At 44.7% G+C, this 140,257-nt stretch overlaps 1 protein-coding gene and 1 non-coding gene across 7 annotated transcripts; both read right to left on the bottom strand.

Annotated features, from left to right (window-relative positions):
* Positions 1-20,500: 20,500 nt before the first annotated feature.
* Positions 20,501-129,416, bottom strand: alox5a (arachidonate 5-lipoxygenase a). 6 transcript variants are annotated; one of them, XM_069885843.1, is made up of 15 exons: positions 129,327-129,415; positions 118,362-118,548; positions 118,046-118,244; positions 101,592-101,673; positions 84,775-84,897; positions 67,245-67,351; positions 60,464-60,636; positions 58,181-58,327; positions 40,773-40,976; positions 37,071-37,157; positions 36,803-36,981; positions 35,558-35,679; positions 33,028-33,128; positions 27,709-27,879; positions 20,501-22,515 (listed from the first exon to the last, which is right to left on the bottom strand). In XM_069885843.1, exons 1-15 carry the CDS (start codon positions 129,356-129,358, stop codon positions 22,336-22,338), a joined length of 2,094 nt encoding a protein of 697 aa, XP_069741944.1. In that variant the 5' UTR covers positions 129,359-129,415; the 3' UTR covers positions 20,501-22,335. The 6 variants fall into 6 exon arrangements, with proteins under 6 accessions (XP_069741944.1, XP_069741949.1, XP_069741946.1 ...); XM_069885848.1 differs by lacking the exon at positions 129,327-129,415 and adding an exon at positions 128,561-128,641 and having other exon boundaries at positions 118,362-118,543; XM_069885845.1 differs by lacking the exon at positions 27,709-27,879 and having other exon boundaries at positions 129,327-129,416.
* On the bottom strand, positions 36,547-36,652 carry LOC138737808 (U6 spliceosomal RNA). The gene has a single exon (XR_011341250.1). It is a non-coding gene; the product is annotated as a U6 spliceosomal RNA (small nuclear RNA).
* Positions 129,417-140,257: the final 10,841 nt, after the last annotated feature.

Raw genomic sequence — 140,257 nt, 5'->3', positions numbered from 1 at the left:
GAAAAACAAGAATAAAACAGTAAGAGACATAACCCAAACCTTAGGATTACCAAATTAACTGTTTGGAACATCAATGAGAAGAAAGAGCGTACTGGTGAGCTCAGTAATCGTAAAGGGACTGGGAGGCCAAGGAAGACCTCCAGTGCTGATGACAGAAGAATTCTGATTATAATCAAAAAAAGTCCTCAAACGCCTCACAACACAACAGATCAGAAACACTCTTCAGGAGGAGTGGATGTGTCAATGACTACCGACTACAGAAGACTTCATGAACAGAAATACAGAGGCTGCACTGCAAAATGCAATGGATTTAGTGCAGTTCCTTGACACCTCTGCACTTTGTTCTTGCCGTCATTCTAACACAGGTTAATCTTGGCCTCATCTGTCCACAAGACATTTTTTCAGAATTCTGCAGCTCTTTGAAATACTTTTAAATAGCAATTTGCACCTTGCAGTGTAGCAATAAAGGAAGAAAGTGTTATTGTACCCAATGTTATGGAGGGCACTGTAAATGGGGAGTGGTCGTGATGAAATAAGTGCACTTTTCAGCAAGCAATTTAAATTTACACCCATCCAACCCCAACCAGACGGGTGTGCAGCAAGTTACCTCTGAGTCGGGTGATTCTGGATTCCCGTTCCAGAGACTTGAGACCTCAGGGAAGAGGGAGTGCAGTCTACTGAGAGAGATGTGAAGCTGCTCAGTCAGATGGACATGACTTTTGAAACAGTGGGAAAACCATGTCCATGGTAATTAGTTCCCATCATGTGATCATTATACAGTCTGCTGTTCTTCTGTGGTGACAGCACTTATAACACTGGTTATATTTCTGGAGGTGAGAGATACTGAACCAGCGAGTCAATCTTTACTCATTTCAGTGGTTATATTTAACTCCAAGGTTATCCACTGGCCCAGAATGGATGGAAACAGAGACTCTTCTTTTCCTCATTTCACTTTGTATTTAAGATGATGCCACTTTAAACTCTTACTCTTCTGAACCAGCTTACCAGTGTTCCTCTATTTGCAGCAAAAATTCAGGACAGATGATGCATTCTGCCCACGAGATGAATGAAGAATTTCAATTGAATTGACAACTGGATTCAACAACCTCTTGTAACATAGAAGGGAGGTATTTAGCTTTTTGAGTCCATTCTGGGCCCTGGCAGATCAGTCCCATCATACCCAGCCCAAATGTAAACTCCCGCCAAAAGAATCCCATCATTCCCAGTCCGAACCCTGACTCCCCACAGTCCAATCCCATGAACCCTAACCCTGACTCCCCACAGACCAATCCCATTATTGCCAGCTCTAATGTTGGCTCCACACAGACCAATCCCATTATCCCCAGCCATAACCCTAACTCCCCACAGACCAATCCCATCAACCCCAGCCCTAACCCTGACTCCCCTAGGTCAATCCCATTATTCCCAGCCCTAACCCTGACTCCCCACAGGCCAATCCTATCAACCCGAGCCCTAACCCAGACTCTCCACAGACGAATCCCATCATCCCTAACCCTAACTCCCCACAGGTCGATCCCATCAACCTCAGCCCTAATCCTGACTCCCCACAGACCAATCCCATCACCCCACCGCTAACCCTGACCCCCCACAGACCAATCCCATCAGCCCTAACCCTGACTCCCCACAGACCAATCCCATTATTGCCAGCTCTAATGTTGGCTCCACACAGACCAATCCCATTATCCCCAGCCATAACCCTAACTCCCCACAGACCAATCCCATCAACCCCAGCCCTAACCCTGACTCCCCTAGGTCAATCCCATTATTCCCAGCCCTAACCCTGACTCCCCACAGGCCAATCCTATCAACCCAAGCCCTAACCCAGACTCTCCACAGACGAATCCCATCATCCCTAACCCTAACTCCCCACAGGTCGATCCCATCATCCCCAGCCCTAACCCGGACTCCCCACAGACCTATCATATCCCAGCCAACCCGGACTCCCCACAGACCTATCATATCCCAGCCCTAACCCTGACGCTCCACAGACCAATCCCATCAACCCTAACTCCCCACAGACTAATCCCATCAACCCCAGCTCTAACCTCGACTCCCCAAAACAATCCCATCACTCCCAACACTAACACTGGAGATGAGGAGGAATTTCTTCAGCCAGAGAGAGGTAAATATGTGGAATTTGTACCACAGGCCATTGTGGGTGTATTTAAGACAGAGATTGCTGGGTTCTTGATTAGCCAGAGATTCAAAGGTTATGGGGAGAAGGCCGGGCAGTGGGCCTGAGTGGGAAAATGGACCAGCTGATGATTAAATGAGAGGGCAGACTCGATGGGCTGAATGGCTTATTTCTGCTCCTGTGTCTTATGATCTTAAAGCTGTGGAGAGAATGCCCACAGCACACGAGGTAGGAATCAAAGCCAGGTCCCTGGTGCTATGGCTGGCAGCGTTCCATGCTGTGCCATGGGGCACCGTTACAAGCTCTGCTCTGGTCTCTTGCATTTTGGTGCAGCATTATTATCTTTCCATAGTCCTGGAAAAGGATTTAGGAAAATTGCTTTTGTTGACCACCTCACCCAACAGCAGTGAACATTTATTGAATGTGATTTGGTGCCCAAGCATTCCTCTCATACATGCACACTTGCCAAAGGCATGTCGATTGTAAGCTGTAATTCCCCTCTGCCCACATCTTGTCAAATTGCTTCATTATCTGCAATTGGAGCTGATAACAATCTGGCAAACTGTGCAACCACAAAGCAGCTTGCACCATTTCCTCAATTTTTAGGAGAAATAACTGCTGTGGATCTGGAACAGTGGGTTCTCAACCATTTCTTTTCCCACTCATGTTCCACCTTCAGTAATCCCTCACTAACCACAGAGCACCTGTGGCATCCTATGCTCGTTGCTCTGCAGTTAGTAAGGGATCACAAAGTGGTATGTGAGTGGAGAAAAAATTGTTAAGCACTGATTGAGGCAAACTATAATCAGTCCTTATCTTTAATAATTTACTGAATTAACCACAGCCCTCTCACCCGATCTCATTTGCTGGCTGAATTGTGTAAAACTCCGAGCAGCAGCATTCTGAAAAGTTTACATTCACAGAAACTCTTTTCTGCGCCAACCACCCCCCCCCCCCCCCCCCACCCCAACGGCCAGGAGTCCTAGTATTTCCAACCACAAATATCTGCACCTGAAGAGAAACTTGTGGCAAAGTTAGAATCCAGAAGAGCTCCATCTAGAGCACAAGGATCTTGCAACTTCAACCTTTGACAAGCGGTTGGTGTTGGGCAGCAGGAGTCCACCTCCTGCACCTTTTTTTCTGTGGGTGTACATATTTGGTGCCATGACAAAGAGCACGCTGAATTCTTTTCCTTTCAACTTTCCTCTGTGTCCAATAAAATATCAGTGTGGATTGAAGAATATTAGTGATGTGGCAAGCTGGAATTTTGCCCTATGTGCCAGGTAAGTTGAACCTTTTTTTTCCCATGTGTGCAAGACGAGGGCAAGAGTAGTCATTCCTGGCTTACAGTGACAGGTCTTTGTGCTCTCTGCTGAGGTAAAACATGAAAGCCTGCAGTTATGGTGATTGAAGTAAAAACACAACGCTGGAGAGACTCGATGTATGTTATACAGAACCAACGATTCGGGCTTGAGCCTCCATCAAGATGTGACTAGATGTTGGTTTGCACCTGAACAAAATCTGTTTGACCAGCTGAGATTCTCCAACATTTTGATTTACTGTGTTCTGTGTTGAGCTAGGTTTTGGACCTTTGTTAATTTGAAATTTTCCAAAAAGCATTGGGGACCTTTGGCATGGAAAAGAGGGATTGTTCAAGAGAGGAGGGCAAGGAACTGACCAACTATCTGATCTAGGTTGTTTGGCAATGCCTAGACAGAGATTAGAGTGTCCATGTTTGGACCCCTTCCTGGGATGTGGTGTGGGTGTTATTTGTGGAGGATGGCCCAGTCTCCAGGTGCCTCGTGCTCATCTGTTACTGTGTAAGTAGAAACAGTTGAGTGGCAGTGGGTCAGTAATGGGACAGATGAAGAAAACAGTGTCTTGGAGTCCATAGAAAGAGCAGTAACAGACTTGTTACCAAAGGCTGCAATCCAAAATAAAGCACAAAGGTGGTTATGACCAGATGGAGTGAGCTGCACGGATCTTGTGCACAATTAAAGGATGTGGTCCTGTTCACTGTCAACTTCATAGAAATGGAAAAATTACACCAAAGAGTTTCTTTGACAAGTGACCAGAAGCTCGGTTGCTAAAGGTGCTTCACATGTGGTTCGCTAGACTTGTGTTCAATCTCATGATAGAGGAGATGACGTGAAGAATGAATGGAGTTGAAAGTACATGTTTTGCTCATTGGTGCTCTGAATGGTACAGGGGAGGGGGCAAGAGGGTAGGTATTAACACGTGTTTGTCCAGAAGCAGAAAGGGTGTGGTAATGGGCACCAAACACCCCATTTCCCTCCTGCGCCACACAACAGTCTCAACTTCAGAAGTCAAACTTTGCTTGTTTATCTTGTTTTAGCTTGGCAGCTACTGAGTTAGTAAAGTTGTGGTACTTTAAGGGTTCAAATTCTGTCCATCTCCTTCATTTCTGAGAAGATAATATGAAGACTGAAGCCATATAATTCAGCCAAGTCACTCACTATTCCCTTTGCATCTGACCCATGGTGTACTTGCACAAGTATTTTATTGGACAGGTGTACTTGCTAAAGTGTCAGAGTTTACTGTGTCTGTCAAGGAGGTATTTAGGAGGGATAAAGTAGGGGATGGTATCTGCCCTGTAAATGTTTGCACAGTGTAAGAACACTTTTACTCTGTTTAACATGCCCCATACCTGCTCTTGAATGTTTGGGAGGTGTCCTGGGTAAACTTATACCTCTCATTTTGTTCGTTTTAGATTGGTCACAGTGTTTGAACTATCGAAAGAAAATAGACACACACACCGAGAGCAGTTCAGTTTATACAAATGATTATTACAAATTCAAAAGCTGATTTCAAACTAAAATATTCAAGCCCTTCCCAACTATACTTATCAACGCCTGGACAGGTCCAAACTGCCGAAGCAAGGCAACGACTGTACACTTGTAGTAGGTTGTCAGGGCGCCGGTAGCAGCTTCTTCACCTCCCCTGATCGGGATGTTGGCTGGACTCTAGAAGTTCTTCTTTTTGCTGAGAGATGTTGCCACCTTTCGGAGAGTCTCAAACTTCAGCTTATATTACCCAAAAACTGCTTACCCAAGCACCTATTCCCAGCACAGCAAGAAAGATGAGCAAGCAAGCTAGCATGCTAGGCTTCTATCAAATAACATAATTTTCAGCTTATCACTTTGAATACAATGGTTTATTGCATCAAGGCTAGGCCTCTGACAGTCTGTGACCAAAACAAGCTGGAAGATTAAATGTTCTTGGTACACAGATGTCCTTTCGTCAGATAACTGCATCTCTGGCCTCTCGGTGGAATTTAGCTTATGTCTGCTGATTCTAAAAAAACAAGCAGGTTCTCAGCCTTGCAGAAGCAAAGGCTGCAAAAGTAAAAAAAACATGATTTAAATCTTCCATTACAGGAGGACATTGTGAAGGGAACTTTACATTGTAGCTAAACCCTGCTGTGTCTGACCTGGGAGTATTTGACAGGATTGTGTGATCCTTTCTGCTGCTCATATGGTCTTGTGGATTGATCTCTGATCCATTTATCTGCAACAATTGGGATGCAGCTGGTCAGGACCCTCTCAATAGAGAGGAAGTAGACAGAATGGTGGCCGGTTGTCTTCCCACCTCAGCCCACGAAGGAAGGGTGGCTGCCATTGTGCCTTCCTGACAAGTGAGGAAATGTGTGGCCATGATAGGTCACTAGTTAAATGGACTCTGAGAGACTTGGTGCTCTCACACTCTCTAGTACAGAGTTGTTGATGTGTAGTGGAGGCTGGTTGTTCCTGGTCCTCCTGAATCCATGATCATCTCCTTTGTCTTGTCCATGTTGAGACTCAGAATGTTCCTCTCGCACCATTTCACCAGAATTTCCACCTGTGTCGTGTTGATGAGGCCAATTCTGTGGTGATACCTGTAAATGATGACCCTGTTGGAGCTGGATCTGGTCTTCCATTCGTGGGCCAGTAGCGTGAACAGGAGTTGAAGGATTTAGTGGGATCGAGGCATGTTTTGGAGGGAAGTATAGTGTAAATGGGATGTTGGGTTGCGTCTGTAGCTTCCTATAACTGCAACACCAGTAGATAGAGATAGGGATAGAAAGTTGGCAACACATTTTTTTATCTGTCGGGGCATTGAATGTGAACACCAGGATGTCATGTTGAAACTAAAAAACTTTGGTTAGGCCACCCTCACTCCCATGTTCCTCCCCTCACTCCCACGGTCTCCCTCCAATCCCACATTTCCCCTCCCCACTCTCCTGTTTTCCCTCCCACTCTCCTGTTCCACTCACTCTCCAGTTCCCTCTCACTCCCCTGTTCCCTCCTCACTCCTCATTCCCCATCACTTCCCATTCTCCCTTACTCCCTGTCCCCCTTCATCCCTGTTCCCCCTCAGTCCCTGTCCCCCTTCATCCCTGTTCCCCCTCACTCCCTGTTCCCCTCACTCTCTTGTGAGACAGCCTTCTGCAGCCTGGTATGAGTCCTTTGACCTCAAGTCACCAGCAGCCTGTGAGTGTCGATCATCAACTTAGCCCCTCCCTGGTCCCCAACTGTGGTCACTTTCCCGTGGGGTCACCTCTTCTGCTTCTCCTATTCATTGGTGGGGGTGGGGGTTGCTTACCCCATTAATGGTGCCCTGCTCAGCCTTGACCCTGTCCTTCATTACTATTGGTACACGGCATGCTGGACAAACCATGGGCCTCACCTCCGGGTCGACCCGCATGGAGTATGTCACCCGCAGTGTTCCCGGTTTCTCCGTAGAAAAGTTCCCTGTTCTCAGAAAAGATTCTGTGTGTCAGATCATCTTCGGCTGGACTTATCTGGTGGACCTCTCTGCTGAACGCAACAAGACTTATGTCCATGCTTGTGCTCAGGTCCAGCAGAGGCAGGACACCTTCGCGGACTATGACAACAGTTAGTATGTGCAGCCATCCTTGAACATCACCCCACAGCCAGACTCTGCCTTTGGTTCTGATTCTGCTGACCCCCCATATTCCCCTAGACTTGTGGACGGAGCACGGTACAACCTGTTCTGACTTCCTCAGTAGGTTGAACGTTCTTCATGACGTGACATTGCATTTGGCCCCAGAGTCAATGTTCATGTCTTGCTTTACCATTGATCTTCATTGTTACAAGTGCTTCCTTGTCCCTTCTGATTCTTGTTTGGTCTCCTACTGTCTGAAGAGTCAATGCATCAATGTAATACTCGTCGTCCGAGCTGGTTAATCCTTGCTCCGGTTCCTTCTGTATCTGGGTCTTGGGGGGAGTTGTTGCCTGGCTGAAAGGGTTCCATTTCCGACAGGCTCTGTGCTGCTGGCTGAACGTCGGGCATATCTCTTGTCTCGCCATTTGGTCAGTGCCGCAGTCTGTCCTGAGTGAGAGCATAGCAGGGCTTGGTTGGCTTTGTCTTCTTCTGGCTTCTGGCCACTGCCTGTAGGTCCCACCTTGGATTGCATCTATGCTCATGCTGCTGTGGAGGGGCCAGCTTTCTGCTGTTCTCCTCCGTGATTTCGTAGGGATGACACATGGGAGATGGCCTTTGCGATCATTAGTTCATTATCTTGCAGCAGTGCCTTTCTCATGCCTTCATCCCAGATCATCCTGTCTTTAATCGACTCTTCACAGGTCCTTGCCCTGATTTTTAGGTCACTGACATATGAGTGAATCAACTCACCAGGCCTCTGGTTTCTGGTATTAAATCTGTGCCTCTCCATCATTAAGTTTTTTTGTGGATTGCACATTTCTCCGTTTTCTTTTTAAACACCCGGGGTCCTCTCTTGACTCAGCCAGGCTGATGATACCCCCTTCACACATCTCGTTTGCATACTGAAAGGACCTTTCCCTTTCGATGGCCTCAGAGTCCGCTTCAACTAGGGCAGACTTATCACTATGCACCGCCGCAATGAAAATGTCGTATTCTTGTTCGAATACGCGCCAATTCTCGGCCACATTGCCCTCAAACACAAGTGGGTCGGGCCCTCTGAATCCGTCTGCCATTGTGGCACAGTCACAACTGCGTTGGTTCCTCACTTTTCACCTGAAGGCTTCGGGTTCAGACTCTGACACTACGTTTGTCGATGCATTGAATAACCAGTAAAGGGTTGGCCTCTGCTGAATGCTTTACTGTTAAATTCAACAATACAATGTATAACGGGAGCCTCTGGAAATGGCGTCCGCCACCAGCCAAGCTCCATTTTATTTTTCAACTGGCGCTCTGTGCAGGGACTCGCATAATAGGCCTGTGGCGCGTACAGTGGCTGCAGCAGGTGCCAATAGGAGCGGCTGACTACATCCACCTTTATTTGCCTTAAAGCCACAAGCACCTCCTCCTCCAGAACTGTATAGGTTCCACTACCTCACTGTTGTTTTGCCTCAGTTCTTTAGACTCAGTGTCTGTCTTGTGAAAAAATCCATTTAAGACCATCCTCATCTCTTTTGGCTGCATGCATCGATGGCCACTGTCCGTTGCTATCCCTCTGCCCTAAATATATCTATACAAGCCATTGGAATTTATCTCACCTTGTCTGCCAGACCAACCCCATGTCTTCTTTTAACCATCCTGGTTTCCTTCTACAATGTTATACTCCTCAACCACCTCGTTTGTTCTTTGCTGCCTGCTTATGCACCTCCGACTTCATAACGAGGACCTCATGAAACAGCTAGCCGTAGTGCGATGCTGTTTCAGTGCTAGTGATTGGGACCAGGGCTTTGAATCTAGCACTATCTGTAAGGAATTTGCACATTCTCTCCATGTCTGCGTGGGTTCTTCCCTGGGGGCTCCGGTTTCCTCCCACTCTCCAAAGAGTAGGCCATTTGGGTGTGGTTGGGCAGCATGGGCTTTTTTTTTTTCAAAACTTTATTTATTAATTTTAACATATGAAGAAAGTAAGTAATTCACATACAGAAAAAATACAAAATAAAGTAATACAAGTACAAAGTAACATAATTAATACAATACCAATCTCAGCATCTCCCCCTAACAACTAAAAACTAAGACTAAAAAAGAACTATTTTTAACCCCTAAACCCCCCTCCCCACCCCCATGATAAAGAGTGAAGAATTAATACTATTAGTATAACAAAAAATATATATACATCTTAAAAAAAAGATCGATATATATATAAAAAAAACAAAAAAAAATATTAATTAAGTATTAATTATTAATGCAAAAAAAATTTATTGTATAAGAATATATATGAAAAAACAAAAACAAAAAGAACTTAAATGAAAAAAAACTAATAATAAAAAAACTAAAAAAAAGAAAAAGAAAAAAAAAAGAAAACATATATAGAAAAAATATATAATAAAAAAAAGTTTTTTTAAAGAAAAAAATGATTAATTCAAACATATTTAAATTGTATATAATCAATAAATGGGGTTGACTTTAACACATAAAAAGACATCTTGTATAGAAAAAGATATTCTTTCCATAACCAAACAAAACTTCATCTCTGAATACCACCTATCTAAAGACAATACATTTCTATTCTTCCAAGTAATCGCTATACATTTCTTGGCCACTGCCAGCGCTAAGTAAATAAAAGAGATCTGGTAATTATCTAATTCTAAATCAATCAACAGTTGCATATTCCCTAATAAAAATATATCAGGGTCTAATACAATATGAAGATTATATAGATTATTAAATACAGATTGAATACCTTTCCAAAATTGTTGTAACCGATCACACAACCAAACAGCATGTAAAAAAGTACCAGAAACCTGATCACAACGAAAACAAAGATCTGACTTACTAAAACCAAATTTTTTAAATTTTTTGGGTGTTAAATATAATTGATGTATAAAACTATAATTAATCATCGCCAATCTAGCATTAATCAATTTTCGAACACTATTACGGCAGATTTCAGACCAATCTTCTTCAGTTATTGTTAAACTTAAATCTTTTTCCCATTTCATTTTATCTTTATCCCAATCTATTTTACTTTCACTTTCCAACAAAATACAATACAAACCTGATATATAACCCTTTTTTGGAAATGAGAGCACATATTTCTCAAAATCAGTTTCAGACAGTAAATTCACTTGACCTGTTTTACAAAAGATCTTAACTGATAATATACAAATATAGAATAACCACTTATATCAAATCTATTTTGCAATTCTACAAAAGAACAAAAATGACCTAAAAAACAGTCAGATAAATTATGTATTCCTTTCTCCTCCCATTGTTTCAAAATAGTATTAGATACCATGAAAGGAACAAGTTGATTATTATATAATGGTAATCCCGACCACTTATTTTTTAATCCCATTTTATGTAATTTACTTGTCCATAAATTCATTAAATGTTTCAATATTGGTACATCATAAGTTTGTAACAAATTTTTATTCCATCGAAATAAAAATTAATTCAAAAAATTTTCAGAAATAACTGCCAATTCTATCTGTGCCCAACTAGGCATATCTTGTGTGGCCATTAATGCGCTAAGAAATCTAAATTGAGCTGCTTCATAATAAAATTGAAAGTTAGGTAGCCGTAACCCTCCAAATTGAAAATCCCACATCAATTTTTTTCAATGCCACCCTAGGAAATTTTCCTTTCCACAAAAAATCCCTAATTACTTTATATAAATCTTTAAAAAATCTTTCTTGTAAACAACAAGGAATTGATTGAAATAAATATTGTATACGAGGAAAAATATTCAATTTTATAGTATTAATTCTTCCTAATAAACCCAAAGGTAAATGTTTCCATTTAACTAAATCTGCCTTAATCTTCTTCATTAAAGGAAGATAATTAAGTGAATATAAAATTTGGTAGTCAGTATTAACATTAATTCCCAAATATTTAATTTGTTTCGTCCACTTCAAATTCGTAATATTTCTAAACATTGAATAATCATCTTTACTAATTGATAAAATTTCACTTTTAGTCCAATTAACCTTATAACCAGATAATTGACCATAAATCTCTAAGGAATCTTGAAGTGCTGGCAGAGAAACATCAGGATCCACCAAATACAGCAAAACGTCATCCGCAAATAAATTTATTTTATAATCTTCATTCAAGACTCTCATACCTTTGATACTATCATTCTGATGTATTAATTGTGCTAGAGGTTCAATAACTAAAGCAAACAAGGCGGGTGATAATGGACATCCTTGTCTAGTAGATCTTGTTAAATTAAAGGATTCTGAAAGCAAACCATTAGTAACAACTCTAGCTTTCGGACCATTATACAGAGCCCTAATCATACCAATGAATGAGAGACCAAACGAAAACTTTTCAAGTACTTTAAATAAAAACTTCCATTCTACTCTATTGAATGCCTTTTCTGCATCCAATGAAACCACCATTGGATAATTCTTCTGAGATTTAGATCTATTTATCAAAGTAATTAATCGTAGAATATTATCCGAAGCATACCTATTTTTTATAAAACCTGTTTGATCATGATGTATTATCTTTGGTAAATACTGAGCCAACCTATTCGCCATAACTTTAGCCACTATTTTATAGTCTGCATTTAACAAAGATATAGGATGGTAAGAAGCTACCTGTAAGGGATCTTTATCTTTTTTTGGTATAACTGTAATTATAGCATTAGAACAGGACTCGGGTAATTGAAAAGAATCATAAAGTTGTTGTATTACATTCTTAAATAAGGAAGATATATCAAAATAAAAAGTCTTGTAAAACTCAATAGAAAAACCATCTCCACCAGGCACTTTTCCATTTGGCATATCTTTTATAGCCATTTCAATTTCACTATCCGTAAAAGGTTTATCTAACTCTTGTCTGTCTTCTTGAAATAACTGTGGTAAATTAATATTTTTCAAAAAAGAGTCTATTGCATCTTCTTTTATCTCTTTACATTCAGTCAAATAAAGTTTTTTATAAAAATTACAAAATTCATCGTTAATTTCTTTTTGACTAAAAGTAATATCCGATTTATTTCTAATAGCTGGTATAATCCTAGATAACTGTTCCTTTTTTAATTGCCAAGCTAATACTTTATGACCTTTCTCACCCCATTCATAAAATTTATTTTTTGAACGATTCAACAGACATTCAAATCGATATGACTGTAACTTATTATACTTCAACTTTAAATTAGTTAATTGGATCTTTTGGAATTCAGTAGCTTTCTTTTGAAATTCTTTTTCACAGATTGTTATTTTCTTCTCCAAATCCTCAGTTTCTCTAACTCTCTCTTTCTTCAGTTTGGATGCATAACTGATAATTTGACCTTGTAAAAAAGCTTTCATTGCGTCCCACAAAACAAACTGATCAGAAACAGAGTGAACATTATTAGCAATGAAATCCTCAATTTGTTTTCTCAAATAAACAATAAATTCTGGCTTTTGTAATAACATAGTATTAAATCTCCATCTTAAAGTATGTTGTGTAACTTGAGAACTTTGATATTCCAGTAATGACAATGAATGGTCCGAGACTTACCTTGCCTTATAATCCACAGATATAACCTTATCCTGTAAATGTGCCGAAATTAAAAAATAATCAAGTCTTGAAAAATAATTATGTCGAGAAGAATAAAAAGGAAAGTCTTTCTGTGTAGGATTAAATCTACGCCAAATATCAACTAAATTCAAATCTTTCATCATATTAGCCATATGTATCGCCATCTTAGATTTCTTAATTACCTTTGGATACTTATCCAATAACGGTTCTAATACCATATTTAAATCCCCACCAATCATCACATTGGAATTAGCTTGTCCCAATAATAAAGATATTTCTGTAATAAAAGCAGTGTCTTCAACATTTGGAGCATAAACATCAATCAAAGTCCAGGCTTCATTAGAGATCATACAATTCAACTTAAGTAGTCTTCCTCCATTTTTCTCCTCGTCTTGCAATTGAAACGGTAAATTCTTATGTACCAAAACCGCAACTCCTTTTGCCTTTGAATTAATTGAAGAATAGAAGACTTGTCCAACCCAGTCCCGCTTAAGTTTCAAATGTTCTTTATCTGTCAAAGGGCGGCATGGGCTTGTGGGCTGGGAGGGCCTGTTACTGTGCTCGATGTCTAAATTTAAAAACAAATCTTTTGAAAACCAATGTTCTACTTTCCTGATGGGAACAGGCAAATTCTACTCTCAAAATGAAAGCCTCCCACTTGCCAAGCACACCCTTGCATGACCTGTCCCAATCCACACTTGTCAGATCCTTTCCGATTCCAACCTTTTCCCAATTCAGAATCTTAACCCCAGGACCAGTCCTTCTTGAGCAAGATACCACGTTGACCACCCTTTCGCTCCTTCAGCATTTTGCCCTTTGCTGGTGAGGATACAGGATCTTTGTCAGGCCCCCAGCAACCTCCTCTCGCCTCACGTGGCAATGCTGTGATTGGCTACTGCCGGCTGGACCTGCCTCCTGAAATCGATCCTACCCACAGCCCCTTGCATGCTCCCCATTCATTCTGCCAGTCACTGCTCCAGTCTATAAAAGCCAATCAGTTTCCCAACTTCAGTCTTTTGTGGTAATTGATGGTGTTTCAGTCTCAAAAGCCTGGGATACGTCCCGTCAGACTCTTGCGACTTGTCTGCCTGAATGCTTTTCAAAATACCCCAAACCATCTTTTCAAAAATCCCCTCCCTCGTGACCATTCTCCAGATGCTCCGTCTTCCCGCCTGCAAACACAGATGTGAATTACACATTTAGTTCCTCGCCTCCTCCCTCTGTCTCCAAGCACGTCCTCTCCTTTGTCCTTGAATGGTCCATCCCTCTCCCTTGACATTCAATTTATTGTCATGTAATAAAAACAGGATCATATTACATGAAATTGCCTTTAGTCTGCTATAAGGCAGACACATTCACCATCGGCTGAAGCCTCCCGGTCAGAGAAAGAGAAGCAAAAGAGAATCCCTTCAGTGTCCGCGGATTCACCCCAGCACTCCCACAGCCTCTACAGCCACAGAGTCCAGTCCAAACCATTGGCCACCCGAGCTCCAGCTCTGAACCTCTGACATATTGGGACCCCTTAGATCCCTCCTGCATCCCAGTTCCGGTAGCTGGTACCCCTTCAACCATTCTTGAGCCCATCTCCAGAGGTCTGCAGTCCCTTGACTACAGTCACCAGCAGTCCCTGTGGGTTCTTCACCTCGAGTCATCAACAGCTGCAGAACCTCTCACAGCTTCGCCACTGTGGTCACCGTTCTATGGGTCATCTCCTCTGCCTCTCCTTCTTAGATGGGGTGGGTGTATTGGGGGGGATGATGGTCTCTCTACTTTCTTGTGCCCTGTGTAGCATGAATAAAAGCTCTCACAACTGGAGGGAGAAAAAATGCTTTTATTAGCTAATAGCTAAGGGTAGGGTCTCACAGTCATCTTCAGAAAAATTCTGGGTTTAGGCGGGAAACCAGGGTTATATGTGGACAGATGGGGGTGGAGCCAGGAGATGGGGCCAGCCATCAGCACAACACCCTACCAGTGAATCCCAGTTCACTGCATTCATCCCTTCCTGCAGAATTTAGGGTCTATGAATAATTAGGGTTCAGAAATAAAATGAGTTGAAAAATATACAATTATTTACAATTTTACAGATTTAAGTGTTCCAGGGGTCAGGAGATCATGGTGGAGTGCCTTAGCACCAGGGGTCCTTGGACTCCTTGGGTTTCCTGGTCCCCTTGTGAGGGAGGAGAGGTGGGCTGGGTCTCCGGCTCAACAGTGGAGGGGGGTGCACTTTCCCCCTGAACCAGATTCCCCAAAGTCCTGAGAATGAGCTCCATGGCTTGCAAGGCACCTGAGGCAACGGACCCTCTGTTCCGGCAGGTACCAGGTCCCTGATGGAGACGGTGTCCTCCCTGTCATCTGGGTACTCCACATAGGCATATGTGGAATTGGTGTGGAGCAATTTCACCCTTTCCACCAGCGGGCAGTCTTACTTCTCCTCACGTGCTTTCTGAGAAGGATTGGACCAGGAATGGTGATTCAGGTTGGGAGTGCAGTTCCCGATGCTGACCTTCTTTCGAAAGTGAATAGGAGCTCGTGAGGAGTAGTGTTGGTCACAGTTCATAGTAGCGACCGTATGGAATGAAGCACCATAGGGAGGACTTGCTGCCAGTGTGAGTCTGGAAGGCCTTTTGACTTCAGGGCCACTTCGACAGCCTTCCAGACCATAGCGTTCTCCTTTTCAACATGCCCATTCCCCTGGGGGTTGTAGCTAGTCATCCTGCTGGACGTGATGCCCTTCGCCAGCAGGTACTGACGTAGCTCATCATTCATAAAGGTTGAGATCCAGTTGCTATGAATATAGCTGGGATACCCGAACAGGGCAGAAATGGAGTCTAAGGCCTTTATGACTGATGAAGCAGGCGAGTCTGGACATGGGATGGTGAACGGGAAGCGGGAGTACTTATCAATGATAGAGAGGAAGAAAGTGTTCCTGTTCATGGAGGAGAGAGATCCCTTAAAATCAATACCTTTTGAAGGGCCTAGATGACTTGATCAGGTGCGCCTTTGTGGGGCGGTAGAAGTGCGGCTTGCACTCTGTGCAGACCTGGCAAGACCTGGTCATTTCTCTGACATCTTCCGTGGAGTAGGGCAGATTGCGCACCTTGACAAAATGAGCCATGCGGGTAATCCCTGAATGGCAGAGCTCATGATGCAGAGGCCGCAATTGGCCGGTGTGTGCAGAGGCACAGCTTCCTCTGGATAAGGCATCTGGAGGGTCATAGGGCTCCTGGCTGATAGGCAATGTCATAATTGTGGGTGAAGAGCTCAATCCTCCACCCAATAATCTTATCATTCTTGATTATTCCCCTCTTGACACTGTTAAACATGAATGCGACAAACCACAGATAAGCGCAAATTTCCTACCAGCCAGGTAGTGCCTCCAGTACCTGATGGCCTCCACAATGGCTTGAGCCTCCTTTTCCACAGATGGGTTCTGGAGCTCATGGCCTTGCAATGTCTGAGAAAAAAATGCAACTGGCCTGCCTGCCTGGTTAAGGGTAGTGGCCAGGGCTATGTCTGAAGCATCGCTTTCCACATGGAAAGGTAGTTTCTCGTCCACTACATGCATGGTGGCTTTTGCAATGTGGTTCCACAGGGAGTTAAAACCCATTTGGGCTTCAGCTGAGAGGGGGAAATTGGCTTTTAAGAGAGGGTGAACCTTATCAGCGTATTGAGGGATCCACTGGGCGTAATATGAGAAAAACCCCAGGCATCTCCTCAAAGTCTTTGTGGTTCCTGGTAACCGGGAGCTCTAACAAGGGGCATATCCTATTGGGATCAGGCCAATGATGCCATTCTCCACCATGTAGCCAAGGATAGCCAGACATTTAGTCCTGAACACGTACTTGTCAGAGTTGTAAGTGAGGTTCAGGGCTTCCGCTGCGTGGAGAAAAATCTGGAGGTTGGAGTCATGGTCTTCCAAGGTGTGGCTGCAGATGGTGACAGTATCAGGTAGGAGAAGGTAGCCTTCAACCCATACTCATCCACCATTTTGTCCATCTGCCTCTGGAAGATAGAAACTCCATTAGTGATACCAAAAGGAACCCTCTGGAATTGATAGAGACGATCGTTTGCCTTAAATACCATATATGGATGGTCCTCGGAATGGATTGGCAGGTGGAGATAAGCATCTTTCAGGTCAATGGTTGAATAGACCCGATACTGCACAATATCATTAACCTTGTCTGAAATTCGAGGTGTGGTGGGTATGCATCCAGGCGTGTGTAGTGATTAATAGTTTGGACTTACTAGACTGGACTTGTTTTCCCCTTTACCACTACCACTTGCGCTCTCCACGGGCTGGTACTAGGTTCAATGAGACCTACATTGAGCAGACGTTGTGTCTCAGAATTTATAAAATCTCAGTCAGCTGTGCTGAACCTTCTGCTCTTGGTAGCAACAGGTTTGCAGTCCGAGGACAGATTCGGGAAGAGAGGTGGGGGGGGGGGGGTCGATATTTAGTGTGAAGAGGCTGCATGTGGCTTCTGATATTAGGGGCCCTCCGTTCCAAACTGTTACCGGTGGGGGTGGGGGGGGGGGAAGAGGACCAGAATACTCCGATGTCACGCTTTTAAGGTGACACAGGAAGTCCAGACCCAACAATACACAGAGTTCATCAAGTATATACAAGCAAAATTTACAATGTGTTGAACACACATAGAATGCGAATGAGATGAAAGGAATATGCTGTAATTGGTAGAATACATCTTTAGTTTGTGCTCTTGCACAGTCCGTGAGTCTATGAAGCTTTCAGTAGAGCCTGTGTCGATTAGACATTTAGTGGAATGTCCGTTTACCTTCACAGTCACTATGGAGTTGCTGAGCTGGTGAGATCTGTCCTGATCTCAGACCATCGAGGCTAGGATCCCAGGGACTCCGTACTCTTCACTTGAATGGCCCCACCATCCTGGGTTGCCCTGCATGGGTAAGATGGTGTTGACCTCATGGCGTGGCAAGATGGCTGCCCTCCTTCCTCCTCTGATGATGATGGCACCATTTGAATTTGGGTCACGGCAAGATGGCTGCCAAGTCTTTCCTCTGTTGGAGTGCATTGCAGCAAATGGGTTTGGGTGAATTCGGGACAGATGGCTTTGGGCTGGAATTGAATCTGGGAGAGGTGCAGACTGTGGACTTCCCCGGGCTTCCCCTCGCGCGGCAAACCCTCACCCAATGCCCTTTCTTGCCACAGCTGGAACACACTGAGTCTTTTGCCGGGCAACGTGTTTGGGGATGCTGGTTCTTGTTGCAGAAAAAACACTCCCTAGCACGGGAAGCGGCAGTCGTTAGGGCTGGGGTAGCAGGAGCAGCTGATCCTTGGAAGGGGTCATCTGGGTGAGTGAGCTCACTGGCTTTGAGGTCATCGCTCTTGGCCTGTTTCAATGATTTGTCCAGTTTAACATGACTAGCCTGGTCCTTCTTACCCGACTCGAGCAGTTGCTGCCTCGTGTACCTTGAGCGGATCCTCACGATTAGAGTGTCCCGGATCTGTTCTTCCTGATGAACGCAGCCCATAGCTGTCTCGTACTTGCACTTCTTGGCAAGTGTCCACAGATCTAGCAGGTAACTGGCAACATAGAGCGAGTCCGTTCCTTGCTAGAACCTCATTTTGCGACTTCACGTATTGAGCTTTCAATGTATCGATGGCAGCGTCATATGTAGAGCAGTCCCTGATGACTGCATACCCTTTCATTCCTACCCTCGAAATGAGTGCAGACCTCTTCGGTGTGGAAAACATCTCTGGTCACGTTCAGGTAGGCAAGGAAGCAGTCTAGCCAGTAAGTGAACTCCTCCGCTGCGTCGGGGGACAGAGGGTCGATCAGCAGCAGACCTGGCTTGAGCAGCGCTCCCATCGTTTGGGAATAAGCTAATAAAATTGTAGCGCAAATAACAGCTCTCACGACTGGAGGGAGAAGAAACGTTTTTATTTGCTTATAACTATAGGTAAAGTCTCACAGTCGTCTTCAGAAGGGTTCTGGGTTTAGGAGGGTTATATGTGGGCAGATGGGGGTTGAGCCAGGAGGTGGGGCCAGCCATCAGCACAACACACTACCAGCGAACTCCAGTTCACTGCATGCTGCACATTCTCGGCTTTCCCAGAATCTGCAATCCCTCGTGGCCACTGCCGTTCATAGGGTCCGCCATCTTGGGCGCAGACCCCGGGCCATGGGATTTTAAAATAAAACAACCGTCAGCTCCTTTAACCAGCTGTTTAAAGCCTAAACACAGCTGACAGCAGTCGGAATGGGCGATAGGACCCTGCGGGGGCCCTGCGTTTCCGCTCCCTGTTCTTCGTGGGTCTGCCCCAGCGCCGGTCTGCCCCAGCGCCAGTCTGCCGTTACAGCAGCGCCGCCATTTTCAAAAATGGTGTTAACACAAATATTAAATACCTCGGTATTTTCTTTCATTCTGTTCACCAGGACATTTCGTGGCCTCTTTTGTACTTGCTGATGTCCTGAAAATATTTTCCTTGCAATGGACTTGAATTCGTTTTCTTCATTTATTTTCGGTGTGACAGAACTGTTTCTGGCCATTTAAACTCATGCTGCCCAATTAACCCACAACCCTGGTACGTTTTGAAGGGTGGGAGGTAACCAGAGCCCCCGGGGAAACCCCACGCAGACACAGAGAGAACATGTAAACACATTACAGACACCGGTGGATTCGAACCCGGTCGCTGGCACTGTGATAACATTGTGCTGACCGTGCTGGTGAAAGGTAAGGGATTACTATTCCCGCTGGATTCCAATCACCTGTCTGGGCACAAGGCTTTCTCTTGTCAGACTTCACCCTGCTTCAAGGCACCCTCCTGAATGTGCTTGACGAGTTCTGTCCCTTAACAAACCAATTGGCTGTTCTGCAGTCTATATGAGAGCTCCCATCCCCCATGTCATCCAGTAACCCCAGTGGCCTTGTTGGATTGATCCAGTTTACATTTGACTTCTGTTTCAGATGGTGTTTCTTTCCACTGCCCTTCCTTCACAGGCTGGACTGCAGAAGTTTCCGGAACGACTGAGATGTGGGGAGGTTTGTTAGCTTCCTCTGGGACTGCAGAGACTTTGGGGTGACATCTGCACCACTGTGGGTTCCAGACGAGGTCCTGGAGCGGGTCCTCGCAGCTCTCTCCACACCCGAGGTATGGAGTCCACAGGCCACGGCACAGAACCACCCCCTTTCCTGCAGCTCCTTGTTTAGCACCCAGCCGAGAGTGACTGAGCGCAATGGGGATGTGGGGAAGGATTATGGATTCCCGACCGCCAAAGGTTACATATGCTGTGTGGACGACATAAATTGGTCTTGTTCACAGAAAGCTTGTGTGTGTGTGAGAATGTGTGTGTGAGTGTGAGAGAGTCTGTGTGTGTGAGTGTGTGTGTGCGTGTGAGAGTGTGTGTGCGTGTGAGAGTGTGTGTGCGTGTGAGAGATTGTGTGTGTGCGTGTGAGATTGTGTGTAAGTATGTGTGTGTGTGGCAACGATGACATTTAAATTTAAATTTAAATTCAGACATATAGCATGGTCATAGGCCCTTTTGGCCCACGAGTCTGTATACCCAATCAACCTATGTTTCGAACAGTTGGAGGAAACCAGAGACCCCGGGGAAAACCCATGCAGACCTGAGGACAATGTAAAACTCCTTACAGACAGCGTGGGATTCAAACCCTGCTCCCGATTGCTGGTGCTGTAACAGCGTTGCGCTAAACCAACCATGCCGGCCTGTCCATTTCAGGCCTGTTTCTTCATCTGAGATACATGTTCAGAACCTGTCCCACAGTCGCGGCTGGAGCACATAGACCGGACCATGTTGGAGCATCAGATATCCAGCTCATTGGTGAACCGAGCGGATGTTATCACAGGGGCCACAACCCCACCAACCTCCATTTTACCAGGGTGGGGTTCAAATGCTGGCTTGATAGTTATGTTCTTCCTTTCTGTTTTAAAATATATTTATTGAGTTAAATTTAAAAAAATACACACATATAGATCTAATAAGTACAAGAAAAGACAAAAATTAGAACATTTGGAGTAAATGTTATGCATTGGTCAAATTATGTGCACCCTTTCAGATCAAACCCATTATATCAAAAATATTGAAAAAAAAGGAAAAAAGGCCCCTCCCCCAATAATTAAGCCCCTCCCCCTAATCAAGGCTAACTTGCATATCTAATATAAATAGGAAACCAAGGATGACCATTGGAGAGCAGACAGCTCAGGGGCATCCAAACACTCTCATTCGTTAAATTATTGTCAAACTCCATGAATAGGCCCCACGTCTTGTAAAAATTCACCTTCACATCATCTTTGACAAAATGCCTGATTACTTTTTTTCTAAACTAGGAAGGACTACAGTTACGTTCTAAATGGAAAACAAGTTTTCAGCAAGTTCTGAAATGAACCCAAAGCTGGGATGGGCGGGCACAGATGTCCTTGGCTAGAGGTGGAGACATTGCAGTGATCATCACCCCCTCCCCCCCCAATGATGAGGGGAAGCTGGGAGTTGAACGTGCTCCCCAACTCACTGCCATGTCATTGTCGTGACTCCTTAGAGGTCGAGGATGATGGACTTCGTTCAGTTGATCTCTTATGAGCCCAATCTTGGATTTGAACGATCTTCCACATTCGGGGCAGGTCATTCCTTCGAAAGTTGCTGGCTCCTTCTCGGATGATGGTTCGCTAGAGATTCCTGTCCTTGGCTGGTTTCCCCAATTATTGATATCAATGTTACATTTCTTCATGTTGGGTTTTTAAGACATCTTTGAATCTTTTCTGGTTGTCCACCTCTTTCACCTTTGCCTTCTTTAAGGTGGGAGTAGAAGATTTGTTTCAGCAGACATTCGTCTTCCATCTGACCAACATGACCTCTCTTACTTGGGTCTTAATAATGTCGGCTTCATTACTGCTTGCTTTTGCTTCATTTAGTGCACTGATGTTAGTTCTTCCTATCTTCCCAGGTGATATTTAAGAATCTTTGAGACAGCATTGATGGAACTTTTCACATGGCTTCAGATGTCGTCGGTATGTTGTCCAGGTTTCCAATGCTTATAGAAGCATTGGGATCACCACTGCTTTGTATGCAAATGTTTCAATGTCCATTTGAATGTCACGATCATAAAAGAAACTCGGAGACGTCCAAAAGCTGTTCCAGTGCATTTAAAGCAATGTTGGACCTTGTCATGAAGGTCAACATTGGAGGAGAGGTCACTTCCAAGATACAGAAAGTGGTCCACATTTTCCAGGGTTGTTTCGCCAAGTTGAATTGATGGTTCTATCCGATTTACCTCAGTTGGTGATGGTTGAGTCTTCTTGGAACTGATGGTAAGTCCAAGTCTCATGTCTGCACGATTGAAGGCGGTCAGAATCTGTTGAAGGTGGTATTCTGAGAGAGCCTCAACACTGTTGTGCAATGAAACTTGATGAGGGGACTCATGGATGTGTTGTATACACACACACACACACGGATCAGAGATCCAGACGAGGATTCTTCCAATGGGTCAGTGACTGAGATTATCAGAGGGTGGTGGGTGCGTGGAATGAGCTGGTCGAGGCGGGGACAATCCCAACGTTCGCAAGACATTTAGGCAGAAGGGTGGACAGGGAAGGTTTAGAGGGATATGGGCCAAACGCAGACCCGGATAAACAAGCTGGTCAGCATGGGAGAGTTGGGCCGAAAGGCCTGTTCCCATGCTCTCTGACCTCTAAAGCAGGCAGCAGGCATCTAGTAGCAGGGAGAGTGGCCGGAGACAGGATCTCCCTGCCCCAGCCCCTACACAGCCACACTATTGGGGATCCTGTCTGGAGAGGCATAGTAATACGGCAGCTTCTTATCCTTGTTGCGAAGGGCAATGTGCTGTGAAATTTCCTGGAGGTGTTTTTGGAAATTTTCCATGGCTTCCTTCACTGGCTTCTCAATGAAGTGCTCATCAGGATACATCCCAAGGAAGAGCTGCAGAAATAAAAATCATAGATGTTTAATTACAAATCGCTGGTTCGCAATGCAACAGGTTTATTCAGCACTCCGAGACATTGCATGAAGTGGTTGTCCCAGCTGAAGGGTTGGCATCTAAAGAACCTCATCATTTGGGAATGCTTTCAGGTAGGATTGGAAGAGGGCAGATAGTTCACTTGGTTGGAAGAGATTCCAGAGGTCGGGAGGGGCAAGGTCTTGGAGAGAACCATCCACAAAATGCTGACTGTTTCATTATAATCAGTGTTCCACGCAGTTCAATTCTGCACATTGGGATCCACAGACAAAGCTGTGACTGTGGTTGTCAGTGGTGTCAGGATGGTAGGACCTTCACTGAGCTGGAGAATGTGGGGCAGATTGGCTGATGCAGATTCAGGGAATAGGATGGGAGATAAAGTGTGGGTAGAAGTCAGAAACAGGAAGGGAGCGATCACTCTACTGAGAGTAACCTATAAGCCCCCAAATAGCCCCCAGGGCACCGAGGAGCAGATGGGTAGGCAGATTTTGGAATGGTGCAGAAATGACAGGGTTGTTGTTCCGGAAGTCTTAAACTTCCCAAATTTTGACTGTGTGACAGATTATGTTATATTTTATATTGTATATAGATATGTTTTAAAGGAAATAAAATGTGTGTGGGGGGTGGGGGTGGGGGGTGAGGTTCAGTGTAGGTCACAAATACAAACACTTCACAACACAGATCTCATTTAAAATACCAGAGCTCTGCTCAAGCCAGACAGTCTTTATCAAGACAATTGAAACAGCTTTGCTGAAGGAGTTCACAAGTAGGTGAAGTTGGACATGCTGTGGAGTAATGGATTATTGTTTTGGAAAGCAACAGATGAACAGACTCAGGAGACTGGGTCCAGTGCCACAGTTGTCTGAAGGCAGTTTGCTGTTCTAAGAACAGTTTGCTGTTCTAAGAAGGTCATGTGGTTTTGCAAGCAGAGAGCGTCAACAGGTTTATCTCTAAGAGAGAGAGAGAGAGAGACTGCTGGTTTTCTGCAGTGGCTTTTGGAAGCTTGTTTGAAACCCCATTTTGAACACTGTTGTGAGTTCAAAGCCCTTGTGGTCCTTACAAGAGGATGTTTCACTTGAAATAAGGGAAACAAAAAGGAACTTTGTGGTGACCTGGAGAAAAGAGGTTATCATCTGGAAAACCCTGTTGGAGGAAGTTTCTTCAGCAAGACACTGAAGTAGTTGATCAGTTTGTGTGTGTCCAATGAGAAAGAAATCTCTCTCTGAAAACCAACAAGAACCTTCTTGAGCGGTAACCATTTACCTTTCAAGCACCAAAGCCTGGTGAAGATTCATAAATGTTAAATTCTGTGCACAGTATAAGAATTGCCTGATACCAGTGAACTTGGAGGAATGAGAAGTGAGATTGGACTCTGAATCAAAAAACTTTTCTGATTTACATACACATATGCTTAGAATTAGAGGGTGGTTAAGTTAGGTTAAGTTAATAGTAATAAGTTAAATTTTGATCCTGTTTTTATGTTTAAAGAAAATTAAAAGCATTTGTCTTGGTGAATTTCTATTGCTGCTGGGTTTTGGGATCCTCTGGGCCTGTCACAACTGGCACCTCCTGAATGCAAGAGGAATAGATGGGGTAGCATTATAGTCAGGTATGTCCGAGAAGGATTTCTAACACAGTATGTGGATGAGTGAGCTAGAGGTAAGGCCACACTGGATCTGGATAATGAACTGGTCAGGTGACAGAGCTCATGGTCGGAGACAGTGACCACAACTCCCTGACATTTTGCATAGGTGCAGATAAAATGGTAAAGGGTTTAATTAGGTAATTGATGAGATTAAGCAGGAACTGGGAGAGTAAATTGAGAACAGATGTTACGTAGAACACTACAGCACAGTCCAGGCCCTTCAGCCATTGATGTTGTACTGACCCATAGATTCTCTAAAAAATGTACTACCCCGTAACCTTCTATTTTTCTTTCATCCATGTGCCTGTCTAAGAGTCTCTTAAATTCCCTTATTGTTCTAGCCTTCACCACCATCCCTGGCAAGGCATTCCAGCACTCCAATGGGTCAGTGTGAAAAACATACCTGATGTCTCCCCTAATCTTCCCTCCTTTCACTTTATACATACAGTACAACTCCGATTATCCAAAATTGGATTCTCCAAAATTCTCATTTATCCAAAAAGTGTTTATAATTTGGATAAATGAGGATATCCAAAACAATCAGAAATCCTCATTTATCCAAAATGTTTTCAGAACCAAACTGACCTCACAGGTTGAAAAAACATTCACCGGACATGAAATTAGAATGAAGATTGTCCTTGTTTTAGGTAACTCCCTCCCCTCTCTCTTTCCATTTCTTCTTTACGTTCCCCCATTGACTTTTCTCTCCAACTCTCCCTCTCAAACTGCGTCCCACTGTCTCCCAGCCGCAAGCAGTCGGAAGAATCCCTTGTCCCGGCACCATTAAGGAGATCAGCTTCCTGGCAGCAGCAGGACCTCAGGAGAGGGGATGTCGGACTCCTAGCAGGAGTGGGGACGTTTGGCTCCGGGGCAGAAGCATGGACGTCGGACTCCCATAAGCAGTAGGGACCATGGGCTCCTGGCAGGAGCAGGGCCTCACTGGGGAGGTGTTGATGATTGGTGGTGGCCAGCATTTTTTTGGGTGAGAATTAAATATTATTTTAATGATTAAAAAGCCTTCCCTTGTTGTTTAAACACTGTTACAAGTGATTTGATGTTGCTACTGGGCTGTTTTTAAAAAATGACCAGTTCTCAAAAAAAAATGTTTAGCTAGTCCCGACCATTTTGGATAATTGGAGTTGTACTCATGTCCTCTGGTGTTTGCTGATCCTGCCCTTGGAAACAGGTGCTGACCATCCACCCTATCTATGCCTCTCAGAATCTTGTCGACCTCTATCGAGTCTCCACTCATTCTTCTACACTCCCAAGAGAAAAGTCCCAGCTCTGCTAACCTTGCCTCGGAAGATTTATTTTCTAATCCAGGTAAAATCCCGGTCAATCCCCTCTGCACCCTCTCCATAGCTTCCATATCCTTCCTGTAATGAGGTGAGCAGTGAACTGGAATTCCCTGTCTATGGCAAGTAGGATTAAGGAAAACCCCAAGGTGTTCTTTGCATATTAAAGAACAGAAGGGTGACCAGAATAAAGATAGGCCACTTAAGGATCAAGGAGGAAACGGAGGTAAGAGAGAAATGTGTTCCCCAGAGAGAGGGACATTGGTCAATGTGAAGTCAGTATGGAACAAGCTTTTGTGCTGGAGGTTAAGGAGGAAGTGCTTGGATCTTCTGAAAAAACATTAGGATTGATATCCCCAGAACAGGACAAGATATACCCCAGGTTACCTCAGGAAGCAGGGGAAAAGATTGCTGGGGGGCTGGCAATGATCTTTGTGTCCTCTTTGGCCACAGGGGAGATACCAGAGGAAAGGAGAATGGCAAATGTAGTTTTTTAAAGAAAGGTGTAGGAGAACCCTAGGAACTATAGATCAGTGAGTGGTTGGCAAGCAATTGGGAGGGGATTCTTGCAAGCATTTGGAAAGTATATTCTCAGGGATAGTCAACAGGGCTTGGTGAAGGGGAGGTTATGCATCCTATGAGCCTAATTGCATTTTTTAAGGAAATAACGAGGGTCGGGTGGTAAATTTGGTCGATATGGATTTTAGCAAGGCATTTGACAAGGTCCCCCATGGGAGACTCATTCAGAAAGTCATGAGGCATGGAACCTTGGCTCTGTGGATTCAGAATTGGCTTGCCTGCAGAAAACAGAGGGTAGTAGTGGATAGAACAAATTGTTCCTGGAGGTGGGTGACTAATGGAGTTCCGTGGGGATCTGTTCCAGGACCCCAGCTCTTTGTGATTTTTATAAATTACCTGGATGAAGAAGTAGAGGGATGGGTCAGTAAATTTCTAGATGATACAAAGGTCTGAGGTGCTGTGGATCGTGTAGAAGGTTGCCATACGTTACAACAGGATATACGCAGGATGGGCAGAAAGGTGGCAGACGGAGTTCGATCTGGATAAGTGTAAAGTGAGCATTTTGGAAGGACAAAATTGAAGGCAGAGTGAGGTAGGATACTTCAGTGTGGATGGACAGAGGGACATAGGGCTCCAAATCCATAGATCTCAAAAGGTTGCCTTTGGAGTGAAAATGGTCTACAAGATTATGGGAGGCATAGATAAGGTGGACAGCGAATGCCTTTTTTCTCAGGCAGGAGTAGCAAACACCATCTGTACAAAATGAAGGGAGGGATGTTTAGAGGAGACATCGGGGTAAATGTTTTACACAGCGAATTGTGGGTGCCTGGAATGCATTGCCAGGACAATGCATTGTGGGTGCCTGGAATGCATTGCCAGGTGTGATGGTGGAAGCTGGAACAATAGGGATATTTATAAGACAGGCACATGGACGAAAGAAAAATTGAGGGTTACGGGAGGGAAAGTTTAGATTGTTGAGCCGCTTTCTATCGGTCAGCTCAATGTCATGGGCCGAAGGGCCTGTACTGTGCTGGAATTTACATGTTTGATGACAGGGGCTGCCTCATGGAAATGGGGAATGGTGGAAAAGGAGGAGGAGAGGTTTCAGGGAGAGAATGAACAAAGGGCTTTAGATGGCAGATAGTGGGAGTTGGGGAAATTGAATGTGGTGGGGGGGAATAGTTTGGTGTTTCTTCTCTAAGATATCTGGACTCACCTTGTGCTACAAACCTGCCAATGGCACCCATGACTGCCCAGCAAATCCACATGGCAGAGGGGTTCAGCTGAATGTCACTGGGGATGGACGTTCGCCTGGGAGCCCTGGTCACCCTTGGCAAGAGGGGAAAAGGAGCCACATCCCTGGATGTTCCGTTGGTGGATTAGTATACAAGATCTCTGGGTGCCCTGAGATCTCTGGGTGCCCTGAGATCCATGGGTGCCCTGAGATTCATGGGTGCTCTGAGATTCCTGGGGCCCCAATGGGGGTTAGTACCCCAAGATCCTTGGGTGCCCTGATGGGATGGATTAGTATCCCAAGATCCCTGGGTTTCCCGATTGGGGGCTGGACCCTGATGGGATGGATTAGTATCCCGTGATCCCTGGGTGCTCTGACGGGGGTTAGTACCCAAGATCTCTGGGTGCCCCGATGGTGGGTGGGAGTTAGTGGAGCCATATCCCTGGGTTAGAATGTGAGTTACCTCATTGTCCTGGAACTGGCTGAGGGCCCACACAGCTCCCAGATGCCAGCATGAGCGGCCCCTGTCTGGTAAACTCTCGATGATGTACTCCACGGTGACAACCCCCTTCTCTGAAGGAGGAGGACAGCGCATTGTGGGGGGTGCGTTTGGGATCCAAGAGCACCAATCGTACTGTGAACAGAGAGTAAAGTCACACTCTGATTGGAGCCCCCTGCTGCGTCTCTGCAGAAGGCTGCACCATCTGCACCCTCTGTCACCCCTCCTCATTTTCTCTTCTTCAGTCGACTGGTTTTGTTTATAAGGGCAGGAGCTGATCCATTGGGCAACCTCTCGATACAAGTTACCAGCATCATGGACCAACCAGAACCTCAAATGCCAGCAATGTGATCCAATCAGGAGCTCAAGATACAAGTTCCTATCGACGTGGCCCAATCAGAACTTATGTTACCAGCACCTTTATCCAATCAGGCTGGTGCAGCGACTAAGAAAAGTGCACCCGTGCCCTTACTTTCTCAGTAGCCTGGAGAAATTCAGCATGTCCCCAGTGTCCTTACACATTTTGATAGATGCACAAAAACAAGGATCCCACCCAGATACATCTCTGTCCAAGATGGGAACTGCCCCCTGCCTAAGATTGAAAGGAATAGCTGCTGTCACACACACACACACACACGCGCTTCCACCGAGTCTGTCTTCACCTCCTGCTCACCCAGGAGAGCAGACCACATGTTAACAATCACACCCCATCCCACTCACCCTCCCTTGTCCCCTTTCCCATCAGGCAGGAGATGAAACATGGATCTCCAGAACAGGGACAGTGACTTTCCCTCTGGTATCTGGCTGGGGAACAGCAATGCCATGACCATTTTACGGCGATGCCTTGACTGTTTAAAAGTGATGCCTTGGATCATTTAATGGCGATTCCTTGACCGTTTAAAAGCGATGCCTTGACTGTGTAATAATAATTTTCTCTTTCATGCTGAAGCTTGAAAGTGCAGGGCATTGTCACATAATGTTTTTGAACATGTACTACTTTCTCTCTTTTGAGGTTGACTTGCCTGGGTAGCACACAGACAGCGATTTTTACTGTGCCTTGTACATGTGGCAAGAAACAGCTTAATTCAATTCCAGCACTTGGGGCAAGACTTGCTGTTACATTGGCTGATGGAGACCATATAAGCATATAACCACTTACAGCACAGAACAGGCCACTTTGGCCCTACATGCCGTAACAAATCTCCACCCTCCTAGTCCCACTGACCAGCACCCGGTCCATAACCCTCCAGTCCTCTCCTCTCCATGTAACTATCCAGTCTATCCTTAAATATAACCAATGATCCCGCCTCAACCACGTCTGCCGGAAGCTCATTCCACATCCCCACCACCCTTTGTGTAAAGAAATTTCCCCTCATGTTCCCCTTATAATTTCCCCCCTTCAATCTTAAACCATGCCCTCTAGTTTGAATCTCCCCCACTCTTATTGAAAAAGCCTATCCATGGGTGCCCTGAGATTCATGGGTGCTCTGTCTGTCCATTTTAAAATCTTAAACACCTCTATCAAGTCCCCCCTCAATCTTCTATGCTCCAGAGAAAAAAGCCCTAGTCTGCACAACCTTTCCCTGTAACTCAAACCTTGAAACACTGTCAACATTCTCGTGAACCTTCTCTGCACTCTCTCTATTTTGTTTATATCTTTCCTATAATTTGGTGACCAAAACTGTACACAGTACTCCAAATTTGGCCTCATCAATGCCTTGTACAATTTCATCATAACCTCCCTACTCTTGAATTCAATACTCCGATTTATGAAGGCCAACATTCCAAATGCCTTCTTCACCACACCATCTACTTGAGTATCAGCCTTGAGGGTGCTATTTACCATCACTCCTATATCCCTTTGTTGCTCTGCACATCTCAATAGCCTACCATTTAATGCATATGACCTATTTAGATTTGCCTTTCCAAAATGTAACACCTCACACTTATCTGTATTAAATTCCATCAGCCATTTCTCAGCCCACACCTCCAGCCTTCCTAAATCACCTTTTAATCTACGGTAATCTTCCTCACTGTCCACAACACCACCAATCTTTGTATCATCCGCAAACTTGCTTATCCAATTCTCCACCCCTACTTCCAGATCGTTAATATATATAACAAACAATAGTGGACCCAGGACCGATCCCTGAGGAACCCCACTAGTCACCGGCCTCCAATTGGACAAACAATTTTCTATCACTACTCTCTGACACCTCCCATCCAACCACTGCTGAATCCATTTCATTACCTCCTTATTTATACCTAATGCCTCCACCTTTTTTCCTAACCTTTTGTGGGGAACTTTGTCAAAAGCTTTACTAAAGTCTAAATAGACAACATCCACAGCTTTCCCTTCATCAACCTTTTTTGTAACCCCCTCGAAAAACTCAATCAGGTTGGTCAAGCATGATCTACAAAGCCTGACAAAACCATGCTGATTACTCCCTATCAATCCCTGTACCTCCAAATATTTGTAAATACCATCCCTCAGAACACTTTCCATCAACTTACCCACCACAGACATCAGACTCACGGGCCTATAATTCCCAGGTTTACATTTAGACCCTTTCTTAAACAGCGGAACCACATGCGCCACCCTCCAATCCTTTGGCACTACCCCTGTGGCCAGTGACATCCTAAATATCTCTGTTAATGGCCCCACTATCTGTCCACAAGCCTCCCTGAGTGTCCTTGGGAATATTTTGTCCGGTCTCGGAGATTTATCCACCTTTATCTTTTTCAACACAGCCATCACTACCTCCTCGGTTATCCTTATATGCTTCATGTCCTCCCCACTATTTTTCTTTACTTCAACTAGTTCAATATTTTTTTCCCTAGTGAATACCGTGGCAAAGAGATCATTCATAATTTCCCCCATTTCCTTTGACTTCTCACTCAGCCTACCCTCGCTATCTACAAGGGGTCCAATTTTATCCCTCACTAATCTTTTACTTTTAATGTACCTATAGAAACCCTGGTGCCTCCACACGCACATACGCTCACGGGTTGGCACTCACATCCAGGCACACACTCGGCACATGCACACAGACATGCTTGCACCCTGTTATGGACCTTGGGTAATTTTATTTTTGACTGAGGATGGCACTGAACCGAGTGTGGAGGATTTGACAGCTGCTTGAAGGTGTAGTAGCGCTGGAGTACCACTAGGGGACTTTGAAGTTGTCAAAGCACGGGAACCACGCGCTGGAAGTCCGCGGGCTCACAGTAGAGCAAGCCTGCGGCTGTTAACGTCTCTCCATCAATGGGGAGAACTGCAGGCAGTGCTGGGCAGTTTAAAAAGCCCAGTGTGCTGGTTTTGAAGAGGGAAGTTGGTAGATGACATTGCAGACAAGACAGTTGGTCTGACTGTGTGTAATCACCTGGCTGCTTCAGCGAGCCACATGCTACGTTGCTTTGTTCACGGGTGCCAGCACTGCCGTCAGGAGCTGTATGTCAGTGTGCTCACCCAGTAGTTTCAGTGGGGAAAGGAAGACTGATACAGCCTCAAACTAACAGACCAGTGGGCATGGAACCAGATAATCCCTGCCTAGAGAACAGATCTGTGACCTGTTCCTTCTTGACTGACAGACTAGGGGGTTTAGTTTGGGGAATTTTGGTGATTTTTCGGGGCATTTCAGCTTGGACTGTAATGGGCTGGGTTTTTCCCCCACATACGCTGAACAATATTCTGTTGTTTAAATAGAGTTTCCATTAAGGCTGGTGTTTGGGCGTTAAGTTTATCAGGTTAATTCTATTATTGCTAGTTTGTTAATAAATTTTGTGTTAAACAACCCATTTGTTTGTGTGCCTCCCAGTTGCTGCTGGGGAGTGTGCATGCACACATACGGAAACACGCAGACACACACACACATAAAGGCTCACACAGACACACACATCTGTGTGCACTTACACACATGCACACAAACACGCACAAACACATACACATACGCATGAACACACACACACACCCTCACAGGTGCACACATAGATGCGCTCACAGAGAGATATAAACTCATAGTTGTGCGCATGTATACACACACTCATACAAGCACATATATGGGCACATGCAGACACACACAGGCGCGCATGTGCACACACACACACACACACACACACACACATACAAACAAAATACAGGTGCGTGCGCACACACACACACCTCCCACTATAACTGTATTGCTTTCAGAATGTCTATCTGTCTAGTCGGGTCTAGGAGTTTCTGTCAGTCTAGCCGAATCTAGGAGTGTCTGTCAGTCTAGCTGGGCCTAGGAGTTTCTGTCAGTCTGGGCCTTGGAGTGTCTGTCTGTCTAGTCGGGCCTAGGAGTGTCTGTCAATCTAGCCGGGTTTAGACGTGTCTGTCAGTCTAGCCAGGCCTAGGAGTTTCTGTCAGTCTAGCCAGGCCTAGAAGTGTCTGTCAGTCTAGCCGGGCCTAGGAGTTTCTGTCAGTCTAGCTGGGTCTTAGAGTGTCTGTCAGTCGAGCTGGGTCTAGGCATGTCTGTCAGTCTAGCCGGGTCTAGGCGTGTCTGTCAGTCTTGCCAGGTCTAGGAGTTTCTGTCAGTCTAGCCGGGTGTAGGAGTGTCTGTCAGTCTAGCCGGGTCTAGGAGTGTCTGTCAGTCTAGCTGGGCCTAGATGCGGACAGGGCTCATTCTCTGTATTAGATGCACAGACAACCCCTCATTCCTGCACAATTCTGGGTAGGAAGTGAATGGACAGGGCAGTAAGAGTGGAGTAGGCTCCTGGGAACAAGCAGATGGTTGAACTGCCCATGGAGTCAGAGCTGGAAACAGGTCACCCTCAGCGGCGAGCTGCTCCGTGTTCCGTGCTGAGTTGTTGTCTGTGATTCCTCATCCCTTGCCTGTTCTACACTTGGTTACACAGAGAAATGTTAACCTCTTCAGCACATTGTGTGGGCAGTCCCAGCTTCAGAACCCTGCCCAGTCGGGAGAGACGGCAATTGAGGCTTGAACCAGACCTCCTCAAAAGGAGGTTCACTGAGGCTTTGATGATGACAGTTTTGAAGAATAATCTGACTGGACACTGCAAGCTGCTCGAGCTTTTCCATTGAGTATTCAATGAGCCCTCCATTCTGAACAAGCCCTAACCAATGCCCTGGGGAACAGTGGCAGCTGCCTGCAGTCATCCTTTCAGCCTTCGCCTTGACCTTGACTCCAACTGCAGTTGATGTCACATCTGAATCTAACACGAGGTAGGCCACCTCTCAGTCCCACAGCCGTACAAGTCAAACACAATGCAGCCAGGAGATCAGGGAATCAAACCAACCTGTCCAAAATTGACTGCTGCATGCTGACACGAGGTGGTGAATATTATCATGGTCAGGTACTCGATCAGTTTCTGAATCGTCTTCAATGATTTCGGGAATCCTACATGAGGAAAAACAGTTATTGTTTTAATTCTCACACAGTTAAAGACACCAACTTGTTCAAATTGCCATTTGCTGGGATGAGTTGAGCATTTAATGAAATTCCTTGGTTCATTGAGAATGAGACCGAGATTTCCCATGTGGATCTATGCTTATCGTTCCATACAAACAGCAAGGAGCAAATAGACTGATGTGTGAAGTTTAACCATCCTTTCTGTATTTGAACGTGCAAAAAGATCCAAGAGAGAAATGTTGAGCTCAGACAAAGAAGATGTTTGGTTTCTACCCCTGTGTCTTCCTCCCCTCGCCACCATTCAGGGCCCCCGACAGTCCTTCCATGTGAAGCAACACTTCATTCTGTGTATCCGTGGGAATGATCTACTGCATCCGGTGCTCCTGTTGTGGCCTTCTCTACATTGGACAGATAGGGTGCAGACTGGGAGATCGTTTTACTGATCACCTTCACTCTGTCCACATCAATGACAGGGGCCAACCTTTTCAATTCTGTGCCCCACTCCCTACTGACGTATCTGTCCACGGCTTCATGTACTGTCAAACCAAGACCACCCTTACACAGCCCCACACACCCACATTAACATCAACCCTCAGTTTCTGTTTGGCCACTATCCTGTCTCTTTCTCTTCCTCTCTCTCTCTCTCTCCCCATCCCTTTCTCCTTTTCTCCGGCTCTCATTTCCCTCCGTCTCCATTCAGAGAGCTGTCCATTTCCCTCTATCTCTTCACAGCCATTTTCCACCCTTATCCACTTATTATCTCTTGACTGTGACCTTGTGCTCCTCCGTGTGTGTGTGTGTGTGTGTGTGTGTGTGTGTGTGTGTGTGTGTGTGTGTGTGTGTGTGTGTGAGGGGGTGGTGTGGGTGTGGCTGTATGAGTGTTGGTATGTGTGTGGGTTTGTGGGTGTGTGTGGGGGTGTAGGTGTGTGAGTGTAGGGGTGTGTGTGTGTGGGTGTGTGAATGTGTGTGTGAGTGTAGGAGTGTGTATGTGGGGGTGTGAGTGTCAGGGTGTGTGGGTGTGTGAGTGTGTGTGTGTAGGAGTGTGTGAGTGTGTATGTGGGGGTGTGAATGTAAGGGTGTGTGGGGGTGTGTGGGTGTGTGAGTGTGGGGATGTCTGGGTGTGTGTGTGGGGGTGTGAGTGTAGGGTGTGTGTGAGTTTGTGGGTGTGTGTGTGCATGGGTGTGTGGGTGTGTGAGGGTGTGTGTGTGGGGGTGTGAGTGTAGGGTATGTGTGAGTTTGTGGGTGTGTGTGTGCATGGGTGTGTGGGTGTGTGAGGGTGTGTGTGTGGGGGTGTGAGTGTAGGGTGTGTGTGAGTTTGTGGGTGTGTGTGTGCATGGGTGTGTGGGTGTGTGAGGGTGTGTGTGTGGGGATGTGAGTGTGGGTGTGTGAGGGTGTGTGAGTGTGGGTGTGTGAGGAAGTGTGTGGTTGTGATAGTGTGTGAGGAGGTGTGTGAGTGTATGTGGGGGTGTGTGAGGAGGTGCGAGTGGGTACGTGGGTGTGAGTGGGTGTTTGAGGTGATGTGTGGGTGTGAGTGGTTGTGTGAGTGTGTGAGGGTGTGTGTGGGTGTGTGTGTGAGTGGGTGCGTGTGTATGTGAGGAGGCGTGTGGGTGTGAGAGGGTGTGTGGGGAGGTGTGTGGGTGTGACTGTGCAGGCCAGGAGTCGGCCAGTCATACCTACTGTAGACTCCTGTTGACACCTGGTTCAGCTGGGAAACCTACTGCATTTGAATAGCTCCCTGACATTCCACATCGAAGATCGTATCAATCAGTGAAACATTAACGTATGCAGGCCCTGCGATTGTAGTAAAAACATCGAGATGCTGGAGGAACTCAGCCGGTCTCGCAGCGTCCATGCGAGGTGAAGAGATAGAACCGATGTTTTAGGCCTGAGCCTTTCTTCAAGATATAAGCAAAAAAAAAACCAGGAATCCTCAGAATGAAGACAAGATGGAGGAATCCAACCAGGCCAACAAAACGTGTCATTTGGATCTGATAAGAGGAGAGGTGAGAATTGATTTTGGCTTTTGAAAGGAGACAGGGAAAAGGGAGAGAGAGAGAGAGAGAGCTGGGGGTAGATGACGGGGGAAGATGTGAGGGAGAGGGTTTACGGAAACCGGAGAAGTTCTTATTAATGCCGTCCGGTTGGAGGGTGCCCAGTCAGAAGATGAGGTGTTGTTCCTTCATTTTGTGGGTGGGCTCATCTGGCTGTGCATGAGACCATGGACAGACGTGTCAGGGAGGGAATGGGATGGGGTGCCAGGTCCCATCAACCAGCACCAGATTTTGGCAAGTTGTGGGCAACTGGTCTCTAAAAGTAGGAAGAGCAAACCGTTACCTGAGGTACATGTATGCCAGGGTTCTGCTGATCACACTCGTACATACACCCATGCACACACTCGTGCTCACGGTGAGAGGTACCTGTCTTTTTATTATCCTTCAGGCCATAGACAAACACGTCCTTCACGAAGGCCTGGAGCTCAATGTCCATCTGAACAGCTTCATCATCATCGTAATAGATGTTTACCACCTCCGTGACAAAGCTGTGGAAATAAATTAACCTTCTCATCACCAGGAACAGGGGAAGAACACATCATTCTGGTTTTTCTCACCACTATCTCCACCAAACCTCCTCCTCCTCCCCTCCCGGTTGCCTCTCCCTCCTCCCCTTCTCCCAGTCCCACCTCCCTTCCCCACCTCCCACTCTCCCTCTTCACCTCCTTCCCATCCCTCTCCTACCCCCCTCCTCCTGCTCCTTCACTTCCTCCTCCCCCTCCCTGCTCTCTCTCCTCCCTCTCCCCCTCCTCTAGTGTGAGGGATAATCTTTCCCTCTGTTCGTTTGACAGAGCTGGTTCCCCCAGTGCTGCTCCCAAAGTGTATTGATCTGTGACCTTTGGCCTTGCTCAATCTCATATCATATGGCTCTTTACAAAGGCTTGTTGGGGCATCCACATGTGTCTCAATTATTCACTAAACCATCAAAAATTAAAGTCCAAGCCATTTAAAAGTAGATATAATCTTTAGGTGAAGCCACAAGGAAATACCCTCTCCTGTCATGATTGTTACCGTGGTTACAGTGACTGGCCTACAGTTAGGGACTAATCACTGAACCAAGGTCCAGGCCCAGGTCAGACCTCTGACCACAGGTGCAGATTCCAGTGAGATTGAACCTCTGACCATGGGATGGGAGAGCTGGGAGGTTGGACCACAGACCATAGGTGCAGATTACAGCGATGTCGGACCTCAGACCACGGGTGCAGATTACAGCCAAATCGGACCTCTGACCATGGGTGCAGATTACAGTGATATTGGACCTCTGACTACGTTTGCAGATTACAGTGATATCGGAAAACTGACCACAGGAGTAGATTACAGTGAGATTGGACCTCTGACCACGGGTGCAGATTTTTTTTTAAATGGAACATTTCATGAATTTGTGTGTCATCCTTGTGCAGGGGCCATACTAATCTTCTCTGTATCGTTCCAATTTTAGTATATGTGCTGCCGAAGCCTGACCATGGGTGCAGATTACAGTGAGATCGGACCTCTGACCACGGGTGCAGATTACAGCGAGGTCAGACCTCTGACCACGGGTGCAGATTACAGCGAGATCGGACCTCTGACCACGGGCGCAGTGTGCAGTGAGGGTCCTGGGCACTGACTTACCCCTGCACTGCGTCCCACACTTTCAGACTGTCATCCCTGTAGTAGTAGTACGGCAGCTTCTCCGTGCTCTCAACTCCCCTCATCATAATGGCCTGGGGAAAGCAGAGGGATCTGTAGGTGAGATCTTCCATGGCACGCTGCACCAAGCGCACATGTCCGCCACCTCCTGTGCCGTTAGCCTGCCGACAGGGGAGAGAACGTCAGCTGGGTGTTCCCTCATCACACCAACCCCCCACCCCCTCCACTGCCCGGAGATTAGCACACTCACCTTGTCAAAGAGACCACACTCACAGATCAGCTGTTCCCTTGCTTTGGTGTTGATGGCAATTGTAAATCGGACATGAGGCACTAACAGCTGGTGACAGACACAGAGAGGAAGGTTTAATGTTGGTAAGAACAATGATTCTGAGATCATTTTGCTGCACTGATCCTCCCGAATCAATTTCACAGCAACCAAGAACCACAATACCCCTCACAGGAGGAGGTTTGAAACGTACCACATCGTGGCTGATCTCTCACCTCAGCTGCCCTTTCCTGCACCAAACCCCCAGATTCCATAAAACCCAGTAATCAATTGATCTTTGTCTTGAATCTACTTAGCTGTCGAGGTGTGGAGAGAAATCCAGTGAAACAGTCGCCAAGAGAAGAAATTCCTTCTCATCTCAGTCCTCAATACCCAATCACTGAGTTTGTGTCAGTGACCCTGGTTCTAGACTCTCCATGGGAAATATAGAACATTCAACCACAGTATGGGCCCTTTGGCCCAGGATGTTGTGGCCACCTCTGTAAATTGATGGTTTTCTATCTGATACTGTCTTTCCCTGTATCATTCGTCAATCCCAGAACCATTCCGGATTAGTTCTTATTCTCCAAAGTTCACAAAGCAAACAATCAGTTCATCAGTGTGCTCTCGTGGACAATCTCTGCCCCTGGCCTGAGTATGGACTGACATGGGTCCACCGTCTGGGCTGTCCCAGGACCACATCCTGAGTTGACCAGAACCCACCATCTGAGCTGTCTTGGACTCATGGTCTGGGCTAATCAGGACCCACCATGTGGGCTGTCTCCAACCCACCGAATGGGCTGTCCCAGGCCCTCCATCTGAGATGACCAGGACCTACCATCTGGGTTGTCCCAGGCCCTCCATCTGGGCGGACCCATCAGGTTACAACCTGTAATTCCTCTAAACTATTATTTTTTTAGTTCGACAGGGCATCTCCAAGTCTCTGGGGCCCCCTGAGCTCACTGCATTGAGACAGGAACTGGGGAGAGGCCAAGTGACTCCTCCTTGCATTGAGAATGTGTCCAGTGGTTCCTACTCAAACTAGATTGGGACTGGGAAGTTCTGGGAAGACCTTGTATTCTGCCTGTGCCATCTACTTCTCTCTTCTTCCTAGCGACTTCTGTCCTCACCCCTTCCCCCACCCCATTTTTATCACTTCCTCCATCATTTTCAACAATTAGACCCCACTCTGGAGGAATCTACCCCTTTCCACCTTCCGCAGGGATCACTCTCCGTGACCCCCCTCCACCACAGGAAGTACACTTGCTCTGACACCTCCCCCCTCACAACCACCCGGGTGTCCCAAATGGCCCTTCAATGTGAGGGAAAGATTCCCGTCACCTCCTCCCACCCCACCGACTGCGCTGATGCTCCCAATGTGGGTTCCTCTACATTGGTGAGATCAAACTCAAACTTGGGGACATTTCACAGACCATCTACCCTCTGTCCCAATGGCAATTTCACCTCCTCTCCCCATTCCCACCCCAGCCAGTCTGTCCTGGCCCTTCTCCATTGCCAGAGTGAGCACCAATGTCAACCAAAGGACATTCCCCCGGACAATTGACGTCCCAATGCATGGAATATAGGAGTTGGGAGGTGATGTTGAGATTGTATAAGACGTTGGTGCGACCTAATTTGGTGTTCTGTGTGCAGTTCTGGTCGCCTAATTATAGGAAGGATATAAACAGAGTGGAGAGAGTGCAGAGAAGGTTTACCAGAATGTTACCTGGGTTTAAGCATCTAGAGTATAGGGAGAGATTGGACAGATTAGGTCTTTATTCTTTGGAGCGTAGAAGGTTGAGAGGGGATTTGATAGAAGTATTTAAGATTATGAAAGGGATAGACAGAGTGGATGTGGATAGACTATTTCCGTTAAGAGGAGGAAAGATTAAAACAAGAGGACATGAGTTAAGAATTAAGGGGCAGAGGTTTAGAGATAGCATGAGGGGGAACTTCTTTACTCAGAGAGTGGTAGCCGTGTGGAATGAGCTTCCGGGAGAAATAGTGGCGGCGGATCAATTGTATTATTTAAGAAAAGGTTGGACAGGTATATGGATGAGAAGAAGATGGAGGGTTATGGGCATTGTGCAGGGAGGTGGGACTAGAGAGGGGTGTTTGGTTCGGTGTGGACTAGAAGAGCCTAATGGCCTGTTTCTGTGCTGTAATTGTTATGTTATGTTAACATTTCCCCATTCCCATCCATTCTCACCCCTCCCTCGGTGTCCATTCTCTTCCATCTTCTCTCTCCCTCTCTCTTCCATCCTTCCCAACAGCTCTCATTAAATTACCATTGTTACCTATGCTTCTCATCAGATTCCAGCACAACCAGGCCCTTGTGACCTCGAATCACTTCACCATTCATCTTCTACCTGCCCCCTGGTTTCCGCTCGCTTCTCTCTCCCTTTGTCTGGCACCTGCCTCTGTCCACCTTCCTTCACCTCTCCCTGGTTCACCAATCCCCATGGGTGCCTGTCAACCTCCTCACCCTGTCCACCTCCCCTGTCCGCCTCCTCCCACCCTGCCCACCTCCTCCCACCCTGTCGGCCTCCCCTGTCCACCTCCACCCACCCTGTCTGCCTCCTCCCACCCAGTCCTCATGATATAAGCCCTCTCCCCTCCACCCTTGGAGTCCCGGTTCACAACATCGACTGTTGTTTCTCTCCCAGTGACGCTTCTGAGTTCTTCCAGCAGCTCCAGATTCCAGTGTCTGCAGTTTCCAGTATGTCACCCAGAAATAACCATACTGAAGCACATGGGCTGTCTGAATGGAGAAGGATGGATTGAGGCCCTGGTCTGAACCCAGGACTACCCAACTCCCTTGGCCTGGTCTGGGGTGGGTCAATCCACTGCAAGTGAGTGAAATGCCAAAGTCTTTAGATGCTATGATAGTGGTAATGGGCTGTTTGGGGTCCCGATCGGTGGTGAGGGGGCAGAGTTGTGGGCGTGTGGAGCATCTCCTGCGGTCAAAGAGTGATGTCCCAAGGGGACAATTGGTGGGGAAGGAGGAGTGGACAAGATTGCGGAGGGAGTGGTCCCTGCGGATGGTGGAGAGGGGAATATGTGTCTAGTGGTGGGATCACTTAGTACACGTCCACTTCTCCCTCCCCACCAATCGTCCCCTTGGGATCAACCCCTGTGACCACAGGAGATGCTGAAAAGATGGCCAAGTTCAACCAGCCTTTGGGTGTGTTTTTACCACTGCATGTGAGGCCAGTGTGAAACATTGAGAGTGAGCTTGTTGAAACTTACCAGGACTGGCGCCGAGTTAAACAAGAAGACTGCAGATGCGGGGTTGAATGTGATACACAGAGATAAAAAGGTTCCATTATTGTCACGTAATACTACATTTTTTAGAATGTAACATAGATGAAAAGGTACTGGAGAAATTCAGCAGGCCACACAGCATCCTTAGGCAGTAAAAACCCGTTGATGCTTTGGGCCTCGTCGGGGATGCTCTCAGAATGGGACTGAGACTGTCTAAAACCAGTGGGAGTGAGACTGGCAGAAACACATCAGGTTGTCCAAACCCCTGGGATAAATCAAGACAAAGCAAACACGCCAGGCAGAGGGGCACCTTGCCATCGATCGGACCTGGTCCAGGCTTGTGGGGTTCATGTTGAGCAGGTGCCGATGTGGGAGAAGCAGATGAGAGTAACAATGGCTCAAGACACCTGATCGAAGACTTACCTTAAAGAGTGGGTGGACTGCTGGGAACTGCCGGTACAGAGCTATACCAAACACCTCGGAGATCAGGTGCGTCTTCAGAAGGTGGGTGACCGTCTGATGCACTTGGAAGTCTGATGACCTGACCCAGGTCTTTGCCAGTAACCAGTCATACTTAGAATCAGTGGGGAGGAAAATGGGGTTCTCTGGGCCAGGTTCCTGTTTGAGCTGTGGGTAGAAATTCTTTCGTAAGAAGTCAGAGATTTGATCGACTTTCAAATCCCAAACATCAGGCATAAATCATCACAAATAAACTGAGGGGGAAAGGAAACTGTGGAAATAAAATGGGGGAGAGTAAATGTGGGAGAGGGGTTTGAGGAGCAGGGCCATAGGATCTGGGCAGCAAAGGACAGATTGCTTGGAGATGAAGAAATAGGTTTGCATTCCAGAGTTACTGAACAAGGCCAAGTGTAGGCAATGCCGTACGTCATCTGAATGTTATTTGGTTTAAATGTAGTTGGGACTGTGGGAATATTTAATTTAATATTTTAAAATTTAAAATTAAGAGATACAGCACGCTTAACAGAACCTACTGGCTTATGAGGCAATCCCGCCCAAATACATCCATGTGCCCAATTAACCCACTAACCTGTACGTCTTTGGAATGTGGGAAAAAAACCGGAGCACCAGGAGGAAATGCAGGCAGACACGGGGAGAATTTACAAACTCCTTACATATTTAGCTTTAACTCTGGTCAAGAATTTGCCAGGTTCACCTCTGTTTGGGAGAAAGTCTCATACGATACTCTTTACCCCTCACTCTAGACCAATGGTTCTCAACCTTTCTCTTTCCACTAACATCCCATTTGAAGTAATCCCTATGCCATCGGTGCTCTGTGATTAGTAAGGGATTGCTTCAGGTGGGATGTGAGTGAGAAAGGAAGGTCGAGAATCACTGCTCTAGACCCAATTGTTACTGAAATATTTTTGTTTGAGAAAAATTGTCATTGGCCCATTTCCTTTGGAGTTATGAAACCGTGCACATAACGAGTCCATGAAGGACGATTAAAACAGTGGATTTCAAACTTTTTATTTCCACCCACATCCCACCTTAAGCAATCCCTTCCTAATCACAGAGCACTGATGGCATAGTAAAGCAAAATGTGAGTGGAAAGATAAAGGTTGAGAACCACTGGTAAATGCAATCTACATGAATACTGATGACATTCAGCGCCTTCCTCTCCTGGTCACTCCCAGGAATTGATCAGTTTCTCTTTTCATGAGGAACAGAAAATCTTGGAATTTGGCAAATATCTAGGAAAATTAAAGATGTAATAGTGGGGGGGGGGGGAGGGGAACTTTTACATGCAGATGAGAAGTTCAGCTTCAGTCATGGACGCAGAAGCCACAGAAGGGGAAACTTGAAGCCCTGGGAGAGGGGACAGTGAAAACCAAGACAGGGTTCTGTGCCCTTGCTCTGTGGATGCTGCCTGACCTGCTGAGTTTCTCCAGCACTGCGCTCATCCCCAGCGACTGCAAATTTCCCATGTTTAACTCTGTCAGCTATCCCAGATAGTTCCACCTTTCTACCACCTTCCTTATGTTTCTTAACTCTGTCCTGAAAGGACTGGCTCTAATGTTTAGACTTTTGGTCCATACATCCATGTGTCTGTCCAAGAGATTCTTCAATGCCCCTATTGTTCCAGCGCTGGCAAGGCATTCCTGGCACCCACCACTTTCTGTGTAAAAAAAAAAAACACTTACCCCTGATGTTTCTCTAAATTTTCCTCCCTTCACTTTGTACAGATGTCCTCTGATATTTACTACTCCAGCCCTGGGAACAGGAACTGGCTGCCCACCTTATCTATGCCTCTCAGAATCTTGTAGAGCTCTATTAAGTCTCCTCTCATCCTTCTTTGTTCGAAAGAGAAAAAAGTCCCAGATCTGTTAACCTTGCCTCAGAAGACATATTTTCCAATCCGGGTAACATCCTGGTAAATCTCCTCTGAACCTTCTTCACAGCTTCCACATCCTTCTTGTAATGAGGTGACCAGAACTGAACACAATATTCTAATTGTGGTCTCACCAGAGATTTATAGTGCTGCATCATTACCTCGAGACTCCTGAGCTCAATCCCCTGATTAATGAAGTTCTACATACCTTCCATAGACCTTCTTAACTGTCTGATCAACCCGTGCGGCGACCTTGAGAAATCTATGGATTTGGACCCCAAGGTCCCTATGTTCTTCCACACTGTTAAGTAACTGACCATTAACCCTGTAGTCAGCCTTCTGGTTAGTCCTTCCAAGATACATCACCTCACACTTAACCGGATAGGACTCCATCTGCCACTTTTCTGCACAACTCTGCATCCTGTCCATATCCTGTTGTAACCTACGACAGCCTTCAGCTCCATCCACAACTCCTCAAATCTTTGAATCATCCAAAAACCTACTGACCCATTCCTCTACTTCTTCATCCAGGTCATGTATAAAAATCACAAAGAACAGATCCCTGTGGTGCTCCACTAGTCTCTGACATCAGGCAGAATACTTTCCATCTACTTCTACTCTTTGCTTTTGACAGGCATAGCCAATTCTGTATCCACACAGCCTGGATCCCATACTTCATGACTTTCTGAATGACTGTCCTTTGGGGACCTTGTCAAATGCCTTTCTAAAATCCAAGTAGACCACATCTACTGCCCGACCTTCATCAATTACTTTCATTCCCTCCTCAAAAAAAACAATTAGGCTCATGAGGCATGACCTTCCCCTCACAAAGCCATTCCCTGAGAATATCCACCCATCGCATCTTCCTTATCTCCTAAACCAGTGGTTCTCAACCTTTTTCCTTCCACTTACATCCCAATCCCTAGGCCATCGCTGCTCTGTGATTAGTCAGGGATTGCTTCAGGTGGGATGTGAGTGGGAAAGGAAGGTTGAGAATCACTGCTCTAGACCCAATTGTCACTGAAATATTTTGCTTGACAAAAGTTGGCCCATTTCCTTTGGAGTTATGAAACCCTGCACATAATGAATCAATTAGGTACGATTAAAACTGTAGTTTTCAAACTTTTTATTTCCACCTACATTCCACCTTAAGTAATCACAGAGCACTGACGGCATAGGGAATACCTAAAGCAAAATGTGAGTGGAAAGGTTGAGAACCACTGTTCTAAATTGTCACAGAGTTATGCAGCATAGAACCAGGCCCTTTATCCCAACTTGTCCATACCATCCAAGGGGTCTGCCCGAGTGAATCCCCCCCCTGCCTGCGTGTGGCCCATGTCCCTCTAAACCTTCCCTATCTTTGCAGATAAGACTATGACTACCTACCCTATCTATGTCTGTCAGCCTCGTATATTCTGGGAGAAAAGGTCCATCCAATCAACTCTCTCCTTGCAACAAGCTCTTCAATCCCAATGAATCTTTCATAGTGACAAAGTCACACAGTGTGGAAACAGACCCTTCTGCTTAACTTACCCACATCAACCAAAATGTCCTACCCACTCTAGTCCCACCTTCCTGAGTTTGGCCACTAAACCCAACCTATCCATGTATCTGTCCAAGTGTTCTTTAAACATTGCAACAGTACCTGCCTCAACCACGCTCTCCTGCAGCCCATACCATACACCCCCTGTGTAAAAATATTACCTCTCAGGGTCCTGTTAAATCACTCCCTCCACCAACTTAAGCCAATGTCCTCTAGTTACTGATTCCCCTACTCTGAATACAGGGTCTAAAGGTGGGATAGAGGTGCAGGGGGAGGAGTTGCAGAACCACAGCTGTTCTTGGAGCCGATATTCCCAGTAAGGCTGTATGGGTAATAAGACTGGTGCACTTAGATGGGGTGCACTGTAGGTTCCCAGCAGCCAGCAGGAATTAGGATATCTCAGGCAGCAGTAGGAACAGCAGGCACATTAGGGGAATTTAACTTGACTGGACTGCTGCGATGCTGAGGGATTGCAAGGAGCAGAATTTATTAACTTTACCCAAGAAGGTTTTTTTAAAATTTAGACTACAGCATGGTAACAGGCCCTTCCAGCCTATGGGCCTGTATCCCCCAAATACACCAATTAACCTGCCCCCCTCCCATATGTTTTGAAGGGTGTGAAGAAACTGGAGCACCTGGAGGAAACCCATGCAGACATGGGGAGAATGTACAAACCCCTGACAGACAGCGCAGGATTTGAACCTGGGTCTCTGGTGCCATAATAGCGTTGCACTAACTGTGCCAGCCTTGATAAAAAGGGTGAGTTCAGGGACAGTATGTTTCAGTTAGAGTGGGAGGAACTGGGCCAAAGAGAGATATCAAGGTTCAGGTCAGGAAAAGGAAGGAAACATGTGAGGCAGGGGCAGCAGGGATTAAGTGAATCCTGTGAGGAGAATGGGATGTAGGATGTAGATGTAAAGAAAGAAATTACAAGGTGAAAAAGGGACAGGAACTATGCTTGGCAGATAAAGGACAATCCAGAGACATTCTACCTTAACATTAAAATGGCAGCTAAGGGAAGATTACTGGACGAGGTTGTAAGTGAATACTTCTTGCCTGTATTTACTGTGGAGAAGCTCATGGGAGCGAGAATATGCAGAGAAGAGAGCTGTGATGTCCTGAAACATGGCGACTTGACGAATGCGGAGGTGCCAGGGGTGCTGAGGTGGAGAAATCCCCGGACCTTCTCAGGAATATGTTGTGGGAAGATAAGGAAAGAACTGGAGGAGCCTTTGGCTCTTCCTCCACGACGGGTGAGGTACTGGAAAACTGGAGTTTATAAAGTGAGAGGCATTGAGAGGGGAGACAGTCAGAATCCATCTGTGACTGGATAGGGTCAAAATGACAAATAGCAGAGGACAGACATTTAAGATGATGGGGGGAAGTTTAAAGGAGACGTGCAAAGCAAGTTATTTATCACACAGAGAGTGGCGGGTCCTGGAACAGGCTGCTGGAGTAGATATGATAACAGTGTTTAAGAGCTTTCAGACCCATGAATAGGTAGGGCTGGACCATGTTTAAGCAGAAGAGATTTAGGTAAATATGGCATCTTAAGAAATAGGAGCAGGAGTCAGCCATCCCTTTAGAGAGAGCACCTCCTTAGAATCATATTGACCACTCTTCTCTTCCTCCATAACACTGTCTATCGTTACCTCCTGAGGCAAGATCTCACCCAATTATATCGCATATACATTTGTTCTGGAATAAGTCATATTTAATTTTAATTGAATTCATATTTGAATGAAGCCTGGAGTATTTGGATGAATCGAAAGTTGTACATTGATAAGTCCCCTTTTTTTCTGGAGGGAAAAGTAGAATTAAATTGGGAGACTTTTTATCAGGGTGACAGTTTCAAACCTTTTAATCAACTAATCCAACAGTCTGATATCTCAGGGTCACGACTTAGCACATGTCTGTTGCTATGATACTGTCCACTGTACTGGCTGCAAATGGTAACGGTCATGAGCCTCATTTTATTATTCAGCCTTAACACAAATCTCAGGGGATAAACTTCTGTTTATTCTTAAAAGAGCATGCGAGATAGACTTGAGTGTGGTTCTTGAGATGGAAGAATGGGACAAAATTTGTAAAAATATCAAAATAATGTCAAGAATGCGCCTACTCCAGTTTAAGATTTGGCACCGGTTTTATTGGACTCCAGCAAGGTTATATAATTTAGGGTGAAAACTACCCTGAATGCTGGCGCTGTGAGGCGGATAAAGGGGACTTGGTACAGGCGCTTTGATCTTGTCCCAGAATTCAAGGATATTGGATTATGATACATAAGTATATTGGTGAAGTTCAGGTATTCAAATTCCTTTCTTTCCCACAGTCTTTGTTATATAAATACTCTCAAAATTGGATTCAGGCAAGTTTAATGGGAGGAAGACAAATTATACTTAGAGTTTGGAAGAATTGAAGATCGACTCCAATAACTTTCCAATTATTGATGTCAGACTAATAGGCCTAAAATTTCCTTTTATCTGCCTCCCTCCTTTCTTAAAAATTGGACCTAAATTTGTGACCTTCCAATCCTCCGGAACCATGCCAGAGTCTATTGAAAATCAATTCCAATGCCTCGACAGTCTCCAAAGCTGCCTCCTTCAGAACCCGTGAGTGCACCTTATCCGGTCCGGGAGACATAACAATCTTTAGTCCACTCACATTCTAACATAACAAAACAATTACAGCACGGAAACAGGCCATTAGGCCCTTCTAGTCCGCACCGAACCAAACACCCCTCTCTAGTCCCACCTCCCTGCACAATGCCCATAACCCTCCATCTTCTTCTCATCCATATACCTGTCCAACCTTTTCTTAAATAATACAATTGACTCCGCCGCCACTATTTCTCCTGGAAGCTCATTCCACACGGCTACCACTCTCTGAGTAAAGAAGTTCCCCCTCATGTTACCTCTAAACCTCTGCCCCTTAATTCTTAACTCATGTCCTCTTGTTTTAATCTTTCCTCCTCTTAACGGAAATAGTCTATCCACATCCACTCTGTCTATTCCCTTTCATAATCTTAAATACTTCTATCAAATCCCCTCTCAACCTTCTACGCTCCAAAGAATAAAGACCTAATCTGTCCAATCTCTCCCTATACTCTAGATGCTTAAACCCAGGTAACATTCCTATAATTAGGCGACCAGAACTGCACACAGAACTCCAAATTAGGCCGCACTAACGTCTTATACAATCTCAACATCACCTCCCAACTCCTATATTCCATGCAATGATTGATAAAGGCCAGCATACTAAAAGCCTTCTTCACCACCCTATTCACGTGAGTTTCTACCTTCAGGGAACGATGTACCGTTACTCCTAAATCTTTCTGCTCTTCTGTATTCATCAATGCTCTCCCATTTACCACGTATGTCCTGTTCTGATTCTTCTTACCAAAATGAAGCACCTCACACTTATCAGCATTAAATTCCATCTGCCATTTTTCAGCCCACTTTTCTAAGCAGCCCAAATCCCTCTGCAATCCTTGAAAACCTTCTTCATTATCCACTATTCCACCTATCTTAGTATCGTCTGCATATTTACTAATCCAATTCACCACCCCATCATCTAGATCATTAATGTATATAACGAATGACAATGGGCCCAATACAGATCCTTGAGGCACACCACTGGTCACCGGCCTCCAACCTGACAGACAATTATCCACTACCACTCTCTGGCCTCTCCCTTTCAGTCAATGTTCAATCCATTTGACTATCTCAAAATTTATACCTAAAGGCTGCACCTTCCTAATTAACCTTCCATGTGGTACCTTATCGAAGGCCTTACTGAAGTCCATATAGACAACATCCACTGCGCTACCCTCATCCACATTCCTAGTCACCTCTTCAAAAAATTCAATCAGATTGGTCAAACATGACCTTCCTCCCACAAATCTTGCTCTAGTAATCCAGTCTGTACTTAAGACTGACGCAAAATCCTCATTCAGTTCCTTTCCCATTATAATTTCTCCAGTATAATTTTCAATCGGTCCAAGATCTCCTCGTGTCTCTCTTTTACTCTTCATATATTTAAAAAACTCTAAGTATGTTATTTTCCAACTTCCCTTCATAATTCATCTGTCCTTTCCTAATGACTTTCTTTGCCTCTTTCTGTAAGTTTTTAAAAGTTTCCCAGTCCTCGGGTTTTCCCACTAATTTTTGCTTCCTTGTCTGCCCTCCCTTTTGCTTTTATTTTAGCCTTAATCTCTATTATTCGCCACATTTCTGCCACTTTTCCATTCAGAATTTTCTTTTTCCTTGGAATATATCTATCCTGCACTTTATTTCGTGTAGAAATATCATCCAATTCTGCTCTGCTGTCCCTCCATCCAATTTACTTTTCTGGTCAACTTGGGCGAGTTCCTCTCTCATCCCACTGTAATTCCCTTTGTTCCACTGAAATATTGACACACCTGATATCAGCTTCTCCTTTTCAAATTTGAAACTAAACTCAGTCATATTATGATCACAACTTCCTAAGGGTTCCATTACCTTTAATCCCGAATCACCTCAGGCTCATTACACATCACCCAGTCCAAAACTACCGATCCCTTGCTGGGCTTATCGACTAGCTGCTCCAAAAACTCATCCCATAGGCATTCTACAAATTCTCTCTCCTGAGATCCAGAACCTTCCTGACTTTCGCAATCCTCTTTCATGTTAAAATCCCTCATAATTATCTTGACATTTTCCTTCTGACACACTTTTCTATTTCCAGCTATAACTCATAGTCCACTTCCCAGCTCCTGTTTGGGGCTATGAGGGTCCTTTAACCCTTGCCATTTCTTAACTCACCCCATAAGGATTCTACCCCATTTGGCCCTATGTCTCTTCTTCCTATTGATTTAATATTCATTGCTTCCCATCAGGGCCCCCCTCTACCTACCTTCTTATCCTTCCTATACACTGTGTCCCCTTGGGCATTCAGCTCCCAATCACATCCATCATTAAGCCATGTCTCAGTGATGGCCACAATGTCATATCTTTCAATCCGTAGCTGTACAACAAGGTCATCTATTTATTCCTAATGCTCCGTGTGTTTAAGTACAGTGTCCTCAGACCAGTATCTGTTACCGATTTTGCTGCATTTCTATTGTACGGTAAAATATCCCGTCTTTTCACCTGCCTGTCCTTTCTGCCTACTTTGCTGCACACTATTTTTGACTGTTTTCTATTTTCCTCTTTCTCGACCCTAACACCCTGGTTCCCTTCTACCCAAATCTCTGCACTCACATTCTGATTCCCAACCCACTGCCAAACTAGTTTAAAACCTCATGTTCTAAAATGCCAGAAATTAGACACGTTTTAGACGTCAACCTTTCCGTTTGTCCCAATCCACAAAGAAGCCAAACTTTCTCAATTAAGTGATTATCGTTTCCAATGTGCCTTCCACATTCTCTGTGTAAATTTAAATTTAGACATACAACACAATAACAGGCCCTTCTGGACCACAACCCCAACTACACCCAACTGAGCTATATCCCCCATATGTTTGGAAGGGTGGAAGGTAACCAGAGCACCCGGAGGAAACCCATGCAGACAGACACTTACAGACAGCACTGAATTCAAACCCTGGTCACTGGCGCCGTAATGTTGTTGCCCAAAAATGAAAGTGACTATATTTCTGAAATTACAGACTCTAAGGCACTTTATATTATTTTTGGGTAATAACTGGCACAATATAAAACCAAGTTGCTTGTCTTTCTTTCCTTCTCCTTCAAGATTCAATTTATTGTCATTGCAATAAAATTACGTCATATTACATAAAATTGTCTTTTGCATGCTGTAAGGCACAGATTCACCATCAGCAGAAATTTTCTGAAGCTCCACTTACAGTCAGAGAGGGAGAAGCAAAAGAGAGTTCCCCTCCCCTCCCCCCGAGTCACTGAGTGTCCATAGATTTGCCTCCAGTGCTCCCTCAACCCTCGCAGCCACACAGACCACACAGTCCAAACTATCAGCTACCCGAGCTCCAGATGCGAACCTCTGACACGGATAGGAACCCTTCAGTGCCTTCTACTTCAGCGCCCTCTCCCATCCCGTTCTAATACCTGGTACCCCTAGCAGTTCCAGCTAGTCTCCAGTCCGCAGACCAATGTGAATCTCCCGACAGCAGCCCACAGTCTCCGTGGGTTCCTCGCCTCAAGTTGCCAGCAGCTCACTGCATGCATGGGCCTTTCAGCTGCAGAGCCCCCTCACTGATCCACCATTGTGGTCACTGTCCTGTGGATCATTTCCTCTGCTTTTCCTTCTCAGATGGGGGATAGTCTTTCCTTTTTCTGGTGCTCTGCGCCAGTCCTCCGCTCCCCCGAGTTCTGCAACCCTTCATGGCTGCAGCTGATCAGACATGCCGCTATCTTGGGTGCAGACCCTGCAGTCGTGGGATTTTAAATAAAACTACAGTTGGCTCCTTGAACAGGCCATTCAAAGCCTGTGCAGAGATGACGATAGTTGCACTGGGCGGTTGGACCCTGTGGGAGCGCTGTATCTCTGCTCCTCACTCCCCATGTGTCTGCACTAGCAGCACTGCAATTTTTCCTGTTCTAAGCTTTGTATGTCCACCCAGTCTATCAAAAAGTTGTAAATTCCAAAATCTAAATGAACTGCTAACAGGTTTCAGATTCAGACTGTGACTTTCTGAAGGCTACTAAATATTAACAATTCTAAACCTTGAGAAATCATTGATAAGTAACCAGTTGGAGCACAGTCCAGCCCGGGGAGGATTTGAAGGCCCTGGAGAGTATCCGGAGATTAATTGACCTCCCATCACTGAACGAATCTCTGTGAGGTGCTGCCAAGAAGGTAGCCGGCATCATAGAGGACCCCCATCACCCTGTTCACAGGGATACCTTTGGGCCTGAAGGGTTCAAGAACAGTTTCCAACAGCTGCCAGACTCTCAAACCTCCCCTTGTTACACCAAACAACACCATCTCCAAAAAGGACTGTGTGCATCTCTGAAAAATAACTCTGGGATAGCTGTGAAAATTTGTTATTTTGCATTCTTTTTCTCTTTTCAATTCATGGTCCAAATGCAAACCTGGGAATTATAGGCCTGCAAGTCTGACGTCTGTGGTGGGCAAGTTGATGGAAAGTGTTCTGAGGGATGCTATTTACAAATTTTTGGAGGTACAGGGATTGATAGGGAGTAATCAGCATGGTTTTGTCAGGCTTTGTAGATCATGCTTGACAAACCTGATTGAGTTCTTCGAGGGGGTTACAAAAAAGGTTGATGAAGGGAAAGCTGTGGATGTTGTCTATTTGGACTTTAGTAAAGCTTTTGATAAAGTTCCCCACAGGAGGTTAGGAAAAAAGGTGGAGGCATTAGGTATAAATAAAGAGGTAGTGAAATGGATTCAGCAGTGGTTGGATGGGAGGTGTCAGAGGGTAGAGGTAGAAAATTGTTTGTCCAATTGGAGGCCGGTGACTAGTGGAGTTCCTCAGGGTTCGGTCCTGGGTCCACTATTATTTGTTATATATATTAACGATGTGGAGAATTGGATAAGCAAGTTTGCGGATGACACAAAGATTGGTGGTGTTGTGGACAGTGAGGTAGATTACCGTAGATTAAAAGGTGATTTAGGAAGGCTGGAGGTGTGGGCTGAGAAATGGCTGATGGAATTTAATACCGATAAATGTGAGGTGCTACATTTTGGAAAGGCAAATTTAAATAGGTCATATACATTGAATGGTAGACAATTGAGGAGTGCAGAGCAACAAAGGAATTTAGGAGTTATGGTAAATAGTACCCTCAAGGCTGATACTCAGGTAGATGGTGTGGTGAAGAAGGCATTTGGAATGTTGGCCTTCATAAATCGGAGTATTGAATTCAAGAGTAGGGAGGTTATGATGAAATTGTACAAGGCATTAGTGAGGCCAAATTTGGAGTACTGTGTACAGTTTTGGTCACCAAATTATAGGAAAGATATAAACAAAATAGAGAGAGTGCAGAGAAGGTTCACGAGAATGTTGACAGTGTTTCAAGGTTTGAGTTACAGGGAAAGGTTGTGCAGACTAGGGCTTTTTTCTCTGGAGCATAGAAGATTGAGAGGGGACTTGATAGAGGTGTTTAAGATTTTAAAAGGGACAGACAGAGTAAATGTGGATAGGCTTTTTCAATTAAGAAAGGGGGAGATTCAAACTAGAGGACATGGTTTAAGATTGAAGGGGGAAAATTATAAGGGGAACATGAGGGGAAATTTCTTTATGGAGAGGGTGGTGGTGATGTGGAATGAGCTTCCGGCAGACGTGGTCGAGGAGGGATCATTGGTTACATTTAAGGAAAGACTGGATCGTTACATGGATAGGAGGGGACTAGAGGGGTATGGACTGGGTGCTGGTCAGTGGGACTAGGAGGGTGGGGATTTGCTACGGCATGGACTAGTGGGGCCGAACTGGTCTGTTCTGTGCTGTAAATGGTTATATGGTTATATGGTTATATGGTCGTACAGACCTTTCTGGCCCCTGAGCCCGTGGCACCCAATACACACGTGACCAATTGACCTCCAACCCTGGTACATTTTGAAGGGTGGGTGGCATCTAGTGGAAATCCACATGGACACGGGGGGAAACGTACAAACTCCTTACAGACCTGGGTCGCTGGCGCATTAACTGCTAAGGTTATGTATACCCTTTTAGTCTTTTACCAAGTACCTGTTGGGCCTCGACAAGTAAGGATGTACAATGTATATGACAATAAACTCGTTATGGTTATTGAATTGTTAGCAAAGACAAGGTATTTTAGTAATGTCACACACAAAAGTTCTGGAGAAACTCAGCAGTGCCCATAGGAAGTAAAAGCAAGTCCATACTTTGGGTTGGAGATGGGGGCGTGAGGAGAGGAGAGCAGGGACAGGCGAACAGGAAAGAGGTGATGCAGGTGGATGGGTAAAAGCTGAGAAGTTAGAGGACAGAAGGCTAAGAAGGGTGGATCTGAAAGAAAGGGAAGGGGTTGGGGAACTGGAGGGGTAGGGAAACAGAGAGAGCAGAGGAAGAGGGTTAATGGAAATTGGAGCAGTCGGTCATGATGCCGTTGGGTTGGAGAGTACTGAGATAGAATATAGAGTGCTGTTCCTTCAATTTGCGGGTGGCCACAACCTGGGAATGCATAATGCCAGGGTCAGATGTGTTGGTGTGGGAATGGGGTGGGGGATTAAAATGGCTGGTTACTGCGAGGTACTCGCCATTGTCATGGACAGAATGAAGGTGCTTAACGAAGCAAAATCCCAGCCTACACCCAGTCTCTCCGACATAGAGGAGACCACAGTGGGAGCATCGGATGCAGTAGACGACCCCGAATGATTCACAGTCGTTGCTTCACTTGGAACGATTGTTTGGGGCCCCAAATAGTGGAGAGGGCAGAGGAGCAGGTGCGTGCAGTATTTCCTGTGATCGCAGGGACAGGTACCAAGGCGACGATGGGTGGTAAGGGAGGGAGTCATCCCAGTGGGAGGTGGAGAGGGGGAGATGGGTTCACGGAGGAAGTTGCAGAGAATAATATGTTGGTTGTGGAGCTGGTGAGGTGGTGGGTGTGGACAAGGGGAAATCTGTCATCAGATCTAGGGTAAGGAGATAGGGGTCAGGGCAGATGTGCGGGAATTGGAGAAGATATATCTGTTGGGTGAGGTCCGAGTTAATAGCAGTAGAGGGGAAGCTACAATTTCAGAAGGAGGAGGACATCCCAGATGTCCTGGAATGTAAGGCCTCATCTTGGGAGAAGATGCAGCAGAGATGGAGGAATTGAGAGGAAGGAATATACATGGTAAATGGTCGGGCACTGAGGAGAGCAGATTGATCTGGGAATACAGATACGTTATTCCCTGAAAGTAGCGTCACAGTTGGACAGGGTTGTTAAGGAAGCTTTTGGAATCTTTGCCTTTATAAATCAAAGTATTGAGTATAGGAATTGGGATATTATGTTGAAGTTGTTTAAGACATTGGTGAAGCTGAATTTGGAATATTGTGTGCAGTTTTGGTCGCAAAACTACAGGATGGATATCAGTAAGATCAAAAGAATGCAGCGAAGATTTACTGAGGTGTTGTCCGTCTTCAGGGATTGAGTTACGGGGAAAGATTAAACAGGTTAGGACTTTATTCCTTGGAGTTAAGAAGAATGAGGGGAGATTTGATAGAGGTTTACAAAGTTATAAGAGGTATAGACAGAGTGGATGTGGATAAGCTTTTTCCTCTTAGATTGGGGGAGATAAATATGAGAGGTCATAGTTTTAAACTAAAAGGGGAAAGGTTTAGGGGGAACATTAGGGAAAGTTCTTCACTCAGAGAGTGGTGGGAGTGTGGAATGGGCTGCCATCTGATATGGTGAATGAGGGCTCGATCTTGAATTTTGAGTAAATTGGATGGATGGAAGAGGCCTGGAGCAGGTAGTGGGACTAGCAAAATGATGATCAGCATAAGACTAGGGTCTTATGGCTTGTTTTCTGTGCTGTGGTGTTCCTTGTAGGGGACAGGGTGGGAAGAGGTGGAGTTGAGGTAGCTGTGGGAGTTGGCGGGTTTGTAGATGATATCTGTTGAGAGCTTGACTCCTAAGATAGAGATCAAGAAAGGGGACATAGTTGCTAGAGATGAACCAAGTGAAGTTGAGGTCGAGGTGGAAGTTGGCAGAAAAGTTGATGAATTCATCGTGGGTGCATGAGGCAGCCGTCAGTGTTGCAGAGGAAGACTTGAGGGGCCTTGCCTGTGTCGGCTTGTAGCATGGATTGTTCCACGTAGCCAACAAAAAGGCTGGCATAGCTGGGCCTCACGTGGGTACCCATGACTACCCCCTTGACATGGAGAAAGTGGGATGAGTCAAGGCAGAAATTATTGAGGGTGAGGACAAGTTCTGCCAGTCGGAGGAGGGCAGTGGTGGAGGGTCTGTTGTTGAGAATGAAATGAAGGGCTTTAAGACCTTCAGTAAGGTGTACATAGGATGTCCATGGTGAAAATTAGGCGGTCCAGTCCAGGGAACTGGAAGCTGTTGAAGTGATGGAGAGCATGCGAGATATTGCGGATGTAGGTGGGAAAAGACTGGACCGGGGGGCTACAATATTGAGTCAAGGTTATGATAGCAGTTCGGTGGGGCTGGAACATGTGGAGGCAATGGGTCTACTGGGGCAGTTTGGTTTGTAGATCCTGGGTAGGATGTTGAACTGGGCATTGTGGGGTGGGATGCTGTGGAGGGAGATGACCAGAAGTCAGTGACAGTGTCTGAAAGTTGTCATGTGGCCATGGCAAGATAGGGGATGGTTGACATCTTGACAGCAATTAGAAGTAATAGCAATCCAGAGTGGGAAAAGGGCTCAGTGTCCAAGAGGAGGAAGAAGGCTGAAGGTGGGAGAAGAGGTCTTCAGTGGGGGGCGGGGGGGGGTGAAGAAGTGGGCATAGAGGTGGAGACAATGGAGGATGTGTTTGGCATTTGATGTGTGCGGAATTGCTGAGATGTGGCCGAAGTAGGACAATGGTGAGGCCTTTAAGGAGGACAGAGTGTTCCGTTTCCAAGAGGGGAAGGCCAGAGGGGTTAGAGTGGGGACCAGTGAGCTGGTGGGTGTTAGGGGGGAGGAAGATGTGTGTGGGGGGTGGGGAAAGGTGCTGAAGAATTCGGAGGAAGAAGGTGGAGGATCGCAGAGATCAAAAGTGAAGGGTGAGAAGAAAGGGGAACCTAGTAGGGAGAGGTGTGGGAGGGGGGGGAGAGGAGTGAGGAGATAGGGAAGGCTAAGGAGTGGAGCTGGGTAGGGAAGGGACGGGGGGGATCCATGGTTCTGTCCTGGGGAAGGCTGAGGCTAGAACCTCAGCCATGGCACTGTGTCCGGCCATGGAGAAAGAGATTTCTCGGCGGGGTGGGGGGGTTAGTGTAAACATGGATATGATTTCCAGTGGGAGGACTGAGGCCTGAAGGTAACAGAGAAGAGAGGACTGTGCCCATTGAAACACAAAAGTCTGCAGATGCTGTGATTGTAGTAAAAACACACCAAAATGCTGGAGGAACTCAGCCGGTCCTTTCAGCGTCCATTGAAGACAAAGATATATTGTTGACATTCCGGGCCTGAGCCCTTCTTCAAGGAATAAGCAGAATGAGCCAGAAGCAGGAAATCTCCGAAAGTCTCAGGATTCAGTTGATGCCGACTGTGGGTAGGAATCCAGACCAACAAAAGGGTTCATTGGGGAGAGAGGCAAGAACTTATCTTGTTTGTGCAAAAGGAGAGACAGAGCTAGGGAAAGAAGCAAGGGTTGGGGTGGATTTAACGAAAGACCAAGAAGTCGATATTGGAAGGGGCCTAGTAAGAAGATGAGGTGCTGTTCCTCCAATTTACGGGGTGGTCTCAGTCTGGCAGTACACGAGACCATGGACAGCGAACGGGATGGAGAACTGAAATGGGTGGCCACTGGGAGATCCATGCTATTGCTGAGGTGCTCAACAAAGTGATCACCCAGTCTGTGCCCGGTCTCTCCAATGTAGAGGAGACCACAATGGGAACACTGGTTTCAGTAGATGTCCCCTGCAGATTCTCTTGGAAAGATGTTTGGTGGTGAGGAAGAAGGGAGTGAGCTGTCCCTGCAGAAGGTGGAGAAGGGAGGAAGGGAATATGTGTCTCCACATGTGATCCTGTGGATTGACCTCTGATCCATTTCTCTCCAGCAACTGTAGCACACTGTGATGCAGCCACCCAGGACACCCGCAATAGAGCCAGTAGCCTTGCCTGCTTCAGTCTTCTCAGGAAGTGCAGCTGCTGTTGCACCTTCCTGACAAGTGAGGAGATGTTGAGTGTCCACGATAGGTCACTAGTTAGGTGGACTCCAAAGAACTTGATGCTCTCTATTCTGTCTACACAGGAGATGCTCCACTTCCACCACACATCCTTCCTCACCACCATTTGGGGCCCCTAACATTTCTTCCAAGTGAATTTGCAAGGGTCATCTACTGCATCCGGTGCTCCCGTTGTGATCTCCTTTACTGGATGGAGACTGGGAGATCACTTTATTGAGCACCTTGGTTCCATCTGCCGCAATAGCGTGGATCTCCCAGTGGCCACCCGTTTCAATTCCCCATCCTATTTGCTTGCTGACAGGTCTGTCCATTGTCTCATTCACGGCCAGAATGAGACCACCTGCAAATTGGAGGAACACCAGCTAATCTTCTGACTGGGCCCCCTCCAATCAGATGGCATTAATATCGACTTCTTTGGCTTTCATTAAATCCCCCCCCCCTCACTTCTTCCCCATCATCTTCCCCCAGGAATGTCCCTCCCTTCCATCTCCTTTCGCACAAACATTATAAATTCTTACCTCCTCTCTTATCATATGAAATGAACCCCTTTTGTTGGTCTGGATTCCTCCCCCCAGCCGGCATCGACTGAATCCTGAGACTTTCAAAAATTCCTTCTTCTGGCTCATTCTGCTTATTCCTGGAAGAAGGGCCCAGGCCTGGAACGATGCCAATACCTCCTTGTCTCCTATGGACACTGTAAAGACTGGCTGAGTTCCTCCAGCATTTCATTGTGTTTCTAGGACTGTGTTTATGCAGTGAGTTGTTATGATCTTGAACATTGTAAGCTCAGTGGAAGCAAGACTTTCCCAGTGGGATGAATGATCATTCGAGATGTAGTGAGAAATTGACAGGTGAATGGGGGAAGATCCAGGCCAGTGGGGCTGACCCAGGTCAGTGGGGCTGACAGGAGAGGCTTTCATGGAAGAACTGAGCTGTCCATTCTCCTGCTGTGGGCCCTGGCCCCAAATGCCCTGACACCATCTAAATCACCAGCCTCACAGCGGACTCCCAGTGAAGAGTTTCGGCTCGAAATGACAAGCATTTTCTTTCTCCTGCTGACCCCATTTGACCCATGACAGAGAAGCTGTGGCAATGGAGCACTGACTGGTTTAATTTAATTGGCCGTGCTGCCCATTCACTGCAGTCCCACGACACCGTCTCCCAGTTACCTGGATTGCAATGGGTATCAGCTTCTGCTTTGAATTGTTGTACAGTAGGCAGATGGGTGCAGTGAGGTACTGCATGGTGCAGGGGTCAGTGCTGTTGGCAGGAACTCCATCCATGATCTTGTAGTCTGCCAGGTAAATGTTCCCTTCCTGCCCACAATGAAAAGACAAGATGAAAACAGTGAAATCATGGGAGAGATGTTAGCTCCACAGTCACTCAACTCCTTGCTTCTCTGTCCATGCCCCACCCCTAGTGCTGATCCCACACTCGTTCCAAAGCCCCATTGCAGCCCTTCTCCAGAAACCATATTTTCCCAATTACATTCTTGGACATTTTGCCTATGGTGATAAATTTCTATTCCCATCTTCCGGTTTTCCTTTTACCTAATCTATGGCTGTCGAATCTTCCCTCAACCTCCCCTTCCCCTGAGGTTGACAATACAGCCAATCCCGCACCTGAAATCCTGGACACCTTTCCCACACAATCACAATCTACAGGTGGCGGCACTGCCAGGGCTGCTGTAACGGCAACATTGCCGCTGGTGTGGAACCGCAGGGAGCGGGGAGAGGAACCACGGCGCTCCTGAGGGGTCCAACCACCCAGTCTGACTGCCGCCAGTTCTGTACAGGCTCTGAATGGCCTGTTAAAAGAGATGACGGTGGATTTATTTAAAAATCCCGCGACTGTGAGGTCCGCGCCCAAGATGGCGGCGCTTATAATCATCAGCACCCTCGAAGGATTGCAGACTCCAGAGAAGCAGAGGACTGGGGCAGGGCACCAGAAAACAGGGAGACCACCCCCCCATTTGAAAACAGAGGAGAGGACCCAGGGGATGGTGATCATGGCGGGGAGAGGTTCTGTGGCTGAAGAATGCACAGGTGGCAGGCTCCTGGCGACACAAGAAACCTCCACAGGGTGTGGGCTGCTGGCATCTGCGGTCAAGGGACTCACACTGGGCTGCTGACTACTGGAGACGGGTTCAAGACTGGCTGAAGGGGTACCAGGTATCGGAACCAGAATGCGAGAGGGCGCTGAGGGGTTCCCGATCGTGTCAGATGTTTGGAGCTGGAGATCAGGCTGTTGATGGTTTGGACGGGACCCTGTGTAGGTGCGGAGACTGCGTGCGTTCTGGAGGTGGATCCATGGATGCTCGGGGACTCTGAGAGGACTTTCTTTTGCTTCTCTTTCTCTGACTGTACTGCTTCAGGCAATTTGTACTGATGGAGAATCGGTCTGTCTACAGCAGACGCAAACAAATTCTGTGTAATATTGCATTGTGTCTATTCAATGACAAAGAAGAATCTTGACTCCTTGACACTTCATCATCCAGGTCCAGGTTGTCACTGAGGGATCTGCTGGAGGCTCTCAGTGGTTCAGTGAGAGGAATGGTCACACTGCAACCTTTCATAATTTCTTCCCTCCCACTGGCTTCTGAGTTCCTCCTGCAGGTCGTGTGGGGCTTCAGATTCCAGCGTCGGTGTCTTCCCTGCATCCATGGTCACTGTGGGAGTTGATCCGCACAGGGACTGGGGCCCTTCCCGTCTTCACTGACTTCAGCCATGACCTGCCCACCAGCGACATGAAAACAGCATTCAGCCATGGGCTAATAAAAGCAGTGGCACAAGAGTACCGGTCAACGAGCATCTCCAACCAGAGAGACTCTGGTCACTGCCATTACTGATCCTGAGGCCCAGAGGAAAGCCCCAACAGAGCAAGGGGGTGGTCGGTGGGGAACCACCCTCTGCAGTGACCCAGGGTTCCGGTTGGGGTCAGTGGGGAACCCTCTCCCCCAGTGACCCAGGGTTCCAGTTAGGATCTGTAAGGAAACCCCCCTCCCCCAGTGATCCAAGGTTCCGTTTGGGGTCTGTAGGGAACCCCCCTCCCCCAGTGACCCAGGGTTCCAGGTGGCATCTGTGCAGTTTCTGTGGGACCCCCCCTCAGTGACCCAGGGTTTTGGGTGTGGTTTGTGGGCCCCCCCCCTAGTGACCCAGGGTTCTGGATGGGGTCTGTGGGGAATTTCCCCCTATCCCAGTGACCCAGGGTTCTAGTTGGGGTCTGTGGAGAACCCCCAGTAACTCAGCATTTTGGGTGAGGTTTGTGGGGACCCCCCCCCCCTCCAGTGACCCAGGGTTTTGGATGGGGTCTGTGGGGAACACCCTTCCTGAAGTGACCAAAGATTTTGGGTGCAGACTGCAGGGAACCCCCCAGCTGCCAATGACCCAGGAATTTGGATAGGACCCCCCCCCCCACCCACTGCCACGGTGACCCAGCCGAGTGTGTTTTACCTTTATCTCTTCCTCGAGTGTCAGCTTTCGCTCCAGGCAGATTTCCACCATGTCATTTGTCACTGGGAACTTGTCCGGGAGTTTGTTGCACTTCTCAAAAATAACAGGATTGCAGCCGTTGAGGAATTGGTAACCAAACATGAAGTCCTCCTGCCAGTGTTGCATGACGTACTCTACAAGGGGCACAATGTAGGACAAACTCTTTCAGGACTTGGCAACAAGTTGTCTCAACGCATCATTCCCTCTCTGCTTCTGTTCTACATCACTTGACATCCTCATCCACCATTCATGCCTCTAAAGTCCCAGGTGGTCCCCATCCATCGTCCACAGACTTCTGGGACGCCTTTGATGTACTATTCAGCACATGCAAAGCTTCTAGGTTTCCTCCCTCTTTCACTGGCCTTAATTCTAAGATTCACCGCCCTTCTGGAGTTTTAGTACAAAATTGTTCACCTTGGAGTTAGCCTAGTGGTGAGTACAACACTGTCACAGGGCCAGCAATCAGGACTGGAATTCCAATCCCATGTTGTCTGGAAGGAGTTTGTAGGTTCCCCCCGTGTCTTCGTGGGTTTTCCCTGGGGGCTCCAGTTTCCTCCCACCCTTCAAAATGTACTGGGAGTTGCAGATAATTTACATGTCATTGGGTGGCACGAGAAGGGGCTTCTTTTTACATTATGTCTAAATTTTAAAAATTTAAAAATGTAACATTTATAAATTTTAAAAAATGAACTCATCAATCAAACAATGGGGGCTGCCAAGGTAGGGGCGATAACTGCCCCCAATGCCCTTCAGCCATCCCCAGACTGGGTTAGTCTGGTTAATCAGGACCATCCCTTCCCAGGACACTGGATTCTGTCCGCGGTGAGTGGGGAGAGGCTGAATATAGGGATTCAGCCAGTGGTTGCTCCCACCTCTTGCGAAGGCCAGGCCTGATTTGATAAACTGCTGAGACAGCTGGGGCCACAATTCGAAGGCCCGCCCACAGGAGCTGGTGTTAAACAGGGAAGAAGGTGGGGAAGATCAGCGCTGAAAGATCTGGAGGGCCCCGTCTTTGTTCAAAGAAAGTGTAGGAGAATTCTCCATGGCTGCGGATGGGCATCTGATGGTGGAGGAGAGGTTAATGTTCCACCTGGATCCCGCCATTTATGAACATAAAGACCAAAGTCATCCTCTAAACTAAATTATCAAAAAGACAATAGTTCTACCACAGCAGGGAGGCTTGGGGCCAAGACTGAACAGAGCCAGGAAGAAAATGGAGGGATGAGTCCTTCATCAGATCTTCAAAGCAGAGACATCCAAAAGGAGGTTTGATTTCACCATGAGCTGAGACAAGGTAGTTATTTTCCAGTGACTGACAGAACCACAATCACAGGACAGAGATTTTGGGCGGTAAAGATTTAACACTGCGGAGATCGCAGTTCTGAAGCCCCCCCAAGGGTCCCAAGTTGTATCCGTGATGGGTGGACGCTGGTGGAGGGGCTGCTTGTGTTGGCGCTTCTTATGTTTGCAGTCGGCATTCACCTTGTCCAAGGAAGATGTGACGAGCTTGATGTCTTTAGTTTAGCACAGTAACAGGCTCTTCTGGCCATGGGCCCGCCCCAGCCAAATACACCTTGTGGCCAATTAACCTACTAACTCCGCCAGACTTTGGAGGAAACCGGAACACTATGTGAACACAGGGAGAATGTACAAACCCAATACTGACAGTGGCTGATTCGAACCCGGGCTGCTGGCAATGCACTATCCACTATACTAACCAATAATGTCAGAGGTCAGGGGTCCTCAAGAGTTGCTGAGAATATCACATTCCTTCAAAGGTTCTTGGAGAAGGTCCTTGAAGCATTCGCTCGGTCCCTTGTACCTCCTTGGTCTGACTGAGCTCGAAGCAGTGTGCTCATTCTGGGAGTCTAGTGGATGGGGCTTGCCATGAGAGCTGGTTCAGGCTGAGAGAGGGCTCGAAGCTGGAGGAGGTGGTGTTCAGGGAGAGATGGTGCATCTGAGTCTATCCTACGACCAGCAGTGGTGCATCTCTTCGAGGGGATGGTAGATCGGGACCTTGATGGTAGGTTTGAAGTTTTGATATTTAAACATTACTTCCCTTAGATGGCTATGTTAAAGAGGTGTTAGATTGCGTCGCTGATGACTTCCCAAGAGATGAAAGGTGGTGTGCATTGTCTGGGTCTTGATGTGGCTCACAACCATGGGAGAGGGCCATTATTCTGCAGTGTGAACAAGAAAGATCTTGCTTTTGGGCAAGTTGAGTGCAAGATCCATCTTCATCCACACGTCAGGGAGGGAATCAGAGAGACCCCAGAGCAGATCTGCCCACTCACCTTCACACCTCTGGGACTGAGGCTGAGGGTGCAGGTAACGATGTCTAAACAGTTCTGACCCTACTGCAGGTCATTCCACTGGGACTAAAAGTGAAGCCTTTCTGCAAGGAGGATAGTTGTGATGATATAACCTGTTGAGTTGATTGGCAGGAACCAATCTGTACAGTGGATGAGACAGACGTGGATAAGACAAAGGAGATGACCGTACACTTCAGGAGGATGAAGAGCGATCACCCTCCATGATTAATAAATCGTAGTAGAGAGAGTGGAGAGCACCAAGTTCCTTGGCATCCACCTAACTAATGACCTATCATTGATTGACACTCAACATCTCCTCACTTGTCAGGAAGGCACTTCTCGAGAAGACTGAAGCGGGCAAGGCTACTGGCCACCATCTTGTCAACCTTCCACAGGAACCCTATTGAGAATGTCCTAGCTGGCTGTGTCACAGAGTGGTATGGTTGCACAGGACCATAAGAGTGGTTGAAACGATCATTGGAGTCTTCCTCTCCCCTCTCCACCCCCTCACATAATCGATGTGATCTACCAGGACTCTTGTCTCAAGAGGGCACTCAAAATCATTGAGGACCCGTTCCACCCCGCACACAGCATCTTTCAGATGCTCCCATTGGGAAAGAAATACAGGAGGATCAGAGCCAGCACCACCAGGCTGAGGTATAGCTTCTTCCCATGGGCAGTGAGAATGCTGAACCACCAAAGGAACTGCTCACACTGACCATCTGAGACTCTACTATTAGTTAACAAATATTTATTTATTTTTATAGATGTAAATTTATCCTGCATACAGGTATGTTAGTATATATGTATACAGGTCTGTGTGTGTTATGTCTGGTTGTGTGTCTGTGTGTTTTGCACCTAGGACCAGAGAATGCTGTTTCGTTGGGCTGTACTTGTACAACCAGATGACAATAAATGAACTTGAACAGTGGACCTGATCTACAGGGCAGGCAGGAAGTTATTCAACTTCCGCTTCCTCCAGAACTGAGATCAAGATTTGGAGTGTGTGTCCTTGTGAGAATGAAGTGGACTGAGACTGAACAATGACCTTCAAAAAGAAATGGATAATAGATTAGTGAAGGAGACTAAAGATTTTGGTTTGGAGTGACAAAGAATGAGAGGTGACTTAATAGAGGAGTAGAAGATTATGAGGGGTTTAGATAGAGTGGACAGCCAGCACTTTTATCCTGGGGAAACAATTGCGAATATCAGAGGACATCTGTTTAGGGTGAGTGGAGCGATGTTCAGGGGAGACGTCAGGGTTACATTTTTCTACAGCGGAATAGTGGGTGTCATGCTTGCGTGATGGAGGCTGGAACAATAGGGACATTCAAAAGATTCTTAGATAGGCATGCGAAAGTAAGAAAAAATACACAGTTTCGGTGTGAGGGAGAAAAAAATTACATTGTTGTGGAGTAGGTTTCCGAAGGCCGACACATCATGGTGGGCTGAGGGACCTGCCCTATACTGCCATGTTCTATGCTCGATATTGAATCAGTGGTGGAATTAGATATAATCACTCTGTTAAAGAGACCTTTAGGCAACATGAAGAAGGATCTGGTTCTGATTAAGGCAAATGGGATAAGTGTAGATGTAAAAAGGTCAGCAGAGACGTGTTGGTGGAAGGACCTGTATCTGTGTGGTACATGTTGGATGTAAGGGTCTGTGGTGTGGATATGTGTTGGGTGTAAGGATCTGTGTGTATGGATATGTGTTGGCCTGTGTGTGTGTGGTACGTGTTGGGTAAAAGGGTCTGTGTGTGTGCGGTACATGTTGGGTGGAAGGGCCTGTGTGTGTGGGTATGTGTTGGATGGAAGGGCCTGTGTGTGTGGGTATGTGTTGGGTGGAAGGGCCTGTGTGTGTGGGTACGTGTTGGGTGGAAGGGCCTGTGTGTGTGTGGTACGTGTTGGGTGGAAGGGCCTGTGTGTGTGTGGTATGTGTTGGGTAGAAGGGTCTGTGTGTGTGCGATACATGTTGGGTGGAAGGGCCTGTTTATGTGGGTACATGTTGGGTGAAAGGGCCTGTGTGTGTGCGGTATGTGTTGGGTAGAAGGGTCTGTGTGTGTGCAGTACGTGTTGGGTAGAAGGGCCTGTGTGTGTGCGGTACATATTGGGTAGAAGGGTCTGTGTGTGCGGTGCGTGTTGGGTAGAAGGGTCTGTGTGTGTGCGGTATGTGTTGGGTGGAAGGGCCTGTGTGTGTGCGGTACATGTTGGGTAGAAGGGCCTGTATGTGTGGGTACGTGTTGGGTAGAAGGGCCTGTGTGTGGGTACATGTTGGGTGGAAGGGCCTGTGTGTGTGGGTACATGTTGGGTGGAAGGGCCTGTGTGTGTGGGTACATGTTGGGTAGAAGGGCCTGTGTGTGTGCGGTACGTGTTGGGTAGAAGGGTCTGTGTGTGCAGTGTGTGTTGGGTAGAAGGGTCTGTGTGTGTGGGTACGTGTTGGGTGGAAGGGCCTGTGTGTGTCCGGTACGTGTTGGGTAGAAGGGTCTGTGTGTGCGGTGCGTGTTGGGTAGAAGGGTCTGTGTGTGTGGGTACGTGTTGGGTAGAAGGGTCTGTGTGTGTGGTGCGTGTTGGGTAGAAGGGTCTGTGTGTGTGCGGTATGTGTTGGGTGGAAGGGCCTGCGTGTGTGCGGTACATGTTGGGTAGAAGGGCCTGTATGTGTGGGTACGTGTTGGGTAGAAGGGCCTGTGTGTGGGTACATGTTGGGTGGAAGGGCCTGTGTGTGTGGGTACATGTTGGGTGGAAGGGCCTGTGTGTGTGGGTACATGTTGGGTGGAAGGGCCTGTGTGTGTGCGGTACGTGTTGGGTGGAAGGGCCTGCGTGTGTGCGGTACATGTTGGGTAGAAGGGCCTGTATGTGTGGGTACGTGTTGGGTAGAAGGGCCTGTGTGTGGGTACATGTTGGGTGGAAGGGCCTGTGTGTGTGGGTACATGTTGGGTGGAAGGGCCTGTGTGTATGCGGTACATGTTGGGTGGAAGGGCCTGTGTGTGTGCGGTACATGTTGGGTGGAAGGGCCTGTGTGTGTGCGGTACATGTTGGGTGGAAGGGCCTGTGTGTGTGCGGTACATGTTGGGTGGAAGGGCCTGTGTGTATGCGGTACATGTTGGGTGGAAGGGCCTGTGTGTGTGCGGTACATGTTGGGTGGAAGGGCCTGTGTGTGTGCGGTACATGTTGGGTGGAAGGGCCTGTGTGTGTGCGGTACATGTTGGGTGGAAGGGCCTGTGTGTGTGCGGTACATGTTGGGTGGAAGGGCCTGTGTGTATGCGGTACATGTTGGGTGGAAGGGCCTGTGTGTGTGCGGTACATGTTGGGTGGAAGGGCCTGTGTGTGTGCGGTACATGTTGGGTGGAAGGGCCTGTGTGTGTGCGGTACATGTTGGGTGGAAGGGCCTGTGTGTATGCGGTACATGTTGGGTGGAAGGGCCTGTGTGTGTGCGGTACATGTTGGGTGGAAGGGCCTGTGTGTGTGCGGTACATGTTGGGTGGAAGGGCCTGTGTGTGTGCGGTACATGTTGGGTGGAAGGGCCTGTGTGTGTGCGGTACATGTTGGGTGGAAGGGCCTGTGTGTATGCGGTACATGTTGGGTGGAAGGGCCTGTGTGTGTGCGGTACATGTTGGGTGGAAGGGCCTGTGTGTGTGCGGTACATGTTGGGTGGAAGGGCCTGTGTGTGTGCGGTACATGTTGGGTGGAAGGGCCTGTGTGTGTGCGGTACATGTTGGGTGGAAGGGCCTGTGTGTATGCGGTACATGTTGGGTGGAAGGGCCTGTGTGTGTGCGGTACATGTTGGGTGGAAGGGCCTGTGTGTGTGCGGTACATGTTGGGTGGAAGGGCCTGTGTGTGTGCGGTACATGTTGGGTGGAAGGGCCTGTGTGTGTGCGGTACATGTTGGGTGGAAGGGCCTGTGTGTGTGCGGTACATGTTGGGTGGAAGGGCCTGTGTGTGTGCGGTACATGTTGGGTGGAAGGGCCTGTGTGTGTGCGGTACATGTTGGGTGGAAGGGCCTGTGTGTGTGCGGTACATGTTGGGTGGAAGGGCCTGTGTGTGTGCGGTACATGTTGGGTGGAAGGGCCTGTGTGTGTGCAGTACATGTTGGGTGGAAGGGCCTGTGTGTGTGCGGTACATGTTGGGTGGAAGGGCCTGTGTGTGTGCGGTACATGTTGGGTGGAAGGGCCTGTGTGTGTGCGGTACATGTTGGGTGGAAGGGCCTGTGTGTGTGCGGTACATGTTGGGTGGAAGGGCCTGTGTGTATGCAGTATGACTCTGAAAAGGTCAGGCATTAGGGACCATCACCATTCCTGTCCACAGTGATCCAGCCGTGTTAATTCCCTGGATAGAAGTAGAAGGTTCCCTGGTCAATATGCAACCTGAATGTTCATGTGGAGCCTGGAGAATGAAGTACTTGTTTTTTGAAGCATTGCGAATGTCACTCACCTGAAATTGTATTGGTAATCCTGACAAAGATCTTTTCAAAATCAGCAAAATCACTCCATGAAGATTGGAACATGTGCATGAAACGATTCACGTACAGATTCTCCATCCTGGACAAAGAAATTACCCTTCAATTAGAAGCTGGCATAACAATACTTTTCTATCTATAGAAGATATGCTGGGTTACTTGGCGGAGAGGTGGAGAGTGAGCATACCCTTTGATTTCTTGCTGTTTAATCCACTGCCGGACCACCACAACTTACAACTTCCTTCCCTATCTTGAAATGGGTCTGAAACACCATGGGCTGATGGATCCAAGGACTACTGTGCTTACAGCGATTGGCTGAGAGCTAAGCCACACCTATTGTCTGGGCCTTAAAGGGTTGTGTCCCTAGCCAGGTCGGATCATTCCGGACTGGTCGGCCATCTGTGAAGAGCTCCGGTCTTTTGCTAATAAAAGCCTTGGTTTGGATCAACAAGTCTTTGGTTCTTTTGATGAGCTCTACACAGATGCAAATGACCGACCAACTGCAGGCACTGTACGACTCCCTTTGTCACCCGGTTGTCACATGCCTGTACCATTTCATCAAGTCCCGGAACCTCCGCTTCACCGTACAAGGACCATGACCGAGAGTCATGCAGGGTCTGTGCGGAGTGCGAACCATGCTACTTCTGCCTGCCACAGGCCCACGTCGACAAGGCCACTCAGCCCTTTGAATGGCTTAGCATCGTCTTCAAAGACCCTCTGCCTTCCACAAACAAGAACGTCTACTTCCTCGTGGTTGTAGACGAATAATCCTGTTTTCCCTTCGCCATCCCTTGCCTGGACACCTCTACAGCCACCATTGTCGGGGCTCTGATGCAGATCTTCACTATGTTTGGATACCCGACATTCATCCACAGTGATCAGGGGACCGGCTTCATGAGTGAAGAGTTGCACCAGTACCTGAGGGGCAACGGGCAGGTGAAGCGTGAAAATGGGGTGATCTGGAAGGCAGTCCTCCTGCTCATGAGGTCCAAAGGCTGGTCCAACGACTACTGGCAAGAGGCTCTCCCCGAGGCACTCCATGCCATTAGGTCGCTCTTGCGCACAGCTACTAATCAGACCCTTCATGAGTACCTTTTCTCGTAACCCAGGAAGTCAGTGACTGGAGTCTCCCTCCCAGCTTGGTTCACATCTCCGGGACTGGTGCTCCTCTGCAAACATGTGCGGGCCCACAAGACAGACCCGCTGGTTGAGCAGGTGCTCCTCCTCCATGCCAACCAGAACTACACCTACATCAGGAACCCCAGTGGCCTTGAGAACACCGTCTCGACCAGGGATCTGGCACCAGCAGGGTCCCCACCCTCCCTCCAGCATCATAACTACCCAGCCAAACCTCTCCACCTACCCAGAATCTGGGGGCCAAACCACTCCCTCCACCCCTCCAGAGAACCCCCTTCCCCACATCCACCCGGCCATACCCCCCCCACAGACAGACATTCAGATAGATACCACACTGCCCACACCGCCACCTGCCACGGCTACAATGGACCCAGCCAACCATCAGGCAATCACACCGCCGGCCTTTGACCCCGGAGCCAACCCTGCAACAGTCCCAGAGATTCCAACCGCCGCCGGACCACCTGAATGTGTAAATACCACCTGCCACAGTTTACACCCCCCCCCCCCAGAACAATTTTAAGAAAGGGGCGATCTCTGTACCTGCAGGAAGACCACCTGAGGGGCTGACTCCACCTGGTCAGCTGATTGACAGCCGGCCTGAATATAGACCTGAGCCGGCCCCTCCTGAGCCTGTCACACGGGGGCTTGAACTGGTGTTCAGACTATTAATGGAATAAAGCCTGTTGTACAGTCTTTTCAGTTTTGCGCTTGTTTGCACCACAACCTCACAATCTGGCCTCAACAACTTTCTGTGGTTGGGAGTTCCACAAGTTCACAACTCTCAAAGTGAAGAAGTTTCTCCCCATTTCAGTCTGAAATGGCTTCCTCATTCTCCTTGGACTGTGATCCCTTGTTCAGGACTTCCCCAACATCAGGAACATTCTCCCTACATCTATCCCATCCAGTTCTGCTAGAGTTTTGTAGGTCTCCATGAGATCTCCTTTTTGTCTTCTAAATTAAGTGTAACCCTGGGCGGCATGGTTAGTGTAGCGGTTAATGCAATGCTGTTACAGTGCCAGCGATTGGGTTGGAATCTGTAAGGAGTTTGTACGTTCTCCTCGTGTCTGCGTGGGTTTCCTCCTGGGGTTCTGGTGCCATCATTCAAAGTGTACTAGGGCTTGTAGGTTAATTGTGTGTAATTGGGCAGCATGACCTTGTGGATCAAAATGGCCTGTATGTCTAAATTTAAAATTATTCTTTTTTCGTGCATTGGGCAGAAGGGTTGGGAGCCTGAAGACCAGCACCTCTAGGTTCAAGAATAGTTTCTTTCCAACACCTATCAGTCTCTTGAACCTCCCCTTGTTACACACCACAAAAAAGATGGCCTGTACTAGTGTAACCCCAATGTTTCTTGCACTATTAACTGTGAATATTATCCCTGTTTGTATATCCCCTTTTAACTTAACAATTTAATTTATACTATTGTAGTTTTTATGCCTTTTTGGCTGCAGCAAGTAAGAATTTTAGTCTGGTTTTTCCCTTGTATGATAAAAATCTGATAGGTATCTTAATTGTGCTGCTCTATAATAATTCTTAAAGGTTGGTAGTTGTTATCCTTCTTGTTTGTACCATTCTGTTAATTTATCTATTGCTATCCTCGGTTTTCCCCCTTTCCATAAAAATTTCTTTATTATTTTCTTTAGCTCCTTGAACAATTTCTCTGTTAGGTGAATTGGTAATGATTGAAATAGGTATTGTATCCTTGGGAAGATGTTCATTTTAATACAGTTTATCCTTCCTATCAGTGTTAATGGTAAGTCTTTCCAGTGCTCTAAGTCGTCTTGTAATTTTTTCATTAATGGCTGATAATTTAGTTTATATAGATGGCCGAGATTATTATTTAGTTGTATATCTAGGTATCGAATTCCTTGTGTTTGCCATCTAAATGGTGATTCTTTCTTAAACTTTGTGAAATCCACATTATTCATTGGCATTGCTTCACTTTGATTTGCATTGATCTGGTACCCCGATACTTCTCCATATTCCTTCAATTTCTTATGTAATTCTTTTATTGATATTTCTGGTTCTGTTAAGTATATTATAAAGTCATCTGCAAATAGACTGATTTTATATTCCTTCTCTTTTATTTTTATCACTCATTTTATTTTCTGTTCTTATCAGTTCTGCTAGTGGTTCTATAGCGAACGCAAACAGTGAGGGAGATAGTGGATATCCCTGCCTTGTTGATTTGCTTAATTTAAATTGGTTTGATATATATCCATTTACTGTCACTTTCGCCAATGGTCCCTTATATAATGCTTTAATCCAATTAATATATTTCTCTGGTAGGTTGAATTTTTGTAGTACTTTGAATAAATAATTCTATTCTACTCTGTCAAAGGCTTTCTCTGCATACTGTTGGAGTTTTGTTTCCTTGTATTGCATGGATTAATTAATGAATTTACAGATATTGTCCGTTGTTCGTCTTTTTTTAATACATCCAGTTTGGACTAGTTTTACTATTTTTGGTACACAGTTCGCCAATCTGTTTGCTAATAGTTTAGCTATTATCTTATAATCTGTGTTAAGTAGAGATATTGGTCTATACGATGCTGGTGTTAGTGGATCTTTCCCGGTATTTGGTATTACTGTAATTATTGCTGTTTTGCATGAATCTGGTATGTTTTTTTTTCCAATCTGGTTCATAACTTCCAGGAGAGGAGGAATTAATAAGTCTTTAAATGTTTTATAGAATTCTATTGGGAGTCCATCCTTTCCTGGTGTTTTATTGTTCGGTAGTTTTTTTTAATATCTCCTGTATTTCTTCTATTTCAAATGGTTTTATTAATTTATTTTGCTCCTCTGTTTGTAATTTCGGTAGTTCAATTTTAGTTAGAAATTCATCTATTTTGTCTTCTTTCCCTTCATTTTCAGTTTGATATAGTTGTTCGTAGAATTCCCTGAAGTTTTCATTGATCTCCGTTGGGTTATATGTAATTTATTTGTCCTTATTCATTGATGCCAATACCGTTCTTTTAGTTTGTTCTGTCTTAAGCTGCCACGGTAGTATTTTGTGCGGTTTTTCTCCTAGCTCATAATATTTCTGTTTTGTCTAGATGATGGGGTGGTGAATTGGATTAGTAAATATGCAGACGATACTAAGATAGGTGGAATAGTGGATAATGAAGAAGGTTTTCAAGGATTGCAGAGGGATTTGGGCTGCTTAGAAAAGTGGGCTGAAAAATGGCAGATGGAATTTAATGCTGATAAGTGTGAGGTGCTTCATTTTGGTAAGAAGAATCAGAATAGGACATATGTGGTAAATGGGAGAGCATTGAGGAATACAGAAGAGCAGAAAGATTTAGGAGTGACGGTACATCGTTCCCTGAAGGTAGAAACTCACGTGAATAGGGTGGTGAAGAAGGCTTTTAGTATGCTGGCCTTTATCAATCATTGCATGGAATATAGGAGTTGGGAGGTGATGTTGAGATTGTATAAGACGTTGGTGCGGCCTAATTTGGAGTTCTGTGTGCAGTTCTGGTCGCCTAATTATAGGAAGGATATAAACAGAGTGGAGAGAGTGCAGAGAAGGTTTACCAGAATGTTGCCTGGGTTTAAGCATCTGGAGTATGGGGAGAGATTGGACAGATTGGGTCTTTATTCTTTGGAGCGTAGAAGGTTGAGAGGGGATTTGATAGAAGTATTTAAGATTATGAAAGGGATAGACAGAATGGATGTGGATAGACTATTTCCATTAAGAGGAGGAAAGTTTAAAACAAGAGGACATGAGTTAAGAATTAAGGGGCAGAGGTTTAGAGGTAACATGAGGGGGAACTTCTTTACTCAGAGAGTGGTAGCTGTGTGGAATGATCTTCCGGGAGAAATAGTGGCGGCGGAATCAATTGTATTATTTAAGAAAAGGTTGGACAGGTATATGGATGAGAAAAAGATGGAGGGTTATGGGCATTGTGCAGGGAGGTGGGATTAGAAAGGGGTGTTTGGTTCGGTGCGGACTAGAAGGGCCTAATGGCCTGTTTCCGTGCTGTAATTGTTATGTTTTTGTTATGTCTTCATTATGTTCTTCTCCACCTTGTGTTTGTAGTGTTTCATATTTTATTTTCTTGTCTGTCAATTCTGTTCTTTTAGTTGTATCTTCCTTTATTGCTACTTCTTTTTCTCTATTTATTTCCCTTTCCAACTGTTCTATTTCTCGATTGTAGTCCTTCTTCATCTTAGATACATAACTTATTATCTGTCCTCTGATTAATGCTTTCATTGCGTCCCATAGTATAAATTTATTTTTCACTGATTCCATATTTATTTCAAAGTACATTTTAATTTGTCGCTCAATTAATTCTCTAAAATCCTGTCTTTTAAGTAGCATGGAGTTTAATCTCCATCTATACATTCTTGATGGGATGTCCTCTAGCTCTATTACCAATAACAGGGGTGAGTGATCCGATAACAATCTAGCTTTATATTCCGTTTTCTTAACTCTTCCTTGAATGTGGGCTGATAACAGGAATAGGTCTACCTGAATAATATGAATATTCTTTTTCCTTTCCTCCATATATCCAAAAGTTGCATTTCCTGCATCGATTTAATTATAAATTTGGTTACTTTGTTCTTTCTGTTAGTCTTTTTTCCAGTTTTATCCATGTTTGAGTCCAAATTAAGGTTAAAATCCCCTCCTATTAGTTTATTCCCTTGCATATCTGTGATCTTCAAAAAGATATCTTGCATAAATTTTTGATCTTCTTCATTAGGTGCATATGCATTGAGTAAATTCCAAAATTCTGAATATATTTGACATTTTATCATTACATACCTCCCTGCTGGATCTATTATTTCCTCTTCTATTTTGATTGGTACATTTTTATTGATTAATATAGCTACTCCTCTAGCTTTTGAATTATATAATGCTGCTGTTACATGCCCTATCCAATCTCTCTTTAATTTCTTGTGTTCCACTTCAGTTAGATGTGTTTCTTGCACGAATGCTATATCAATTTTTTCTTTCTTCAGTAAATTTAACAGCTTCTTCCTTTAGATTTGGTTATGTGTTCTGTTAATATTTAAAGTCATATAGTTCAACATGGCCATTTCATACTTTGTTTATTTTTCCTTTCCGTTTCCTCATCACCACCTTTCCTTCTTATCCATTTTCTTTTTTTGAACACATTGTAAGACAACATTTCTAAAACATAAAATATTTCCACTATTCCCATATCTAAAATTCCTTTAACCCCAATAGTCCCTTCCCTCTGAGTTGCCCTTTGTCCCTTGTCGGGCAACCACATCTCCCCTCTCCATTTGGATTTGCGAATCCACTCGCAAGCGTCAACTGATTTCTCAGTGACTGTTATTCTTACCCACCCAGCCCCCCAGAAAAGACTTTAATCTTCATATATAACAAAGCTCACTCTCTTAATTCCCTCCATACTTCCTTTCTTCTGTTTCTTTCCCTTCTTAGTTCTTACTTATACTTTATTCTTCTTCTTTAAATATAGTTTGTTGTCATTTTTGTTCTTGTTACATTTCCTCATCTCTCTGTCTGTTTTGAGGGTGTTCTGCAAATTTTCGTGCTTTTTCCGGATCCGAGAATAATTTGCCTTGCTTCCCCGGGATAACTATTTTAAGCACCGCTGAATATTTTAACATAAATTTATAACCTTTTTTCCATAGGGTCGATTTTGCTGTGTTAAACTCCTTCCTCTTCTTCAGGAGTTCAAAACTTATATCTGGATAGAAAAAAATTTTTTGACCTTTGTATTCCAGTGGTTTTTTGTCTTCTCTTATTTTTTTCATTGCCTTCTCCAATATATTTTCTCTTGTCGTATATCTTAGGAATTTTACTAGAATGGATCTTGGTTTTTGTTGTGGCTGTGGTTTAGGGGCTAATGTTCTGGGTGCCCTTTCTATTTCCATTCCTTCCTGTAATTCTGCTCTTCCTAGGACCCTGGGGATCCAATCTTTTATAAATTCTTTCATATTTTTGCCTTCTTCATCTTCCTTAAGGCCCACTATCTTTATACTGTTTCTCCTATTATAGTTTTCCATTATATCCATCTTCTGAGCTACAGCTCCTGTGTTTCTTTAACTTTTTTATCAGATTCTTCTAATTTCTTTTTTAAGTCGTCCATTTCCATTTCTATGGCTGTTTCTCATTCGTCAACCTTGTCTACTCTTTTTCCTATATCTGTCATGACCATCTCTAATCTATTCACTTTTTCTTCTGTACTTTTTATTCTTTTTATTTCACTGAATTCTTATGTCAGCCATTCTTTTACTGTTTCCATATATTCTTTAAAAAAATTTTTATCCATGTACTGTCCCTTCCCTTCATCTTCCATTTCTCTGTGTAGAGTTTGATGTTCTCCCTCCTCTTGTTCTGAGTCCACTCCAGGATCTGTGTCCTTCACCTCTGTCTCTTCTGATTTTCTTGTTGGGTTGTTTATTTTATTTTGTTGGGTATTTTTGTTCTTATTTTTATTAAAAATGTCTTGGTGTTGGTCTTCTTCCTCTGGGTTGGTCATCTGTTGTTTCTTTGATTTCCTATTCTTATTCTCTTCCTTCTTGTTCCCGTTATTTTCTATGTTTTCCTGTTGAGAGTCTTGCTGTTGGGCTATTCTTGTCTGTTTCAGCTGTGGAGATTTACTCCTCAGCTGGTCCCCCCTCCCTTCAGTGTTGTTTTTGTCTTGTGCATCCTCGCGCATGCGCGGTTGCGCACTTTTGTTTGGCTCCGTGATCCATCTTTGTAGTCCTGAATTCGGGGTTTCCACTGACCTCAGGGAGCGTGCTTCTCTCTCCACGGCGGACCTGCTCGTACAGGTAAGGCCTTCACCTTTCTCTTCTGACATCTTTCCTTTTTTTCCTGTTGTTTTTGGTTTTTCTTTCTTTGCTGCCATTTTCTCCACACTTTTATTTTTAAGTTGTTATGGTTTCTGTGTTTGTGGCTTTGCTTTTTCTTAACTTTTTTTTAACTTTTCTGGAGAGGGCTGGTATTTGCTTACCACTACTCCATCACGTGACTTCCCTCGCTGCATCTCCTTGATAACAACAAGGTCCTTTCTCAGATCGGGATTCTCACTCCTCAAGGTGAGGCCTCACCAGGGCCCTGTACACCTTCAGTCAGACCTCCCTCCTTCCACATTCGAAACCTCTCACAATCATTATATGCTCCCATTTTTCAGGCTTTAAAAGAATTTGTGTCACTTGAAGAGAATACATTTTGCACAGCCCTGCAGGCTTTTGGAAAGTGATGGTGAACTGGCAGCAGGCGTTGAACAGCATGTTCCTGAATTGGATGCATCTTGCAGAGAGAGAAAAAACTCAGGTGCAGAAATCATGTGACGAAAAAATTCAAGACTGAATATCCAGTTTGCTAAGGGACCATTTTAAGGAGACAGCACAGGAGAAAACAGCTCTTGGAATAAATGCTGTGCTAAATTGGCCTAACTTGTGGTTACAGACAACCTGTCTGTGGTAATGAAAATACCACTCTGTGACCAAAAAAAAAGAGTGAAGTCACTTTTGTTCGGCTGACCTTCAGAAAGGGTCCTGAAGGCAGAGGAAATACTTTGTGAGCTTTGTGAACATCATTTGTTTCGTGTCCTGTACATCAAAGAAATTTTTGTTGGTACTCGGCTAAAAAGGACATTTCACTGGAAGCACTTCATCAAGGGTTTTGTGAGTTATAAACATTCTGCCACAACCAGTTTCTCTCATCTACTTCATGAACTGCTAATTTTATCTAAGGCCTGCGCGTCTCATCCATCTAAACCCTGGGCGTCTCGTCCATGTAAACCCTGCGCGTCTTGTCCATGTAAACCCTGCGCGTCTCGTCCATGTAAACCCTGCGCGTCAAATCCATGTAAAAAACCCTGCGCGTCTCATCCATCTAAACCTTGCGTGTCTCATTCATCTAAACCCTGCATGTCTCAACCATGTAAGCCCTGCACGTCAAGTCCATGTAAACCCTGCACGTCAAATCCATCTAAACCCTGCGCGTCTCATCCATCTGATCACTGCGCGTCTCATCCATCTAAACCCTGCGTGTCTCATCCATCTAAACCCTGCGTGTCTCATCCATCTAAACCCTGCGCATCTCATCCATCTAAACCCTGCGCATCTCATCCATCTAAACCCTGTGCATTTCATCCATCTGATCCCTGCGCGTCTCATCCATCTGATCCCTGCGCGTCTCATCCATCTAAACCCTGCGTGTCTCATCTATCTAAACCCTGTGTGTCTCATCCATCTAAACGCTGCATGTCTCATCAATTTCAAGCCTATCAACAATGAATTTCCAAAACTGAACTTCGACCTGCCTTCCCAGAATTGTGCCTTGAGCTGTAGTGGGTTGGGGTATTACACACACACATACATACACACACCAGTATATTTGCACATAGCTGGGGGTTAAGTTAGATAAGTTTAGATATGTTAGTTAAATGAGATAATGTGTTATATTATTAATTATTAATAATTAAAAATATTATTTTAAATATAACACCGTCTGGACTAATATCTATTGCTGGTATCTAGTAGATAACACAATAAACATGGCGTTTGCTTTCTTCACCGCCTGTTTCTGGTACATAACGCAATAAACGTGGCGTTTGCTTTCTTCACCGCCTGTTATACCTATGCTCCCCCCCTTCAGTGACTGATGCACTGTGACCCCCCCCTCCCCTCTAGTCTCGCTACTCCTCCCCTTTTCATCATTTCCCACCATTCAGATAATAATCGGCTTTTCCTGTTACTGTCGCCAAACTGGACAACCTCACATTAATCTACATTAGACGGCACCTGCTAGACATTTTCCCCTCTCTCCTAATCCGTCCAAGTCACCCTGCAGCCTCTTGGAACCCCCCTCAGCTCTCTTGCTGTCCCCCAGCTCAAGTTTCATCCACCGACATGGAGATCGTTCATCCAATTCCTTCATCTGGACCAGTCATTCTCCACCTTTCTTGGCTGTGCTCTTAGGACCCAGCCCCTGTTCCTGTGAAGCAGTCAAATTTTCTTCTTCCACATTTCTCTCCTACCGACTACGTGAAAAATATTCTATGATTTCAGTCCGTGGTCCCTCTTTAAATGTGCTGCAGCCCCTTTTAAGAATGGCTGATCTAGATCATCACACATGTTGTAAATAGCTGGGATCCCAGCACTGAACCTTGTGGTCCTCTCCAATCTGATCAGTACCATTTATCACCATTCTCAGCTTCCTGCCTGCCATGCCGTTTTCTGTCCACGTCTGTCCATCCTCCCACACCACATTCACTCATTTTGGTACAAGAGTCTCTTGTATAGAATCTTATCAAAAGCCTTTTGAAAGTCCAAATATCTTACATGAACCGGTTCACATAGCCCACTAGACCGATTACATCCTCCAAAGTGTCTGCAATGATATCGAGTTTCCTGCCACATACAGTAAACAATGCAAAGATGCATCAAAATTCTTACTGCAGCCAAACAGGTACTTTGCAAAGATAAAATAATTTAAAAAATTAAAAAGTTAATAAAAAAATAGATAATAAGTATTCACGGTTATCTGAGTCCTTTGGTGGTGTCAGTGTAACTAGGTTTCGCAAGCAGATTCGTCAAACATGATCCTCTTGGATCATTACGTGGAACTACATTGTTGTGGCCGTCACAGAGACTTGGCTGGAGGAGGGCAGGATTGACTGATGCAGGTACTGGCGATTAGATGGTTTGGAAAGAATAGGATGGGAGGAAGTGGGGGGGAGGTGGAGTAATGTTCCTGGTCAGGGATAGTATCACGGCTTCAGAAAGGGAGGACGCTGCAGAGGGAGTGTCCACTGAGTCAGTATGGGTGGAAGTCAGAAACAGGAAGGGAGCTAGGACTGTAGTCACCTATAGGCCCCCAAATATCCCCCGGGACACCGAGGAGCAGATAAGCAGGCAGATTTTGGAATGGTGCATGAAATACAGGGTTGTAGTTGTGGAAGACTTCAACTTCTCAAATATTGACTGGCATCTCCTGATTGCAAGAGAGATAGATGGGGCTGAATTTGACAGGTGTGTTCAAGAAGGCTTCAGATTCAGATTCAGATTTCAGATTTATTGTTAGAGTATGTACATGACACAATATGTGGACCAACTGACAAGAGGAGAGGCCATACTGGATCTAATTCTGGGTCATGAACCTGGTCAGGTGGTGGACATCTCGGTTGGGGAGAATTTACTTGAGAGTGACCACAGATGGACAAGGATAAAAAGAAGTCAAAATGGGAATATGTTTAATTGGGGAAGGGATAATTATGATGGGATGAGGCAGGAACCAGCGAGAGTAAATTGGGAACAGATGCTCGAGGGTGAAAGCACAGAAGTAATGTGGAGGAAGTTTAGGGATTACTTGTACTAGGTTCAGGGTAGGTTTCTCCCAATAGGACAGGGAAAAGAAGGTTAGAAAAGGGAACAGTGGTTGACAAAACCGGTGAGGCAACGGTCAAGAGGAAGAAGGAAACATGAGAAGTGGCAGATGGAGTTTAATACTGATAAATGTGAGGGGCTACATTTTGGTAGGAATAATCAAAACAGGACATACACATTAAATGGTGGACAATTAAGGACTGCAGGAACAAAGGGATTTAGGAGTCATGGTACATAATTCTCCAAAAGTTGAATCACAAGTGGATAAGGTGGTGAAGAAGTATGTTGGCTTTCATAAATCAGAGTGTAGAACAAAGGAGTCGGGATGTTGTGTTGAAATTATATAAGGCATTGGTGAGGTCAAATTTGGAATATTATGTGCAGTTTTGGTCACCAAATTACAGGAAGGATATAAACAAGAGAGAGAGAATGCAGAGGAGGTTTATGATAATGTTGCTGGGGTTTCAGGATTTGAGTTACAGGGAATGGTTGTGCAGGCTGGGAGTTTATTCTCTAGAACGTAGAAAGCTGAGGGGTGATCTGATAGAGGTACTCAAGATTATAAGGGGGACGGATAGGGTTAATGTGGACAGGCTTTATCCACTGAGAGTGGGGGAGATTCAAACAAGAGGGCATGGATTGAGAGTAAAAGGGGGAAAGTTTAAGCGAAGCATGAGGGGGATTTCTTCCGATGTGGGGGGGGGGTAATGGAATGAACTTCCAGCAGTGCTGGTAGAAGCGAAATCAATGTTAATATTCAAGGATAGGTTGGATAGGTATATGTACAGGAGAGGTATGGAGGGTTATGGGCCAAATGCGGGTCAATGGGACTGGGTGGGAGATGATGTTCGGCACTGACTAGTTGGGCTAAACTAACATAACATAACATAACAATTACAGCACGGAAACAGGCCATTAGGCCCTTCTAGTCCGCACCAAACCAAACACCCCTCTCTAGTCCCACCTCCCTGTACAATGCCCATAACCCTCCATCTTCTTCTCATCCATATACCTGTCCAACCTTTTCTTAAATAATACAATTGACTCCGCCGCTACTATTTCTCCCGGAAGCTCATTCCACACGGCTACCACTCTCTGAGTAAAGGAGTTCCCCCTCATGTTACCTCTAAACCTCTGCCCCTTAATTCTTAACTCATGTCCTCTTGTTTTAATCTTTCCTCCTCTTAACGGAAATAGTCTATCCACATCCACTCTGTCTATCCCTTTCATAATCTTAAATACTTCTATCAAATCCCCTCTCAACCTTCTACGCTCCAAAGAATAAAGACCTAATCTGTCCAATCTCTCCCTATACTCTAGATGCTTAAACCCAGGTAACATTCTGGTAAACCTTCTCTGCACTCTCTCCACTATGTTTATATCCTTCCTATAATTAGGCGACCAGAACTGCACACAGAACTCCAAATTAGGCCGCACCAACGTCTTATACAATCTCAACATCACCTCCCAACTCCTATATTCCATGCAATGATTGATAAAGGCCAGCATACTAAAAGCCTTCTTCACCACCCTATTCACGTGAGTTTCTACCTTCAGGGAACGATGTACCGTTACTCCTAAATCTTTCTGCTCTTCTGTATTCATCAATGCTCTCCCATTTACCACGTATGTCCTGTTCTGATTCTTCTTACCAAAATGAAGCACCTCACACTTATCAGCATTAAATTCCATCTGCCATTTTTCAGCCCACTTTTCTAAGCAGCCCAAATCCCTCTGCAATCCTTGAAAACCTTCTTCCTTATCCACTATTCCACCTATCTTAGTATCGTCTGCAAATTTACTAATCCAATTCACCACCCCATCATCTAGATCATTAATGTATATAACGAACAACAATGGGCCCAATACAGATCCTTGAGGCACACCACTGGTCACTGGCCTCCAACCTGAAAGACAATTATCCACTACCACTCTCTGGCCTCTCCCTTTCAGCCAATGTTCAATCCATTTGACTATCTCAAAATTTATACCTAAAGACTGCACCTTCCTAACTAACCTTCCATGTGGTACCTTATCGAAGGCCTTACTGAAGTCCATATAGACAACATCCACTGCGCTACCCTGCCTGTTTCTGTGTGGTAAATGGTTATATGGTTATATATATTAAATATTGGAAGCAGGAAACAGAAAGGGCTCATGAGAAATATAGGGTAGCCATGAAAGAGCTTAAGAAATTACTTAGGAGAGCTCGAAGGGGGCATGAGAAGGCCTTGGCCTGTAGGATTAAAGAGTACCTTAATTTTTCTGTTCTTCACATATGCATATGTGATGAGAATGAAGGTGGGGATGCTAAAGGATACAGGAAGCAACATGTTTTTTGAAGGTGGAGGAGGTTGGGAACGTCCTAAATGAATACTTTGCTTCAGTTTTCACAAGAGCAAAGGACCTTGATCAGGGTGAGGTAGGAACATAACAGGCGTGTGTGCTGGACAATATGGAGATTAAGGAAGAGGAAGTGTCGGATCTTCATAAAAATAATGATTGAGCCAGATCCAACATAATCCAGATTGCTGAGGGAAGTGAGGGAAGAGATAGCTGGGGTAATGGCTATGATCCTTGAGCCCTCTTTCGCCACAATAGTGGTGCTGGAGAAATGGAGAATGACAAATATAGTCCCCTTGTTTCAAAAAGATAATAGGGAGAATCCTGGGAATTATAGATCAGTGGTCCACTATGCCTATCTTTGTGTCATCAGTAAACTTGCTGATCCAATGTACCACATTACTATCCAGAAAAGAAACAACAATGGTCCCAACACAGATCCCCGAGGCACACTACTAGTCACAGGCCTCTAGTCTGAGAAGCAACAATCCACCACCACTCTCTGTTTTCTCTTATACGGCCAATTACGAATTCAGTTTGCAACCTCTCCTAGTGTCTTAACCTACTGAACTAATCTCGCATGTGGGACCTTGCAAAAGGCTTTACCAAAGTCCATGTAGACAACATCTACAACCTTTCCTTCATCTACCTTCTTGGTAACTTTCTTAAAAAATTTGGCAAGATTCATTAAACATGAAGGTGGGGATGCTAAAGGATACAGGAGGCAACATGTTTTTTGAAGGTGGAGGAGGTTGGGGATGTCCTAAATTAATACTTTGCTTCAGTTTTCACAAGAGCAAAGGACCTGTCCTTTATCAGCCCATGGCTGTCCAAATACCTAAATGCCCTATCTCTCAGAACTCCTTCCAACAATTTACCTACTACTGCCACAGCCTGATGCCAGTAGTAAGGCATTTGACATAATTCCCCATGAGAGATTTGTTCAGAAAGTCATGAGGCACGGGATCCATGGAATCTTGGCTGTGTGGATAAAATATTGGCTTGCAGGTAGAAAGCAGAGAGTAGTAGTGGAAGGAGAGTATTCTGCCTGGATGTCAGTGACTAGTGGAGTTCCACAAGGATCTGTTCTGGGACCCCAGCTCTTTGTGATTTTTATACATGGCCTGGATGATAAGGCGGATGGATGGGTCAGTAAGTTTGCAAATGATCTGAAGGCTGGGAGGAGTTGTGAATGGACCTGAAGGTTGTCATAAGTTACAAAAATATAAAGTCAGGATGCAGGGTTGGGCAGAAAAGTGGCAGATGGAGCTCAATCCGGATAAGTGTGAGGTGATGCATTGAGAAGGACAAACCAGAAGGGTTAATGGTCGGTTACTGAAGAGTGTGGATGAGCGGAGGGACCTTGGGGTTCAAATCCATACACCCCTCAAGGTCGCCGCACAGGTTGATAGGATTAAGAAATGACTTTACAGAGGTCAACAAGTTTATGAGAAGCATAGAGAGGGTAGACAGCCAGCACCTGTTTCCCAGGGCAGAATCAGCAAAGACCAGAGGACGTCTATACAAAGTGAAGGGATGGAAGTTCAGGAGAGATGTCAGGGGTAAGTTTTTTGCACAGAGAGTTGAGGGTGCCTGAAATACCTTGCCAGGGGCATTTAAGAGACCCTTAGACAAGCACATGGATGGAAGAAAAATAGAGAGTTACGAGGTAGGCAGGGTTTCTTTTTTTTTGTTGGAATAAACAGTTCAGCACAACATCGAGGACCGATGTTGAATTCCCTTTTGTAAATCTATGCTGACTTGGACTAATCCTGTCACCTCCCCCCCTCCAAACATAACAGCAATGACAGAGAACAAAGAACATAGAACTGACTTTTTACACCTTACAAAAGTGGAGGAGAATAAAAGTTACTGAAGTTGTCCATCAGAGCATGCTCCAGATCTGGGCAAATGCTGGAGGAGGTGTTGGGAAGCACCAGAGTGCTTGGAAGGGCTCTCTCCCACCCAGGCAGCAGAAATTCTTTGTGCTTTCCCTGGCGGAGGGTGAACTGATCAATCAGGTGCCAGTCAGGCCGAGTGGTGGGCATTACTGGGTAGAATGAAGGAGCAGCTGTGTTGCCACATCCCTGAATGTCTGCAAGCACATCACAGGTGAGACCACTAACCCTGCCATAGAGCCATACAGCCCAAAACGAGCCATACAGCCCAAAACATGCCCTTCATCCCATTATCTCCATGATGCCCTGAAGAGATATGGTCAGTGGGCTAATTGGTTACTACATCTTGAACCAAGTGTGCAGGTGAGTGGTAGGATCTGGGAGGAGTTGAAAGAAACACCAACAGGACAGGGCAGGGTTGGTGTGAATGGGTGAGTGATGGTTATCAATGACCCGATGGGCCAAAAGTGCTGGATCTCTCTGTGACGCTGATGTAGAGAGATGCTGGGGATTTCACCCAAGTTTCTGGAAAACTAAGTTGGGGGCATTCACCATGAGTGGGGTCTTTTCCATCTTTGCCTGTCCACAGCCAATGACACAGTTCCAGAAGGGCCAGTTCATTGGCTGACAACCAGCAGGTGTAGTATCAAAGTAAATATTCGAATCACTTAGAAGCCTGTATTAAAGTGAATTAAAATATGAAACAAAAAGCTTGCTGTCTGAAAAGGAAGGTGAAAAATTAGGGCTGCATTGTGTATAATGGTACTAGCTGGTACGACCTTTGAGGGGCAACAGCAGATAGCTTTGGAATTCAGGGAGTATAAAATATTGGGTTTGGAAGCAGGCAGTGTAAGATAAGGGGTGTGTGTTTTTGCTCAGTGTGGAGTAATTGTATCTCAGTATTCTGAAACCACATATTATTCAACCTTGGTACAGGGATATAGGGGAGGTGGGGGGGGGGGTACAAGGGGTATTACTTACCTAATATGTAGAATAATCTTTTAGTTCAATTTGTTTACTCAAGGGTATAAAAGTCAATACATCCCTCTGTTTAGGAGGAGACCTCAGGAGACAGCTTTCGAGGCTGAAAACAGGAAGGGTTCTCCCAGGTTAACTTGGTGTCTAAAACCAGTCCTTTGTGCTGTGTTCTTTGCAACAGGAAGTGGCAGTTTCAATATTACACAGGGATCGAGGGAGTGAACTCTCCCAGAGGAACCCTCGCCCGTACGTTCACCAGAGTATAAGTGCGCATGAAGTCTCCAACTGCAGGAGCAGATAGTATCACTCAAATGGATCCCCAGTGTTGATACGGACCTGCCACTCCTGCAGACTCTCAGTGTCCACTCCATTGGTCCCCCAGGGCTGGGACAGAGCAGTGTTACACAGACCACACTAGTGTTAACCTCTGGACCCTCAGTTTTGGAACAGATCTGTCACTCCCTTGGACCACTGGTATCTCTCGCCCAACCCCTGCTTCACCTCCCACGGTGCCCCATTGTCACTCCTGCAAAACCCCAGTGTTGGGACAGACCAACGTCACTCCCCGCAGACCCCACTGTCACTCCCTCAGACCTCATTGTCACTCCCTTGGACTTCCAGTGTCGCTCCTTGGAACCCCCCCACTGTTGCGATATACCTGTTACAACACTAAGGGTAACAGCCTGTGTAACACTCCTCAGACCTGGCAGAGCCCTGCTGTCACTCCGTGGACCCGTGCTGTCACTCCCACGGACCTCTGGAGTTACTCCATGGACCCACACTGTCACTCTCATGGACCTCTGGTGTTACTCACGCTTTGCTGTAGTTCAGCACGAAGTCCACTCCTTTCTCAGTGTCAAACTGGATATCCCGGGGCAAATCCTTGTGGTAGTTTGCATCGATACTCAGCGGGAAACCGGGGTGCCATTCCTTCCACCTGCGCCAAGGAAAACCAAGCAGTGGTGAAGTGATCCGATTCCGAAGGGAAATGTAGCGTTAAAGGGTGGGAGGACAGAGGCCACGGTGGGTGGTGGGCACTTGACGTGCCTCCTCATCTCCAACCCTAGCAACATCCTGATCAATGCCCTCAGCTTCACCCCAATGCTTTCACCTCCTTCATTGTGGTATGCAGGTCACAACAATACAGAGACTTGACTCCAGCATCCGCAGACCTTCTGGACTGAACTCGTCATTTGGAAGTGGATCAACAGACCATACGCTTGTGCACCACACCAAGCGCGGTGTTTACACCCTGCGGCAAAGCGCAGTGTTGCATTTTGAACAACAATGTGGTTATCACATTGAGTCTGTCGACACCATGGGGATAAATAAAACCATCAAGGAAGATGACAGAAACCTGCAACTGAAGGTTCATGTCCACCTTGTGTGAGTTCCACAGATCGGTCAAAGGCCATTTTGCAGTCTGAGGGACCTGCAGAACCAAGTTGTTGGGAAAAGCCAGCACTCAGACAAGACGGTGTGTTGGTGGAATGAACACACAGTCACAGGAGACTGTGTCAGGCCACCGCTCGGTGTTGGGACGACCTGGCGGTGGATGGCAAGGCAGGTGAATTGATCTTCTCCCACACGGAGAAGATGGAAATGTTTTCATGGCCAATGATACAGCCGTGGAGGGAGACAACGTGCGACCAATATTCCTCATGGGAATCCCTTTTGAAGTCAACAGCACATTAACCTTGTAGCTCTGCAGAAATCGACAGGTATCTCCTTTTCAGAGTAAAAAATACCCTGATCGCTTCAGACAGTGAACAGCTAAAATTTCAATGAGGGCAATCACGAAGAAGGCTTGCTATCAGCTATACTTCATGAAGAGCCTGAGGAGATTTGGTACATTACCAAAGACTCTAGAACCTTTCTGCAGGTGTACTGTGGAGAGCATACCAGCTGGTTTCATCACTGACTAGTAGGGAGGTGCCAAATCACAGGACAGGAAAAAACTTCAGAGGGTTGTTAACTCAGCCTGCGACATCACGGCCATTAGACTTCAGTCCATCGAGGACATTGACATGAGGCGGTGCCTTGAGAAAGCAGCCTCTATCCTCAAAGACCCCCACCACCCTGACCATGCCCTCTTCACTCTGCTACCAATGGAGATAAGGTACAAGAGCCTGAAGATGAGCATTCAGCGGCACAAGGACAGCTTCTTCCCCACTGTCATCAGATTCCTTTTATTTAAGAATTTTAAAACCACATCCATACATGCATATTCAATAGATATAAAAAAAGTACATAAGTATATATTAAAAAAAACCCTGAACCCTGGCACCCTCCCCACTCCCACCCACCAAGTCTAAGCTAAATATAGAAAAAAAAGGAGAGAAACAGAGAGTGCCAAAAGGAATTATTATTCTCAATACAGACAATGATGGAGTTAAGGATTACCAGAGGGACGGGCCTTCAAGAGTCCCTCACACCTTCAAATCAACGTACATAAATATGGGCTCCATATTTTCAAGAACAAAATGATATTTATGATGTAGATTATGTTATTTTCTCAAGTGGAATACAGGAACACATTTCCACATGCCACCTCTCCATTCCTAAATCTGTACCTGATTTCCAAGTAATGGCTATGCACTTTCTAGAAACAGCTGAAGCCATACATAAAAAAAATCAATTTGATACATAATTCAGGAAATTAAAATTGCCCAATAAAAATAGCATCAGATCCTGTGGGAGTTTAATGCTTAATATCTTCTCCAAAAATTTTTAAACCTCTGACCAAAAAAGGCTTAACTTTAGAACACTCCCATAGAATGAAAAAAATCCCGATCACAGCTAAAACATAAATCAGACGACGTTGGATTCAACTTTTTTTAATTTTTGAGGAGTTATATATAATCGATGTAAAAATTTATGTTGAACAAATCTATTCCCTAACATTAATCATTTTCATCATATGCTTCCAGTCATTTTCATCTATTTGTCTATTTAAATTAACCTCCCATTTTAATCTTGATTTGTGGATTCCTAACTTGGGAGCAAGTTTTTGAAGTAATCTATAGATTTCTGAAATAACCCCCTTTACTTATCAATATTTCAAATTAATTCTGCCTGGGTCACATCAAATCATAGTCTAACTTGTCAATCAAAAAACCTCTAACCTGATGACAACAAAAAGAAGTATTATTCAGGACATTACATTTTCCTTTTGTTCATTGAAAAGTAATACATTTACTAACTTCTAAACAATACTCTACTTTCTTAATTCCAAATTTTCAATAATTGATTATTCATAGAGAAAGGAAGAAGTTTATTTTGATATAAAGGCATTTTTCGAGAAATCAAACGTTTTCCACCTATTTCATAATTTATTTTATTCCATAATTCAATCAAATGTCTCAGAAGAGACGTATCTCCTTTTGAATTCCATTTAAAAAGCTCTGCATAGAACCTTCTCGATCCTGCACATTGGGATGCAGGGCCATGCTATGGGTCTCCACACCTCAATCAATCATTGGTGGGTCACCTCCTGTTTATCACACCTTCCCACACCACATTCTCCCTCTGATTTTTCATCGCACAATTATTTAGCACCAAGTACCTAGCATAGTGGGAAGATTCTCTGCGAACCAACCAACAGATTATAGGATTACAATGAAAAGGAAGGTCAATTAGTGCCAAGCAAAGGGCAGCACGAGATTGTTGCTGTGGGGGTCATTCAGCCTGATGGCTGTGGGGAAGAAACTGTTGGGAGGAGGGAGTAGAGAGTGTGTCTGGAGTGTGATGTATCCTTCAGTGTGTCGGCTGCTTTTCCTAAGCAGCAGGAGATATAGCTGGAGTCCATGGAGGGCAGAAAAGCTTGGTTGTGATGTTCTGAGCTGCATTTGTAAAGAGAGATTTTGGCATGTTGGCCTTCATAAATCAATGTATTGAGCAGAGGAGTTGGGATGTTATGGTAAAGTTGTACAAGACCCTGGTGACCCCAATTTGGAGTATTGAGTGCAGTTTTGATCACCTAACTACAGGAAAGATATTTTTAAAAAAATGAAAGATTTACTAGGATTTGAGGAACTGAGTTACAGGGAAAGGTTAAACAAGTTAGGACTTTATTCCCTGGAATGTCAGAGGAACTTGATAGAGGTTTACAAAATTATGATGGGAACAGATAGAGGAAATGGCTTATTCTACTGAGAGTAGGTGAGATACAAACCAGAGGATATGGGTTAAGGGCAAAAGGAGAGAAATTTCGAGGGAACTTCTTACAGAGAGAGTGATGAGTTTGGAATGAGCTGCCAGCTGAAATGGAGAATGCAAGCTCCTTTTTAACATTTAAAAGAAATTTGGACAGGTACATGAATGGGGGGTGGTGGAATATGAAGGATTATGGAATGGGTGCAGGCCGAATAATAGTTTGGCACAGACTAGAAGGGCTGAAGGGCCTGTTTTTTGTGCTGTAGTATTCTATGGTTCTGTACCTTCCCCTGAACAGCTCCCGCCCCACATTGTGATGCATCAGTCAGTCTGCTCTCGATACACTTGTAGTCGTCATTGAGGGCTGAGGACATAACAAGATTCCTTATTCCTCTAAGAAAGGAGAGATGTTGGTGCTTCCTTGACATGCTCAACCCAGGTCAGGTGAAAGGAGAAGTTTATTCCAAAGAACTTGAAGCTATCTGCTCTTCCAAACTTCATCACCATTACAATGGACAGGGATGTCCCCTCTCGTGAAGTCAATGATAACCTCTTTCATCTGACTTATGTTGAGAGAGCAGTTGTTATCTTGGCACTGCCCACTAGACTTTTAATCTCTTTCCTCCTTGTTACCTGATAGCCGACCCATTACTGTGGTGTTGTCAGTGAATTTGAAGATCATAAAGGCACAGGAGCAGAAATAGGCCATTCAGTCCATTGAGTCTGTTCCAACATTTAATCATAAGCTGATCCATTTCCCCACTCAGCCCCACCACCCGGCCTTCTCCCCATAACCTTTGATGCCCTAAATAACCAAGAACCTATCGATCTCTGTCTAAATACACCCAATGACCTGGGCTCCACAAAGGCCTGTGGCAACAAATTCCACTGATTTACCACCCTCTGGCTGAAGAAATTCCTCTGCTTCTCTGTTCTAAGTGGATGCCCTTCAACCCTGAAAGTTGTGCCCTTTTGTCCTGGACTCTCCCACTGTGGGAAACAACTTTCCTACATCAACTCTGTCCACACCTTTCAACATTCAAAATGTTTCAATGAGATCCCCTCTCATTCTCCTGAATTCGAGTACAGGCCAAGAACTGTCAAATGCTCCTTGTATGATAAACCTCTCATTCCCAGAAACATTCTTGCGAACCTCCTCTGAACCCTCTCTAACGTTAGCACATCCTTTCTTAAAGGAGGAGCCCAAAACAGATCACAGTACTCTGGGTGAGGTCTCACCAGTGCCTTATAAATACCTCAACATTACATCCCTGCTCTTCTATTCTATTCCTCTTGAAATGAATGCCAGCCCTGCATTTAGCTTCTTCACCACCAACATGCAAGTTTACCTTCAGGCTGTCCTGCACAAGGACTCCCTTTTACATCAGTATTTTCAATTTTCTCCCCGTTAAAAAAAAATCTGCCTGTTTATTTTTTTTCTACCAAAGTGCATGAGTGTACACTTTCTAGCATTATACTTAATCTTCCATTTCACTGCCAATTCTCCTAATCTCTTTGTTCTTCTACAACCTGTGTTTCCTCAACACTACTTGCTCCTCCACCTACCTTCATATCATCTCGATTCTATAGAGCTGAAATTGTATTAAACTGTACAGACATGGATGTGGGGGGAGTATAGTAGGGGCCTGAGTACATCCTTGATGAGTGTGTTTTGAAATCAAAACTTCAATGCGGGCCAAGTGAAATTTTTCAAATGGATATTAAAATGTTTTTGGAATCACCAAACAGTTCAGATATGGTAAAGATGAAAAAAGGAGGAGGTGTTGCTTATTGCTAAGAAGTTGAAACTTAAGCAGGTAAAAGTGTCGATGAATAAAAGTAATTCAGAAAATTATGGCTGACTATATGGAAACATTTATTTTGTATTCTTAAACAAATACTTTTTTACATTTACTTTGAATTATTTTATTTTGTACTTTTAAACATTTACTCTTTACTATGTATCCAGTTAGTACTGCTTGCATGGATGGGTAAAAGATAGGGTGGTGAGATGAGATGGGAAACATGGTAAGAATAGATAATAGTGGCGGGAGAGGAAGAAGCATGTGGTTTGAAATATGATTGGAATGATGAATGCGAAATAATGGTGTTATACAGGATATAAGGGATATGATCGACTGAACAAGCAAGGACAGGATTTTATATCAAAAGAGGATGCATGCTGTGTCTGATGGGAGAACCTGTTTTCAGATTCCCTCAGCCTTTACTTGCAAATAAAGGTTTAATCTTCTTGAAGAATTCTCCACATTGCCAGACCCATTTTTGGACTTCAGAAACCCACAACATTGGCAATGCAAGCTGGGTCGGAAAGAGACTCATCAGAAAAGAGGCGCTGGTCAAGAGTGCATCCCAGCCCCTCGAGGGTCTTTTCAGAACCAACAGATAAAGGGTGGCCACCTGCAAAAAGATAAGCAGTGTTCGCTTTAAATTCAGACTAAAATCTGTTGGGAACGGGAGGTCTCCAGGGACACAGAAGTGCCAAATGACAGTCAGAGGGTCTCTCCGATCCAAAGAACCTGTTAACAAATTAACTTAAAAGGAGGTTCGGAGAATTAATCAGGAAAACTGCACAATGGGATGAGAAGTAATAAGGGGTAGAGTTTGATGAAAGGAAAATTTCACATGGTGTTGGTAAGTCCTCGTGGATACTGCCCTAGGGGTCTGAACGGACGAGGCATCCTGCAGATACCAACCTAGGTGAATAGGGGTCTGCACGGGCAGGATAAGATGTTCTGCGGATACTGCCCTAGGTGAATAGGAGTCTGCACGGGCAGAACAGGTAAGGTAGAGAGAATCGGAACCAATTGGATAATATGAAATAACAAATTGTGAAGGGACAAATTAGAATTGTAAGGGACAAAATAAAAGGTCACTGCAAAGAGTGGCAGGACAGAAATAAAGACTACGACTGGACTAATTGATAAAGTGTACAATGAGTAAAGCAACTGCAGTTGAAATATGAAATAAAATGTTCCCAGTATCTAAAAACGATATCATAAAAACTTCTGAAAAATTGGAAAAGAGAACAGAAAAGCTGTCGACCAAGTGGACAAGGGAAGGCACCTTTGACATATATGTGTTGAAATGGACATACTGATTAAGAATTATAAACCTAAAGATAAATCCAAAATATGAGAATGAAAGAGAGAGCAGGAGGCGAAGATACTGAGGCTTTTCAGGACAGGAGAGGGACTGAGGAAAACGTGTCAGGCAGTGAGGAGAACTGAAGAAGAACATAAAAAACTGGAGAAACAGCCTGCACAGGAGGAGAATCAGGAAAAAGAGACCGACTTTATGTGGAGTAAATGTAACTTTGTGTACTTATTATTCAACCTTGATATCGCCTCCAACCGTGCATCTTGGTGCCTCACAGTTCAGTGGGCAGCAACCTCCTTTGAAGAACACCGCAGAGCCCACCTCACTGACAAAAGACAAAGGAGGAAAAACCCAACACCCAACCCCAACCCACCAATTTTCCTTTGCAACCGCTGCAACCATGCCTGCCTGTCTCGCATCGGACTTGTCAGTCACCAACGAGCCTGCAGCAGACGTGGACATACCCCTCCATAAATCTTCATCCGCGAAGCCAAGCCAAGAAAAGAAGAAGAATGATGATGTAATCTTTTAGTTCAACTTGTTTTCGACTGTATAAAAGTTGATGCATCCCTTTGTTGAATAGAGATCTCTGGACACTGCTTTCAAGGCTGAAAGCAGCAAGGGTTCTCTCAGGTTAACTTGGCGTCCAATAAAGAGTTAACTGGACCAATTCTGTGAGCTGTTCAGTTAAAATTCTTTCTTTGGCTTGGCTTCGCGGACGAAGATTTATGGAGGGGGTAAAAGTCCACGTCAGCTGCAGGCTCGTTTGTGGCTGACAAGTCCGATGCGGGACAGGCAGACACGGTTGCAGCGGCTGCAGGGGAAAATTGGTTGGTTGGGGTTGGGTTACAGCTGGTGTTAAAGCCAGATCTTAAATTAAAGCCAAGTGAAACTTTCCAAAAGGGTCAGAATTCTGCTACGGTGGCAGACAATTATCACAACGTGAAATCTGTGGCCAAAATACCTTTTCAAAAGGGTAACGTTAAGTACCAAAATAAGGTAGAAAATAGATGGGGAAATCTTTTATGGTTCATTTTGTAATGATTGTTTTTTTTCTTGGAGAGAACATGAACCAGTAGCACCAGAAGTTTGTGTTAAAAGAGGTGAAATGCAAGGAAGTGGAAAAGAAATTTGTTGGTAAAAGTAGAATCGTTTGTGTCAAGAAATACGGTTGTCTCTGCAGTAAAGTATCCAATGGAGTTTGAAGCTGAAAGGGGTAACTGTCGCCAACTGAGAATGTTGGACAAGCTGAGTTAAAGTTTAAAAATCTTGCCAGTGAAGAAAATACTGGACAGATTGACTTTGTGAGGTGCAGCCAGCAGATACAGGAAGAAGCGGGTAGCAAGATACGACAGGAAACAAGTTGTCAGATGCGGAAGCAAACAGACGGTGAGATAAAAGAGACAACCTGTGATGATTCACCAGCCACTATAAATATTTCTTTGTTAAATCAGAATTCTGATTCTGATTTTAAACTTGAAAGTAGTGACAGTGATGTCCAAAATGGTTTAAAAGTCTGTGACTGGAAAAGGATGGACTGGTCCAAATCCAGAGCAAAATTGATTGAGAAACAGTGGAGATAGTGATCTTGCTGAAGTTAGAGAGGAAACGCTCTCTGGAGAAGAAGTAAAGAAAGTGCTAGTTGGACATTATTTCAAAGGAGGCTTTTATTAATGAGACAATTCAGGTTACGTGAGATTATTGCTAATGAAGAATGGGCAGTGGTTCACATTTTTCAATGGGTGCCTTGGAGTAAAGGAAACTACCTACAAAATTATGAAGCAATTCTGCTGGCCTAACTTAAAATAAGATGTTAAAAGTTTTTTTTTTAAGAAGACTTGTCAAGTTGCAAGGAAACCTAATGAAGGTCCCACAGTGGTACTTTTCAAATCTGTTTTTCGAGAACTTTTTTCTAAAGTAATTATGGACTGTGCTTAGTCCAATGCCCAAAACAAAAACTGGAAATGGATTTGTGGACCATTATGTGTGCCACCTGAAACCACACCACTCAGCAACATTAAACCTGAAACTGTGTCTAGAAAAAAATCTCAGTTCATTCGGTCTGCCTCAAGAAATTAAATTGGATCAAGAAAAGAAATGTATGTCAGGTGTATATCAACAGTCGGTTTATAAATTAGAAACTAAACAAAGTCTCAGAGAGATTTGGAGAAGATCCATTCAACTTCGAAAACTATTGTTGTAAGAATGAAAAGAATTGGGATGAAGTTGTTAGAAGAACAAGGATGTGCTATTGAATTGGTTGGAATTATGCTTCAAAGTTTAAAGATTGCTGGGAAAAAAAAAGTTAAGGTAGCCGAAGAGGATTTAAAGGTGGCCAAAGATAAAATGGAAGTTTGGAATGACAGGAAAGGAAGGCAGAGTAGTTTTCAACCAGGAGATGACGTGTTAATTCTGATCTCAATAATGTTTAATTATCTTAGAGCAAGCTTTTCTGAAATAACATCTAAGGTAAATAAAACTCTTGAGAGAAGATGTGACAATATACATGAATCTTGCAAGAGTCATTTTGAAGAAAAGCTATTTGAAAGGCAGTTTTAATGTTAATTTAGCTAAGATTGAATTTTATCATGCTCAGGTCAGTTACCTTAGTTCTGCTGTTGGCTGAGGAGAATTAGAGCATGCTCAGGTTAAAATCTGGATGATTTTTGAATTTCCCGTGCCCAGAGTTACTGGGAGATTTTTGGGATGGTTGGATGTTATGGGAAGTTTTGTAAAAGCTTTGTTGATGTTGCTCCTCACTTGCTTAATATTTACAAAGAAGAGTGAGAAGTTTATTTGGACAGCTGTGTGCTTTAGCAGTTGATGCCAGAAGATGCAGTCAGTGCTTGTATTTAAAAAAAAACAGATGACTATGATGGTGTCGAAAATCCAGTGGCTTATATATCTACGAAATTCAAGAAACGCTCAAGAGTTATTCTGAAATTGGAGAATAATTATTGTCTCTTGTTTGCTATGGGATTAAGCATTGTTTACATTGACCATAATTATTGAGTAAGATTAAAATAAGAATAGATGATTAGTGAACTGGAGTTTAATTTTGCAAGAGTATGACTTAGTTGTAAGAGATTACAATGACAATATGAGACAGGGTCATTGCTGATTACTTATCTAGATGTTGAATCTATATGTTTGTGCTCTATTTGTTTGTATTATATTGTTTAAGATGCAAAATCTATTAAAAACATGGGAGATTGCAGTTTAAAATTTGACCTTTTAGAAATTCAAAATGTCCTCCGTGGGAAGGAGGTGTAATGGATTTATGTTAATCTTTTAATTTAATATTAAACTATATTTCTTTCATAAAAATGTCTTGGTAGAGTAAATTATAGTTAAAATATTCTCTCTGTATTCTTAGTACGTTAGCTGTGGGTTAGTACAGGGTCACACACAGGTCACAGCACATTTACAGATACACGATTCTTGGAGTCAACATGTCTGGGACAGGCAGAGCGAATGGATTTCAAGTGGATCTTCATTATTCAAGATCTGCAGAGGAAGCCATCTGCTTTTAATCAAAGCCACTTAAGCCTCTTGAGCAGAGATGAGGTCATAGGTTGTTATGGTTTTGAAAAAGGAACAGAATTTTGGTAGAAATAAAACTGACGGTCATATAACCAAGAATTGAGGATGATCTCATCCATAATGTAACTGTCACATGACTTGGAGAAATATATTACCAAATTCGGACATTTTGAGTTCAGTTTTGGAACAGTTCAGCTTGGAGTTCACCTTGTGAAAGACAGGGTTGAGTTACAGTTTCCAGAATTGGGGCTGTTTGAAAGGGAAAACAGAATCAGTGGATATTGAATTAATGAAGACCACTTTGCTGTCTCTATGAAAAAGAGGACAGAATTCCACTGGGTCTATTTTTGTGTTTGGCCACTTCATTTAACCCTTGTCTGTTTTGTGACTTCATTATGGAAGAAGATAACCACAGTTGTTTAACCCTTGTCTGGGTTTATGAATTCATTGTGGAAGAGAATAGCCACATTCGCTGTCTTTGAGAAGACAGCAGATTCTTCGTGTGAAGAACATTTGTGAGTGAAGAGGCTTGAAGATGCATGTTAAAAGCACTTGGTAATTATTTCTGAAATGAGAATTTAAGATCTTCAAGGAAGACTAAAATGATGTTGAACTTTTAAAGATGAACCTTTCAGAGTTTGACTGAATTACACACACACAAGCACATTTGTGGATAGTGGGATAAAGTTTAGATTTTAGAAGTAAGTTTAGAAGCAAGCTCACATCAAGACACAAGAGAAACTTGTCCGTGAACTACTCTTTGCAGACGATGCCGCTTTAGTTGCCCATTCAGAGACAGCTCTTCAGCGCTTGACGTCCTGCTTTGCGGAAACTGCCAAAATGTTTGGCCTGGAAGTCAGCCTGAAGAAAACTGAGGTCCTCCATCAGCCAGCTCCCCACCATGACTACCAGCCCCCCCACATCTCCATCGGGCACACAAAACTCAAAACGGTCAACCAGTTTACCTATCTCGGCTGCACCATTTCATCAGATCCAAGGATCGACAATGAGATAGACAACAGACTAGCCAAGGCAAATAGCGCCTTTGGAAGACTACACAAAAGAGTCTGGAAAAACAACCAACTGAAAAACCTCACAAAGATAAGCGTATACAGAGCCGTTGTCATACCCACACTCCTGTTCGGCTCCGAATCATGGGTCCTCTACCGGCATCACCTACGGCTCCTAGAACGCTTCCACCAGCGTTGTCTCCGCTCCATCCTCAACATCCATTGGAGCGCTTTCATCCCTAATGTCGAAGTACTCGAGATGGCAGAGTTCGACAGCATCGAGTCCACGCTGCTGAAGATCCAGCTGCGCTGGGTGGGTCACGTCTCCAGAATGGAGGACCATCGCCTTCCCAAGATTGTGTTATATGGCGAGCTCTCCACTGGCCACCGTGACAGAGGTGCACCAAAGAAAAGGTACAAGGACTGCCTAAAGAAATCTCTTGGTGTCTGCCACATTGACCACCGCCAGTGGGCTGATATCGCCTCAAACCGTGCATCTTGGCGCCTCACAGTTTGGCGGGCAGCAACCTCCTTTGAAGAAGACCGCAGAGCCCACCTCACTGACAAAAGGCAAAGGAGGAAAAACCCAACACCCAACCCCAACCAACCAATTTTCCCCTGCAGCCGCTGCAACCGTGTCTGCCTGTCCCGCATCGGACTTGTCAGCCACAAACGAGCCTACAGCTGACGTGGACTTTTACCCCCTCCATAAATCTTCGTCCGCGAAGCCAAGCCAAAGAAGAAAAGAAGAAAAAATGTTATATTATTAATAGTTTTAAAAAACTGTGATTTTGAATTTGCCTTTGTCTGGTGAATTTTCCGTTGCTGTTCCTGAACAGCTAACAAAAACAGTCCCAAACATAATTGAAAGTTTTGTTAGTGCATAACGGTACAGTTATACATTTTGGAAGAGCAAATAAATAGGCAGATTATTATTTGGATGGGGAGAAAATTCAAAATTTGTAAGTACAAAGGGACTTGGGGGTCCTCGTGCAGGATAACGTAAAGGTTGGTAAAGAAAGCGAATGCTATGTTGACATTCATTTCAAGAGGAATAATGTACAAGAGTAAAGAGGTGTTGATGAGGCTCTATGGGGCACTGGGGAGACCTCATTTGGAGAACTGTGTGCAGTATTGGGCCCTTTATCTTAGAAGGGATGTAATGTTGTTGGAGAGAGTACAGAGAAGATTTACCAGGAACTTTTAGCGGCTCTTGGACTGCATTCATTGGAGTATAGAAAAATGAGAGAAGATCTCACAGAAACATTTCAAATGCTGAAAGGATTGGACAGAGTAGGTGTAAATAAGATATTGAATGAATCCAGGACAAGACGGCACAGTCTTAGAATTAGAAGGTACCCATTTAAAATTTCTTTTGCCAGAGGGTCGTGGATTTGTGGAATTCGTTGCCACATACACCTGTGGAGGCCGGATCATTGAGGGACTTTAAGGAGGAGATTAATAGGTATCTAATTACTCAGGATATCAAGGGGCATGGGGAAAAGGCCAGAAATTGCAATTAGATGTGGAATTAGAATTGGAATTAGAGTTTAGCTCAGGGTGGAGTTGAGGAGCAAACTCAATGGGCGGAATGGCCTACTTCTGTTCCTTGATCTTGTAAAATCTGTACAAAGTGAAGGAAGGGAAGTTTAGGGGAGACATCAGGGGTATTTTATTTTTACACAGAGAGTTGTGGGTGCCTGAAATGCCTTACCAGGGGTGCTGGTGGAGGCTGAATCATTGGGGGCATTTGAGAGACTCTTAGACAGGCCCATGGATGAAAGACAACTGTAGTGCTACGAGGTAGGAAGGGTTTTTTAAAAATGTTTTGATAGGTTTATATGGGTCTGCACAACATCATGGGCCAAAGGGCCCGTACTGTACTGTAAAGTTCTGATTTCTATGTTCTAAACCAGCAGAGGAAGACAGTGAATTGACGGACTTTGTAATTACTGTGTGCAATCTGAGAAATGTTCCCAGGGTCAGAGGATATTGTGACACCATCCAGAGAACACAAGACACAAGCTCCGTTTGCCATTTGTGCCGGCGTAAATCCCCTGTTGTTAGCTTTTGCCACAAACATTCAAATAAGTTCGTTGGGAACATTCTTAGAACAAAAATACCACTGGTCCTAAGAGGAAGACACACTGCCATTGTGACCAATTCAAATCATGCAACCAGAGATTTGAATAACAAAACATGTCTCATTTGATTTCTTACAAAGGGAGCAGGAATGGCAGAAAATATTTCTGACTTTGTGTTTGCAGTGACTGCAGTTGAAGTAAAACAGTAAGGATCCACAATACTCTGATACGACAGGGACAACCAGTGTGCTGTACGTTCGTGACCCTCTCTACTGAGGGCCACGGCCATGGGACTTGGCAGAATAGTGATTTGGTACAGTCTTGATGGGCCGTAGGGTCCGTTTCTGTGCTGTAGTGTTCTATGGGATTCCATCTTTGCCTTTGTATTTCTATCTCAGCCACTGAAGAATCTGTCCTGTCCATGGACATCACAAAAAAATGTACCAGCGCTGCTGGATCTTTGGTAATGGTAGCTCTGCTGCTGGCGAGGGCCTGCTGAGGGCAGAGACACAGCGCTCCCTCATGGGGTCCAACCGCCCAGTCTGACTGCCACTGGCTCTGTATGGGCTGTTAAAGGAGCTTATGGTGGTTTATTTTAAAATCCTGTGTCCATGGTGTTGCTGTCCAAGATCCTGGTGCCTATACAGGAGTTGGGATGTTATGGTAAAGTTGTTTAAGATATTGGTGAGGCCAAAATTGGAATATGTACAGTTTTGGTCACCTAACAACAGGAAATATATCAATAAGAGAGAAAAAGTGCAAAAACGATTTACTAGGATGCTGCCCGGTCTTGAGGAACTGAGTTACATGGAAAGGTTAAACAGGTTAGAACTTTATTCCCTGGAGCATAGAAGAATGAGGAGAGATCTGACAGAGGTATTTAAAATTATGAAGGGGATAGACAGAGTGAATGTAGATAGACTTTTTCCACTGAGGGTGGGTGAGATACAAAGCAGAGGACATGGTGAAAGGGGAAAGGTTTAGTGGAAAATGCTAGGAGGAACTTCTTCACAGAGTGGTGGGAGTGTGGAACGAGCTTCCAACTGAAGTGATGAATGTGGGCTCAGTTTTAACATTTAAGAAGAATTGATCGGAGAGGGATAGAGGGCTATAGACTGGGTGCAGGTCAGTGCGACCATGAAGGGCATGTTTATGTGCTGTTATGTTCTATGGTTCTGTGTTCAACAGTGGGCTTGAGGGGTAGCAGACTTGGTGGAAGCCGAGGACTAATGCAGGGCACCAGTAAACAGGGAGGCCACCACCCCCACCCAATTTGGGAGGGAGAAGCCGAGGAAATGACCCACAGGATAGTGATCACAGTGGCGGTGGTGAGGGTCTCTGTGGCGAAGATCATATGAGCGGCGGACTGTTGGTGACACCAGGGGAGGAGCCTATGCAGATTGCGAGCTGCTGGCGAGGGACCTGCACCAGGCTGGAGGCCAGCTGGAGGATACCAGGTATTGGAACCAAGATGTGAGAGGGTGCTGAGGAATTCCTGATCACGTTGGAGGTTTGGATCTGGAGCTCAGGTTGCCGATGGCTTGGAGTGAAGGCTGTGTGGCTGCAGGACACTGGAGGTGAATCCTCGGATTCTCAGTGACTCTAGGGGGGTTGGGGGGGGGATGGGGAAGAGACTCTCTTTTGGTTCTCTTTCTCTGACTGCAAGGGGTGCCAGGCAATTTCTGGGAAGGTAGGGCAGTGAGGCGTGATGGTCCAGACTATAACAGTCCTCCTATGGAATTCAAGTATGGTTTGCTAACGCTGATGGTGAACCTTTGATAGACTAAAGACCATTTTGTATATTACATTTTCTGTTTTATTACTTGACAATAAAAGAATTTTGAGCATTCCTTCCTCTCCCACCTCTCCAAGGATTTTTGGGCATGAGATCCCTCTACATTTTTCAATGTGTATTCTCTCAGTTTGTTTACCTTCCCTGGATCCATTACTTCAGGTCCACAGCCAGCAGAGCACCTGCCTCACGGCGCCAGAGAGCTGGGTTTGATTCTGGCCTCAGAGGCTGTCACTGTGGACTTCCTCAATGTCCCCTGGATCCCTCCCACATCCCAGGGATGGTAGATCGGTGGAGCAATTGCCTGCAGTGTATAGATGCGTGTAGAAGCCAGGTTGTTGAGAACAATGTGGGGAGAAAAAAATACAGGATGACTCATGTCTGCACAGTGTCCACATTGAGACTCCATGACCACTTATTTGTCTGGATTAAATTTTATTTGCCACCTTATGATCTACTGGAGCAGTCATTCTACTTGTGACTGAAACTTTCATTATTAACCATACTTCCTAGTTTTGTAATCTTGGCAAATGCATTCATCCTGACCTTGACACTTATGCCTATGTCCTCTGTGAACAAGGGACTCACAATTAGGATCAAAAAGCTTGCAGATGACACAAAGATTGCAGGAGTTGTTGATAGCATAGATAGTTCAGTTACAACCAGATACAGAGTTGGGTGGAAAAGTGACAGATGGAGTTCAATCTGGATAAGTGTGAGGTAATGCATTTGGGAAGGTCGTACTTAAAGGTGGAATATGTGGTTAATGGGAGGATTCTTGATAATGTGGAAGAACAGAGGGACATTGGAGTCCAAATCAATAGATCTCTCAATGTTGCCGTGCAGATTGATAGGGGAGTTAAGAAGGCTTATGGTGGGTTGGCCTTCATTAGTTGGGGGATTGAGTTCAAGAGCCGTGAGGTAATGTTTCAGATTTATAAAACTCTAGTTAGACCACACTTAGAATATTGAGTTCAATTCTGGTCACCTCATTACAGTGGGAGCTTGAGAAAGATTTACCAGGATGTTGCCTGGATTGGAGAATGAGTCTTATGAGGCAAGGTTAACAGAACTGGGGATTTGCAGTGAAGAAGGATGAGAGATTACTTAATAAAGGTGTACAAGATTATGAGTGGACCTTTTTCCCCAGAGCGAAAGTAGCAAATACCAGACGATGTCTGTTTAAGGTGAGGGGAGGAAAGTTCAGGGGAGACATCAGAGGTACTTTTTGTTTTACACAGAGAGGGATGGGTGCCTGGAATGTGTTGCCGGGGATGGTGGTGGGGGCTGGTACAATAGGGACACTTCAAAGACTCAGACAGGATGTAAAGAAAATGGTTCTGGGTGTGAGGCAGAGAATGTTTTGATTGTTGAGTAGGTATATATACTGCAGCACAGAAACGACTTGCCCATCTAGTCTGGCTCAACTATTATTCTGCCATCCCAATGACCTGCACCCAGACCACAGGCCCTCTATACACCACCCATCCAGGTAATTACCACGTCTTCAGTGTCAAAACTGAGCCCACATTCACCACTTCCGTTGTCAGCTCATTCCATACTGTCACCACCCAATCTGTGAAGAAGTTCCCCCAATGCTCCCCTTAAAATGTCACCTTTCATCCTAAATCCATGTCCTCTTGTTCTTGTCTCCTTTGACTTCCAGGTGAATGCAGAGGACAGGAGGCTGCGAGAGGTTCGTTCCACTTGAAACACTGACCTGTTGACTCCTATGAGCCAATCAGATTTCCGGTGCTGGGACTTGGGCCAGAGTGAGTCCTGGGGCACAGCAGGCTAGGTTATGTTTGGGACAGCTGTGTACAAACACAGCCCAGGACCCTGCCCTGTCAACCACAGGGACTGCTGCACTGTGACATGCACCCATTGAAAGCACCACAGAGCAAAATAGCTCTCCACCATCATGGTTTACCTGTAACTCTTCTGCCTCTCCTCCAGTTCTCGGCGTCGGTGCTGTTTAGCAAGTTGAGTGTGGTCATCACGGGGTAATCTTGCTGCAAGAAAGAAGCAGAGTTATAGATGTAGACGGCAGCAAACAGGACAAGGTTACATATACTTGGAAGCTGTGTGGAGTCTAACACATTAACATCATCCGGCACATTGTTTCATGCCGATTTTCTATCAATTATCCTGGGTCTGTGTTAGACACAGAGTGAAGCTCCCTCCACACTGTCCTGTCACACACTCCGTGGGTCTGTGTTAGACACAGAGTGAAGCTCCCTCGACATTGTCCTGTCACACACTCCCTGGGTCTGTGTTAGACACAGAGTGAAGCTTCCTCCACTCTGTCCTGTCACATACTTCCTGGGTCTGTGTTAGACACAGAGAGAAGCTCCCTCCACACTGTCCTGTCACACACTCCTGGGATAGGGGAGTGAACATTGGGGTGAATCCATTTCTATTTTGTGCATACATTTTGTATGTTGTAGCCAACATCATAAAGGACCTCCATCACCCTGGTCACAACCTCATCTCACTGCTCCCTTTGGGCAGAAGGTCTATAGTGATCATGGTTGTAATGCAACTAGCAATGATTTTACTTGGCTGCCAGCAGGGGCTGACACAGAGCAGGAAACTGCAGTGTGTAAGATCTGTAATGTAAGCTTGCAGCCTCATGGTGCTGTTTACAACAACTTTAAAATAAAGAACTCTTTCCTTCATCCATGTGTGTCTTAAGAACTCACACATACAAATACAAGATTAAACATGTTGTCAGAAATAGGATGAAGGAAATTAGAAGGAAATTAGAAGGAAATACTTTTAAAGGAAAATCTAAAGTCAGCAACTAATCAGTGAAGAGAAGCTAACACAGGAAAATGGAAGGATTACATTCACCAGCGAAACTTCAGTTGATGGGTAATGTGCTGAAATTTGAAGAGATTTAAACAGTATTTAGGATTGTATTTTGTGGCAGTTGGAGCTGATGAGAAAAGTGATGAAGTGAAAGTAAATTGTTTAACAAAAAGAGCACCAAAGTGGAAAGAGAAGAGTGGCCAGCGAAGAGTGGCCAGCTATGTCATCAATGCGGTGCACAACACCTACCAATGATGTGTCCCGCATATGGTAAAACATGCTATATAGGCAGCAAAAGCAACTATTATGCCCATTGCTGTAGGAACCAAGTGCATGCAGTAGATGAAAGGGAGATAGAGGAGATAGATGTTGTGAATGAAAACAAGAAAGAAAACAGAGACTGGATGTTGAGATTAAAAGTGAATGACGTATACATTTCAGTTAAATTAGATACTGGAGCACAAATTAATGTAATATTAGAGACTGATTTTAAGAAGATTAGACCAGACCAAATGTGTAAGGAACAAAGGTGAAGGTGGCAAGATATTCACCAATATACCAGTGCAAGGAGAATTCATGGGTCAAAGTGAAACACAAGGATGAAGAGCACATGCTGGCATTCATTGTGGTACCAAAGGATGTACAGGCCATATTAGGTTTAACAGCCTATGAGAAAATGAATCTGGTAAAAAGAGTCCTCATTGTGGAAAGCGAAGGAGAGACAGTCTATGATGAACTCATGAAAGAGTACAATGACTTATTTCAGGGTCTAAGCTACCTTCTAGGAGAACACATGATCAGAATGGATAATGTGTGCCACCGATAATACATCCATGCAGAAAAGTTCCATTTGTGCTTCAAAAGCAACTAAAGGCAGAATTGGACAGGATGGAAAGCCTGAACGTGATTCCAAAGATAGATGAGCCAATGGAGTGGGCGAGTTCACTCGTCGTGGACAAAAAGAATGGAAAACTTAGAATTTGCATGGATTCCAGAAATATAAACATAGCAATAAAAGGAGAACACTAAGTTTCTGAAAGGTGAAGAAATCATGTCACAGTTTGCAAATGCAACATTTTTCAGCAAGTTAGATGCATCATCAGGATTTTGGCAGTTAAAATTGGATGAAGCAAGTTCAATAGTCCATTTGGCAGATACAGATTCCTAAGGTGACCATTCGGAATTGCCTCAGCTCCTGAAGTGTATCAGAAAACTATCCATTTGGTCTATGAGTACCTGGACGGAGTTGATACCTCAGTGGATAACATCATAGTCTGGGGAACCATGAGAATGGAGCATGATGAGAGACTAATGTTACAAGACCAGAGGACCCCAAAACTCTGCAGCAATAGATATTCACCAAGACAAAAACAAAAGTTGCTTTTAATAATCTTAAAACTTGAAAATAGAATCAAACTTTAACTTATCTCTATGGACTTACTTAACCTAACTTAACCCCCTTCTAATTCTAAGCGCACGTGTATGTAATGTGTGTGTAAGTTAAGAAAAGTTCTTTGGTTCACAGTCAAATCTCACTTCTCATTCCTCCAAGTTCACTGGTTGCAGGCAATTCTTATACTGTGCACAGAATTTAACATTTATAAAGTTCACCAGGCTTTGGTGCTTGAAAGGTAAATGGTTGCTGCTCAGGAAGGTTCTTGTCGGTTTAGAGGAGAGATTTGTTGTTCCAAGATATGCACAATTGATTCCTTTTTAATCAGCCACTCCAGTGTCTTGCTGACAAAACATGCCCCTTCGGGGTTCTCCAGATGATAACTTCTTTCTTTCAGGTTACCACAGAATGCTTTTTGATTTCTCTTATTCCAAATGAAACATTAGACAGCAAGTCCTCTCTTCTTGCATGAACCACAAGGGCTTTGACCAGGCTGAACAAAGCACTTACAAACCCATCTTCCAAATGGGGTTTTCCACAAGCTTGCCAGCTTGTCCTGTTCCAGTCTTAGCTTCTGATACTGGCTTTAATACTTCTCTGTGACTCTCTCTCTCTCACACACTCACAGAAAGTCTGTTCTCTCTCTGCTTGCAAAACCACATGACCCTCTTAGAACAGCAAGTTCCACTCCAGACAGAAGACAGCTCCGACAAACTCTTTCATCTGTTGCCTTTTTGTAAACAATAATCCATTTGTGAAGTCTCTTGGGCACTCTCCAAAGCTCTTGCAAAAGCTATGGAGCTGATATGTCTAGCATTAGCAGAGCTCCGGTATTTTAAATAAGATCTGTTTTAAAATGTTTGTATGTGACCTGATCTAACAAACTTTTCCCAAGTTTCCTCACACTAAGGAAAGTGCTGGAAGCAACAAGGAAAGCAACCCTGAAGCTGAATAGAGAGAAATGCCAGCTTGGGGTGACAGAACTAACATTTGTAGGAGATATTAATGGCCATGGAAGCATCAGACTAGATTCCCAGAAAGGTGTCAGCCATTGGGAACATGCCAAGACCACCATGCAAAAAGGATGATCAGAGATTTAATGGAATGGTCAACTATATGGATAAATTCATATCCAACCTCTCAGAAAAGATGGCTTCATTGAGAAGACTAACAGAAAAGAACATTGATTGAGAGTGGATTCACGACCATGAAAAGTCATGGAGGGAACTAAAGAAACTGCTCACAGAGGAACCAGTTCTGAGCTTTTACGACCCAGCAAGACCCATCAAGGTATCATCAGACGCATCACATAGTGGGCTCGGTGCAGTTCTTCTGCAAAAATATGATGACTGGTAACCCCTTCAATAACATGCATCATGTTCAATGACAGACACAGAGACGTGATACACTCAAATTGAAAAGGAGCTGCTCAGCATTACATACGCCTGTGAAAGATTTCATCAGTTTGTGTCAGGACAAGCAATCAGTGTAGAGACTGACCATAAGCCCTTGATTGCATTGTTCCAAAAGCCATTAAATGAATGACCACTGAGAATACAAAGAATGATGATTAGGCTGCAATGCTATACACTGAATGTGGTGTACACCGGGTAAGCTAATGTACAGAGCAGACACTTTGTTTAGTGCTGTTGACACGAGAGAGCCCGCAAACACCAAAATGGATGAAGACATGAACGCCTTCATGGTCATGATCACAAGTGCATTGCCCATATCAGAAGCAAAAATGGAGCTCTTAGAATCAGAGACAAACAAAGATGAAATACTGAGACAACTGAGGAAAGAAAACATCTTGGATGGATGGTCCAACATGAAGCAGGACTGCTCACCTGACATCGCAAAGTACTGGAACTGCAGGGCAGAACTATCAGTGGGCGAACACATAATCTACAAAGGAAGCAAAATCCTTATCCCAAAGAGTCTAAGAAAAGAGATGCTAAAAAGGATCCATGGAGGACCTCTCAGAATCGAAAAGTGTAAGAAAAGAGCATGAGAGGTGATGTACTGGCCAAGAATCAACAATGATATAACAAATGAAGTGTCAAACTGTACAATGTGCCAGAAATATCAAGCAAGCAATCCTGCAGAACCACTAAAGCTACACCCAGCACCACACAGACCTTACCAGAAGGTAGGCACTGACCTATTCGAATGTCATGGGAAGGACTATGTTATAGTCACAGACTATTACTCCCCATATCCAGAGGTGTGTAAACTGAACACCACCACTGTAGCTGTTGTAATAACAGGTATGAAAGCCATATTCTCCAGACATGGCGTGGCAAACAAAGTCTTCACAGACAATGGACCCCAGATTTGCAATTTAAAGTTGCAAAGAGTGATGCTTTGTACACACCACATCAAGTCCTCATTTTTCACAGTTCAATGGTCTAGTGGAAAAATCAGTACCGACAGTGAAAAAACTGATGAACAAGGCAAAAGACAGTGGAACAGACTTCTACCAGAGCATGCTAGTATACCGGACAATGCGACTCGAGCGTGGTAGGTCACCAGCACAACTCCTTATGGGATGTAGGCTAAGATCAAACCTACCCATTCAGAAGAACCTCCTAAAAACAAAAGAGGGGGAGAAAGTGAGGAAATTCAAAGAACAAGAGAAAGAAAAGCAAAAATATTACTTTGACAGAGGAATAAAAAACCTACCCGATGTAGATCGAAACCAAGGCTTTTATTAACTAAAAGACTGGAGCATATCACATGTAAGTCGACCAGTCCAGAATGACCTGGTCTGGCTATAAGCAATCCTTTAAGACTTGCCAGTAGGTGTGGCTACACTCTCAGCCAATCACAGTCATCCTACCCTACAATCTGTACATATACACTTTGGTGATAGAATCTGTACTATCATACCGGAACTCTACTCTGGTGACCAAGTAAGGCTAAAATTAAAAAAACAAACTTATGGACTAAGAAGGGAATTGTCCTTAGAGAAGTCCAACCAAGATCATACACCATTAGACAGATGAAGTGCTGTTCTGTGAAGAAATCGTCGAGATCTTCAAATGGGACCAGCCACGATAGATGGAAAGATGGATATGGCTGAACAACACAGCTGAGAAGGCATCATCTGAGGCAACAACTCGTATTCAAGGAAAATCAATCAGGAGATCGTCAAGACGTGAATCCTACTCAGAGGCTCCTTGAGCAAATTTAAAGAATCCTGTCAGTGCTATCTTATTCGCTCTTCATGTTTTAGTGTATGTAAATGGGAACACACAAAACAAGTTTTAAAAATGTTAACAATGTTAATAATAATGAAAATGTAAGTTCTTGGTGTTAAAGTTAAAATTGCAGAGTTATACAAAGAAAATATGTTAGTTAAAAGTAAACTACTTTTGTTTTAAGAAAGGGATAGTGATCATGGTTGCAATGCAACTAGCAATGCCTTGAGGTTTATAGCTCCCATTTGATTATACTTGGCTGCCACCAGGGGCCGACTCAGAGCAGGAAACTGCAGTAGGTTAGATCTGTTATGGAGGCTTGCCAGCCTCATGGCCTGCCTCATGGTGCAGTTTACAACAACTTCAAAGTAAAGAACCTGTTGCTTCATCCATGTTGTGATGAGATGTAATTACACCATTAGGTCACCATGGGTCATCCCGATGACCTTGTATATAAAGCAGTCCAGAGCTACAGTCTAGCCTTCCAGGTTTGTCTTGCAGAGAGCAAGACCTCTTAGTGTATATATTAGTTTATTAAAGCTGTCTTATACTCGCACTGCTTTTGTGGTTATTGTCAGTACACATGTTGTCTAAGAACTCACACATCCGAAGTCCAGCCCCTTTGTGTTGAAGAACACTTTAATCCAACAGCTAGCAGGCTTTAGAACCTTCCCGTATGAGCCTAACCATAAATGCTTCTCGGACATCCAAATTGTCTGCACAATTGTCATTTTGAACTACCTTAATATTATCTGTCCTTTTACATTAATTATGTTTTTGTTCTGGACTGCATGTTTATGGTAATTTAATGTATAGTAACTATTGGTTTACCTCATGTACCTATTTGCAAGAGCAATACTTGTACTTAGGTATATGACTATAAACTCTCATTACGCTATATTGCATATTCTGATAGAACTGTTCAAATTGCAAATAAATATTTTATTTCAAAGCAAAGATGGTTAGACCTTAACTCAGAGAATGATAGTGTGAAGATATGATGTAGAGGAAGCTTTACCACATACCGAGAAACAGGAAGGAACAATCACTCAACTGGGACCATTTTATCAGCCCCTAAATAGCCACTTGGCTACTGAGCAGATAAGTCAGCAGATTTTGCAAAAGTGCAGATTTAGCAGGGCTATGGCCATGGAGACTTCAACTTCTCCAGCATTGATGGGCCCCTTCTTACTGCCAAAGATTCAGACGGGGCAGAATTTGTCAGGTGTGCCCAGGAAGGATTCCTGATGCAGTTTGTGGACCAGCCAACTGGAGGAGAGGCTGGACGGAATCTAGTACTGGGGTCATGAACCTGGTCAGGTGGCAGACCTCTCGGTGGAGGAACATTTCAGAGATAGTGAAAACAAACTCCCTGACCTTCAGTATTGACAAGGTGTAGACCAAATAGAAAGGAGCATTTGAAGGTTTTAGGCACTAAATTGGGAGCGTTCATTGAGAACAGATGTCAGGGAAATGCATAGAGAAACATGGAGGTTGTTTAGGGACCATTTGTGAGGGGTTCTGGATAGATTTGTCCCACTGAGACAGGGAAGATGTACATAGAACATAGAAATCTACAGCACAGTACAGATCCTTCTGCTGACAACGTTGTGCTGACCAAATAACTGACTCTAACCACTACCTAGATATTCCCTCCACCTTTTTTTAGATCCAGCACAGTGACAGGCCCTTCCAGCCCATGAGGCCGCCCAATTAACCTGTTCGTGCATCTCCTGGCCATGAGGTCTAAGCTGAAACTGGCCAACCTTGCAGTTTCTGTCAGCGCAGAAGCAGTGTTTGTCATCGATCCATATCTCATCCAGTGAACCACAGGGTCCTACATACCTACTCCATCACAGGAGGTAGAAATGAGTGGTTGTGTCAACTTTTCTGTTTCTGACACCACTCAATCTGATAAGGATAAACCTTCGGGAAATGAGTAAATTTGTGACGATCAGCATAGAGTGACAAGATGACTTTCCAAATTAGTGAGATGGTTTGTGTCTGAGAAAAATGCCCCTTCTGTAACTGCATCTTGAAGTTCTGCTAACCTCTTGTTGATCCACGTCGAGAGGAACAGCCTGCAGCCGCATTATTATTTAGTGTCTTAGAACACTACAGCACAATACAGCCCTTCAGCCCTCAATGTTGTGCTGACCTATATATTCCTTCCAAGAAAAAATGACTAAACCCTCCTACCCCATAACCCTCTGTTTTCCTTCCATCCACGTGCCTATCTACGAGTCTCTTAAATGCCCCCAATGTTTCATCCTCCACCACCATCCCCGGCAAGGCATTCCCTAAATGAATACTTACTCCTGATGTTTCCCCTAAACCTCCCTCCCTTTACTTTGTAGCGATGTCCCGTGGTGTCTGCTACTCCTGCCCTGGGAAACAGGTGCTGGCTGTCCACCCCATGTATGCCTCTCAGAAGCTTGTGGGCCTCTATTAACTATTAACTCTTCTCTCATCTTCCTTTCAAAGAGAAAAGTCCTGGTTCTACTAACTTCATAAGACACATTTTCCAATGAAGAAGATGGTTGGAACAGAGGCAGCCCAATTGCTGCTGCAGAGATATCATGCCTACTGCACAGAAACAGGCCATTGGCCCCAAATACTCTTGGGAATGGGGGAAGATGCCCACACTGCTGTGGTGGGGTGGGGCGGGGAGATTCAAGTTAAAACAAGGTCAGGATCAAACCCAGGTGGATGGGTCTTCCCAGCATGCCTATGAAATCCAGATCTGGCTCTGGATTGAGAGATTTCAATTCTGTGGACAGAATGCTGTCCTGGGATTGCACTACCTGAGTAGGTGGAGTATGCTTGATTGAAATCTTGAGAATCAGACAGGGTCTTAAGACTATGACATGTGATCTGAAATAGGCTATTCAGCCCATCAAGTCTTCCCTGCCATTCAATCATGAACAGATCCATTTCCCCACTCAGCCCGGCCTTCTCACCATGACCTTTGATGTCCTGGCTAATCAAGAACCTATCAATCTCTACTTTAAAGACAATGACCCAGCCTCCACAATCACCTTTGGCAATAAATTCCACAGATTTACTACCCTCTAGCTAAAGAAATTCCTCTGCATCTCTGTTCCAAGTGGACCCCTTTCAATCCTGGTCTCTTATCCGAGACTCTCCCACCATGGGAAACAACCTTTCTTCATCCACTTTGTCTATGCCTTTCAATATTTGGAATGCTTCAATGAGATCACCCCCTCATTCACCTAAATTCCAATGAGTACAGGCCAAGAGTTGTCACAGACTCTTCATATGATAAACGTTTCATTCCTGGGATCATCCTTGAGAACCTCCTCTGAACCCTTTTCAATGTCAGTGCATCTTTTCTTAAATGAGGAGTACAAAGTGAGGACTCACCAGTGTCTTATTAAAGCCTCAACATCTAGCATTGCCTTGTTACAGAAAGCAAAACAACTTCAACACTGTTTCCATGGTGTCTGAATCTATGGCTGAATTTTATAGGTCCATCCTAATGCTCTTGCCATATATAAATCCTTCTTCCCAGGGAGACACCAGGCATGTCCCCACACACATGACTGCATGCACACACAGAATCCTGCATAATTCCAGCAAAACACCATGCAGTCCATGTCCCAGTATTCCTATACCCCACTGGACACCAACGTTGACAACTTATGCATCATTTAAGCAGGAGGCTCATTCATTGCAATCTCCCTTCTTGCCTCTTTAATAAATATATATCCCACCAGGCCCATGGAACTTGTCCACCTTATTAATTTAATTTAGAGATCTGCATCTTGTCTACGTCCAGTTGTAACCTTCAACAGTATCCACAACTCCTCCAACCTACGTATCATCTGCAAACTATCCCTCTACCTCTTCATCCAGGTCATTTATGAATCACAAAGACCAGGGGTCCCAAAACATATCCTTGTGGCACTCCACTAGACACCGACTTCCACTTTCCTTCCACTACTACTCTCTGCTTTCTACCTCCAAACCCATTCTGAATCGTCACAGCCAAGGCTCTGTGGATCCCATCCTTCATGACTTTCTGAATGAGTCGCCCATGGGGGACTTTGTCAAATGCGTTACTAAAATCTATATTAACCACATCTACCACCCAACCTTCATCAATTTCTTTTGTTACCTCCTCAAAAAACTCATTTAGACTCATGAGGTACAAATTTCCCCTCACAAAGCCCACACAGACTTTCTTTGAGTAGACTGGACTTCTCCAAATGCTCATGTCCATCCTTAAGAATCTGCTCCAATAGTTTGCGCAGCACTGACATGAAACTCACTGGTCTATTATTCCCAGGGTTCTCCCTACTAATTTTTTTTTTAAATAAGGCGACCACATTTGCATTCTCCAATTCTCTGGCACCTCCCCTGTTGCCAAGGAAGATGCAAAGATCATTGCCAGAGCCCCAGTTATCTCTTCCCTCCCTTGCCATAGCAACCTGGGGTATATCACGTCCAGCCTCAGGAACATCCATCTTCATGTTTTGAAGAAGATCCAGCACTTTCTTTTTCCTAATCTCAACATGGTCCTGCTCACAGGTCTGTTCCATTCTGAACTTTCCTTGACCAAGGTCCTTTGCTTTGCTGAATTCTGAAGCAAAGTATTCATTTAGGATGTCCCCAATCTCCTCCACCTCCAGGCACATGTTGCCTCCTTTATCCCGAAGCGGCCCCACCTTCATTCTCATCATCCTTCTGTTCTTCACATCTGCATAGAAGATCTTGGGGTTCTCCAAATCCTACAGGCCAAGGCCTTCGCATGGCCCCTTCGAGCTCTCCTTTGTCCTTTAAGTTCCTTCCTGGCTACCACATATTTCTCATGAGTCCTTCTTGTTTTTGCTTCCTAAATCTAATGTACGCTTCCTTCTTCCACTTAACTAGTTGCCTCACTTATTTTGTCAACCACGGTTCCCTTTTCCCTGTCTCAGTGGGACAAACCTATCCTGAACTCCGTGCAAGTGGTCCACTTTACTTCTGTGCTTTCTTCCATGAACATCTGTCCCCATTTTTTTCTCCCTAGGTCTTGCCTCATCCCTTCGTGATTAGCCCTTCCCCAATTAAACATTTTCCCATTTTTGTCTGCTTTATCTTTGTCCATGTCTAGGCAAAAGCTCAGAGTTGAGGTCACTATCACCGAAATGCTCCCCCACCAAGAGGTCTGTCTCTTGAGCTGGTTCAGGACCCAGTGCTAGATCCAATATGGCCTCTCCTCCAGTCACCTGGTCCTTCTTGGACACACCTGACAAATGCTGCCCCGACTATCCCTCTTGTAGTAAAGAGGTGCCAGTCAATATTTGGGAAGTTGAAGTCTCCCATAACAACGACCTGTTATTTCAGCCCCATTCTAAAATCTGCTTACTTCCTTGCAGCCTCATTGCACAGAGCATCTACTGTTTCACCAACGGGACAAAGTCCCCAGCATGGTTCCCAGCCCCATGCTGAGCTAGTTTAAACCCTTCCCATAACAGCTCTGGCAAACCTGCCTGCAAGAATATTGATCCTTTTCCACTTTGGGGGAAATTTGTCCCTTTCGTACCCATCAGACCTTCCCCAGTTGAGATCCACAAATTTGAACCCCTGCCCCCTGCACCAACTCCACATTTACCTGCCAATCGACCCTCACTGGCACGTGACCTGGAGATTACTGCCCCTGCTCATAACCCCCTAAACCTCTTGCTTTGATGTAGTATCATTTCATTTTCTCCAGTCAGTCACAGATTAATCATTTGCAAGTTACGCATTTCTTTAAATTCAATCTATTATCCACACACCACCATCCTTTTCAGTGCACTTTCATAATCAACCACAACCATCTCTGTTCTCACCATTTCCTTTGCTCAATGTTTAACTCTGTAGTTTCCATTGATGTACATCCCTTTTAAACTCCTTACCAAGGTTTCAATAGTCCATTGCACAAAAACGATGTGTAGAGTATGCAGAACTTTGGACTGGGTGCATGTCAGTGGAACTAGGCAGAAAAATGGTTCAGCAAAGACTAGAAGGGTTGAAGGGGCTGTTTCTATGCTGTAATGTCCTATGGTTCCAAGGCCATTGCTAATATTGACTGGCACCTCTTTACTGGGGGAGCATTTGTCTGGTGTGTCCAAGAAAGATTCCTGACACAGTATGTGGACCAGCCGATTGGAAGAGAAGCCATATTGGATTTAGCACTGGGTCATGAACCAGCTCAGGAGACAGACCTCTTGGTGGGGGAGCATTTCGGTGATAGTGACCACAACTCTGAGCTTTTGCCTGGTTAGGCCAACACAGTAATCTGGAGAACCATCTTGTTTCCCATTCACTTACCCTCCATCTTATTAACTTTAATTTGACTCGTTGAATCTCCTTGTAGATTAACATCTCTTATGTGCTACCCATTGCACACATTTCCTAATTCATGCCATATAACCATACAACAGTTTACAGTGCAGGAACAGCAACCTTCTCTTAAATGACAGAAGGGACCCTGCTGCAACTATCTCCTCTGGAAGATCATTCCATTCTGCTACCACTCTCTGAGTGAAGAAGCATCCTCTAACATTTCTCCTAAAGTTTTCTCCCCCTTACCCTTAACTTATGCCCTCTCGTTCCAACCTCCCCTGCCCACAGGGGAAAGAGTCTACTCATGTCTAGTCTATCTATTCCCTTCATAATTTTAAATACCTCTATCAAATCCCCTCTCAACCGTCTATGTTCCAATGAATAAAGTCCTATCTCCTTAATCTTTCTCTGTACTCTAGATGTTGTAAGCCAGGCAACATTTTTGTAAATCTTCTCTGCACCCTCTCCACCTTATCCTTGGCATTATAACAACAACTTGATGGATACCCACAAGAATTGTAGCATTAGCTCCACCCAAACTGATTGAGATTCTACACCATGATCCGTCAAGTCGGGATCATTCCTCATTGGCCTTAATCACTCCTCATTAGCTGCCTTCCCCTTCAACATCCCTTCGAAATGTCAATTATCTTTGAAGATTCGGCTCCCAGCAATGAGAACCCTGCAACCTATGTCATCCATGGCATTGGGAGCATGCCATCACGTGCAGGAGGTGCAGCCAAGTGCAGCACCAATGAAACTACCATGCAAAGCTGCCGGCAAAGCTAGCGAGGGGCATCGTGGATGTTTAGCAGTGGGTCACACTGCGGGCAATGGCTGCCCAGGATGAAGAGTTGGCCCAGGCAGGCAATGCAGGAAACCCCTGGGGTCACCCCCCCTCTCTCTGTTGGCTACTACAGGTGGGAAGCTACAAGAGACAGGATTGTGGCTCAGTTGCACGAGAGAAAGAGCAGTAGGGTGATGGTGAAAGGAGATTAAGGGGAGGTAAGGGGAGTAGGGAGGTGGGTTTGAGGCATCGAACGGCACGTTAGCTCCCATGCTAGGATCAAAGATATCTCAGAGAAGCTGCTGTGTACTCTGCAGAGAGAAGATGAACAGCTCACAGATGCCGTATAGGTTGGGATGAATAGCACAAGTGGAAAATGCCATGAGGTCATGCAATAGGAATTGAAGGCGGTAGGAGCTCAATGAAAAAGTGGCAAAGATAGCAATCTCAGGATGGCTTCCTGTGCCCCGTGCTGCTGAGGGCAGGAGGATGGCTGGAGAATTTGTGGGGGTGGCAGGGAGGGAGGAGTGAGAGTCCAGGGGCATTGGGACCACGTCTTGGGAAGAAGGGCACTGTACCAGAAGGAGTTAGCACAATGCTATTATAGCACCAGCAACCCCAGTTCGAATCTGGCACTGTCTGTAAGGAGTTTGTACGTTCTCCCCATGTCTGAGTGGGTCAAATATGTACTGAGGTTTGTAGGCCAACTGAATGCAATTGGGCACCATGGGCTCGTGGGCCAAAAGGGCCTGCTATCGGGCTCTATATCTAAATCTTAAAATTTATATACGCTGGTGATGTTGAAATGAATTTAAAATTGAGGGTGGGTATCCCAGGGGAGGAAATAAGGATAGGAAAAAGAGAATGGAAAGCATTTAATCTCAACAATGTATTGAAGGTCCATCTTGAGAACAGGCCATCCTACACTGAGTATTGTGTGATGGGAAGAATTAATCCATAGTGCAGTATCACTGGGGTGGAGTGACCGGATTCTTCATTGAGATGGAGAACGAGTGGGTTAATTCTGAGACAATGGTTCCTAATCTAAATAAATCAATATGAGTCATGGGGCACAAGTTGGTTATGACAAATAAGGAATATCAGTCAAAGGGTTGAGAGTAAATAGGCAGCGAAAAGCATTAAAGGAGTGCAGAGATAAATTTCGACAGCATTCACAGCAACAAGGATAGCAGTTAGCTCAATGCCTTTACAGTGCCAGCGATTGGGACCAGACTGGGGTTTGAATCCTGCACTGTCTGTAAGGAGTTTGTACATTCTCCCCGTATCTGGGGGCCACTCTTCAAAAACATACTGGGGGTGTAGGTTAATGGGGTGTAAATTGGGCAGCACGGACTCATAGGGCTGAAGTGGCCTGTTACCGTGCTGTATGTCAAATCTAAAAACAATTAAATTCTTCACTGGCACTAAATTAAACAAGAAAGGTGACTGAACACAGCACAAGAGAGGCCCATGTGTCTGTGCTGAACCTGATGCTCAAACTCTGCTGTTCACACATCATCCATTTCCTTCTATTCCCCACATATTCATGGGTCGATCTTGAAGCCCCTTAAATGCTGCTCCTGCATCTGCTTCTTCCACCACTTCCATTGGCACCCCTGACAGTGAGTCTAACACTCTCTGTGGAAGCAACTTGCCCCACATATCTCCTTTGTGGCTTAAAAAATAGGGGAAGCATCAGAGAATCAAAAGAGGAGAAATAGAAAAGGGAAATAGAAAATAGGTCAAAACTGGCAGCAAACCTGAAGCAGCTTCGAATTCAGCGACAGACAAAGGGATGAATGAATATAGGAGAGTACACCTACAAACAACACAAAAACCGACGCACTGAAAAACCTCAATGAAGTGAAGAGTAAAAATGTAGGTTCCTTCTGGTCATAACCAGGTGAATTTCTGATGTGGGGCCAAAAAACAGACCAATTAAATCCATAGTTTGCTTCTGCTCTCACAAGGCTGAGGAGGAGAGGGGAACTAAACAAGATCAGATCTCGCAGGCAACTGGTGTGAGGGAAAGTCGGAGAACTGCCCCATGCTAAAGAGTCCACGGCCCCGAGTGACGAAGGAAGTGGTCCAGAAGGAGGGGCCGGTCATCTTCCTACCTTTTTAACTCCTCAAAATAACTCCCATGAATTGGAGAGTGGCCAATATTTAAAAAGGAGGGAATGAGAAAATGGAGATAAAAGGCCAGCATTCCTGAATTTGGTTGTGGGGAGAATGTATTACTAACGAACTGAAGGTGAAGAAACCTGGGGAAGGATGCCAGGATTGGATTCATTAAAAGGAATGTGTTTAATGACATGACTGTAATGTTTGAGGATTTGTCCCATTTAGAAACCTAACCCCTGAATTTGGAGGAAATGCACACTCTTTCTCACTCCTCCTCCCTCACCACCACTTGGAACCCAGACAGCCCTTCCAGGTGAGGCAAAGGTTCACCTACACCTCTGCCACCTCAACAACTGCTCCCAATGTGGCCCTCTCTTCATTGGTGAAACCAAGTATGGCTACGCCGACAGATTCACAGAGCATCGGCGCTCTCCCCAAGATGACCATTCAAGTTCATGGTTGCTGCCATTACAACTCCACTCCCATACCAACTCTGCCTGAGTCCCCATCCTCTTTCTGCTCCCCACCTGCACTTCCTCTGTCCTAACGCCTCTAAAACATCCCCACCACCTTAATCCGAATGTGTCCTGACAACCACCCCCCCCCCACCCCAGCATGAGGAAGTTATTCCAGTCCTGCTGAGGTGCCATCTGCCTGATTCGTATGGACACTATGTCAGGTCAGGGTTTGACTGTGAATGTGGTCAGAGGCCAACAAATGAGTCAGGTCAGTCGGCTCGCCATGAAAGGTATGCAATTATTCTTCAATGCAACACAGATAGATAAAATAACTGGGCAAATGTTTGGTGGGGGGTACTTGGGACATCACCTGGGTTGGAAGAATTGATAAGCAGGGTCTCTCTAAATGCAGAAGAGTACAGAAAGCTGGTGTAGAAGGGTACACATAGAATGAAGGTGCAGAGAGTGATTCAGAAGTCAAATGCAATGTTAGCCTCCAATGCAGGGGAATGGGGAGTGTTCTGCACCTGAAGATCCACTCACAATGTTAATATCTTCATTTAAGGAACGGTTCATTTCAATTGAAGGCAGTGCAGAAAATATTTACTTGGTTAATTTCTGGGAATGGATGGGAGATTAAGCAGGTGAGTTCATGCTTACTAATCTTACAACAATGAGGGATGATCTTATTAAGACCATAAGACATTGAAGCAGTAATAGGCTATTCAGTCCATCAAGTCTACACTGCCCGGCCTTCTCCTCTATGATCTGGCCTCTACCTGCAGCAACAAATTCTAGATTCACCACCCTCTGGCTGAAGGAATTCCTCTGTTCTAAGCGGACACCCTTCAATCCTGAAGTTGTGCCCTCTTGTCCTAGAATCTCGCACCATGGAAAACAACCTTTCTCCATCTATTAAAGGGCAAAAGATTCTGAGGACGGGTGACAGTGGATGCTGAGAAGATGATTCCATTGTGGGGGGGCGGGTGGGGGGGAAAGAGGTGGGTTGGGGGGTTCAAATAGAACACAGTTTCACTTAAGTCAGAGGTGGAGGACTGTTTTTATTTGGTTTGGAAATCTCTATCCTGTTGAGTGTGAGTCATTGAAGACAGTCAAGGTGAGAGGCACAGCATTGGTCTGGAGAGTCAAAGACTTGGAGAAGAGGGAAGGAAGATCAGATTGGATGTGTAATTAACTTGCGGAGCAGGCTTGAGAGAGAGACCACATAGCCTACACCCACACCTGTGCCTTATATTCCTAGTATGGATGGGAGCTAACCTTTTCCATCCCGGAGCTCAATTTCCTTGTCATCAGTAATCCATCGATAACAGGGGAACTCCTTGTACTCGCCAGAGGGGGTTTTGATGGTGATGTATTTGCAGTACCAATCATCGTGCACCCAGTACTTGCGCTTCTCGATTTTCACCAGCAGGACCTCTCCTATGTCATTGGACACTGTCATATCATATGAGTCCACCTGCAAGAGCCAAAGAGCAGAGTTATTGACAGAAAACAACAGAGGCACTTGGCCTGGATTTAAGGGAAATTTCCAAATTTCCGTATTTTCTCGCAACCAGTCGACATTTTTTTTTGCCTGGTTTTGTGGTGAGCAAGACGAACACAGAGCCAGTGTCGGTAGCAAGAACAGTTTGTCACACAGCTCCTCATCTGAATTCTGGCTGCAACAATAGTGGAGAGGGGTTTCTTCTCTCTTCACAGCTCTGTTTAGTGGGCCAACGGACAGAAATCCCTCCACATACTGTGCGCAGAAGGTCGCTACTCTTTGAAAAAGAGACAAATTTATTCATACATTTCCAAAAACCAGTGGTCTCCTGCAGAAAGCTGGACACTGGACACCACCCCCCACCCCCCACCCCCCCACCCCCATCCCCTCCAGGTGGTTAATACTGGAGAACTTCTGTGCATCAACGGCAATCACAGTGCCTGCAGAGTTTCTGGCTTCACCTCAGCTCCATGGTGCCCAGTTCTGGTTTCCTTATCCTTTTTTTGCTCAAACTCCTATATATCAGGATAAAACTTCCTCACATAAAATCCATCCACTGTGGTTCAGTCCCACTAAGCCTGGTAACTTCAGCTATGGCTTGATTTCTGAATGAACAATGAACCACACACACTTCCTTATTTTGTCTCTTTTTCTTGCACTATTATATTGATTTGGAAATACGATTTTGTAGAAATATTTGCACTGAGATTCTGCCGCGAAACAATGGATTTTGTGACATGTTCAAGATGATATTTTGATTCTGAGGAAGAGTGGAAACAGGCCCCTCACACCAACCTGCCATACTAATGAAAATGTCCCTCCCACCTGCATTTGGCCCTCGAAACCCATCCTCTCCATGCATCTGTTCATTTTTTCCTTAATCACTGCAACAGCCATCATCCTCTGTGTAAAGAAAAGGCTGCCCCTCAGGTTCCTGTCAAATCTGAAACCCCTGTCCACTGGCTGCTCTGGGCAATAGGCACTCTCATGAGTTTGTATACCCCTCACCCTCCTGCTCTCCAAGGAATAAAGCCGCAGACTGCTCAACCTCTCCCTGTAGCTCAGCAACCCCCCCCCACCCCCACCCCCACCCTCTCCAGCTTGGCAACATCTTTCCTGCAGCGCGGTGACCAAAACTGAACACTAAACACATCAACATCTTGTACAACTGCTGCAGGATCACAAGGTACAGGAGCACAAATAGACTATTCGGCCCATCGAGTCTGCCTCGCCATTCATTCAGGAGCTGATCCATTTCCCCACTCAGCCCCACTGCCCGACCTTATCCCCATCACCTTTGGTGCCCCTGGTTCATCAAAAACCTCTCAATATCTGTCCTAACTACACCCAATGACATGGCCTCCACAACCTCCCAACTCTGTACTCAGTACTGGGTTTGATTAAGGCCAATGTTCCAAAAGTATTTTTGACCACCTCATCTATCTGTGACTCCACTTTCAAGGCCCTTTGTTATCTGTACTTTATGATTCTTCTGCTTGACAACACTTTCCTGATCCCTAACATTCACTGTGTAGACCTGACCAGTTAAACCTCCATGGTGCCCAGTTCTGGTTTCCTTATCCTTTTTTTGCTCAAACTCCCATATATCAGGACAAAACTTCCTCACATAAAATCCATCCACTGTGGTTCAGTCCCACTAAGCCTGGTAACTTCAGCTATGGCTTGATTTCTGAATGAACAATGAACCACACACACTTCCTTATTTTGTCTCTTTTTTCATGATGGTTATGTCCATACTCACACCTTCTGTTTTCCCTGAAACCATTCTAGGCAGCACTCAATTCTGTTCTCACTGAATTGTCTTATCTCCTATAACATCTGATACAGTCTCACCCGGATGCCAAGGTTGCAGCCCCAGCAACAAGGAGCTCACCCATGGTCCATGCTCATGGAGAGAAGGTTTCACCTCTTGTCCTTGCAACCCTACAGGAGAGATCGAGCACTGACATTGCCGACATTGCCGGCCTCTGCAGTCCAGGCACTCAGAGAGCTTGGTGGCATCTTCCTATCTGGAGCAGTTGGCTGTAGCTCTGATGGACCTTGCCTACAGCAAGCTTGTTCTTCACTAGCCTGTCCAGGTCCCTGTAGGTCAATTGGGTGTAATTGGGTGGCACGGGTTCGTGGATCAAAAGGGCCTGTATGTCTAAATTTAAAATTTCATTTAATCAGGAAAAGGATTTTGTGTGTTTCAATTCAATTAGACTTTCAAGGCATTAATGAATATCTTGGAAAGGCTCCAGAGTTGTGAACTCTACCAGTGCCATCATGGGCATTAGTCTTCACTCCATCAAGGACATCTACAAGAAGGTGTATCAAGAAAGCAGCCACTGTCCTTGTAATGGAGGATTTAGACCAGCTTATGCAAGAATGTAAACATGTGAATCAGATGACATAATCTAAATTCCACCATGAGGCCCAGGGATGCAGTTGAATCAGAAGACATAATCTAATTTACACCATGAGGGCCAGAGATGCAGTTGTCTTTTGTTGGTCGCAGACTGTCAAGAGACCTTGAAGTAAGTAAACCATTTATTCAAAGTGATAAGCTATGAGTAAACAATTTTTTGGTAATATAAGCCATGGTCCTGCTGCTGAAGTTTCAGACTCTCCGAGAGGTGGCAACATCTCTCAGCAAGAAGAACTTCTAGAGTCCAGCCAACGTCCCGGTCGTTACCGGAGCCCCGACAACCTACTACAAATGTGCGGTTGTTGCCTCGCTTCGGCAGTTGGGACCAGTCCAGGCGTTGATGAGTATAATTGGGAAGGGCTTGCAAATTGAAGTTTGAAATCAGCTTTAGATTTAGTAATAAAGATTTGTATAAACTGAAGTGCTCTTGGCGTGTGTCTCTGTTTTCTTTCGTTAGCTCAAACACTGTGACCAATCTAAAATGAACAAAGTGAAAGGTACAAGTTTACCCAGGGCAATTGCGTATTCCCCTGCCTTCCTCTTATAAAGGACCGCAGTAGGTTTCCCATCAATATCACTGTTAGGTACGCCTAACTTTAACAAGGTCAGAAAAAGGTCCTTTCTTGTCGGTCCGTTATTAGCAGCAGCCCCTCTCTTTTCATCCTGCTTGTCTGATTTAACCTGGGCTGTACGTGAGTGGACTTTACCTCCCAACTCTAATTCTCGAAACCCAGATAAGGCGTGCACCGCCTCAGACACAGGGTGCCCAATTAGCGGACTAGTTACAGACAGAACCAGTCCCCGTACAGTTGGTTGGGTGGAACGAACCAATCGGGTATGCATTCCGTCCGTGAATATCTCTTCGTCAGGGCTCCTCCCATTCCTGAGCTAGAGAATGCCAGACAAAAGGTATGGGTGACACCACCAGGTAGTGGCCCTCCTGTAAAAGGGGAAATTGTGACACCTGCCCAGGGTAACACTCGGTGGGTAGCTATTGAGGGACAGGATGGTTTAGTTTGTTTAAATACTGAATGGTTACGGCATCGTGAGTGACATATGTCAGGCTTCTTTGTTCCAGGTCCTCCGTCTTGCACTCCTGCTGATCTGGCTTAACAGCTGCTTTGATGCCAGCAATAGTTCACCTATGCTCCATGATCATGGAGAGAAGGCTTCACCTCTTGTCCTTGCAGCCCTAGAGGAGAGATCGAGCACTGGCATTGCCGACATTGCTAGCCTCTGCAAAGTCCAGGCACTCAGAGAACTTGCTGGCATCTTCCGATCTGGAGCAGTTGGCTGTAGCTCTGATGGACCTTGCCTACAGCAAGCTTGTTCTTCACTAGCCTGTCCAGGTCCCTGTAGGTCAATTGGGTGTAATTGGGTGGCACGGGCTCGTGGACCAAAAGGGCCTGTATGTCTAAATTTAAAATTTCATTTAATCAGGAAAGGGATTTTGTGTGTTTCAATTCAATTAGACTTTCAAAGTATTAATGAATATCTTGGAAAGGCTCCAGAGAGTTGTGAACTCTGCCATTGCCATCATGGGCATTAGTCTTCACTCCATCGAGGACATCAAGAAAGCAGCCACTGTTCTCAAGGATCCTCACCCTTCGCTATATTTTACAGCACGGAAACACGCCCTTCTCACCCATGAGCCTGTGCCGCCCAAACACTCCAATCGTCCTACAACCCTGGTACATTTTGAATGGTGGGAGGAAGCCCATGCAGACACATGCAAACTCCTTGCAGACAGCGCCGGATTCGAACCCAAGTCGCTGGCGATGTAACAATATTTTGCTAACTGCTACACTAACCGTGCCACCTCTTCACTCTGCTTCCGTCAAGAAGGAAGTGACAAACACCCAATGGCACAAACACAGCCTCATCCCCTCCGCCATTGGATTTCCGAATAGACAATGAACTCACTTTCCTTTTGCACCAATTCATTTTACTTTTTAAAAATGCAATCTAGAGTAATTTTACACCTATAATGCTGCAAAACTATGAATTTAATGGCACATGTTCATGACTATAAATTCCGATTCTGATAATGGGTCCATTTGCTGGATTCTACACCTATTTAACCAAATCTGATTAACAGCTGCTTCTCCCAAGTATTTAGACTAATAAAATAGGACTAAAACGATCACTAAAATGAAAAGTCCCTGAGCAACTAAATAGACTAAAGATAGATAAATATCAAGAATACAGAGATTTGCACTTCAAAGCCCCATAAACTGCAAGCTGGGGACCTGTAGATAATGCAGAGATGATTCTCTCTCTCTCTCCAACTAATCCCTTGGAAAATATTGTCCCTTTGTTTACCAAAGGCAGGGGAAATAAACTGGGAACTAATGCAACAATATTGTCTTAAGTTAATCTAATATGTGGAAAAGAAGAGAATGTGATTTTGTGAGAAAATTGAACTGGTGCTGGATGGTCAACAGGGCTTTGCCATGTCTAATGGAGCTGACTAAATGTAATAGAGAGGTTGTTTTTGGGGGAGGGGGGGGTTCCATGGAGTTCTCAAATCGAGGCTCTGCATGTCAAACTGTGAACAAAGATGATGGCAGGATTGGAAGGCTTGAATGATCAGGAGAGGGAGGACAGGTTAGGGCTTTTTTTTAAACCCTGGAGGCTCCAGGCTGGAGCGAAGGACACTGAGGAATGACCTCCAAGTGTATCCAACATCACAAGGGGTATAGATAAGGTGGATGGGCACGGTCTTTTTCCCAGGTCAGGGGAGTATAAGAGGGAAAAGATTGAAAGGGTACCTGAGGGGGACATTGTTCAGAAATCGAAGGTAGTGAGTATATGGAACAAGCTGTAGAGATGAACATAATTACAACATTTAAGAAATGTGATAGGTATATAGAAGTAAACAAGAAAATCTGCAGATGTTGGCATCTAGAGCAGTACACAAAAGTGCTGGAGAAACTTAGGGCAGCCTGGTTAGCAAAGCGTGGGTTTGGAATCTGCCACTGTCTCCCTGCGTCTGCGTGGGTTTCCTCCGGCTTCCTCCCACCCTCCAAAGATTTAAGGAGTTAGTAGGTCACACGGGTGCATTTGGGTGGCACAGGCACATAAGACAGAAGGATCTATCTCTAAATTAAAATTTAAACTCAGCAGGTTATGAGGCATCCATGGAAAGTAAAAGGCAGTCGATTTGTTTCAGGCCCAGCCCTTCGTCAGGAACGAAGCCAGACAGGTACATGGACGAGAAAGGACAGGAAGGATATGTGGAAAAATTCATCAGCATTGAGGCCAAAGGATTTGCTTCCATGTGTACTTTGTTGTGGATAATGTGCAAATCCTCCAGTTTTTCAGAAAATGATTAGTTGGTGACCCCTGTGGATCTGTTCTGGGACCACAGATTTGCACAATATATTACAATGTTAAATATATAGGGTTGATTATCCAAGTTTTTAGATGACACTAAGCTAGCTGACTCAATTAATGGGTCAGATGGGAACAGAAGGTTACAAAATGATAAGCTCAGGGACCAAGGTCAGTGCAGGAGCATAAATTACAAAGGACAATGACTGCTGTTTTGCACCTCAAGAGGGCATGAATACCCAGTGGAAGAAGTTGTGTTCCAACTGTGGAGAATTAGTGGAGTTCTACAGGGATCTGTTCTAGGACCCCTACTCTTTGCGATTTTTATAAATCACTCAGACAAAGAAGCAGAAGGATGGGTCAGGAAGTTTGCAGATGGCACGGAGGTTGGAGCAGTTGTGGATGGAGCTGAAGGTTGTCATAGGTTACAACAGGATACCGACGGGATTCAGAGCTAGTCAGAAAAGTGGAGTTCAATCCAGATAAGTGTGAGGTGATGCATTTTGGAAAGTCACGCTTGAAGGCAGAGGACAGGGTTAATGGCAGGATAGTTAACAGAGTGGAAGAACAGAGACCTTGGGATCCAAAGCGATCGGGACTGGGGTTTGAATCCCGTGCTGTCTGGAAGGAGTTTGTACATTCTCCCCATGACAGCGTAGGTTTTCCTAGGGGGCTCCGGTTTTTTTCCCACCCTTCAAAACATACTGGAGGTAGTAGGTTAATTGGGTGCAATTGGGTGGCATGGGCTTAGTGGGCAAAATGGACTGCTACACTGCTGTACATCTAAATTTCTTTCTTTCTTGTTCAACCTTTTATTTGTTTTTAAGAAAAGAATAATATCAGATACATGTGATATAAAATTCAGATAGAAATAAATATTACAGATAGTAAACAACAGTACACAAGATACGTATCATCCATGTTATCGATTAAAAAAGGGAAAATGAAAAAAATCTGTAACTAAACTATTTTCTAGCCTGAACCTATTATATGTTTTTTAGGTTTCTGGAAGAGTTCCATTCAGCGTTTATGGCCAAATCCAGGGGAGTCTCAATTTTAATCACTACCTTTCTCTAAACATGAGTTCATTAGCAATACCAATGGTCAATTTGTTATTTTATCTGGTAAATTATATAGCAAACTTTTTGCCTTTGTGAATATTTTCATTCCTAATACAGATGATCGACAGTTATTTTTAATATATTTTTTCTTTGTTACCAGATTTAAACACGTATTCTTTGGTTATAGCCAGTGACTTAAATTGTTGGCTTTATCCAATTCTTGACCATCCGTCTCCAGATCCACCAATTTAAAATAGTCCACTGTGCTTATTGATTCCTTTATGTTACAATCTGGTATTATTGATAACCGGAGATCTTTTAACCCTGATGATAAAGAGTTTTCCTTCTTTCCTGGGGTTTACCATTCATGTACACATATTGATAAACAATTAATCCCTCCATTGAATCTTGTAATTATGAAAGTATAATAATCTCGGACCATTCCCCAGTGGAGTTCTCTTTTAATATCCCAGACTCTCTTATAATTTGACTCTGATTTTTTGGAATTTATGAAAGATCAAATTGTCTTTTTTAATGAAGATACCTCTTCAAAGGTTTCTGACAATAACCTGGGATGCTTTTAAAGTTTTTATTAGAGGTCTAATTATTTCTATATGGCTAATCGTAAGCCCCTTTCATACTTGGATGTTCAGTGTCCATACTCATAGGAATGGGGGGGGGGGTGGTTTGGCTTTTCACACTTGACCACTCCTAACTGGGACACTGATGCTTTCACACTTTCAAGGACCCATCCCCAGGGTTAGGACTGTTCTACCTTCTACCAGTGATGTCATGACGCATCAAGAGATGGTGGACCTGCCCTAAATCTTGCTTAATGAATTATGATCTTATGTTTGAACAAAATTAATCATGCCTAATTATAGCATAATTAAGGACTTGTCAGCCACAAACGAGCCTGCAGCTGACGTGGGCTTTTACCCCTCCATAAATCTTCGTCCGCGAAGCCAAGCCAAAGAAGAAGCTTCATGTACAGCACATTATGAGGCCTTTAGCCTCTGTTGTTGTTGTGTTAACCTATATAAACCTTTATAAGGGACTGTGGGAAAGTGCTAGCAATAGCAGACAATTTTTAAACAGGGTGAGAAAGTTGGTAGCACTGTAGCACTCAATTTATACAGCGTGGGGAAGTTGGTAGCACTATTGCATGCAATTTATAAATACTGTGGGGAAAAAGCGATAGTGGACCTACCCTCCCAGAATTCCATGCATAGAGGGATTTCTCTGCAATTTGGGAAGTCAGGTCCACCATTGCTTTTCTCCCCATAGTCTTTATAAAACTACTAATTTTCCCATGCTGTTTAAAAATTGTCTGCTACTGCTATTTATTTCCCCTCTCTCTCTCTTCCACTGCGACTTTCCCATGAATAAGTTTATATTTTAATCTTTTCTTCCTGCATTCGCGCAAAAACTTGGGTCTTTCTGATCCCACACTGCAATTACCTGTTTCACACTTGCCTGACTGCAACGGCGGCATCTGCAGACGCTGGGGATTGTACTGGGGGTCGAGGCCGTCAATTCCCAGTGGGAGATGACATCACCTGATGCTGGCGTTGAGCTGATTTTGCTTTCACACTTACCATTTTAAAGGCCGATTGGCGTGAAAGGGGCTTTAGAAGGAAGGCAATCTCTGAGAGATGATTTGGCTGCTAAATTAAAACTCATCGACCAACAATATGCTACAGCCCCAAAATCTGAGCTGTTTAGAAACAGGGTTGAACTGAAAACTAATTAGTTACAAGCTCAGTTAGTAAAATCTAAATCTAAATATTATGTTTGTACTCTTTTAGCGAGCCAAATTATTACTGAGATGTGTACAGCTGACAGTAAAATCATTAGCGACCATGATATTTTTATCAGTTTTATTCTAAATCATATCGTTCTGATCTTGCTCAAGATCAAACTTCAAAATGGAATTTATTAGACAAACTGACAATCTCTTCAATCACCTCAGATAATAAAGTTAAATGGGAGCAGCCTTTCTCACAGCAGGAGATAGAGGTGGCCATTAATTCTTCACAGTCCGGGTCTGGATGGTTTCCCAGCCAAGTTTTATAAATCCTTTTCTTATTTATTGGATTCAGTTTTTACTAAATCTTTAAATAGTGGTGAATTCCCACAAACCTTTGATGAAGCTACTAGTATTCTTAAAAAAAAAATAAGGATCCGTTAGGCTGTTTCTTGTATGGTCAATTCTCTTTTAAATTTTGATGCTAAGGTTTTATCTTAGATCTTAGCTTCTAGGTTACAACATAAAAGGCCTCTCATTACCTCCGAGGACCAGACTGGATTTATCAAAGGACGTTATTTACAGTTTAACATTCAACGACTTTTAGGTATTATTAATTCCCCTAGTATCTTGTCTTCTCAATGTATTCTTTCTCTCGATGCCGAAAAAGCATTTGACAGGATCAAGGGGGTTATCCTTTTTGTGCATTGGAGAAATTCAATCTAAGTTGGGTGAAGAGTTAAGTCAGGGGGTGATGAGTGTGAAGGTGAGGAGGGTATGTGTGGGTGAGGCGGTGAAGGGCGAAGGGGTGATGAGTGTGAGAATGATGAGAGTGAGGGAATTGAAGGAGGGTGAGGTGAGGGGGGTGAAGAAGGGTAAGATGAGGGAGGTGAAGGAGGGTGAGGTGAGGGGGGGGTTGAAGGTGGGCGAGGTGAGGGGGTTGAAGGTGGGCAAGGTGAGGGGGGTTGAAGGCGGGCAAGGTGGATGAGGGATGGGTGAGTGAGTAAGTGGGTGAGTGAGATGGTGGGTGTGAGTGGGTGAGTGAGTGGGTGAGGGGGGTGAGTGGGTGATGGGTGAGGGGGGGATAGGTGAGGGGGAATGGGTGAGGGGTGAGTGAGTGAGTGGGTGAGGGGTGACGGGATGGGTGAGGGGGGATGGGTGAGTGTGTGGGTGAGTGAGAGGGTGGGTGAGTGAGGGGTGAGGGGATGGGTGAGGGGTGAGTGAGGGGGTGGGTGGGTGAGTGAGTGAGTGAGAGAGTGGGTGAGGGGGGATGGGTGAGTGAGTGGGTTGGATGGGTGAATGAGGGGGGTGTGAGTGAGTGAGTGAGAGAGAGAGTGGGTGAGGGGGGATGGGTGAGTGAGTGGGTGAGGGGGTTGGATGGGTGAGTGGGTGGGTGAGTGAGAGGGTGGGTGAGGGGATAGTGAGGGGGTGGGTGGGTGAGTGAGTGAGTGAGAGAGTGGGTGAGGGGGGGATGGGTGAGTGAGTGGGTTGGATGGGTGAATGAGGGGGGTGTGAGTGAGTGAGAGAGTGGGTGAGGGGGGATGGGTGAGTGAGTGGGTGAGGGGGTTGGATGGGTGAGTGGGTGGGTGGGTGAATGAGGGGGGGTGTGAGTGAGTGAGCGGGTGGGTGAGTGAGGGGTGAGGGGATGGGCGAGGGGTGAGTGAGGGGGGTGGGTGAGTGAGGGGAGAGATGCGGGGCAGTGGCCGGGGGAGGGTCTCACCGCTCCGCGCTCGAAGTCGTTGTAGAGCGGTTTGTCCAGGAGGCTCCGTTCGCTGCAGCCCTCGCTGCCAACCAGCGTCATGTAGATGTAGTCGTCGGTGCCCGCGAACCACTGGTGTCCGGTCGCCACAGTCACCGTGTAGGAAAACATCTCGTTCTCCCGTGCTCCGGATATGCCCGCTCCAGGATCAGTCTCCCTCAGCTCCGGGATCAGTCTCTCCGCTCCAGGATCAGTCTCCCAACCCCGCTCCGGGATCAGTCTCCCCACCCCGCTCCGGGATCAGTCTCCCCCTGCTCCGGGATCAGTCCCCCTCGCTCCGGGATCAGTCCCCCTCGCTCCGGGATCAGTCCCCCTCGCTCCGGGATCAGTTCCCTCGCTCCGGGATCAGTCACCCCTCTGCTCCGGGATCAGTCACCCCTCTGCTCCGGGATCAGTCACCCCCCCCCCCCCCCTGCTCCGGGATCAGTCACCCCCCCCCCCCCTGCTCCGGGATGTTCCCCCTCCCCGCTCCGAGATCAGACCACCACTCTCCCCCCCCCCCCCCCACCACGGATCAGTCTCCCTGCTCCGGGATCAGTCACCCCCTTGCTCCAGGATCAGTCACCGCCCTACCCCTGCTCCGGGATCAGTTTCCCCTCCCCGCTCCAGGATCAGTCTGCCGCTCCGGGATCAGTAACACTGCTCCGGGATCAGTCCCCCGCTCTGGCAACAGTTCTCCCACCCTGCTCCGGCAACAGTTCCCCCAACTCCGGAATCAAGCACCCACCCCCGCTCCGGGATCAGCTTCACTGCGTGCATGCGGTCCCGCTCCGGGTCTTGGTGAGATCAGCACCTGGTGACTGCCGCTCCGGGATGTAAGGGAACCGCGAACCGCTCAGCACCCGCCCCGAGTCCTGCCCCGGCTTCTCGCCCCGCCCTCAGTCTCTCGCTCCGCCCCCAGTCCCGTCCCCGGCCCCATGCCGAGGGAATGGGGTACCGGCCACAGCGGGGGGAAACCACAGAGGGGTGAGAGGCTCAGTCACCGGACCGTTCACAAGGTCCCAACCTCGACCCGGACCCCTCCATCCCACCTCACAACCCCAAACCTCACAACCCCTTTCCTGGCCCCAATTTCTCCCCCGGCCACACAACTCAGACCCTTCCTCAGCCCTGACCCCTCTCCCATCTACACAACCTCCCAGGCCTCCCAACCCTTCCCCCCCACCTCACAAACCCCTCCCCTCCTGGCCCTGACCCACCCCCCCCCGCCACACAACCCCCAGACCCTCCCTCTGTCCCTGTCCCCTCCCCCCCCTCCCCTACCTCACAACTCCCCCCACCTCTGATCCCACTAACCCCCTTGGCCACGACCCGTCCTCCCACTCAGGACACCCCTCCCACTCAGGACACTCCTCCCAGCACTCCCCTCCCCAGGCCTCACACCTGCCTTGGTCCTCGTCCTCATGGACCCTCACTCCCACCCCCATCCTCACAGTCCCACCACCCCCCACCCCAATCTTTGAGAAGACCCACATTGTCAGTGCAGGATACCCATTTGGAGCGTTTTGTGTTGCTGCCAACATGAGTGCCAGTGTGAATGTTCTCCCAACATCCCTGTGGCTCAATTTGATGCAACATTGCCCATCGGAGAGTAGGGCTACTTGCTGCATGTTACTGAAACTCCAGCAGGGACCAGAGCGGTTCCAGCTGCATGGGGGATTATGAGTAACGAAGATGGCCATTGATCCTTCTGTCCAGCGCTGCCCCTCCAGCACGCTGTGGGACTCCAACCTCCAGCACTTGTGCAGTGTTACTGCTACAATGACTGGATCCTGAGTTGCAGGCATCAGCCCACCCCTAACCTTGCAGCCACAGTACATTATGGAGTGAGGCGGAGCACTCCATTTTTTTCTCTATAAAAACACAAGGTTCCAATTCGAACACCCTGAGAATAATGGATTGTGGAGGCACATATTAAAGGTAAAGGTTCCATTATTGTCAGGTAATACTACATTTAGAATGAAACATACGTGAAATTCTTTAACCTTTGTCTTGCCACTTTGTCTAGCACCCCTCACAGAAACCTACAGCACCTGGGGTCCCTCAAAGACTGACCCAGGGTCGGTGCCAGAACAAATGTTAGAGGAGGGGATTGGGGTAACCAGATAGGGCGCAGTCCAACAGTCATAGACTCAATCAGCAGGTGGGGGGGGGAGGTGCTGCTGGCGGTGGCCAACCTGCTGAGCAGATGTGAACCTCCTCTCATGTAGCAGCCAAAAGTGCTGCTTTTATTGTGTGGAGAGTCACTCGAGTGCGTCAAGCTGGGCACTGGACACGCTAGTGTCGCGGGTGGGGAGGGTCTGATGGCGAGAGCTCTCCACAAGCGAATGGGGGAACAGCACCTTGCAAGGAGGGGTCATGCTAGCTCATGCCCCCCCCACCCCCGCACCGACTGTATACTGACCATTCCTGTGTGTGATCTTAGCTACCAAGATCAGACAATCCTCGGTGTACACTGGCTCATTCAGATTTCAGATTCGAACGGGGATATTTTGCAAGTTTTAAATTTTAAACAGCACGGTAATGGTACTAAAACACGAAAATCTGTAGACACTGTGGTTGAGGTAAAACACTGAATGCTGGAGAAACTCGGCAGGTCAAATAGTGTCCTTCACTTTTTCTAATGCTTTGATGAAGTGCTCAAGTCCGAAATGTCAGTTTTGTTTCTCTGTCTTTGCTACATAAAGGTCACTGTTTGACCTGCTGAGTTTCTCTAGCATTTTGTGTTTTTACCAGCATGGTAACAGGCCATTTCAGCGCATGAATTCATGCTGCCCCATTAACGTACACCCCATTTCATACACCCCGGGACGTTGTGAAGGGTAGGAGGAAACCGGAGCCCCTGCAGACAGCGCGGGATTCAAACCCAGGACTGGTCCCAATCGCTGGCACTATAAAGGCGTTACACTAACTGCGACGCCAAACTTGCTGCCTTATATTATTGCGTAATTTAGAAGAAGGTCTTTCTGCCCATTCTTGCAGAATAGAACAGATTTATTGCCAGAGTACATTCATGACATCACATACAACCCTGAGATTTTTTTTTCCTGGCGGCCAGGCAGAATTACCACTAATTGATAGTGCAAAAAACTGTACACAACATACACATGTAAATAAAGACACAAACAATTCAGAGAGGGAGGAAAAATCAATAAACTGCAGAAGTAATGAGAAGTAAATAAGTCCTTAATTTAGTTTGTCATTGGAGTCACGTGATGGAGTAGTGGCTGGTAGGAGAACTCCTGCCCTCTCCAGAAAAGTTAAAAAAAGGTAGAGAAAAAACAAAGGCACTAACACAGAAACCATAACAAATTGAAAGTGAAAGTGTGGAGAAAATGGCAGCAAAGAAAGAAAAACCAAAAACAACAGGAAGAAAAGAAGAAGGAAGGACATCGGAAGAGGAAGGTGAACGCCTTACCGGTACAAGGAAGCCCGCCATGGAGAGAGAAGCTCGCTCCCTGAGGTCAGTGGAAACCCCGAACTCAGGACTACAAAAATGGCTCACGGAGCCAAACAAAAGTGCGCAACCGTACATGCGCAAGAATGCACAAGACAAAAACAACACCGAAGGGAAGGGGGACCAGCTGAGGAGTAAATCTCCACAGCTGAAACAGACAAGAATAGCCCGACAGCAAGGCTCCCAACAGGAAAACATAGAAAATAATGGGGACAAGAAGGAAGGGAATAAAAATAGGAAATCAAAGAAATAACAGATGACCAACTCAGAGGAAGAAAACCAACACCAAGACACTTTTAATAAAAATAATAAAAACAAAAATACCCAACAAAATAAAATAAACAACCCAACAAGAAAACCAGAAGAGACAGAGGTAAAGGCACAGATCCTGGAGTGGACTCAGAACAAGAGGAGGGAGAACACAGAGAAATGGAAGATGAAGGGAAGGGCAAGTACATGGATATATTTTTTTAAAGAATATATGGAAACAGTAAAAGAATGGCAGTCAAGTCACAAGAATTCAATGAAATAAAAAGAAGAATAAAAAGTACAGAAGAAAAAGTGAATAGATTAGAAATGATCATGTCAGATATAGGAAAAAGAGTAGACAAGGTGGAAGAACAAGAAACAGCCACAGAAATAGAAGTAGATGACTTAAAAAAGAAATTAGAAGAATCTGATAAAAAAGTTAAAGAAACACAGTAGCTGTTAGCTCAGAAGATAGATATAATGGAAAATTATAATAGAAGAAACAATATAAAGATAGTGGGCCTTAAGGAAGATGAAGAAGGCAAAAATATGAAAGAATTTATAAAAGAATGGATCCCCAGGGTCCTAGAAAGACCAGAATTACAGGAAGAAATGGAAATAGAAAAGGCACACAGAACATTAGCCCCTAAACCACAGCCACAACAAAAACCAAGATCCATTCTAGTAAAATTCCTAAGATATACAACAAGAGAAAATATATTGGAGAAGGCAATGAAAAAAATAAGAGAAGACCAAAAACCACTGGAATACAAGGGTCAAGAAATTTTTTTTCTATCCAGATATAAGTTTTGAACTCCTGAAGAAGAGGAAGGAGTTTAATGCAGCAAAAACGACCCTATGGAAAAAAGGTTATAAATTTATGTTAAAATACCCAGTGGTACTTAAAATAGTTATCCCGGGGCAGCAAGGCAAACTATTCTCGGATCCGGAAAAAGCACGAAAATTTGCAGAACAACAGACAAAGAGATGAAGAGATGTAACAAGAACAAAAATGACAACAAACTATATATGTATATATAAAAAAAATAGAGTATAAGTAAGAACTAAGAAGGGAAAGAAAGGGAAGAAAGGAAGTAAGGAGGGAATTAAGAGAGTGACCTTTGTTATATATGAAGATTAAAATCTTTTCTGGGGGGCTGGGTGGGGAAGAATAACAGTCACTGCGAAATCAGTTGACACTTGCGAGCGGATTCGCAAATCCAAATGGAGAGGGGAGATGTGGTTGCCCGACAAGTGACAAAGGGCAACTCAGAAAGGGGAGGGACTATTGGGGTTAAAGACATTTAGATATGAGAATAGTGGAAATATTTTATGTTTTAGAAATGTTGTCTTATAATGTGTTCAAAAAAAGAAAGCAGAAATGGATAAGAAGGGAAGGTGGTGATGAGGAAACGTAAAGGAAAGATAAACTAAGTATGAAATGACTATGTTGAACGATATGACTTTAAATATTAATGGAATGGGAGTCACGTGATGCACTAGTGGCCGGTCGGGGAACTCCAGCCCTCTCCGGAAAAGTTTTTAAAAAACACAGAAAACGCAAAGGCACAAACACGAAAATTAAAATAAAGTGAAAGTAAAGGTGGGAAGAAAATGGCAACGAAGAAAGAAAAGTCGAAAGCAACAGGAAGAAGAGAAGAAGAAAAGACATCGGAAGAAGAAGGTGAAGGCCTTACCTGTCTGAGGAGGCCCGCTGTGGAGAGAGAAGCCCGCTCCCTCAGGTCAGTCGAAGTTCCGAGCTTGGGACTACAAAAATGGCTCGCGGAGCCAAGCAAAAGTGCGCGATGCGCAAGAGAAAAAAAACACTGACGGGTGGGGGGACCAGCTGAGGAGTTGATCTCCATAGCTGAGAATGACAGCCACAACACAACAACAAGAGGAGAACATAGAAAATAACGAGAACAAGAAAGAAGAGAGTAAAAAGAAATCAAAGAAACAACAGATGACCAACCCAGAGGAAGAAGAAGAAGAAGAATACAGAGAAATGGAAGAAGAAGGGAAGGGCAAGACAATGGATATATTTTTTTTAAAGAATATATGGAATCAGTAAAAGAATGGCAATCACAAGAATTTAGTGAAATAAAAAGAAGAATTAAAAGTACAGAAGAAAAAATGAATAGATTAGAGATGGTCATGTCAGATATAGGAAAAAGAGTGGACAAGGTGGAAGAACGAGAAACAGCCGTAGAAATGGAAGTAGAGGACTTAAAAAAGAAATTAGAAGAATCTAATAAAAAAGTTAAAGAGACACAAGAGCTGTTAGCTCAGAAGATAAATATAATGGAAAATTATAATAGAAGAAATAAAATAGGAAGATGAAGAAGGCAAGAATATGAGAGAATTTATAAAAGATTGGATCCCCAGGATCCTAGGAAGACCAGAATTACAGGAAGAAATGGAAATAGAAAGGGCACATAGAACATTAGCCCCTAAACCACAACCACAACAAAAACCAAGATCCATTTTAGTAAAATTCCTAAGGTATACAACAAGAGAAAATATATGGGAGAAAGCAATGAAGAAAATAAGAGAAGACAAAAAGCCACTGGAATACAAAGGTCAAAACATTTTTTTCTATCCAGACATGTTTTGAACTCCTGAAGAAGAGAAAGGAGTTTAATACAGCAAAAGCGATCCTATGGAAAAAAGGATATAAATTTATGCTAAAGTACCCAGCGGTACTTAAAATAGTTATTCCAGGGCAGCAAAACAGAATATTCTCGGATCCAGAGGAAGCACGAAAATTTGCAGAACAACTACAAAACAGACAGAGAGATGAAGACATGTAACGAGAGCAAAAATGACCACGAACTATATGTATGTGTGTATATGGGTGTATATATATATATATATATGTGTGTGTGTGTGTGTGTGTGTATGTATGTATATATGTGTGTACATGAGTGTATGCATATTTAAAAGAAAATATATAGAGTATAGATAAGAATTAATAAGGGAAAGAAAGGGAAGAGAGGAAGTAAGGAGGGAATTAAGAGATTGACCTTTGTTGTATATGAAAATTAAAATCTGTTCTGGGGGGGCTGGGTGGGGAGGAGTTATGGTCAATGCAAAATCAGTTGACGCTTGCGAGTGAATTCGCAAATCCAAATGGAGAGGGGAGATATGGTTGCCCGACAAGGGATAAAGGGCAACTCAGGAAGGGGAGGGGATAGTGGGGGTTAAAGAAATTTTAGATAGGAGAATAAGGGAAATGTTTGATGTTTTAGAAATGTTGTCTTATAAAGTGTCCAAAAAAAGAAAGCAGAAATGGATAAGAAGGAAAGGTGATGATGAGGAAACGGAAAGGAAAGATAAACAAAGTATGAAATGGCTATGTTGAACTATATGACTTTAAATATTAACGGAATACATAACCAAATCAAAAGGAAGAAACTGCTAAATTTACTGAAAAAAGAAAAAATTGATATAGCATTCATGCAAGAAACACACTTAACTGAAATGGAGCACAAGAAATTAAAGAGAGATTGGATAGGACATGTAACAGCAGCGTCATATAATTCAAAAGCTAGAGGAGTAGCTATATTAATCAGTAAAAATATACCAATTAAAATAGAAGAGGAAATAATAGATCCAGCAGGGAGATATGTAATGATAAAATGTCAGATATATTCGGAGTTTTGGAATGTACTCAATGTATGCAAGATATTTTTTTGAAGATAGCAGACACGCAAGGGAACATACTAATAGGAGGGGATTTCAACCTTAATTTGGATTCAAATATGGATAAAAATGGGAAAAAAATTAACAGAAAGAACAAAGTTACCAAATTTATAATTAAATCGATGCAAAAAATGCAACTTTTGGATATATGGAGGAAACAACACCCAAAGGAAAAGGAATATTCATATTATTCGGGTAGACATAAAACATACTCAAGAATAGACCTATTCCTGTTATCAGCTCGCATCCAAGACAGAGTTAGAAAAACAGAATATAAAGCTAGAATATTATCGGACCACTCACCCCGATATTGACAAAAGAGTTAGAGGACATCCCTCCAAGAATGTATAGATGGAGATTAAACTCCATGCTACTTAAAAGGCAGGATTTTAGAGAATTAATTGAAAGACAAATTAAAATGTACTTTGAAATAAATACGGAATCAGTGAAAGATAAGTTTATACTATGGGACGCAATGAAAGTGTTCATCAGAGGGAAAATATGAAGTTATGTAACTAAGATGAAGAAGGACTACAATCAGGAAACAGAGCAGTTGGAAAGGGAAATAGCAAATATAGAAAAAGAATTAGCAATAAAGGAAGACACAACTAAAAGAAGAGAATTGGCAGATAAAAAAATAAAATATGAAACATTACAAACATATAAGGTGGAGAAGAACATAATGAAGACAAAACAGAAATATTATGAACTAGGAGAAAAAACGCATAAAATTCTAGCATGGCAGCTTAAGACAGAACAAACTAAAAGAATGGTATTGGCATCAAGGAAAAAAGACAAACAAATCACATATAATCCAACTGAGATTAATGAAAACTTCAGGGAATTCTACGAGCAACTATATCAAACTGAAAACGAAGGGAAAGAAGACAAAATAGATGAATTTCTAACTAAAATTGAACTACCGAAATTACGAACAGAGGAGCAAAATAAATTAATAAAACCATTTGAAATAGAAGAATTACAGGAGATATTAAATTAAACTACCAAACAATAAAACACCAGGAGAGGATGGATTCTCAATAGAATTCTATAAAACATTTAAAGATTTATTAATTCCTCCCCTCCTGGAAGTAATCAACCAGATTGATAAAACACAAAACTTACCAGATTCATGCAAAACAGCAATAATTACAGTAATACCAAAGACAGGGAAAGATCCACTTGCACCAGCATCATATGGACCAATATCTCTACTTAACACAGATTATAAGATAATAGCTAAATTATTAGCAAACAGATTGGCCGACTGTGTGCCAAAAATAGTAAATCCAGACCAAACTGGATTTATTAAAAAAAAACGAACAACGGAAAATATCTGTAAATTTATAAACTTAATTCATGCAGTAGAAGGAAATAAAACTCCAACAGTAGCGGTTGTTTTAGACGCAGAGAAGGCCTTTGACAGAGTAGAATGGAATTATTTATTCAAAGTACTACAAAAATTCAGCCTACCAGAGAAATATATTAATTGGATTAAAGCATTAAAGCCATTGGCGAAAGTGAAAGTAAATGGATATATATCAAAACAACTTAACTTAAGCAGATCAACAAGGCAGGGATGTCCACTTTCTCCCTCACTGTTTGCGTTAGCTATAGAACCACTAGCAGAACTGATAAGAACAGAAAATGAGGGATAAAAATAAAAGAGAAGGAATATAAAATCAGTCTATATGCAGATGACATTATAATATACTTAACAGAACCAGAAATATCAATAAAAGAATTACATAGGAAATTGAAGGAATATGGAGAAGTGTCGGGATACAAGATTAACGCAAATAAAAGTGAAGCAATGCCAATGAATAATGCGGATTTCACAAAGTTCAAGAAAGAATCACCATTGAGATGGCAAACACAAGCAATGCGATACCTAGGTATACAACTAAATAAAAATCTCGGCCATCTCTATAAACTAAATTATCATCCATTAATGAAAAAAATTACAAGACGACTTAGAGCATTGGAAAGACTTACCACTAACACTGATAGGAAGGATAAACTGTATTAAAATGAACATTTTCCCAAGGATACAATACCTATTTCAGTCATTACCAATTCACCTAACAGAGAAATTCTTCAAGGAGTTAAAGAAAATAATAAGGAAATTCTTATGGAAAGGGGGGAAACCGAGGATAGCACTAGATATATTAACAGAATGGTACAAACAAGGAGGCTCACATCTACCAAACTTTAAGAATTATTATAGAGTTGCACAATTAAGATACCTATCAGATTTTTATCAAACAAGGGAAAAACCAGATTGGACCAGATTAGAACTAGATAAAACAGGGGAGAAGATACCTGAACATATACTATATAAATGGGATGAAAAATTGGTGCAACGTAGGAATTCACCGGTACTGCATCATCTGCTCAACATTTGGAAGAAGATTCATGTAGAAAGGAATAAAATAAATTACCAACTACCAAAATTAATATTGACGCAAATCAACTAATCCCTTTCACAATAGATAACCTTTCCTTTAGAGAATGGGAGAGAAAAGGGATCAAAAGAATAGAAAATTGTTTTTCGGGAAATAAATTATTATCCTTTGAACAAATGAAGGATAAATATAACATAACTCATGATGCAATGTTTGCATACCACCAACTGAAAACCTACTTGAAGGACAAATTGGTAAACATTCTGAGGTTACCAGAAGAAAGCAATTTTGAATAAGTGATTACAGACACCATGATAATTAAAAAAATTGTAACAAACATGTACATCAAACTGCAAGAAAAGGAGAACGAGTAAACAAACGATAAACCTAAACAAAAATGGGAACAAGATCTAAACATAAAGATAAAGAATGAAACATGGGAAAAGCTATGCTCCAGAACTATGAGAAATACAATAAACACAAGGTTACGCATGATACAATATAACTGGATACACAGGCTATACATCACACCCCAAAAGTTAAATAAATGGGACCCAACAGTATCAGACAAATGTTTTCGCTGTAAATAGGAAACGGGAACAACAATACATGCAATTTGGGCATGTGAGAAAGTGAAAACATTTTGGGATGATTTAAACCAGATATTAAATAAAATCACAGAAAGCAATATACCAAAAAACCCAGAGATCTTCCTTCTAAGTAATTAAGAAATAAAGAATTTGGACTTGATTTGGATGGAGCACAAAAAAGATTTGTTATGATAGCCCTAGCTGTAGCAAAAAAATGTATTATGTCAACCTGGAAATTAGAAGACAACTTGAGAATACAACAATGGTACATAGAAATAAATAAATGTATTCCATTAGAAAAAAATAACATATAATTTAAGAAATAACATCACAATATTTGAAAAAATATGGGAACCATACATGAAACACAATAGAGAAATCCTACCACGGACCTCCACCACCTAAAATGACAGAAGGAGAAGACAATGAAATGAACTGACTCAGTTTGTAAAAGTAAAAAACAAAAATTTCTTGTTTATTTTTATTAAGTGACGACATTGTTTAACGGGTTTTTTTTTTTTTTTAAATTTTTTATTTTTCACAACATAAATCACAATAGCCATGATATACACTTTTTCTTTTCCACACATTTACAGTGACTTTTTCTCCCTCCCCCCTCCCTCCTCCCAAGCCACCCCCCCACCCCCCCCCCCTCTCATCCATTTTAGGTATACAATCTAGGTTGCATTAATTCAGTTAGACAATGTTGTCATTCAACAAAAATACACCAGAAATTCTACTGAGTCCATTCTTTTCTTTTCTTCTAGTTTAACGGGTTTAATGTATCTTATAGAGGGTGAGGGTGGGAGGGAAGGGAGGGGGAAAAAGGGGAGAAAAAAGGGAGAAAATATATTCAAGAGAAAAATGTCCATGTATTTTGGTCAGTATGGTTTATAGTGTGAAAAATTTTAAAAAAATTTAAAAAAAGAAGATGCAGCGAGGGTTCACCAGACCCTGGGATGGCAGGATTAATGAGTAATGGATCATATACATTGTAAAATGTATAGACACTAAAATTCTTACTTGCTGCAGCCAAACAGGCATAAAAACTACAATAGTATAAATTAAATTGTTAAGTTAAAAGGGGATATACAAACAGGGATAATATTCACAGTTAATAGTGCAAGAAACATTGAGGTTACACTAGTACAGGCCATCTTTTTTGTGGTGTGTAACAAGGGGAGGTTCAAGAGACTGATAGGTGTTGGAAAGAAAGTATTCTTGAACCTAGAGGTGCTGGTCTTCAGGCTTCCAA

This window comes from Narcine bancroftii, chromosome 6, assembly GCF_036971445.1.
Source record: "Narcine bancroftii isolate sNarBan1 chromosome 6, sNarBan1.hap1, whole genome shotgun sequence".
NCBI lineage: Eukaryota > Metazoa > Chordata > Chondrichthyes > Torpediniformes > Narcinidae > Narcine > Narcine bancroftii.
Note: the sequence above shows the minus strand (reverse complement) of the source record. Positions and strands in the feature narration are given on the sequence as shown.

Coding starts and splice junctions, on each gene's coding strand:
- alox5a (XM_069885843.1), bottom strand. CDS start 129,358: ATGCACGCAGTGAAGCTGATCCCGGAGCGGGG. Junction 101,674..118,045: donor TGAGCTCCGGGATGGAAAAG/GTTAGCTCCCAT, acceptor TCTTTCTTGCAG/CAAGATTACCCCGTGATGAC. Junction 67,352..84,774: donor GTGCTGAACTACAGCAAAGC/GTGAGTAACACC, acceptor TTCTTTGTCCAG/GATGGAGAATCTGTACGTGA.